The sequence below is a fragment of the Artibeus jamaicensis genome, unplaced genomic scaffold (genome assembly GCF_021234435.1).
Source record: "Artibeus jamaicensis isolate MK-2021 breed Jamaican fruit bat unplaced genomic scaffold, CSHL_Jam_final contig_2170, whole genome shotgun sequence".
Classification (NCBI taxonomy): Eukaryota; Metazoa; Chordata; class Mammalia; order Chiroptera; family Phyllostomidae; genus Artibeus; species Artibeus jamaicensis.
Window position 1 is genome coordinate 2,082,290 of NW_026521445.1, and position 121,896 is coordinate 2,204,185.

General features: G+C 41.6%; 1 protein-coding gene across 1 annotated transcript; it reads right to left on the reverse strand.

The window, feature by feature from the left end:
- Positions 1–57,049: 57,049 nt before the first annotated feature.
- On the reverse strand, positions 57,050–115,735 carry CENPF (centromere protein F). Its single transcript, XM_053658305.1, is given in 19 exon segments — positions 57,050–57,685; positions 57,687–57,752; positions 62,020–62,198; positions 63,668–64,144; positions 65,318–65,483; positions 67,790–67,951; positions 68,270–68,446; positions 71,145–71,297; positions 72,572–73,363; positions 73,366–74,198; positions 82,675–82,690; positions 93,761–93,886; positions 100,316–100,509; positions 101,657–101,951; positions 104,132–104,223; positions 104,884–105,005; positions 110,877–111,073; positions 112,689–112,854; positions 115,611–115,735. Coding segments are annotated over 18 exon segments (4,341 nt in total). The 5' UTR covers positions 112,851–112,854; positions 115,611–115,735; the 3' UTR covers positions 57,050–57,553.
- Positions 115,736–121,896: the final 6,161 nt, after the last annotated feature.

Here is a 121,896-nt window from a genome sequence, read left to right on the forward strand (position 1 = left end):
GTTCTCCCAACACCATTTGTTGAATACACTATTTTTACTCTATTTTATGTTACTGCCCCCTTTGTTGAATATTAATTGACCAGAGAGACTTGGGTTTATTTCTGGGCTCTCTGTTCTGTTCCACTGGTCCATGTGCCTGTTTTTATGCCAGTACTAGGCTGTTTTGATTACAGGGGCCTTGTAGTAAAGTTTGGTATCAGGTCTTGTGATCCCTCCTACTTTGTTCTTCTTTCTCAAAATTGCAGCAGCTATTCAGGGTCATTTATGGTTCCATATAGCTTTTTGAAGTGTTTGTTCTATGTCTTTGAAATATGCCATTGGTACTTTAATAGGCATTGCACTGAATCTGTAAATTGCTTTGGGTAGTATGGACATTTTGATGGTGTTAATTCTTCCAAACCATGAACATGGTATATGTTTCCATTTGTTTGTGTCTTCCTTGATTTTTTTCTTCAGTGTTGTGTAGTTTTCTGCATACAGGTTTTTCATCTCCTTGGTTAGGTTTATTCCTAGGTGTTTAATTTTTCTTTTTGCTATATCAAATGGGATTTTTCTTGAATTCTGCTTCTGCTGTTTCATTGTGGGTATACAAAAATGCCTTTGATTTCTGGATATTGACTTTGTATCCTGCTGTTTTGCCAAATTCATTTATTAGGCCAAGCAGTGTTTTGGTGAAGTCTATAGGATTTTCCATGGACACTATCATGTCATCTGCAAACAGTGACAGTTTTGTTTCTTCCTTTCCAATTTGGATGCCTTTCCTTTCCTTTTCTTGTCTGATCGCTGTGGCTAAAACTTCCAATACTATATTGAATAGAAGTGATGAAAGTGGACAAACTTGTCTTGTTCCTGATCTTAGTGGAAAATATTTTAGTTTTTGCCCATTGAGTATGGTGTTGGCTGTAGGTCTTTCATATATAACTTTTATTATATTGAAGAATGCTCCCTCTATTCCCACTTTGCTGAGTGTTTTTATCATAAATGGGTACTCTACCTTATCAAATGCTTTTTCTGCATCTATTTATATGGTCATGTGATTTTTGTCTTTGCTTTTGTTTATGTGATGTATTACATTTGCTGATTTGTGAATATTGAACCATCCTTGCATCCCTGGGATGAATCCCACTTTGTCATGATGTATGATCTTTTTAATGTATTGTTGGATGCAGTTTGCCAATATTTTGTTGAGGATTGTAGCACCTATGTTCATCAGTGATATTGGCCTGAAGTTTTCTTTCTTTATTGTGTCTTTATCTGGTTTCAGGATTAGGATGATGATGGCTTCATAAAAAGAGTTTGGGAGTCTTCCATCATTTTGGATTTTTTGGAATAGCCTGTGAAGAATAGGGGTTAGCTCTTCCTTAAATGCTTTGTAGAATTCTCCTGTGAAACCATCTGGTCCAGGACTTTTGTGTGTCAGGAGTTTTTTGATTACTGCTTAAATTGCTTCTGCTGTTATTGGTCTGTTCAGGCTTTCTGCTTCTTCTTCATTGAGTTTTGGAAGATTATATTTTTCTAGAAATTTGTCAATTTCACCTAGGTTTTCAAATTTCTTGGCATACAGTTATTCACAGTAATTCTTACACTCCTTTGCATTTCTGTGGTGTCAGTTGTAACCTCTCCTCTTTCATATCTGATTGTGTTTATTCGGGTACTCTCTCTTTTTTTGTTGATGAGCCTGCTAAAGGCTTGTCAATTTTGTCTGCCTTTTCAAAAAAACCAACTCCTGGATTCATTGATTCTTAGAATTGTACTTTTAGTCTCTATGTCATTTAATTCTACTGTGATCTTGGTTATTTCCTTCCTTGTACTTGGTCTGGGCTGCCTTTGTTGTTGTTACTCAAGTTCTTGTAGGCATAGGGTTAGGTTGTTTGTTTGAAATGTTTCTATCTTTTTTAGGTAGGCCTCTATTATTATGAACTTCTCTCTCAGGACTGCCTTCCCTGTGTCCCATAAGTTTTGGGTTGTTGTGAGTTCATTTTTTTTATTTCTTCCCTTATTTCATTCTTGACCCATTCATTGTTTAATAGCATGTTATTCAATCTCCATAATTTGAGTGTTTGGGGTTTTTTCCCTTGGGGTTGGTTTCTAGTTTTTAATCCCTTGTGGTCAGAGAAAATGCTTGGTATGATTTCAATTTTCTTAAATTTGTTGAGGCTTGTTTTGTGTCTATCATGTGGTCTATCTTTTAAAATGTTCCATGTGCATTTGAAAAGAATGTGTATTTAGCTTCTTTGGAATGAAAGGCTCTATACATATCAGTTAAGTCCATTTCATCTACAGCATTGTTCAATGCTATAATATCTTTGATGATATTTTGTTTGGAAGATTTGTCTATTTTTGACAGTGGGGTGTTAAAACCCCAACTATAATTGTGCTGCTGTCAATATCTTTTTTGAAGTGCTCTAAGATTTTCTTTATATATTTGGGTGCTCCTATGTTGGGTGCATATATATTTACAATGTTTATGTCTTCTTGGTGGATTCTTCCATTAAGTATTATGAAGTAACCTCCTGGGTCTCTCTTTATGGCCCTTTTTTTTAAAGACTATTTTGTCTGATATGAGTATTGCTACCCCAGTTTTTTTTTCCTGTCTGTTTGCTTGGAAAATATTTTTCCAGCCCTTCACTTTCGGTCTGTGTAGGTCTTTTGTCCTGAAGTGGGTCTCTTGAAGGCAACATATGTGTGGGTCATGCTTTCTTATCCATTCAACTATGTCTTTTGATTGGAGCATTTAACACATTTATGTTTAAGGTTATTATTGATAGGTACTTATTCACTGTCATTCTTGTACCTGTGTTCCTCTCTGTCTCTCTCTTTTTCTTCCTTTCCTTAGAGCAGTCCCTTTAGCATCTCTTGCAGAGCTGGTTTGGTGGAAGTGTATTCTTTTAGATTTCTTTGGTGGAAGCTCTTTGCTTGGCCTTCTATCTTGACTGAGAGCCTTGCTGGGTAAAGTAACCTTGGTTGCAGGCCTCTGGTTTTCATTACTTGGAAAATTTCCTACCATTCTCTTCTTGCTTGGAGTATTTCCATTGAGAAGTCAGCAGCTAACCTTATTGGGGCTCCCTTGTATGGTACTTCCTATTTCTCCCTTGTTGCATTTGAGATTCTCTCTTTGTCTTGGAATTTTGTCATTTTAATTATGATATGTCTTGAAGTGGGCCTCTTTGGGTTCCTCTTGATTGGGACCCTCTGTGTTTTCTAGATTTGTGTGACTTTTTCTCTCATCAAATTAGGGAAGTTTTCTATCATTATTTTTTCAAATAGGTTTTCTATCCCTTTGTATTCTTCTTCTCCTTCTGGTATCCCTATTATATGAATATTATTATGTTTCGTATTGTCTTGCATTTTTCTTAATCACTCTTCATTCTTTCTGAGCCTCTTTTCCTTTTCTTGCTCTTTCTGGGTGTTTTTTCTACTTTGTCCTCTAGCTTGCTGATCTGTTCTGCTTCATTGATCCTGCTTTTGATTCCTTCTACTGTGTTCTTCAGTTCAGAAATTGTATTCTTTATTTCCACTTTGAAGGGGACTGAGGCGTCATTGTCCTATGGACAACATTTCTTGTCTCTTGTATCTTCTTGATTAAATGTCTCTATTTTTTATGCCACATGACTGGTTACCTTCTGCTCAGACCTCATATAATAAACTGACCACAGTTAACTCAGGCAGAAAATTGCGTTACTGGCAGACAAGGGTAAGTAGAAAACTTGTTTTACCTTTTATCTCGTTTTGAACCACTTGAATTATGCACCAAATATATGCATTAATTATTCAAAACTTAATTATTTTTCAAAGCATCACACATGGTGGCCACCCTATCAGAAAAATATAAAGTTTACTTTGCAATGTCAGACTAAGAACTTGGACAATTTGAAGAACCACGTGAAAGGAATGTGTTTTTCCCCAAAGTGCAACTATTACCTCCTTTTTGAATATAAGAAAAGATTTATCGGTGCCAACTACAGTTCTAGAAATAACATTACCAATATGAACAGAATATGAACAGTAAAATGCTACCTGAAGGAAAACAAATTCATTTGCTCTGTTGTTAAAGCCACACTGATAATTTGAGTATCATTTTGCAACAGTTCTTCTAATAAGATTGTTAAGAAGAATTTAGCAAATCACATAAAAGAGAAAAATTATTCTAATTCAGCTGATTTTTTAAAAAAATCTAGTTCTTTAGAAAATACACATTAAAAGAGAAATATGTATTATTCTGCCTAACTTCCAATTAAGATGTTCCATATTTCCTGGGGTGTGATACATCTATATTCCTTCATAAAAATTCCTATAAATCTGTTTTAGAAACTCAGATATAAACAATTTTCTAATTGGTCATAATTATCTACACAGTGATAATCGTTTTATGGCAAAATTTTGATCTTTTAAATATAAATGCCTAAGGAAATGGAATGGCAATTACTTTTAGTACATGATAATCCTCAAAGCTCACTACATAATGAACGAACATTAAAATATAATAAACTCTGTTAAGATAATGTGCAGGAGATCTACTAATGAAAATATAAAATTTCTTAGGGAGAAAAGCACAGCTGTGTGACTTATTCAACTAAAATTATGAAAATATCATGTGGGAAAGGTTTATTAAAAAACATGCTATAAATAGATTTTCTCATTGTATGTCTCACTAGACTTATTTCCAGGACTTTATTCTCCTATTTCCTATCTCAGTTTTTGCTTTGAAAGATCTCAAAAAATAGAAATAAAAATCGTGTTGGATATGGCAATTTCTTGCCCCACCTCTAACTTCCAAAAGCATACTTCAGTAAACAGTCCTTGAGAATGCCAACGTAAATAGCCAAAAACTACACCAAAAATTGAGAAATAATCAACCAGCTATTTAACATACATGTACACAATGAGTGACTCCTGTGGGTTCAATATTACATCACCATCACTGCTATAAAAATTATTACTAACTGTGAGACACACACACACCCCCAAAATGCATAATATGAGAAGGTTTGTGAGTAAAGATGGAACGGGATATGCTACAGGTTCAAAATGTAGTAAGAGTCTAGAGAAGAGGGACATCAAAGAGGACCAGATAACCTGGAAAGGCCTCCAGAGTTCATCAGGATGTTATAAACAAGATATTGTTAAGTTGATTTTAGAGAGAGAGAGGAAAGGGGCAGAGAGAGAGAAACATCAATTCGTTGTTCCACTTATTTATGTATTTGTTGGTTGCTTCTCTTCTGTGCCCTGAATAGAGATTGAACACACACCCTTGGCATATGAGAACAATGCTCCAGTCAACTGAGCAAAAAAGCTTAACTTAGAGCTAAAAGTACGAAAGTAGATGTGTATGAGCCAAGGCAGAAATCAGCTGGATGTGTGTGAAAGGTGCATGTTGGAAAAGAGGAAGTAAAGCAGGACAGGTGGAAAGAAGAGAGGCATTGAGGCTCAGCAAATGAAGAAATCTTCCCAAACCGCACAGCCATCAGGAGCCACAGACAGGAAGCAGCCCCCCAGAGCGGGCCCATTGTTGGTTCACAACCCCATCCTTAGAATAAATTCCAAGACTAGCACGGTAGGAAAAGGCGATTTCCGGAACGAACAGCTGTTTGGGTGGGTTCGTGCTTCTATCATCATGAAGAAGCGTCCTCTTCACATTATGCCCATGTGACAGCTCTCTCCAGTCAGAACTTCCTCCAGCAGGTTCCCGCTGGGCAAAAATATGCTTTTTGTCACCTCTTCCTCTGTGGTGGCTGCTGCTGCTGCCCCTGAAGCACACTTGCTCCTTCCCCCTAGCTCTGAACAAATTCCACCTTCCCTTCCATAATAAAGTCCCAGAACGTTCTGCCATCTGCCTCACGTCCTCCAAACCCACACTAATGTCTCCTTTCTTTGAATCTCTTTAGCATGTACAATTTATACCACATGATTGATCTCTTAATTATATACTCTCCTCTTTGTTCTATCATTTTTATGTCACTCTGAAATACAGTATCTTATTAAAAAACCCATAGGTACAGGAATCACATCACATTTTATTCTGTCTGCCGTGGCTCTGGATCCATATTATCTTTATTACTCTCTTCCCTTGTCCTTGAATGCAGCTTCACTTAAAGGCCTGCACAGGTCACGAAGACTGATGACTAACATGGGCAGTGTCTTCCACATCTTCTCCTGGGAGAAGAACCAAACAGGACATGGAATGAAGAACATCTTGTAAATTTCCAAGCCACTTAACCTTTTGAAAATGATCTTGCTGAACACAAAGGCAGATAATACAAAGAGCTAAAATAATAAAATGGGTTTTCTCCTCTGCTCATTTTTTTCTGTTTTAAAAACATAGAGAAATGAATTATGGGTTCGAAAATCTGAAATGCTCAATTCACCCACTTCAGAAAAAATAAGCATATTAAAATGTAATATTTATTTTAGTGTTTTCCTCCTAGTAGCATGCAAAAATTTAAAATCCAGATGAGTCACGAGTTTATCTTTATGTTTAATTCAGGGACCAGAACTAGGCAAAGGTCAACTAACAGCTGAGTGGCTGCAAATTGATATGCAAAACTGTGTCCCTCTAGCAGTTTGTTGTGCTTCTTTGAGTGAAATAGTCTCAAGTTCACTCGGCAATGGATGAATCTGATAGTTGGGTGGTTAGAATTTAAAAAATTTTTATTAGGAAAATTGTTATTATTGCCAGTCTTGCAAAACGATTTGTGAAATACCTTTCTGTTTTAAGCCATCACTTCTAGTGATTCTTGCACACACACGTGTGAAATAATGTGGTTTTCAAGGGGGGTTATAATACTAACAGGTGCTTCCTTAAAACTCTTGCATTGAAGAATGACATTTTGTATATTCTGAGGCACCATACAATCTCCATTTCATTACCAGGTGATAATTTGACTTGTCAGGGAATGCAGAAAGTTTGAGATGTATAAGAGCATGACTCTCCAGCACCTCTTACAGGACCTAGTAAGGACTCAGTAGGTCCTCCAATGTCTTTGGGCCACTGCAAACAGAGAGCACATTGAAGGACATCATAAAAGGCTACACCTGGAATGAACCAGATCACAGCACCGAATTATTAATTAGGTGATTCTCAGGGCATGATTACGGGTTGTGCAGCAGCAGAGGTATTGGAAGACAGAGAGAATGCAACTAATAAAAAAAGGCACGATTCCTCTCCTCTAAGGAGCTTACACTTTAGACAAGAAAACTAGTCCATCATTGCTATGGACTGAATGATGACCTTCTCCCACCACCACCACCACCACCACATTCGCATGTCGAATCCCTAACCCTCTGTGTGCCTGTATTTGAAGACAGGGCCTCTGAGGAAGTCATTAAGGTTAAATAAGGCCATACAGGCAGAGCCTTGATCTGACAGGATTAGTGTCAGAATAAGAGGAAACACAATAAAGTCCTCTCTCTCTCTCTCTTTCTCTTTCTCTCTCTGTCTGTCATGTAAGGCATCTGTCTGCAAGCCAGGAAGAGGGCTCTCACCAAGAACCAAACCAGCCAGCACCTTGATCTTAGACTTCTAGCCTCCAGAACTATGCCAAATACATTTCAGTTGTTTAAGCTGCTCAGACTTAGGCTCAGCTGACTAATACGATCATCTTTTCACAATAAAGAATTCACATAAAACAAAGTAGTCTTGTGCTTGCATGAGGTAAGGAATGGCCAGCTTATCATTTAACACACACAAGCAAGTCTATTTCTTCCCATCAACTTTCCCTTACAAGTTCTACTGGCTTCCACAAGTTCAAGAATGTAAGCACACTTCTTCATTCTAAACAAAGTATATTAGTACTTAAAGATCAACCTTAGTTATTAAAAAGCTCTAAAATCTGATCACTTGCCAGCAAAGCCCATTAGGTGACAAACATAAAGACTGTAATTGGAAGGAAACCCCCAAATCGCAGCTTCTCTCTGAGAAGCAAAAGTTTTAGATTATCCATACAGCACCCCAACTTATAATGCAGCCACCTACAGGCCCCAAATCATCTAGCCTTAGGATCCAATGGAGCTTGTGCTTGCAAGTCCCACAAGACTATAGCAAACAAAGAGACTTTTTCAAAGGAGCGTGGGAACGTTCCCCAGGGCAGTCCCCCCAGGCTGAGCACAGAGGAAGCGGACCAAACCCCCCTCCCTCATTCAGTTCTTCCCTGGAAGGGACTGGACCACAGATCTTCCTAACTGTTGTTGAAGGCCTGGCTTCTAAGTAGCCAGTATAGGTGAGATCCTCATGGAGGCCCCAAAGAGCAATTAAACAAGAAAAAATAAATAAGTAAAAGGTATCCAAGTCAGAAAGGAAAGAGTAAAACTGTCTGTTTGCAGAGGACATATTATATATAGAAAACCCTAAATACTCCACCCCCCCAAAAAAGAAGCTTAACTATAAACAAATTCTGTAAAGTTGCAGAATACAAAATCAAGATACAAAAATCAATTGCACTTCTATACACTAACAACAAACTACAGAAAAGAGAAGTTAAGAAGACAACATTTATAACAACATCAAAAAGAATAAAATACTTAGGAAGAAATTTACCCAAGGAGGTGATAGCTCTGCGTACTAAAAACTGCAAAACACTGATGAAAGAAATTGAAGAAGATGCAAATCAACGAAAAGATATCCTGTGCTTATGGATCAGAAGAATTAGTGTTGTTAAATGTCCATACTATTCAAAGTGATGTACAGATTCCATTCAATCTTTACCAAAAATCCAGTGGCATTTTTCACAAAAATAGAAATAATTCTAAAACTTGTATGGCCCTGAGTGGCCAAAGCAATCTTGAGGAAGAAGAACAAAGAGAAGACATCACACTTCCTGATTTTAAACTGTTACAAAGCTATAGTAATCAAAACAGTATGGTATCAACATTTAAAAAAAAAGACATATAGATCAATGGAACAGGATAGAAAGCCCACAGAAATAAACCCATGTATATATGCTCAATTAACTTTCAACAAAGGCACCAAAAATATATAATTGGGAAAGGATTGTCTCTTCAACAAATTGTCTGGAAAACCAAATATCCGCACGCAAAAGAATGAAGCTTCCACTATGCACAAAATCAATGTAAAATGGATTAAACACTTGCATATAAGACCTGACACCTTCAAGCTCCTAGAAGAAAACATAGGGGAACATTTCTTAATGTAGGCCATGGCAATGATTATTTTTTAATTTGACACCAAAATCAGAGGCAGCAAAGGCAAAAATAAATAAGTGGGGCTACATCAAACTAAAAAGCTTCTACACAGCAAAGGAAACTACCAAAAATGAGAAGGTAACCTATGGAATGGGGGAAATTTTACAAACCAAGTATTTGATATGAAGTTAATGTCTAAAATACACAAGGTTCTCATGGAACTCAGTAGCAAAAAACAGATAACCCAACAAAAAATGGACAAAGGACTTAAATAGACATTTTTTCCAAAGACAAACAAATGACCAACAGGTACCTAGAAAGGTGCTCAACTTCACTAGTCATCAGGTAAATGCCAGCCAAACCACAGTGAGCTATCACCTTACACCTGTTGGAATGGCTTTTCTTTAAAAAACAAGAAATAACAAATGCTAGTGAGGATATAATGGGGGAGGACTCTTGCACACAGTTGATGGTAATGCAGACTATTACGCTCATACTGTAGGCAACAGTATGAGGTCTCCTCAAGAAATTAAGAACAGAACTACCATGTGGTCCAGCAATCCTACTTCTGGACATACATCCAAAGGAAACAAAGTTATTATCTCAGGGAGATCTGGGTGTTCCCATGTTCACGGCAGCATTACTTACAATAGCCAAGATATAGAAACAATCACCTACGTGTCCATCAACGGACCAATGAATAAAAATAATGTGGCATATATGTATCTACCATGGAATATTATTCAGCTTTAAAAAATAAGGAAATTGTCTCATTTGCAATAACATAGATGAGCCAGGAAGTCTTTGAGCTAAGTGAAATATACTGGAAAGACAAATACTACATGACATCATTGATATATAAAATCTAAAACAATATGTATTTTTTTAATTGAGCTCACAAAAACAGAATAAAATGGTGGTGGCCATGGGCTAATGAGGAAAAGAGACAAGGATAAATGAGTTCTATGGGTTCAAGGACAGCATGGGGACCCTAGGTGATAAACTACATTGAATACTTGAAACGTGCTAAGTCGGTGAGTCCTAAGTGTTCATACACACACACACAGGCAAATATATGAGGTGCTGGAGGTGATGGATATATTAACTCAATTGTGGGAATCCCTTTACAATGTATACAGGATATGAAATCATCTCATACACTTTAAATGTAACTTCACTTGTCAGTTACACCTAGGTAAATCGAGATAAAAAAAGGAATGAAGGACGGATACAAGCTACAATGTGGAAGAACCTCAAATACATCGTGCTGAGTGAAAGAAGCCAGACAGAAATGGCCACATGCTATATGAGTCCATCTATGTGAACTATCCAAAAGAGATCAATCCAGAGACAGAGCACAAAGTGATGGCTGCCAGGGCCCAGAGAGAGGAAGGAAGGGGAAGAAACTGCTGAGTGCACGGGGCTCTGCTTCGGAGTGGTGGGCAGGTCCTGGAACTGCATAGAGATGGATCTGCACAACACCATGAATGTCCTGAACGCCACTGAATGGTGTGGATTTCTCTTCAACACACTACTCTTTAAACATTTCTTAACCAAAAACCAATAGACGTTATATGTAATCAAGATGTAGACATGAATTGCCAATTAGTTGAGCTGTAATTAAGCTTTGTGATAACTAACACAATTTCTTTTCCCCAGAAATCTTGACAGAAAGACTTCCAAAAGATTAGGTACGCAGTGGGTGACAGTCATCGTTGCTAAAGCATCATTGTCATTAGCATGACAAGCAAAATTGCACATTTGTTTGCAATTTACTGAAGGAAGAAACACTGTCAAGAGAATGGAGATGATTTGTTGATGCTGAATCTCCACCACAGTCCTACAGGGAAGCTTTGAAGCACCTTTATCTTTTAACAAAAAAACCAATTGCTTTGTGATTTAACATTGCTACTATAACAAGTGAAGAATTCTCCTACTTTAATCTTAGCCAAAGATGAGAATGATATCTAAGTGAATAATGAATGGGGGCTAGTTAGAAACATGAATATACATGTCCTGTGGCTTGTGGTCCAGTTCTTCGCTTTCAGTAGTTTATGCATTTGACTTCTCCAGCTTATATTTATATTCTGCCTTTGAAGATAGCATCTGAATCTTTGTTTCACATATTGTGATGCTCTTAGATATTGGAAATGCTGGAAGATATTATTTCTTGGGGGTTAGTTTTATTTGTGTTTGTAGGCAAATCCAAATGACATGGAAACATCATAAGCATTTTGGCAATCTGCATTTTCCATTATTTTTAACAAGAAAAAATATCCAAGCAGTGTTTCTTCCCTTGTATTTCAGTAAGGAGAAGTAAGTAGGGTTTCAGAGACCGAGAACCTAAATGGGAGTCCTGGTGCAGCCCTTTCTAAACTTACACTGCAGTACACATAGTAGGTAACTCCGATTAGTATCATTATCGAAACAAAAACAAAAACCAGAAGTTTGGAAAAGAAAGGAAGGGTATGAGAAAGAAAGGAGAAAAGGAAAAATAGAAAAAGGAAAGAGGCATGTGAGTGAAGATAGAGAAGGATTTCTAGAGAATCACTAGTCATATATTCTGAAATGTAACACAAGATTTCTGATTCCACCCTGGTTATTCCACTGGTTTTACTATGGTATTCCATCTCTTTGCTGTTTTTCCTCTTTGGGGACGTTAGAGTGTCCCATTTTTTTTTGGTCTCTTCTCAAGTAGTACTACATGAATCCACAGCATTTGTTAATGGGATAAAGGAACAGAAAACCAGTGACATAAACAAGGTTTGTGAGCCAAATTTTAACTAGGTCTACACATAATGGAAATCTTGTTCAAGCCCCCAAACCAGAAAATAATTATTTCTCCTGGTGAATCTTTCCTCAGACTACTAAAGTAATAACACATGATCACTAGAGGGAGTTTAGAAACATAAGAAAGCACTAGAAAAATTAAAATCATAGGAAACACGCCTACCCAGAGATAACAGTTAATATTTTATGTTTTGCCTTCCAGTCTGTTTTACTCGCCTGTGGTCTCCATCAGCAGCGTGATATTGTCTTCTGATTTTTTAGTTTTCATTATTTCATGAGCATTTTCCACGTCATTATTTTTTCCAAAATTCCATTTCAGAGTGTAGCTGTGCCTTAGTTTACGAACATGAGTAAAACATTGAAGATAAGCCTTCTGCACTAACCCGTGCCTCACCCCAAACACTTGGCCTCGGAATTGGACCCTAGCTACAAAAGACCCAGGTGATGCCAAAGGTGACATGAGCTTGGAGCTAACGTGTTGCCATTGTCTTAGTTCTACAAAGGAAGATTAAAGGTGTATCTGAAAAATCAAAGACATTGTAAGAGATGGACAACGAGTACTGCCCCAACCCCAAGTACCTTTGACTCTTCCTAATAATACACCAGTCATTCCCACGCCAACCTCATACCGCACGAACATAAAGAAGGCTCTTCCCTTCTCAGGGAAGGACCCACAGTCCTTCTCAGACTTCAGTCTGTTGCTTGCTCTAGAGGAGGCAAGGCCGGGTCCTCCAGAAGCGAACACATCATTCTGGCCACAGACCCAATCAGGCCTTGACTTTGCCTTAATCAAGGAGGCAATTTGCCAGCCAAATGAAACAAGTCACGTCTCAGCAGACTGCAGTCAAAAGTTTTCCCTGCAATTTGATTCCACTTACGCCAGACCTGAAGTGAAAAGTACAAATAAAAATGAAAGAAAACTGAGACAGGTGCTACACTGAGATTGTGTTGCCTTGTTTATCTCAAACAAGACAGCACACATTTTCTTTCTGAATCCCTGGAGACAAGAATTAGGGAGAAGCATCCGAAATATTTCAACCCCCTTGAATATTTTAACCTCCCCATAAAATACTGGGCACTAACTAAATACTTGGGGACAAATGAGTGAAGAAATAAATAAATTTGAGCATTTAATAATGTAGAGATCAGAGCCCGCCAAGATGGAGACGTAGGTGGAGGAACCACCTTGCCTCTGTGCACAACCAAATCTAAGAACAACTATTTTTAACAGCAGTCACAACCAAGCCACACGGAAAATCGACAATACGGAGTCCAAAGGACAACTAGATACTCAGCTGGACCGGAATGAGGAGCGAAGCCAGCAGCGGAACAGGTTAGCAAGAAAAAATTCCCAGGTGGTGCACGGTGAGCGAGCAAGCAGCCGAAAGCGCTGATCGAGAGCGAGCTGGCTGCCGGAGCGCACGGGGAAGAGGCGCGGCAGGCTGTCTGCGGTCGGTCTCGCACCTGCAGGTCGGTCGCGCACCTGCGTGCGGAGAAACCTGTGAGGAGGGAAGCCTGCTCGGGGCAGCAAGCTCGCACAATTCCAATCGGATAAACAATCCCGAGGCGCGTGGTGTGACTGGATGGGCTGGGCTAGCGGAGAGGACCGCCATTGCTCCCTCTCTGACCACACCCCCACACACAGCGTCACAAACCAGCGACCTGGGTCTCCCCGTCCTGGTAAACAACTAAGGCTTCGCTCTGCTTACTTAACAGCACGAATAGACCAAAAATGGCTCTAGGACAACTCAGAGCCCCAGAACCGATAGATCTAAGCGATGAAGAAATAGCCAGTCTTTCAGATGCACAGTTCAAAACACTGGTTATCAGGATCCTTACAGAACTGGTTGATTTTAGTCACAAATTAGAGAAACATATGGAAGCTAAACTAATTGAAATGAAGGGAAATACACAGGAAACCAATAGTAATGGAAAGAAAATTGGGACTCAAACCAAGGGAGTGGATCAGAAGGAAGAAAAAAATGATCAAACAGAAAAGAATGAAGAAATAAGAATTCAGAAAAATGAAGAGAAGCTTAGGAACCTCCAGGACATCTTTAAACGTTCCAACATCCGAATTATAGGGGTACCAGAACGGGGAAAGGCACAGCCACCAGTGGAAAACTTATTTGAACAAATAGTAAAGGAGAATTTCCCCAATTTGGCAAAGGAAATAGACTTCCAAGAAATCCAGGAAGCTCAGAGAGTCCCAAAAAAGTTGGACCCAAGAAGGGACACACCAAGGCACATCATCATTATATTAGCCAAGATTAAAATGAAGGAGAGAATCCTAGAAGCAGCAAGAGCTAAGGGGACAGTCACCTACAAAGGAGTTCCCATCAGACTGTCAGCTGATTTCTCAAAAGAGACCTTACAGGCAAGAAGGGGCTGGAAAGAGGTATTCCAAGTCATGAAAACCAAAGATCTACAACCAAGATTTCTCTACCCAGCAAAGTTTTCATTTAGAATGGAAGGACAGATAAAGTGCTTCTCAGATAAGACCAAATTCAAGGAGTTCATTATCACCAAGCCCTTTTATATGAAATGTTAAAGGGACTTACCTAAGAAAAAGAAGATAAAAAAGATGAACGGTGAAAGAACAGCAAACTCACAGTTATTAAGAACCACACCTAAAACAAAAGCAAACTAAGAGGACAGCTAGATCAGGAGCAGAACCATAGAAATGAAGATCTCATGGAGGGTTAGCAACAGGGGAGTGGGAGGAGGGGAAGGGGGAGAAGGTACAGAAAATAAGTAGCATAGACAGTAGATAGAAAATAGATAGGGGGAGGGTAAGAATAGCAGGGGAAATACAGAATCTAAAAAAATTTGAGACACGTGTTCATGAACTAAAGGGGGAAATGGTGGGGGAGGGGTATGCAGGGTGGAGGGGAATGGAGGGGGGAATAGAGCAAATGTAATGGCATAATCAATAAAAAAAGTTAAAAAAAATAAAAATAAAATAATGTAGAGATCAGAAACCAGAGAAGAGGAATCGACTCTCACAAGCGTGCATGTTGGGCAAAGAGACGGCAGGAGAAACACGTCTGAGACTTGCCACTGAGTTCACTGTTTTTTTGTTCCTGCAAGTTGCTCACTCTGAACTTTCATTTTTTGGTCAGCAAAAACTACATCTCTGAGTCTTAATCTCCCCATCTACAGATGGGGTGATCAGTTAGTTGCTAGAACAAGGATTGTGTATATACATCATAAAGGACAGAGTGAGTGGACTTTGGAGACCAACAGTGTTCGGGCCACATTCACTTCCTCATTTTCAGCCATGACCCCTGGGCAAGGTACTCACATTCAATAGGCCTGTTTCCTCACCAATGAAATGGGGTACCACAAACCTAGGAAACTGCGTGTTCTAATGTGTGTAACGGGCTTAGCAGAGGCCTGGCATCTAAGGCGATGCTCAGATGAAAATAATAACATCCTCATCTCTCATAAAGATATTCTTCTATCATAGTTTAGCATTTTAGTAAATATTAGTAATATCGGTGATATTTATGCCTTTGTATTGAATACTTTCTTTGTATTGAATTCTTTTAGCCCTTGTGGGAGACTATAAATTAGAAATTAAAAGACATTGACTTTTGGCCCTGGCCAGTGTGGCTCAGTTGGTAGAAGCAGTGTCCCACAGACCGAAAGGTCACAGTTTTTGATTCCTGTTCAGGGCACATACCCAGGTTGCGTGTTTGACCCCCAGTTGAGGCACATACAAGAAGGTGACCGATCAGTTTCTCTCTCACATTGATGGTTCTCTCTCTCTGTCTCTCTCTTTCCACCCTCACCCTTCTTCTCTCTCTAAAAGTAATTTTAAAATGTCCTCAGTTGTAATTTTTTTTAAATACATTGAGTTTTAGACTTTTTCCAGCATGACATGCCACTGATTAATGCAAATATTTAGAGTTTAGAAAGCTCTAAAAAATTACCTCTTTATTTAGAAACCAAGAGGTCCTGCCATATAGTTATGATTTCTACCTATTGTAACTATTTTGCCACAATTATCCTATCAATATTTATGTTTTTTTAAGGGAACTAGATATTGTGGTTTTATTGTACGCTTCTGATCATCTCTTTTTATTGTTTTATTCCATTTCAAAGGACATTTGACTGCATTTCAAACACTTTAAAAAATAGATAAGCTTGGCTCCATGAGACAGGTTAATTTAAATATCTTAAATATGCATTTGTACAGTCAGCTCACAGTCATTTTCATCTTCCAAACCACACTTGAAAATTAAACAACTGTTTCAACCCTGTGTTCCCAGATAGTAAAGAGAGCTTCCAACCTTGCTTCTATACTTTTAAATACATTTATCACCTCACCTCCAAAACCCAAAGTTAAGCCATTTGGATACTGGTGAATGTTGGTTTCAAATCTCTGGGCCTTGGGCACCGTTTATCACTACAAATTTCTTCTCTGTTATGTGTGGAGCACAAGGGAGAATAAGCATATTACTCTCTTGTTTTAAAAACCAGTCTCAGGGTAGATCCACTTCAAAAGCTCGAGGTTCAACTTTGAAGTTCCCTCCACTTCAAAAGCTTTGCCTTGAAGTGTGTTATGGAGAGAAATGCACACCAAGACATCCTGAATTTTAAGGCTTATTGAGATTTACTTCCTAGGGTGAAAAAGAACAGCAAAATAATACATGAGGGAAAGTCAGTCTAAGAGAAAACTTGCGGAATTATAGAAATCAAATTTTCTTTTACCAAAAGAAATTGCGTATTTTGCAAAAGTTTGAGCTTTTTTTTGTTTGTGGTTTGTGCTATAATAACTTTCAACCAAAGAATACAACTTGGTCATGCTACATAAGGCAATACTGTAAACTGTTGGAGTATTCTTAAAACGCCTAATAAAATTTAAAAGGGCATTAAATAGAGATCACCACATACAGCCAAAAGCAAGAAAGAGTAGGGCAACTTGTCTTTGTCATGTAAAAATAATTTAAAGTGTTATTTTGTAAAATTAGGAACAGAAAAATGGTACTATAAAGGATAATATGCCTTTGGCTTTTTTTATTTAGAAGTCACACTTAAACTACGTTATTTCCTTCAAGACAGGGGTGTTTGGCTGTTTTGGTTACTGGTATGTCTCCTTCACTTGAGTGATGCCAGTTACATGATAGCTGCTGAAAAAAACACTTGCTAAATAAATGATTGAGTCTCAAATAAACCAGAGAGGATATAGATGAAAACTAGAGAACTGTTCTCAGGACTAAAACATGGCCATTTACTACTCACATATCATAAAAATCTAGAGCTGGAAGAAACCTTCGGCAATTGCTCCAGCCCATGTGGCTCCGTGAGTCCCAGCAGCATCCTGTGCACAGAAGGTTTGCAGGTTTGATTCCTGGTCAGTGTACATACCTAAGTCCCAGATTTGATGCCCTGCCAAGGTGCCTGGGGAAGGCAGCCAATTGGTGCTTCTTTCTCTTTTCTCTTCCCAATCCCTTTTCCTCTCTCTCTCTCTCTCTCTCTCTCTCTCTCTCTCTCTCTCTCTCTCTCTCTAAAAGCAATGGGAAAAATGCCCTCAGCTAAGGATAAAAATATATGAAGAAGTCCCCCAGACCATGTTCCTCGGAGTGTGGCCATCAGATCAGCAGCATGGGCATCACCAGAGAGCTTGTTAGATGTGCAGATCCTCAGAGCCCAGCCCACCAGACGTGCCGAATCAGAATCTATATCTAACGACACTGTCTGGTGACTGGCATTCGAGGAACCTGGACAAGTCCAAACTTACGTGACTCTGGTGCTCACAAAAAAGCCATGCCTCTGGACTCAGGAGGCAAGTCTAGTAACTGACTACAGGATGGGACAAAAATGAGAGGCTTTGGGAAAATTGATCTTACAGCTGATATTGATTTTTTTAAGTGATCTGAGCCTGAGCAAACTGTCAACAAAATATGGTTGAAGACCAAGTAGAAGCATTCCCACTCAGATCGGTTTCTTAAAAGTCCGAAAAGGTAGTAAGTACCTTTTGATTCTTTGGATGGCCCATGTGGGTTACAGAGCCTCAGACACAGAGCTATGATGTCAGGGAAGGGCTGGGCTGTGAGGTCAGGTGGCAAAAGGAAGTGAGGGAGGGAGGAGGAGAGGAGGGAGAGAAAGAGAACAGAAGGAAGGAGGAAAAGGATCCAGAAATGTGTGAGAAGACCAAAAGATAACCTCAGAAGCAGAAGGAAAAAAATAAACAAGTTCTACTAAAGATCTACTATGTGAGAGAAATTGAACCAGATACACTGCATACATTATACAATTAAATCCCATAAGATAGGCATTATTATCTGAATTTTCAGATGAAAAGAAAAACGGAGGCTCAGAGAACAAAAAAAAACATGAACAGTCATTTCAAAGGACTCACGTATGACTGATATATATGAAAAGCTCAGGTTCACGACAAATCAGGGAAATGCAAATCGAGACCACATGCGACCCATTTTTAACTATTGGATTGATAAAAATGAAGATGCCTGACCACAGCAAGCGTTGTGGCAGATGTGGATTAACCAACTCTCTATACATCACCAATGAGAGCATAAACTGGCATAATCACTTCTGAAGAAAATTGTAGTGTTTTATTTTAATGTCAAGGCTGTGCATACCTTTCAACCAGCCATTCCATCCTTAGATACACACCTTTAGAGATTGCCTTGCATAAGCGATCAGGAAGACGTTAAAAAGAATTTTCATAGCAGCATGCCATAAAAATAGGAAAAAACTGGAAACAACTGAAATATATACTGACCTCAGAGCAGACTGATAAACTGTGGGGGCAGTAGTCCCCCCTTATCTGTGAGGGATACTCTACAAGTCTCCCAGAGGATGCTTAAAAGTGCGGGTAGCACCAAACCCTACATATGTTATGTCTTTTCCTACATATACATACGTGTGATAAAGTTTAATGTCTCAGGTGGGCACACTAAGAGATTGACAACAATAACAAAGAAGCAAATAGAAGAATTATAATGATATACTATAATAAAAGTTAGGTGAATGTGGTCTCTCTCTCAGAATATCTTCCTATCCTACACTTGCCCTTCTTTTCCTTGTGATGATGGATTGACCATGGGTAACAAAGACCATGGAAAGCGAAACCATGTATAAGTGGATACCACAGTGTATTCACATGATGGAATAATATACAGCGATGAAAATAAATTAAAGCCACAGTTACCAGCAGAGATGAATCTTTGTATTATATTGAAAGAAATGAGCAAGTCCTAAAAGACAATATATGATATAAAACCTTTGTGTTAATGTTCCAAAGCAAACAAAACTAAGTAAAATATGGAAGCAAGTGTGAAAAAAATAAGACAAGGGCACAATAAGCACAAAAAGCACGACAGCGGTAAAGGAAGGATAGAAGCAGATGGAGGAAGGGAGGGGAGTGCAGGCAAAGGTGCAGGCTGTACCCTAACTCCTGCACTGCATCGTGGATTCAAGGGTATCGGTTTGTCATAAAACAAATAAACCCCAAGGCCAGTAATTAGGCTATATCACAAGCAAGGATATAGCACTAGCTTAGTACTCAGAAAAAGGAAAGGAAAGGAAAGGAAAGGAAAGGAAAGGAAAGGAAAGGAAAGGAAAGGAAAGGAAAGGAAAGGAAAGGAAAGGAAAGGAAAGGAAAGGAAAGGAAAGGAAAGGAAAGGAAAGGAAAGGAAAGGAAAGGAAAGGAAAGGAAAGGAAAGGAAAGGAAAGGAAAGGAAAGGAAAGGAAAGGAAAGGAAAGGAAAGGAAGGAAAGAAGGAAGGAAGGAAGGAAGGGAGGGAGGGAGGAAGGGAGGGAGGGAGGGAGGAAGGAAGGAAGGAAGGAAGAGCTGAAAAAGCATCAGATCTTTCAGACCAGGTTGCAAAAGTCAAACTCATTGAGAAGACTATCACCTCATACCATCAAATAATGTAAACAAAAATAGTGTATTATTTCATTTATTAAATAATTTTATTATTTGATTTAAATTATTTGATTTATTTTTGCTGTAAAAATGAGTACATATGTGCATTCAAAACCAGAATTTTGCTAACTTCCAGGTAAAGTAAATTATAAAATTCATCATTTTAATTCTGGGTCTCAAAACTCTTTTTCTTAATATTTACTCTATTTTCTGTTCACATGGTATCATTTTATGTTGTCTTGTCCTAGAACCCATAACCATGAACTAATACAGCTCTTCCATATTAGAAAGAGCTCCTTGTATTAGGCCACGGTCTTCTGATCGGTAATTCCTCTGTGGACCCCAGTTCTGTCTTCTGGGCCACACCCCTGCTTCTTAGAAACCATTTAGCCTTTGCAGCTCCACCTCCTCCTTTACAAATTCTCTGGGAGCACTCCAGCCCTCATTCATTGTCTTTTTTCAGCCCCTATCTGTATCAGTAAGTTGACACTAACTTGAACACTTTAAAATTTTAATTGAATTTTATAGGCTCATTCTTGGCCTCCTTAACTACATGATAAGCTACTTGAAGGCTATAGCTTTCCATGCTTTATATATGGATATTAAATCCATGATATTATATATCATGATATACATCAAGATGTGGGGTGTCAAACACTCTTCCTACCATCTAAGCCTCTCCCAGGAGAAAAATAGCTACTGGGAATTATACAGAGATCTAAAAATCGATTTCCTTAATGATGATCTAATAACAAAAGAAAGAGAGGGAGAGAAACAGAGAGAGAAAAAAGGAAGATATGTAGGAGGGTGGGAGGGAGGGAGAGAGGGAGGGAAGAACCAAGACTGACAAGACCAGACTAGAGATGGCAGTTAGAACTTGAGGCCAATGGCAGACTTTGACCCTTACGAAGCCCCTTCCAGGGGTCAGCGATGTGGAGAATTGCCATATGCATGAACACAAGCCATAGGCATTTCCCAAGAGATAAATTTCCCTTCATCTGGCAATGGCACTGACCAATAAAATTTGACCAATCCAAAGAGAAAGAAACCAAAGTGTTCACTCCACTAGTGCCCCAGCCAGTGGGAAAGGTGTAGCAGCACTGGCCTCTGCCAGAAATACAAGGGAGACTATGGGCAGCCTCTGGTGAGAGAATGAATGAACCGAAAATGCTCAGGAGATAAAAAGCAAATTGTTAGGGATGAGACATGCTCCTGCACAAACAGAAATAAACACAGAAATACGCAGATGCCTATGATTCCAAGCTGCAATCTTGTCGGCTCCTCGGACAACAGCTACAAGCTAAGAAGTGTTAAGCCGAGCCATCATTCCCTAGAGGTCCAATAATACAAACTGAGTTTTCCTGTCTAGAAACACATTTCACACCCAGAGAAATGAAAGTAGAGCGCAAACACGTATGCTTTACAAACAACTAAGTACCACACATAAATGTTTGTTTTGGCGGGGGGGAGGGGCGTTGGGGGGTCCTCTCACTCCTCTGGACTAGGGTGAGCGTCTTTCAAATATATGTCCAAGGCTGTGTGTCTCTTCTCCAATCCATTTCCCTGCATCTAAGACCTTTCTTCCAGGGAATTTGGATCTGCATTCAAAATTAAGGTCATCTGCTCCACAATTATTATTGCCCATGCTGTGCACGTGAATGTATCCAGACACTTTTGAACAGCGAATGGGAAGAGGGTGGGAAAGTGAAGGGGAGAAGAGATCACAGTTTCCATAGTGACTTTTTCACTGTGGCCAATAGATGCCACAGAACAGTCGTTCATTCGGAGTCACTGTCTTTAGGCTGTCATTGTAAATAACAGTTAGGGTCAGGAGAATAAATAGAACAGAAGCAGCAATGGAGGGACCGTTAGAGCAAACTATTTACGAATGCCTTGAGCCAGTAAGTGATTTAAGATGTGCCTGTTATTTATAGCCTAGTCTCTGCTTTTTCAAATTAACCGAGAAATTTTTAAATGGAAATGTATACATATTTATGCTTTTCAGGGACCCACAAATAGCCCCTCTTAGTTCATCATTTCTAGCAAAGTGATAAACCCCTGGCAATCTATTTAAGGTACAGAGAAGTTTCAAATATCTTCAACAGATAGTGAAATAGCCATATGTGTGAAGCTATGGGATATTAAAATAAGAAATGGTAGCGTGTACAGTTCTGTATAAGTCATTTAGCTTTGCTGGGTTGAGCAAACAGATACAGAGCTGGAATCAGCACTGTGTCATTATTTTTCCAGCCCTTTACAGCTTTATGGCATCCTTCCCTCACTGTGAAAGAAGGGAGAAAGCTGCTCAATTACTAACTGGATATATGATCTGCACCAAAAGTAAGAATATAATCATCTACTTGACATTCTTAAGCTTTTTGTTTGTTTGATGGACCTCTTCAGCTGAGAGATTTATAGGCTATGACTTTCTTGAGAGGATAATTCTTTACAGTCTGGCACGGAGAAAATCAATAATTATGGCCAGCAATGACAATGATGCTATGTAAACACCAATTTTGTAATTTTCTAGTGAGAACTACTACTTCTATCATGAAAGCGCAGTAAGCCCTCACAGCTATACAAAGTATCTTGGCAGATATTGTACAGAAAGACAGTCTCAGTGAACTTACAGACTGGGCCAGAGGCGATAATACAAAAGCATGACAGCTGGCATGTCTGGAAGCAAAAAGATATTCTATGAAATAACACCTGGGTTAACGAGGAAATTTCAAGGGAAATGGTTATGTGCAGAGAGTAACAATGATTTGAAACCACGTGGGAGAGAAGTGAAAGAACAAAGTGCCAAAGCAAGCCTGCATCTGAACATCAAGAAGACAAAAATTTTGACTACGGAAGAAATACACAACATTAACATAGACACTGAAGACACCTAAGTTGTTAGATTTTGTTTACTTTGGGTCGATCATCAATTCACAAGGAGACTGCCGCTGAAAAATCTGCAGAAAGCCGAGACTCCGAAGAGCAGCAATGGAAGAATTAGGAGAGGTCACCAAGAGCAAAGATGTGTCATTGGAGACCCAGGCTAAGTTCATCTACACCCTCGTATTCCCAATTACTGTGCATGGATGTGGAAGTTTCACAGCAAAGAAGGCTGATAGAAAAAAAAGACTGATTCATTTGAAAAATGGTATTGGAGGAGAGCTCTGTGTATACCCCAGACTGTCAGAAAGATGAACAAGTGGCTCCTAGAGCAAATTACGCCGGAAACATCTCTGGAGGCAAAAATAACAAAGCTGCAGCTACCCCACTTTGGGTATACCGTGAGAAGGCAGGGTCTTTGGAAAAGACAATAATGACAGAAAAAATAGAAAGCAGCAGGGTCAGAGGGAGGCCAAGTGTGTGATGGGTTGACTCCATAAAACAAGCCGTGGGCTGGAGTCTGCAGGAGTTGAGCAGGCCTGTGGAGGGCAGAACACGGCAGATGCCACTCGCCGATAGGGTCCCCAGGAGTCAGAGCCGCCTCGGTGGCTCATAACACACACAAGAACTGAGCAACAGTAAGGTACCACATGTCAATATTTGGGGGACACCATTAAAGCCAATATTCAAAAGAAATTTTATAGTTCAAATAGGAAAAATTGAAAATAAAGAATACTACATGATCAACATGGGAAGACAGAAATAGCAACAGAATAAGCCCAAAAGAGCAAGATGGAAGAAGTTAACAGCTACAAGGGATCAAGGAATTACAAAACAAAAGAATCAAGCATGAGAAGCAACGAAAATAGATTCTTTGGGAAGTTTAATACGGTGAAAACAATCTGTCAACAATATGGGAAAAAAGAAGAGCTGAATAAACAAAATACATAATAAAAGGAGAAATAACAAAAGATTTATGAAAGTGTCAAAAGATACTTTAAAATAATGAAAAGATAACATAAAATATACACTAGTAGGGGGAATGTAGAAGCCAAAGAACTTATATGTATGACACACGGACATGAACTAAACAGGGGGAATGTGGGTGGGAGGGGGTGTGCAAAAAAAAATACACTAATATGTCTGATAATCTAGAAAAGTAGACACAACATTTGGCAAAATATAAAATGCCCAAATTGGAAGAAACAGAAATCTTGAACAGACCTAGAAGATTGGACCAGTAAATTCTACCCAACAGAGTAAAAGATGCCATCTATCTTAGAGACATTATTCCAAAAAACAGTGACAGAAACAGCCCACTTTACCTTATGAAATTAAAATCATCTGAATTCCAAATTGCAATGTTAACAACAGGAATACATGAAGAGGAAATGTATATATAATTTTATTGATATTTATATTGATATGTATTTCACTTAAGAATATAAATGCAAAACGCCCTAAATGAAATATTACATATATATATTTTATATGGGTATTTATACTGATATACAACAGAGGTCATGTCTGCCTGAGTGTGGTTGGCAGGGTAATAATAGGGGTGTAATAATTTATAGTTTTAATTTGAACAGTTCACGTAAAATGTCATGTGGTGTGCTTGAGTGCAACAGTGTTATGTTATAGAATTCCATGCTTATGATTTTGTAATTAAAGAGTTTGTAATAAAAAGGGGGAATTATTTGTCCTGGACCCTATATCTTTCACTTAAGACTATAGATGCAAAACATTATTAACCGAGGATTAAAATATTAACTGAATCTAATGGTTTCTTTATTATATAGTAATATATCATAATCAAATGGAGTTTAAAACCAAAACACAGCATAGTCCAGTCTCAGAGAATCAATGTGGTTCACCACACTAATAGACTCTGGAAGAAAAGTCAAATAATTATCATGATAAACCCAGAAAAGGTTTACAATTTTTAAAAATTAACTTATAATGATTGGAAATTGGCAACAGAATAAAATTCCCTTCACTTTCTAAAGGCTGTTTACCAAAATGTCAGTAAATATCATGGGACAGAGAAACTTCGTTTGATTTCTCTGTAAGGTAAGAAACAACACAAGAATGTCCTCAGTAGCGTGGAGGAGGCTTTGCACTCCTGGTGAGCAGAGCAGTGTCTGGCATAAAACAGGGGCTCGGTAAACATTGGTTGAATGAATAACTGTCAGTTCTGTGAAATCCCGGCAGTGCACTGAGTTAAGGCAGGGGAAGACTTCTTACTGGGATTGGGAAGAGAAATACAGACTAGCGTTATTTCCATATGACTTGATCCTCTACATAGAAAACTCAAGCAAATCAACCCAACAGACAAACCTAGTTATTTAGTAGAACTAATCAGAAAATTCAGCAAGTTAATTAGATGCGAGACCCATCTACGTAAATTAATAGTGTTCCCCTATGCCAGCAATATCCAATGAAGAAACGCACTGGGAAATAAGCTATAAAACGATTAAAGCTATTGTTCAGGTACACATTACAGGGAAACTCCACGTATAACAACTTAAGCAAATCGTCTAATTTTCTCACTATCTGAAGGTAAGTGGGTGCTTGCGTGCATTCATTCAAGGGCGCGGTAACATCGTGGGGATTGTTTCTGCTGCACTCCTGTTCTTCCCATTTTCAGTGCAAAATGGCTGCTGTGGCTCCAGGCATTGCATCCACATTTAAGGGAGAGGGGGAATCAAGTGTTTGTTTGCAAGACTGGTTTAGCAGGTCGCAACATTACCACGTGGTTGGATTTCGGTCCCCCACTTAATGTTTTTCTATACAAGATATTTATTTTAAAATATTGTAGGGCTAATGAAACATTTTGTGGGATTGCATCCCACAAAAGGGGAAAGGCTGTGCCAGGTGCATCCATCCTGTTTTTCAGGGAAGCAAGATTTTTTCACAGGAATCTTCCCCACAACAGACTCCAGCTTAAATTTCATTGTCAAAACTGTTATTATAGGACCATCCCTAACCAGCAAGGACAAGGGGCATTTCTACCTGGAGGAGAAGTGAGCTAAGGTCTCATAACTATACATAGGGATTTTAGGGGCAGCAAGGAGGAAAATTAAAACATGCATGTGATACAGAGCTCAGACTTGTTTATGAAGTTAAAGCCAAGGTTATTTGTTGAGAGAGAGATGGATATAGATTAAAGTTGAAAACACTTTAAAAGCAGAAGCTGTTTCATTAGCCCTACAATATTTTAAAATAAATATCTTGTATAGAAAAACATTAAGTGGGGGACCGAAATCCAACCACGTGGTAATGTTGCGACCTGCTAAACCAGTCTTGCAAACAAACACTTGATTCATATAATGTGCAAGATGGGTATTGCAGTTTGTACACCTACTATGTGGCCAGCCCAAGGCAGTTTGCACTGCCCAGGGAGAGGAATGATCAGTAAGATGATAAATATTTGCACTTATTTTGACCACAAGGATGCGGCACCTAAGAAATAAACCAGAAATCTGTGCTCAAGAAAATGCGTGTGCAACCAATCTCATGTTATCTAAAATGATAATAATGTATTCAAATCTTAGTAGTGATGGCTCCCTTGAAATTTCCTATAATATCCACGTGAGTTTAACTATTTTCTGGTGACCCAATCAGAAGCAGAGGGCATCTCCAAAAGGAATGTGATAGAGTTTCAAGGTGATTCAAATCGTGGAAGAATCAGGTTAACTCTACTTTTCTGAAGATTTATCCCAAATCTTTTTTCTTCCTGTACTATCTTTTTATACACAGGCAATGTCAGCAGCCTGGTGTGAGGTTACATTTGTGTGCATGATAGATGGGTGGGAGTGAAATATGCACGATGCATGAACACTGAGTTACATGAAATCTACAGGTGATGGAAGTGCATTGACCACAAAAATGATTCGGATTTTTCATGAGGTTTCAATTAGCATAGAACTGATGGTTTGGGTGGTTGTTTACATGTTAATTTGAGTGATATCTAGTAGGCGCTAAATAGTCTCAAGGAAAAATAAGCTGAAATCTTTTGAAGTTCCGTTCATTGTTGTGGTAGAAAGAATCTGTGTAGAAAGCAAGGAACGTGCTCTGCCCTCCTAGTTTCACTTCAGAATTGTTGTCTTGGGGTTTTTTTATGTTTTCTTTTAAAATGTGATTGTTATTCTAGTAAAGTTGTCCCATTTTCCCCCAGCACCCTCCTCTGCCCAGCCTGCCCCTTGCTTCCACCAAGTTTTCTCCTTTTAAATAGCTTCTTTTCTGTGAGTGTTGATTTTCAACTGGTTACCATCCGAGTCTTCTCTTAAAAGTCTGCGCCAGACAACACCTCAGAGTCACTCAGAGCCAGACAAAAAGATAAACACAACCTCTCTCTACAGGACAAGGAAAGCTTCCTGCGAATAGCTCCCAAAGTCTATACAGCTTTGAGTCTTCTTTGTTTTGTTTCCCCTCTTCAACCAGAGCGAACCTACACAATTACTGAACACTGCAAAGCAAACAAAATGAGCGCTCTTCCTTTTATCTCCCTGTTGTGTGTAGCCAGCGGTCCATAGTGAGAAGCACTTTGCAGTCTCTGATGTACTTACTAATACACCAAAATATCCTACTGGGCAAAGAACAGCTAACAGCAATGTAGATCCAAAAGGTTGTATGATTTTTATTGTATTTTATTCTATGTTATTTTAATCATTGCCCAAGGATACGTTTTTATTCATTTGAGAGAGGAAAAGTGGGGGAGAAAGAGAGAAAGACATCGATGTGAAAAAGGAATTATCGATCAGTTAGTTGTCTCCTGTATGCACACTGACTGGGTATCGAACCACAAAACCTTTAGGTTCGTGCCCTAACGGAATTTGAACCCATAACCTTTTGGTGTATGGGATGCCATTCCAACCAATCGAGCCACTCCACCAGGGTAGCTGTGTGATTTTTAAAACTTATATGAGCTGTTTTATGTAAGACAACAATGAGAACACTTGTTCTAAAAACCCAGCTACATTTCAAATAGAGAGCTGTGGCTTCATTCCTCACTGGAGCGTGTCAGTTCATAAATCCAAACTAGTTCTCAAATGAAACGAGTGCAGCCCACGATCTGTCTGTGTCAGGCGGGGGAAGGGGGTTGGGGGTGGAACTGAGCTTTCTGGGAATTATTTTATAAAGCAGGAAATAAATATAACACGTCGCACACCGGGATAAAAATAGATTCAAGGCACTGCTCCTCTTACTGGACTTCTGTGTCTTTCCATGATCACTTTGTTTGTTTATCGTGTTACTTTTTGTGTTGTTTTAGCATCAATTGCAGATCCTTGTCGTGCTGGGAATGGGTGTTTTCTCTTCCTCTACCAGGGGTGTTCAACCTTTTGGCGTCTCTGGGTCTCACTGGAAAAAGAAGAGTTGTCTTGGGCCATACATTAAATACATTGTGACACATAATTCATATAATCACATAAAAAATAATCTCATCACGTTTTAAGTAAATCTGTGATTTTGTGTTGGGCCACATTCCCAGCCATCCTAGGACGCAGGTGTCCCACACACCGCAGGTTGGACACCCCTGCTAGGCGGATCCAGACTCACCTCCACGTACCTGTAAGGCCATCTAGACAGAGATGCTGGTGAGGGCGGGGTGAGGGTAGAGGTTTGGTAGTTGCTGAACTTCGTAAAAACTGCCCTCCTGCTCTACAGAAGAGCTGTCCTCCTTGTTTCCTCGGTCACGTGATTCAACAGGCTCCACCCACTCTCCCCAGCCTCATCCCGTGATTTTGTGATTTTGCTGTTTGGAAGGGCAGATAAAGCGCTTCTCAGATAAGATCAAATTCAAGGAGTTCATCATCACCAAGCCCTTATTATATGAAATGTTAAAGGGACTTACCTAAGAAAAAGAAGATAAAAAAGATGAACAGTAAAAGAACAGCAAACTCAGTTATTAAGAACCACACCTAAAACAAAAGCAAACTAAAAGGACAGCTAGAACAGGAGCAGAACCATAGAAATGAAGATCACATGGAGGGTTAGCAACAGGGGAGTGGGAGGAGGAGAAGGGGGGAGAAGGTACAGAAAATAAGTAGCATAGACAGTAGGTAGAAAATAGATGGGGGGAGGGCAAGAATAGAATGGGAAATATGGAATCTAAAGAACTTGAGACACGTGGTTGTAAACTAAAGGGGGGATAGGTGGGGGAGGGGTGTGCAGGGTGGAGGAAAATGAAGGGGGGAAATAGAACAACTGTAATAGCATAATTAATAAAATATATTTAAAAAACAAAAATAAAATAAAATAAAAAGGGCTTATCCAATAGGTGTGGCCTGAATCTGACCTCCAAAAATGGCAATTCCATGTGGTTCCAGCCTAAAAGCTCTGTTCAAACAGCACCTTCAGTACAGTGAAACACACTGTTAGTTCAAGAAATGTCCTTTATTCAGGCTGTCAAATATTGCATTACCATCACTTTCCCACAATTCAGTAACTAATATCATCACGTTACTTTTATTTATGCTTACGCCATGACAGGAAGACATTAGGTTAGTATTTCAGACTCCATAACTTGAGAGGAGAACTTTCCAGCCAGCTGTGGCTCATCTAGTCATTTTGTTATCATTTCCATCCAAAACGGCATTAGCAGCTGTCTCAGGAAATTGACAGGTAGAGGCAGGAATAAGTCAAACTAGTTTTCCTGATAGTTTATAGCTCGGTAACTTTTTATAACAAACGAGGTTGAAATGAGGTTTAGAGATTCATCCAGGGCCCACGTCTCCATCCTTGGAGAAAACCAAACTCCAATTGCAGATATAATGGTGAAATAGATATCTACATTATCACCCATAAAATTTCCCAAGCCTTCAAGAGCATTTTCATCCAGTCAAATAAAGTATATGTGATTATGTGGGCCCTGTAACACAAAACCAAAGCAGCCCAGTCCTCTGAAGCGCTTTTCCGAGGAAACAAGATCTGTGGAGAATTCTCCAGAGCATCGTGTGGCAAAATTAATAGTACATATAAAAAGCACATAAGAAGCTGCAGGCATCTTGGGAAACCGGGAAAGTAAGCCGCTACCCTAAAAGGAAACATATTTAGACAATATTGCTTTCTGTATGTGGGGCCCTGTAACTTGATGCCTTTAGTAAATTATAGCATGGTGCTCTTATACCCTAAAAAGGTCACTTAACTCTCACCGAGACCATTTATCTCACCTAAATTACCAAGAATTCTGCACCTGTGAAGGGAATGCTTATCTAAGTACTTCCAGTGCTTTCCTTATGTGTCTTTTTTGTGAGTCTCACAAAAATAACAAAAAAAATGAAACATTCTCTGCATCTCTCATTTTAAAAGAATCTCTAGTAGGTCTATGACAGTCATGTAAATTGACAATTGCCATTTGGTTTATAAATATTTTTTTACACCTAGAGACATCACAGTAGGCTGAAAAAAATTGCAGAGGTATGTATATTTTTCTAAAGTTCCTTCTAACTATGGAAACCATAAACCGACTGATATTTTACCAATTTTTTTCATCAAGGCTTTTGTTTTGAACCATAAAATTTGTAGCACTTCTATAATGTCATCATGTTGCTTCAAATGGAACTTGATATCAAATTGCATATACTAGTTTTAGCCAGTCATGTTTCTATTGTCATTGCCTTCTGTTTGGTTTATGGGAGAACCCAGATGTCCTTCGGGGAGAAAGAGGCTAAACAGACTGTGGCACATCCATCCCATGAAATACTGCTCAGCAATTGAAAAGAACAAACTATTAATGCACACAACCACCTGGGTGAATATGCAGAGAATATGCTGAGTATTTTTTAAGTCCCAGAAGATTACAGTCCATAAGATATATCATCCTTCTATAACATCCTTAAAGTAATAAAATTATAGGAATAGAGAAGATTAGTCATTGTAAGAGGTTAAGAAGGGGGTAGAAGGTACATGGAAGATAGATGCGCTCATGAAAGGCAACCTGGGGGTTTCTTGTGATGATGGAAATAGTGTGTATCTTGACTGGGTCAATGGCCTGTCTCGTATTTTACTACATTCTCCTAATATAGTCTTGTAAGATGTTACTATTTACAGAAAATAGGTAGAAGACATATTATATTTCTCTGCATAACTTGTTACACCTGCAAGTGAGCCTACAATTACTGTATTTTGCCGTGTCTGATGCACACTTTTTGCCCAAATTTTTGAGGTGAAAATAAAGATCCGCATTATACGTGGGTAGTACCCACAATACCTTGTATGTGTTCTTGTGCTTTGGAATTACTTGTTACATAAAATTTCTCACACCATAATATGTTCAAAAATACATGCTAAAATTTCTTTAAAATACAAAAAGCAAGTATCTGAATATTAATAAATTAATTAGTTATTTAATTAGTTAATTGAAAAATTACAACAAAAGATTTTTTTTTCCTGAAACTTTGGGCCAAAAACATGGGTGCGCATTATACACAGGAGTGTGTTATACATGGTGAAATATGCTATCTCGAAATAAAGAGTTTAAAAAGAAAAAACAATGAGAAATTAATTTTTAGAGTCAGTTTTTTTCTATAGAATTCTGGTGTTTGTGTCTGCTTGGGGAAGCTCCCCTCTCCCCTTGCCAAGATTAAAAAAATGTCTTCCTCTGCCTAGTACTTTGAGAGCTTAATTTTAAAGGACAGAACTTCTCTCGGTTTGGATGTTCTACAGTCTGGTGAGCGATGGGCTTCCTCGTGCTGAGCTGAACCACAGGCTTCTGGATACACATCACAGGCACGTGGGGTCTTTTCACAGCACCTGGCACCTACTTACGGTCTCTGAGACAAGGGATGATCCTGTCTTAAATACCAAAAACAATGCATTTGACAACTATGAAGGATTTTATAAAAGTTCTCAAAGGAAATTACTACTAAAACACTTCATTTTCCCCTCTACTGGAAGTGTTTTCATAAGGAAAACCTAAACACTTGATGAGGAAGTTAGTCATCAGTCCTAAGAGCAGACCCGTCAGTCTTCAAGCCGAAGTTCTGCTGCATCATCGTAATGGTTCAGGTGGCCCCGTGCCATGGGGCAGGTGCACCGAACTCCAGACAGCTCCGTGAACGGGGACTGCACCCAGAACGAATTTGGGTGGCAGCCCTTTGAAGTCAGCCAGGTCGCGCCCGGGCCCATTCCCTCTCTGCAGCTAAAACCCCGGGCAATGCAGGCTATGACTCTGCCACAGAGGGAAAGCTTTGAGTGCCAGGAGGAAGGGTTCCTGGGGAAGGCAACAAGGAAGGCTTGTCGGGAGGATGTGACTAAGGGAGGAACCTCCTTCCCGACAACGTCCTGGGCAGGCATTTCCCTGTACTGAGACAGGGAAGAAAAGGCACTTTCTCTATGCCCGCATTCTTACTCTCTGGATCTAAGTAGGATCCCCCAGGAACGGAACACAGAAAAAGAGAAAGGCAAGACAGAAAGCAGACCCTGGGCAGACAGGCAGCCGCAGGGCTTGCCCTGCCTGGCCCCGGGGGCTCCCTGACATTTGGAACTCAGTCTCTCCGACGCCCTACAGCCAACATTGCAGAAGTGCAGCCTGTGGAGATCAAAGCAAATCCAATAACCCCAGGCTGCTGGTGAGCTGCAGAAACGAGAAACACGTGATTGTCATGAGTAGGCTGGTGACCACAGACTTGGAGTCCTGCTAAATATATTACTTAAATTTCCATGAGCAATGGCAAAAACAAAACCCCAAAACAAACAAAGGCTGAACTCGAGCTTAATTATTTCATTACCTTGAGGAAACACGAAAATGACATCACATCAAGGACACATATTCAAAGAAAGTAACCGTCATTATAAATTGGACCAAGAGAACATCCTCAAGGTGTCTGATTGTGAAGACTGATTATAAGAGGAACCCCAAGAGCTCCTAGGGTACAGAACACCCAGCCCATTCTAACCAGAGATGCCATCCGGTGGGAAGGATGGCTTTTCTGCACTGCATTTGCCCCCTGCTGAAAATAAATGGCTAGCCAAGTTAAACAAAGAAATGAACATAAATGAAAGAAATTCTTAATGAAAATGGAGCTTTTTCATCCAGGTTATCACAGAACTAATGAGACAGAGGCCTTTCTGAAGTAATGCAAATGTATTCCTTCCAGTAAACGATACACAGAGAACCTTCTGTTCATGTTTTACAGATTTAAAACTGAGATTATCTGTGCAAGGAGAGAGTGTTCCAGAAGCTGCGTTTGGTTGAAATGCCAGTCTGCACCCGCAGACTTCGTGTTCAGAGCGCCTTCACCGGGAGGCGCCTCGCATGCCTGTGAATCAGAGATCACTGGGATGCAAACCACGCCTCGTGCCTGAAATCTGATTTATGCTCCGTACCAGAACTGCCCGCGGTGAAGGTGATTTGAGATGAGCGGGGGATGGGAGTATTTTTTAGTTTTACGCTGAGATCGGGGTGGGAGGGCTTGGTTTCCTCCTACGGGGCTTCTATACAATAGTTACATGCTAAGTCAGAACACTGATTGCAAAAACCATTCTCTGTGGAATTGCTCAAACTTGACCTCCAATGCAGAGGCCTTGTCCTCTAATCTTCTCTGGTTTTAGTTCCTGTGATAGCAACACTATTAATAATAGCTGCCCTTTTTGAGCATTCATGATGTACCAAACACTATCCCATATACAAAAAACCATGGAATCCTCCCCCTGAGAGGTCGCTATTATTATATCATTTGAAATATTAAAAAATTGAGCCTTGGAGAAATTGAATATTTTACATCAATTTCACAGAGTCCTTATGTGAAAGAGGCAAGAGCTAATTCTGACCATCCGCCTTCAAAACATGTGCTTGAGAGCTAGGCTACACAGCTCTTCTTCTTTTTTTTTAATTTATTTATTTTTAATTCTCACCCAACGATTTTTTTTAATGTTAGAGGAAGAGGAAGGGAGAGAGAAACATGCCTCTCCTATGCACCCCAACTGGGGATCAAACCTGCAACCTTTTGGAGTATGGGACAATGCTCCAACCAACTGAGGCACCTGGCCAGTGCTAGAACGCTCTTCTCAATGTTCTGTCCCCTGCCTGTGCATTGCAGGGACTGGGGAACACCTCTCAGATCCAGGACGTTAGACATGACGCCACATTCCCTGAAACACGCCACACTGGCGAGTTTTCCCCAGACTGTGGTGGAAAGAGAACCTTTTCTCAACCGAGTGTTCTCTAAACACACCTCACTTACTATTGGATAATGCTTCCCCTGTGTGCTGTTAGTAATCAGCACACCCATATTTCAAGTACTTGCTAAACGTGTTATTTGTATTCATTTGGGTAACACCACCTAAGAACTGATACCACCGTTGTCCCAACTTTGCAGCTGGGGAGAGGAACTCTCCTGAGAGCCCCGGCTGGTAAGCAGCAAGGCCAACATTCACACAAAGCCATGTGGCACTGAACTGTGCTGCAGGTCCCCTCACGTGTCTGAGTGAGAGCTACGGGCTGGGCATTCTGTTCTGGGCCCCCAGGAGGCTGCCATGAACCAAGGCAACTGAGCCACTGTCCTGGAGCCAACAGTCTGGTGTAGGTGACAAAAATAATCACATCGATACCTGTATGTGATTACAAACTGTTGTAATACATGAAGGAAAGGAAGAGGGAGCTGAGCGAGTGCAACAGGGACTGTTTGGGGCTGGGCCAGCAGAGCAAGTCTCCGTGGGAAGCGAAGTGTAAGCTGAGACCCAACGCAAGGAGGGAACTAGGCGCAGAGGCTCCGAGTCAGAGGCTCCGAATCGAGAAAGGCTGCAGGCGGCGCAAAGGACAATTAGGGGCCATGCTGGCAACCCCGCCCTTTCTGTGCTACTTGAAAGTTATGGGACATGCTACCTTGTGGCTCAGTCCATCTGTTTATCCTCCCCATAGCTGATAACAAAATAATAGGTCCCACAGGATGCACACGGAGGGGGCCCAGATACCCGTTTGTCAATGCCCAATCTATCACCAATCTTGGAGGCACAGCGATTTCTCTGGAAAAGCTGTCATTATCCTCTGCATCCACTCCCTTGCTCTGTCTCTTTCCCAAAAGGAAGAAGAGGGGTCTCTCACCCCACACTTGGAGCTCTAGCGGGGGGGCTTGAGGTGACTACTCAGTGGACTGGTGTCCGACTCAGCTGAAATATCTAAAGGCCATGGAGCAGTGTTCAGAGGAAGTCCGTGGCATTGGAAATGAACTTCACTTTCACATAGACAAGGATGTAGGAGAGGCTCCCATCCACCACATGTGGGTCTCCTGGGAGCCAGGCTGGAGCCGGCTTCAAAGAGACCTTGCTCAAGAGGTTTACCACAGAGAGTCTCGTAGGGTGGAGGCCCCATGCAGGGGCTGAGGGTTTGGGCTGCTGAGTGAGCAAGTCCACCCCACATCATAGGACTGGCCACTGGGGATCCCAGCGGGGGAGTGTCCTGGAAACCACAACATGTATCCCGAGGGAAAGGCTTATGTCTGGCTTCGTGAACATCAAGGGCAGATCTTAAACATACCAATCTCTGAATACTGTGTGTTTTCTTAACTTCTCCTTCCCAATTCAGAAGGGATAAGAAGCCTGGGACAGTGGGCAGGGGTTGGAAAAGTAGAACAAGGTGGGAATATGGACAGAAGCATCAGTTCTCCCTCCCTGGTGAAATATTCAGAAAGTGGGGATGGGCCCTGGCCGGGGGCTCAACTGGCTGGCGTCATCCCATACACCAAAAGGTTGAGGGTTCAATCCTTGGTCAGAGCACATATGTAGGTCACCAGTTCTATCTCCAGCTGGGGCATAGGCAGGAGGCAACCGATCTAAGTTTCTCTCTCTCATCGATGTTTCTCTCTCTCTCTCTCTCTCTCTCTCTCTGTCTCTACTCTTCTCTCTCTCAAATCAATAAATAGATCCTCGGATCAGGATTACAAAAAAAGGAAATAGGGTCAGGGAGCACTTCAAATCTGACTGAAGATCTGAATTTTAGTAGTACCTAAAACTGGGTCACATAAAACCTTGAAATGAGACTGTCCCCATGACAGCGTCCCAAGGTGGGAGGTCAGGGTGGAGAACGGTAGCAGTGGCAGGCGAGAAGTGGTCAGATCCTGAAGCTATTTTGAAAGAGAATTTTCTCACTGGTAGATCTGAAATGTGGGAAAAAGAAGTTGAGGTTGAGCCCGAGGTTTGGGGCCTGAGCAGGTGAATTCTCAGAATTACTAAAAACTGACAAGGGAGGACTTTTGGGAGCACAGACTTTGGGCGGAAGGACAGCTTTGGACGCTGTGAACTGTGAGATGTCCGTGGGGTCAAGGGGAAACCTGTCATGGAGTTGACTGGGTATGCGGATCTGGAGTCCAAGAAGGAAGTCGGGCTGGAGCTACCAAGCTGGGCTGGAGGAGAAACTAAGAACGGTCTGTCTACACCTTGTGATAACGGTCCCGACAGAAGAGAAAAATCAGCCCGTTGTTCACCAGCATGAAGGAATCACGAGGTATCTAGAAGCTAAGTGGGAAAAAAAATAATAGATTTGCATAAAACCAGAATAGAGATCTCTGACAAGTTTCATTATTCAAAGACATCCTTCATATATACTATATGTGTGTGTATACACACACACGCATTGGTAATTTAGAAAGATTTTTTCAATAATAGCTATTTTTTTAAGATGTTCTGGGTCATTTTGCCTGGATTTTTATTTGTCAAATTTCTTACTATGAGAAATATGTGTCTTCCATACTTGGGGGAAGGACAGAAAGCCTAGGGTGAGAGACGGCTTGAAAGTGTGCTAGAAGCTCTCTCCTCTCAACGTCAAAAAGAAGAATGTTCTCCCATTAAATCTCTCTCTCCTTTCATCTAGTCATCCTTCCTCTTGGTTGACATGATACTCCCTCAACTCCATAACTGGATGCCTGGCCGGAGGAAGGTAAGCAGCCCACAGGCCAGCCGTCTTCCTATGGGTCACGCAGGGCACCAGTCGCCAATTAGCCCGTTTTACCGGGAGAACCTCTCCATCATCCCACCCTAATAAGCCCTCATTAGAGCCCAGGAGCTTCTGTAGCTCTTGGCAACATAGCCAGAACAACATTTTTCTGGTGGAGAAAAAGAAAGAAACGTCCAAATCACTGTTATCAGTGAAGCCGAATATAGTGCCTTTTGTCCCTTAGGAGTTGGGGTGAAGCCCTTTTCTGGCCATGCCCTTTGAATCTGAGCCCCACATACCTGTTAAATACAGACAAAAGGATTTTTTTTTAGAGAAGAGTGTTCATTTCTTTAAGCCAACCAGTCAGTTAAAAATTCTTGTGGAGTCCCCTCTATCTGTAAAGTGTTATTTGGTTATCCATAATTTAAGAATTCAGAGTTGCATTCCTGCCATTGTTCCTTGGAGAACCCTCTCGCCGCAATAAAGAGAAATGTCGTGTCCGTCCCTCCAGGCCTGACACAGAAAATTGCAGCTAGAGGTCAGAGGGGCAAAAGAAATGTCGCCCTGACCCAAAGGTTTGGAAAGAATATAAAAATTCCATTATGATAAAATGAAGGGTCAGACTGCTGGGTCCAGTCCTGGGCTGATGGTGTTCCCGTGAACGATGGGGGTAGACGGACCCTTCATCTGAATTCCAGACTGGAGGCAGGGAGACAAGCTGGATTGTTGCATCCTTAGAAGTCCGGTAGCTCTGAGATAGTGAGCGATTAGGGCACAGAAAACAATGGAACAAGCACCGAAAAAACAGAGATGAGAATCCACACGGTCAAACAAACAAAAAAACATGTTGGTAATATATTTGAACTCAGAGGGTTTAGCTTTGACCTACAAGGCAGTGGAGGAAATGGTTCCAAGTCAGGCGGGGAGAGTTGTTTATTTTGTCTTGCTCCAGTCAGAGCTAATGAACCTAATGACTTTATAATGTTCCTAATTATTTTCCTAAATTTTCCTAAAGCAAACCTAATGATGTTCCTAAATTATTCCCCAGGTTTGCTTAGGTTTTCTATTTGGGCCCCAGTGTAGATGGCAAACGCTGATCTGTTTAGCATTCAAACAACCAACTCTCAGCTTGCCGGCATCGTGACTCTCCATCAGTATGGTGGATGCTGCAAATTATACTCCCATCTCCAAAGCATTTCCAAATTACAACATACTTTTAGAATTATCAAAGCGCCATTTCAGTGTTAACTGTGCTGACTTCTTTTTCCTTTTCATTTCTTTCTTTTTTTTAATTTACTTTCTTTTGTAGGCAGATGTAGTACCTCTATTGCCCAGAGCATTCAACTGACTAGAATAGCTCCCTCTCCAGACCAGGGCTGTCCAGTAGAACTCTCTGTATTGATGAACACGTTCTGTATCTGTATTGTCCAATACAGGAGCTATTGGCCACATGTGACTATTGGGCACTTAATCGATGGCTAGCATGTCTAAGAAACTGAATTTTTTTATTTAACAATTTTAATTAATTTAATTTAAACGATGTAATTTTATTTTAGGTCTTTCTAATTTATTTATTTTTCTAAATAACTTTCTTCCATTAAAGTTCACATAAAATATTATATTCCTTTCAGGTGTGCATTATATAAATGCCTAGCAATTAGACATTTATATAATGTGAAAAGCGATCACCCCTCTACATTTAGGACTCCCCAACACCATACACAGAATATTATTGACTATATTCCCGATGCTGTACTTTACATCCTCATGACTGTTCTGTAACTACCAATTTGTACTTCTTCATTCCTTCCCATTTTTCTCTCATTCCCCCAACCCCTTCTCATCTGCCAACTGTCCGAACGCTCTCTGTGACTATGAGTCTCTTTTTGTTCTGCTTGGATCATTTATTTTGTTTTTAGATTCCGCATATAAGTAAAATCAAGGAGCACCATGTGACTAGTGGCTACCGACTCATTGGATAATGCTGCTCTAGAAAAACAGAGAAGGTACTGCATATTGTTAGTCTACAGACAAATACTACCTTTGTGTGCCAATGTGTCTGCAAAACACACTGGCTCTTTCCACATGCAAGCGGAAGAAACTTACCTTCTTTTATACAGCCTGTGGCGGGCCATAGGCTTAGTGTTGACAAAGTAAGGAGTGTTAGTTTCTTAGGGTTGCCAAGCCAAAAATTGGGCAGCTTAAAACAAAGCAAATGTATTGCCTCGCAGTTTGGAAGGCTAGAAGTTCAAAGTCAAGAGGTCAGCAGGGCCACACTCTTTCAGACAGCTCTCAAGAAGAATCCTGTCTGGCCTCTTTTAGCTTCTGGCTTTTGCCAGCAATCTTTGGAATTTCTTGGCATGTATATGCACCACTCGAATTATATGGCTGTCTTCCTCTGTGTGTCTTCTCGTTGTTTGTCCTCTGTATCTGTCTGTATGTCCAAATCTCCCCTTTTCAGAAGGATACTAGTCATGTGGATTAGGTCAACCCTCATGACCTCATTTTAAGTTGATTACCCCTGTAAAGACCAATATCTATGTAGTCACATTCAGAGGTAACTTCAACATATCCTTTTTGGGGGGACACAATTCAACCCATAACACCCTATATAGCAATAATTTCTTTGTATAGAAGTAGGCAGGTCTCTGGAAGCCGATGTGGCCCCTCCCCCATTCTAAGCCTAAAAAGTAGCGGGACCAAGTCAGAGGCCCACTGACCATACAACTCTGAGCAGCAGGTGTGGAGAAGCCTCATCCACTCATGATTAACCCTCCCTGGAGTCTTTTCTGATTGGGTTGGCAGGAAACTGGGGAGCAAGGAACTTTGAATGGAACCCCAGGAATGGAACCAGACCAGCCCCTATGGTCTAGCTTGCACAGTGCTGCTTTCAAAACTCACCACTCCTCACAGCGTCTCATGCAGCCGAAGGTAGTTTAGGCGAAAGAAACCTTTCGTTTAAAAAAATTGTGCACCTGCCTTCTCTCTTTTAGTCTTTCCCCCATTTCCCTCTGCTAAGTCAGTTTGAAATGTAGACTGGTTCTTTTTGTCAAGCAGCAGTCTTCCACTACTTACTGGGGATGGTGCTTCACACTCATCCAGACCTTGGGAGCTTGTTAACGTCATGTACCAGCCAAGGCCACTGGCCTTGATGAACTGAGCTGCTGCCAGTTTTCCTGGTGAAGCTGGACACCTGAGACTGTATGAGGGTGGAGGAGGGGGAGAGGGCTGGCATTAAGCAAACAAGTTGGACAGTCACAAAGGAAAGGGAGAAGCATGGGAAGGGACTGGAGAGACGAGGTTTGCCAAGGCAGCTCAATGAGAACTTTGAAACACAGAACAAGAATGAGGCCCTAAGGTGAGATGAGATGAGATACTGAGGAAACCACTATGGTAGCACGACGAGAAGGGGAGGGGGTGGGAAAACAGAAAGAGAGAAGGCCATTCGATTGACATCTTGAAGGGCTGAGGTGGACAGTGTCAACCAGAATCTCCATAATACTTCATCAGTGGATACTTGGGTTGAGTTAGACAGTGAGATCCCTGAGAGCAACAAGAAAAGAATGCATTATAAGTCTTTCTATATCAGCACCTAGTATAGTGCCTGGTGCATGGATGTGGTCCAATAAATGTTCAAGAAATAAACCAAAAAGCAAATGAATTTGTTACTTACTATATTCTGAGACATTCATTGGGAGATGGGGTTGGATAGCCTAAGGAAGGTGTTTGGAAATACGTGACAAAGCATGAAGAACAAAAATAACCTTCGGGAATGTTGAATAAGTGAAGAAATGGAGACATGAATGAATAAAAAGCTCAAAAGCAGCTGAGGTTTCTTGCCTGAAACACTGGTGTTGTTACCGAAAAACAAGAGGTCCGAGGGAGGGGCAATACAATATTTGGCCCACCTAGGGATGCCCAAAACTGCTATACAACAGGGGCCCCTCCCAAAAACAAAATACTAAAATCTACTGGGCCCTTCTGTCCGCCGCCAATTGGAAAGACATCTCTCAATGCCGGAGATTTGTGAAAAGGAAACAAAATGTTTATTTAATGCTATTCAGGCCTAATGCCACCACTAAAATATCAAAGTCCTTTAGGGTATACACCTACACCCACCCACACAGCGCTCCCTTCTCCCACTGTCCCAACTCCGGGTACCGTAAATCAGGAAAAGAGCACATGTCTGTATTGCAGGCTGCTGGCACCGTCAGCTGTGTCACTGTGCAGGATCTCGAGTTAATCCAAAGTACTGTGGTACTCTCTCATGGTCCACTGGCAAGAGTCCTTTGTACCCAGTTCCAGTCAAAGTCTCTCTTGCTTTTCAGGCCCCGCGGCCAAAGGGGGCACCCCAAAGCCGCGTGGGCCTCTTCTACCAAAGCTGCAAGAGTCCGCACTCCACCAAAAGCATGTGGCTTTCTTCTTCACCTGGCTGCAGGGATCTCCATTCTGGCAAAGCTGCGTGGTTCTTCCCTTTCACCTGGGAAAGAGGGGGTCCACACCCTGCCAAAACCACATGGCTCCCTCTTTCACCTCACCAAGAGGGGGTCCTCACTCTGCTGAAACCGCGTGGCTCTCCCCCCATCTGGCCAAGCGGGGACCCTTCATGTCTTGGAGCCAGTCTTTTCCAAGCTCCCACACAGGCCTCCTCACTCAGGAGCGCAGACCCTAGTTCCCATCTTGAGTCCAAGCCCTTCTCACTCAGGAGTGCAGACCTTAGTTACATCCTCCTGAGTTCCAGTCTTTCTCACTCAGGAGAGCAGCTCCTAGTTTCCATCCTGAGTCCCTGCCCCAACCTTCTCCCTGGCTCCAAACTTGGCCACAGCTATTTAACATATCTATGAAACCAGTTAAAGGTTATAGATATGTTAAATAATCATTCCAGAGGTTAGCTGCAAAACTGTTGCTATGCAAAACAGCTCTCAATGGCCTGGCTCCATTCATCCCTTCCCCCTGGGGGGGGGGGGGGGTGATGAGGACATCTTATATGTCTCTCCAATATTTCTATACACTTTGAATTCTGGACACCATTCCAAATATGTTTTTTGCCCGCCCGGCTGCACCCTGTATCAGTGTTACACCAGCTGCTGAGACAGAACCTGAGTATAAAGTCTCAAGTGCTGACCAATGCCCATGATCACCCCATAAATGTGTTTTGTTTTACTCCCATGGAAGTAAAAAATAGCTTTTATAAAGGAAATTTCCAATGTACATAAAATCCATTGGATGGTAACTAATAGAGGCTCAGGTTCACCACAGTCTGCACCACTCATAGAATCCACTTTACCCCCATGGGAAGGGTTAATAATCCACCAGTACGGTTTATCTGAACAACCAGTTAGACTATTAAGGGACTTCATATTATTTGATAAGTCGACATTATTGTATGCCTTCCAAATGTATTCCTGACTCTCCAGCTGCCCCATACTCTCCCTTAAGGATCCTCCAGGCCTCCCTAAGACCCAGGACATAAAGGAGAAGTGCTAGGCATCAGAGAAGCCCAGTGGACCCTGCTCCACCCCTATGGCCAGCATCTGCTCTGATTGTAAGTGCTGGTACCACATCCGTTGTTAAATGTTACTAATAGCATCGCTGCATGAGGTCCCCTGCCTATGCCCGGCAGGCATTTGCATTTGCCACCTCTGCTCAAACCTTGGCTGCTTTTCCACCGCATCCATAAGTGCTCAGCTGAAGGTCCTCTCTTTCTTCTGGTCCCTGATGTAGCTCAAAATACTTGGCTTGTGTTACCTTTGGAATGTGGCTTTGTTATAGCCCGGTTCCCGTGGAGGGCCTGAGCAGCTTCTACACCAGGCTCTCAGCCTCTCTAATCCCCTGCATTGATGGCTGTCAATCTGCAGGATGCCTTTCTCCCAAGAGAACCCCTCTGCCCTGGGTCTCCAGGCCTTCGCCCACCCCACTGTTGCTGTTTATTTGAATCCTAGATTTTGGGGTACTCCGTGTTTACCTAAAATTGAGGCAAAAATCAAGCAAGAGGAGGAAGGCTTTATTACAGAAAAAAATCCCATAGATTAAAAGGTTACCAGCACTTCCCCCAGTAAAACGTGAATAATCAGCAGATACAAAATAAAATCCAAAATGTAATTTTTCTGTTCAACTTTCTGTATAAACAAAGAAAATATCTAGAGGACTGGGCTCTCCATCTCAACGCCAGACTCCAGTAGTGGCCAGAGTTTGGCTGTGTTACAAAATAATAAGCATTTGCTTCAGAGGGTGTTTAAAGGAAATAAGGAGACATAAAACCTCAATCATTCAATGTGGTTTGTATTAGAATAAATTCATTACCCAAAACCTAATGTGATCAGAGCCCTGCTGGGCGGCTGGCAAGCAGCGGCTGTGGGCTTGGTCCCAACCCTAATCAGTTCTTTGCAACAAGTGGCCCTTTCATGACCACTCCCATTTATCTTTGCTCCTTCGGCTGAATGGCAGAGGCAGAGAGAGAGGAGAACCCTCCAAGGGGATAAAAGGAGTTCCATGCTTATTTTTTTTCTCTTTGTGAGTACAACAAAATGTGTCCACATGCAAAGAAGAATTCAGTGTTCTCGGTCAGACCCCGAACAGTGACAGTGAAGTCTCTCTTTCCATCCCTGAAACTGGTTTTAAAGAGGAGTCAACTGACTGACTGGTGTGGCCCTAAGCATGAAAATATTGGGTGAGGAGATCTGGCGTTGTGATGCATTTCTCAAAGAGAAAAACTCTTCTTTCTCTTACAACTGGTAGAAAACTATAAAATTACAGGACAACACATCAGTTTTTAAAGTGTTCCCTTTTTACAGTGTCAGAAGGGCACTTTAAATATCAGGGATGGACCACTTTGTAAGTTATATGGGTATCTAGACAGTGTGCTGTACACCTGAAACTCACACAAAATAATACAGGATATAAAGAGAAAGAAAGAGAGAAAGAGAGAGAGAGGATGAAAGAACAGGAAACTGAATTGGGGGGGGGGGAATGTTCCATTCTTTCTTGTTTGTACTTTATGGAATGAGGAATCCAGTTCAAGCTTCTCAATTTCCCAAAGCAGACTTTAAAAAAAAAAGTCTTATTGATTGATTTTTGAGAGAAAGAGAGAGGAAAGAAGAAAGAGAGAGAGAAAGATGAACGTCACTTTGTTTTTCCACTTATTTATGTATTTGTTGGTTGATTCTTGCCTGTGCCCTGACAGGGGATTGAACCCACCACCTTGGTGTATTGGAATGATGCTCAAACCAACTGAGCTACCTGGCCAGGGCCTCCAAAAGCCACTTTCAATAGAATACAATGAACGATGAATGAGTAGCGTGGCAAATTTAAAGAGAAAACTCTGAACATACTTAAAACACAGTATGACTGACTGATAGACAATAACACACAAAAAAAATTACAGCAGTCTTGAACAAAAAGCAGCATTTTGTACTCAATGGTATCCCTAAAGCAATCTTTCTCCTTATCTCTTCCTAGATCAGTTTTGGTAAAGTAACATATAAAGTTAGTTGTTTGACTTCCTAGTCTTCACATTCCTTGTAAGACAGACCTCAGCTTCCCAAGTTACTATCCTGACATTCCATGGAAGGAAAAACCTTTTGTAACTATCTGAAACTATGATAGAATTGTCAGAGCCATATGGAATCAGTTATACAACTCTGGAAATACAAGTCAGAATTATTTGTTCTCTAATGCTATACATTTTCAGTAAAACAGGTCATACAAACTATAAACGCCACTTGATGGAGAGACCAGACACAACCATGCCCAGCTGCCTGCTCAAGCACCAAGGAGAACATCAGCGGTATCATTATAGCAGCCATGGCCACTTGCTTCTGAACTGAACTCAGTGAGCTACTGACCAGACAGTTCCCACCCCCAGTACATACCTCTGTACAGGAGGAGGCTGAGAGCAGAGTAAGCGCCAGCTCACCCCTTTCCCACGTTCTCCTTGAAGACCTGAGCTGGGGTGGGGATCTCAGGCTGGGGCCCAACAGAGATGCTCCAGGAACACTGGTAAGGACAGCTTTCTGCAGGAAGTCTCCGGTGAGCCCCGAGACGGGCCCTGGTGTGAGAAAATTGCATCTGCCTCTGAGATACCTCAGGTGATCCCAGTCTCCAGCATTTTGCCTTTTGATGCAAATGACAAAAGACCTTGCTGGGATGTTAAGTCCATTCAGCTCCTTCCTTCCTTGGCCTCTGTTAGCTTGTAAGCCAAAGTCGCTAGACTAGCTGTTGAGGCTGCCATTGGGCGCCTCTGGTGCACACTCCCGCATCTGCATGTCTCAGTCAAGTCACAGCACCGGGAGGGACAACTCTTTTTCCTTGTGTTTTAATTGAGCTTCTCTCTCTTCAAAGCCCCACTGAGAAATATTCTGACCCACAGAGCCTCCCTCTGGCCCAATGAGTTCATTTTACTTTAGTGATTATAGTTTTCTAAGGATGAAATGAGAAAAAAAAGAAACAATATCTCTACACTGTTGAATGTCATGTGTGCCGTTAATGGGGTGTGTGATGGTAAGAAAACAGGTAAGGTTTTGTGCCTCAGTGTTCTCACCTGTGAAATGGGTATTGGAGTATATTGTTTTTATTCATTCATGTATTCAGCTTTTTACTTCATTGTTTTTTTATTTATTCATGTATTCAGCATTTATTTCATGCCCAGGCACTGGGAGTCAACAATGGTTTCTGTAAATTCTTCTGTCTTTGAGAAGCTGAGAGTTTACTAAGATTATCCCCAAAGCGTTCCTGTTTTTTTCCATGCTTTCACTTCATAAATATTTGATGACCTCATACTATATTCCAAGCATTCTTCTAAGCAGCTTAGGAGGAAAAAAGGGCAGGAGGCTGAGGAAGGGGGAGAAGGAGACAAAAATACTATAACCTCAGAAACTCACTAGAGAGAGAGAGATTTAAAAAATATTGAGCAGCTCATGAATGATGGTAGCACAGAATGTCACGACCTAAAAGAATTGCAGAAAGAGGACATGCCATCACCTGGCAAGTTGTCCCTGGCAGAGAGCCAAGCACGCACAAAGCCCTGAAACACGGAGCCTGGTGTCTTTGAGGAACGGCAAGGAGGCCAGAGAGGCCTGAACAGAGTGTTGGGGGTGAGATTAGATGAGTCAGGAACACAAAGGGTCTCGGTGCATGAAGGCTCCTGTGCGAACACTGACCTTCACTGGAAGGTGGAAGGAAGTCCACTGGAGATTCTGAGCAGAAAAGTGAAATAATTCCACTTTATTTAAAGGAAAGGCAAGCACAGAATGAGACAACCTAGTTAGGAGATGACTGTAAAAATTCAAGTCTGCCCTGGCTGGCTGTCTTCATTGGTTGCAGCATCCTCCCAAACACCAAAGGGGTGTGAGTTCAATCCCCGGTCAGTGCGCACGCGGAAAACAACTGCTTGATGTTTCTCTCGCATCAGTTTCTCTCTCTTTCTCTCTCCCGCCACTTCCTCTCTTTGTAAAATCAATGGAGGATTTAAAAAGCAAATTCAGCCAACAGATAATCGTGCCTTAGACCCTGATGGAGACAGTCACGGTGGAGGTGGGAGGAAATGGTTGGATGCTGTGCTCATCTATGTCCTGGAAACTCTTCATACCTTGGCATACATCCATGTAGCAGTTACCAAACTGCACTACCAATGCAACTTTGTAATGAGGAGCATGTATGATCTAAGAGCAGTGACTTTGTTCTTCCTCTTGGTGCCTAAGCAGAATGCTCTTCACCCTTATGGTAGGTGCTTAATAAACACTGTCGGGAAAATGAATGAACTTAGGACAGAATGGAGAGCCCAAAAACAGACCCACCATAAACAGAGCCAACTGATCTTGAAAAAGGAGCAAAGGTCGTTCAACAAGAGAAGGTAGTCTCTCCTACAAATGCTGCTGGAAGAACTGGATGTTCATATGCCAAAAAAAAAAAAAATCTAGACACCTCACATCTTTCACAAAAGTCGACTCAAAATGGATCATAGACCTAAAGATAAAACAATATTAGAAACTTCTAGAAGAAACTTCTAGAAGAAATCATAGGAGAAAACACCTTTGGGCTTGGTGATGAGTGTTTAGATACAACACCAGAAGTATAATCCATGGAAGAAAAAAATGTGTTAAATTAGACTTCATTAAAATGAAAGAGTTCAGCTCTGCCAAAAATACCATTTCATAAGGACAACAGTATGACAGAGAAGCAGAAGTAGCTGTCCAGTGAGGGATGGCAACAAGTGCCACCTGGAGCACAGAGGTTCTCAAAGGAGACCTCTCCCTGGGACCTTGGAACAGCCAACTTCCAGCCACAGCATCCGCCCCTAAAACCCTCTGGCAGTCACGGGGAGCAAGGTTGCAGAGGATGTTTCAGTCAATTAATTCTGTTGCTCCCCCTGGGGCTTCTCCTCCCCCAGCCTGGGGGCGCCAATTCTTACCCTGGCCTGTGTGTCTCCCTCCTGGGGTTTGCGAAGTGTCACAAGAGTGGGGCTGACTTGGATATGCCCCTCTTCCTGGGGTTTGCGGGGGACAGGGCAGCACAGAACAATATCAACTCTCGCTTACTGGAAATGGAAATTTGTAGATTAATTTTTTTTGTCTTCAAGTGTTAGCATCAAGCTTGGTCCACATGTTATGGCAGAGAGACAAATGGTTTCTAGAATACATCATGCACTCAGACACATTTGGTGGAAATTTTGAAAGGTGAAAAATATTTGATAGAAATGTATTTAAAATAGTCGTGTCACCTCCAAACACATAAGGCGACCTCCGTAACTGTGTCAGTCAGGCTCCAATCAGGGGAGAGAAATGACCAGTTCTTTAAACAGAGTGAATGGAATAAAGTATTGTTAACTAGGTACTTTAGAACTGAAAAGCCAAAATTAAAAAAAAAAAAGAATACAAGCATTCACAGAGAAGAAGCAGTTGGCATGCTAAGGCTTAGGCACATAGGGAAAAGGTGAAAATCACTGAACTGATGGAACCTGGAGGCCGGCCTGGCTGGCGCTGGTTTTCTCAAGGAGCCTGATGAGGCTGGTGAGTGTTGGGGAAATGGTCAAGTGAATCCCCATGCTGCTACTGAAGTGAGAATGCCACTCCAGAAGGAAGAGTGAGCTTCAGGGCTTGCTGAGAGCAAGCAAACTTGGAGAACCAGGTCCCTTTTTCTGCCAACTCTCCAGGGTCCCTCTAGCACCCATGACCTGAACCCATCAGGGAATCCTGTGGCAAAGCAGAAATCTGGCTTCCAGAGCACCCATGCCTTATGACAAAGCAAAGAGGAAAGCAACTGTGAGGCCAAGAGAACACCACCTCCCAAGTACCATGATGAAAGGGAGGAAAGTTTTGTAAGCAAAGAAAGGAATGTTAAAAAGGAAACTTGAAAAGTTAACTAGGCTGAACCTTCCTCCTGAGATCTGTCATATCTTTTAAAAGACCTTTGGGAAACTATTCTTCCCTGAAAAGCTTCATAAAAAGCGGTCTGACATTGTTACCGATTCCAAATGGAGGAGGAAAAGATCCAATTGGGTCCACTGTGCTCCACTTGGGGGACCATTTAAGATCACCTCAGTCAAGGGAGAAGATGAAGTACATAGAAACCTCCTGGGTTTTGATTTCTTGACCTTTCTGTGATGTGATCCTTGAACTGCAGGGCATTATTTTTTATGTCCAGGAAAGAAGGAAAAGGAGCTGGAAGTACATGGTTCCCACACTGGTTGGACCAAAGTGCTTTTCTGGGTACCACTGTCTTGGATAGCAGACTAGCTGTGTGTATTCTGAGACAGGTTAATCACGAGGCAGTTTCTCATAAGACACTCACCCAGTCCATCAGCTGCAAGAGCTATTGGAAAATATCTGATTGCTTATGAAGAACCATTTGGTCTGGTTTTGTGAAAAAGAAGCCCCAGAGGATGGTTCTTGGTACCGGGCATGACTGAGGCTGGAAAGTCAGTCCACCTCAGTCAGTTTCTCCCCCTTCCACATCCTGATAAAAGGGAGAAGCCAACTGGCCTCCAGGTGATGGTTATCACTTAGTACTTGTAGGCTGGGCCCTGTACTTGACTTGGAAAAAGAAAATGCACTGGGGCACTCTTTGGCCCCAGGAAGTCCTAGAATCGAGAAAAGGAAATAGGGATGGACATAAAAATACAGCATATGTAATATTGTTGGGACTGAAGTGCTAACTAAGTGAGTCAGTCAGTCATTGCCTTGAGAAGCCAGTGACCAAGGAGCCTGGTCTGGGAGACTGCACACAGGTGGGGCTTACCCTGGGCCTGGAAGGATAGGCTAGACTTAGGCATCAGAAAGAACAAGGAATGGTGAAAACGAGTATGGAAGCAGGAATAGAAATGGTATATTAAGACACTCTAAAGCCCTTAATTCAAATGGACTGAATGTTTCCTCTAAGATAGAATGAACAAAAAAATATTTTGAGAAGTGATCATGGTTCCTGCAGCCTTAGAAATAAAACTCATGGAGCTCTGGAGTTTTCTTCTTTTATAAAAATCTTAAAGATCACCATTGCAGTCTTAATTTTTCCAGCTGGAAAAAAAAAATCTGTGTGCAATCATAGTTCTGCTTGTTTTGCAATCAGCCAGCTATAGGTTGATCAGTAACCACTACCAGGAGCTCTCATGCAGGGCTCAGTGTGAGGGGTCCCCAAGTCTACAGAGGAATTTAGGGTGAGTGCTCTCTGGAGAGAGTGGACCTGAAGAAGATCAGCAATCAAAATGTAAAGCAGTGGGGGTCACCCGGAAATCAGGGGTTCAGACAGTGCCGCCTGCTGGGTTTCAAGTAGCGAAATGTGGGGAACATATCTGGAATATGGCAGTGATGTGCCCGGCCAGAAATGGGAGTTCAGTAACAAAAAGAAAGGAAGCAATGAAGAAAAATGATGATCAGGGACAACTAATAGTGACATAAACTTTGACATAAAATATCTCTTTGAACATTTAAACGAGGTATTCCATGAAGCAGAAATGGAGGGTGAGAGAGTGAGGGTAGAGTTCAAGGTGACTGGAAGGAATTGTGCCCAGAAGGGTGGCAGGGGCATGAGGCAGTAGATCAAATAAGGAAATAGAAGTGAAGAGGAACATGATACATTCTATTTTCAGCTGGCTGAGATGTCTTTTCTCTGTCATTGGGGATTAGCTACATCTTTTGACTTCCCTCCTCATTGTCTCCTAGCCTATGGGAGATTGGACAGAGCAAAGACTGAATGAAGAGGGTGGTCCCAGAGGAACTTCTTTTCCAAGATTACATAGGTCTAAGGAGTAGGAATGCAAACCAGTCCAAGACCTTCTAGGTCAAAACCCAAGTAGCACAAGCTAAAACTATTGATAAGGGTGGGAATAATCAGACTGGAGGTCTATACCAGCCTCTTGTAAATAAGCTGAGGCTCTATGGCTATGCCTGGGAGATAGGTGGGGCACATGAAATAGCAAGCAGAGCATGGAAGTGGCCCTGTAGACCTCTCATTGTCAAAACAAGAGCTTTGCAGGGAGGGCGTGGCTGTGAGAACCAGGTCCAGGGGCCTCCTGCCTGGGTCAGCCGTCCTCCACAAGACCATCGAACTGCCGGCTCTTGAGCTGCAACTGCACAACAGCAAATGCCTCTCAGGGGTGTTCAGGCCCCAACCTTGCATTCTTTTCCCACCCTCAGCCCTTCCCATCTGCTCAGTGTTTCTTCTGCCCGCCTCGTATTTCCCTTGTTCTTTTCTCCCCCTCACAGTTCATCATCTCTCAGCCTTTCCTGCCCCATCATGACCCCTAATAACACTCACGATCACTTACTGTGAGGTGACTATGGTAGCCAGACCTACCAGTCTTAAAGGGCTCCAGAGCTCATTTACCTCAATAAGTTTAAAAAATATTGCAGAGGCTAGAAACCCATGAAAGTGAGAATATATGAAGCCAGAAAGCAAGACTTTAATTTTTTTTCATTTTTTCCAACTTAAAAAAAAAGATAAAGAAGAAAACACAAAGTCCAGAGGAAACCTGGCAAACAGCCACTGTCATAGAGTGAGCATGTGCTTAATAACTTTTCCCTGTGGATGTGTTGGGAAAAATTACATGAGAAAAAATGTGTCTTCTCAATATATCTATTATAAGTAAAAACAATTCTTGAGTTAAGATGAGTTAGTCAACAACATTTCCTTCTTTTTCCTAAATATTCTGTCGTTATTACAATGATTTAGAAGATATGTTGCTCTTCTGGTGACCACTGCAGAGAGTCTTCATCTATATGTCTAATTCAGTGCTGCTGGCCCTCTAATTCACCTTCCCAGTAAATTCCTCCCTAAAATGTAGCCTTTCTGCAAAGTGGTTAATTGTCTCTGATGAACACGGTAGGTCTCCCATCCACTGTTAAAGAAAATATTTGGGAATGACTTGGAAAAGGTTGTTCTCCAATTTTGTGGTTTCATACAATGAATTGAATTCAAGGAGATTGTACGTGTGAAGGGAAGGAAACTGGGAGGAAAGAGGAGGAGGCCTTCAAACTCTGACAGGTTATATTTGAGGATGTTTGTTAAAAAATGGAGAGCCTAAATTGCGTAAAAGTCACACACTGCCATGTTTGAGAGCTACTAACACCAGAGCACACACAGAGGCAGTGAGTGTGGGCGCTCACTTAGAGAAATGTCTGGTGAGAGAGATGGAGTTGTGTGATCCTGCCACCAGCCTCTCTGGGTGTCATGCTCTGTGTCTGCCCCATTGCTCTTCCACTACCTTGCACACAAGAGATACATCGTCTGAGGATGGCCACCTCACCATGGCTTCCCTACTGGGGTGTCCAGGTAATGTCACTGGTCTTCAAGGTCAGGATAGAGAGAGAAGGGATTGTCCCTCTGCACAGAGCTTGGGTCCCAATTTTCTGATTGCAGTCCAAACTGGCCACTCATTCTATGAATAATCATTTCTATGAAAAATGTGCACATAACTATTCACATGACTGGCCCAGTGTTCTTTTTTAAAATTTTTTAAAATTGTTGTTCAAGTGCAATTGTCTCCATTTCCCCCCAGCACCAATGCTCTATTTTTTAAAAGCACCATTCTGGGTAAGTAGGATCTAAGTTTTACAGCATAGTGTGAGATGCAGAGAAAATGAGGTTCTTACTCAGAACCTCAATTTTTCATCTGCAAAGTGATAAAACCTACATGATTAAATTGTATTATTATCATAAAAAAGGGGGGTGCTCCAAAAGCTATTTGATTTTGGAATTGTAGCTGTTAGAATTGAAAGTACTTGATGTTTAGGAAAATCACAATAGGCGGAATAATGACTAACTGAAGATGTTCATCAAGAGGCATTAGAAAAGTATGTATTTTCTGCATCCTTCCCCCAGTGTAACTGAGGTTTCAGATAGGTGCCCATTGCCAATTTAAGCAGAATTGCTTTTTATGGCAGAGAAAGGAAGGTCACGAAGCAAATGGGTTTCGAGTGGCTCTCTTGCTCAGGTAGCAGGCCAAACACAAAGAAAGTGAAGGCGTGGAGAGTATAGTTGCTGATGAACAGAAACATTAAAATAAAAATATGCGGAGAACACACTTTGCAATTGCATCAAGAAGGTTGTGGCTAAAGTAGCAGAATTTCCAACTGGAAGTGTCTTTAGAAAATAATTATGTATTTTCTGATGTGAGAAGAAGCCCAAGATTGGTTCTGAGGCTTAACAAACCTATGAGAGACCCGTTATTTTGACGAGGCATCCTACATTTTGGAAATGCTTTATCTGTTTTGGTCACAGAATCAGTTACTGCAGGTGGTCATCATAACCAGTCCTTGCAAAAGAGAATGATGTTACCATATGGCTTATGCTAACTATATTCCTTTTATGGTAAGAGGGTCATGTTTCTTAAGCAAATGCTGCCCAACATCTGGACACAAAGTGGGTTTCTAATGACAAGAAAGTAGAAGTGACAGTTGGGTAGGTGATCAGTCATCTCTACCATGACAACCAAAATTTTCTCTCTGGGGATAATAATAAAAACATTCGATTGAATTTGGTTAAAAAAATAAGTCTTCATTGACTACAATCTACGCCACATTTGGAAAATCAGTGTGACTCTTCGAGAGCAACATATTCTCTTTAAGGAGAGAATGAGTGTTTGACCACCGCATGGGAACAAAACTTCTAATTTTGTTACATATGCTGGACAAGATTTGAGAGACTAACGTGGGCTTCTGGTTTTCATGACAACAGATTAATAAGTGGAATGTGAAGTAAATCTCAATAAGGACTCGTTTTAAATTCTAGGCATGACAGATCTCTTCCATTAAAATATCTTATATGTGCCCTCACAAGGTAGTTCTGTTGGTTGGAGCATTGTCCAGTCAACCAAAAGGTTGCAGGTTCAATTCCTGGTCAGGGCACATACCCAAGTTGTGGGTTTGATCCCCAGTTGGAGTGTGTGTGGGAGGCAACTGATTGATGTTTTTCTCTCACATCAATGTCTCTCTCTCTCTTTTCCCCTTCCTCTCTCTCTAAAATCAGTAACGACATAATCCTTGGGTCCTGATGAAAGGTTTTCTAAAAAGAAAAAAGTTAAATGCACATTGATACTCATCTGGTAGATCCATATGGAAGGAGGCCCTGATGGTCTCATAGCAATGTCCAGTGTCTCCAAACACTAAGGTGGGTAACCTGTCTGCTGCAATCATAGCTGGTTCAGAAGGAAACAGTCTCTGTACTCTCTGTACCTGTTTAGAAATCACAGCATAGCGCCTGTTTCCTTACCCACATATCTGTCGTTCTAAGGAGAGTGCCCACAATCTGCTGGGTAGGCAAGGGATTCAGGCTGCCCATAAATGGCACACAGGAGAGCAGTTGCTGTGGGCGAGCACAGAGCACCCTCATGACCCTCTGCTGGCCCAAGTCCAAGACGATGACCCATAAAACCACCAACAGGTGGTGTCCACCCTCATGTGAAATGCCCAAGCTCTAGTTGAAAGGGTGGGCACCCAGCCAGGAAGTGCTCTGTTAGGTTACACACATAGGATGTCAACGCCAAGAGGATCTGTTCCCATTTAAGACCTGACACTGGAAAAGTGGCTGATGGGTAGAGAAATGAGTTTCTTGTAGCCCAATATTTACCATATGATTTTGCTAGACAAACAGTGGTATGAGTAGAAGTTCTGTGTAGTGGAACCAAACTTCACTGCCTTTGGAACATACTGTATGCTAATTTGACTTTTCTGGACTTGAACTTAGGCACAACTTACAATGCTGCTTCTATAAGGAAATGTACTCTAGGTTCTAAACCACCAATTTATATACAAACTTCAGCAATATAATTCTCTTGTAATTGCTGTAATAACTGTTTTTCTTTGGGTAATTTTTAAAAGCCAAACAAACAAACAAAAAAATCTGTGTAAGTTCATTTGTAACATCAGCAATTGAATGATGTGTACAAATCTATAATGATTAAACTCACAAAATGGGAATTAATAGTACTGAGTGTGATAAGAAAACATTCTTAGGACAGAACTTAATCTGAAATGAATGCACTGTTAGGCAAAGAAGTTTACCTAACAACTTTAAGCTGCAATACATTTAATTGTGTTCAAGTATCTGTATAGAGTAACCAACATTTGAGTACAAAATCATACACCTAGTTAAATATGAACTAATTTGATCACTGTGAAAGCCTCAAAAGATTCTTACCAGTATTACCAATATTACCAGAGGAATCTGAGGCATATAGTGAATTAATTAACCCAAGATCACGTGGGGAGTCCAGGCATTTTACACCTGATTTTCACTTTTAATATCTACGTTTATACTAAACTTTTCGATTCAAAGTTTCACAAATCTTTTAGATTTTGCAAAGTTTTCCAAAACAGACTCTTTAGAAGGATTTCATTAAAGTAAGTAGTGCTTATGCATTAAGTTGGTAATAATTGTAGAAGTTGAAATTTATAGCTCGTCTCATATGCTTTTGAAAATTTAATAGTAAAAGTCAGATGCCATGATCCCACAGTGAAGGACGTCTGCATTGCACAGAAAAAGCAGACATGCAGCCCTGGCCGGGTAGCTCAGCTGGTTAGAGCATCATCCCGATGCGCCAAGGTTGTGGGTTCATTTCCCAATCAGGGCACATACCTAGGTTATGGGTTCGATCCCTGGTTGGGACGCATACAGGAGACAACTGATGAATACTTCTCCCCTGCCCCCTTCCCCTCTCTCTCAAATCAATGCACATATCCTAGGGAGAGGATTAAAGAATAAAAATAAATAATTTTTAAAAGTGGAATAAAATTGCTGTTTCTCTTTTTTCTCTCTAGAACTGGTAAATTTTAAAAAGATTTCAAAAGACTTTTAAAACTAGAAATGCTTCTATCACCTGAATACCTGTCCTATGACGAGTCTTCTGGAACTGCCAGCATCTAGAGATGCTCAAGATGGGGGGCTCTGTATTCAAAAGGCTGAGGTGGAAACAGTTCACCTCTATGACCCCATCTCATCTTTTCTGCAGGGAAGACAACCTCCATGTTGCAAGTATATTGAGACACATTGTTAGAGTTAGGAGCATGGTCTCTCCAGATGTAGAAGTCAGTTCTACCTGTGTCTTTCAATCCCAGCCTATGAAATGCAGATCCTAATGTCTTCATTAGATTCAAAGGTGAAATGTTTGAGCAAAAATGCAAAAATGCTTTGGAAAATATGTATATAATTCCCACCCAATATTTTAAGTAGTTGATCCCTGCCTCCAGGGGAGTAGTGGCATCAGATACTGAAATCTTCCAGGAGGTAGGATATGACCTTGAAGTCTTCAGACTTTGCTAATTAGGATGGTTGTCCTGAAGCACTTCAAGTTGTTCTCTCTAGTCAGGGAACCTCACATGAAGCCCTTCTTCTATGCTATGACACAAAACCAAGTGGCAGGGAGAGCGGAGCTCAACTATCCTCTACTACCACCTCCAGGACTTAGTAACCCCTTTCTCAAACACAAGACAGAAATATGAATTCTAAGGCAATGACTAGTACAAATTCTGGTTTAAAATAATTGATCAGAGTCTATTTGCCATTCAAATTATTTTCAAGACATACTGACATAACCTGAATGACTTTGGAAGAACTTGGCAATTCTACGGCTGATGCCCTGTCATGCTAAGAGCAGTAGACGTCTCTGAGGACTCAAAACAATGGGGAGCAGCACATCACTCCCCTCCTAGAGTGGGGGGAGCCCTGGCAAGATGTGCCCTGACTTCTTCTCAGGTCCAAACAAATCTGTGCAAATGACACTTCCAACAAAAGGGGTTGGCGTCAAATGAGAAAAACCACAAAGAAATCTCAAAGAAGGTAAGTGTGTGTAGGGGGGACTCTTAGGAAACCTGGCTACATTGAAATGTTGGGTTTCCTTTCCTTCTCATTGAAGATTCAGCCCCTTTGAACCCTCGATTATTCCCCCGAACCGAGAAGCATCTCAGTTCCTACAGAATATTTAAGACAAAATACCTGGTCTCAGCCAACCCCACATTGCACACAGGAGAATTCGATTCCTAGACGTCTAAGGACTTGGTCTAGTTCCCCCTCAATTTGTCAGCTGTGTTGGTATTTGTGACTCCATTGCTCATATCGGAGCTGGGACTGTAGCATGTTTACCTTTCATCTCATATGCAGCTCAGCTCCTAGTCTATGAGTGTCATTAGCTCAAGGGAAAGAATAATGTCCTGACTGTTTGTTTATAAGGTCGTGAACTTGAAAGCAATAGGCATGCCAAGAATTCCCTTTAACAAGGAAGGAGCAGCAACTGCAGTTCACCCCAGAAAAGGAGAGGTTTTCAAGGACCCACAGAACTAACTACTCAGCCAGGACTGGAGTGGAATCTTCCAATAACTGGGGACAGCCAATAAAGCCGATGGCCTGCTCCCAGCAGTGTGCTCGGGCCACGCCCTTGAACACATGGCAGCCTGGGGATGATTGATGGCATGGATATCATTGCATCAGACCAGAACCCCAAGTGACTGAAGAAGCAGGACGAAAGCCAGGATATCGACTTTCAGTAGATGAATACTAAGTAGTGTCATATACTGAAGCATTAGACAACCATAGAGTCCACCTTGCAAAGGACAGTTTTAAACAATATATGAGAGTCCTGGTCAAGGTTTCTACATCAGTCTGAACTGAAAGCCAAGAGCAAATCATCTTTTACTAGCTCATGTCCTAGAAAACTTCTTTACCCTGATTCAAGGACAAGAGGACTCGTTGCACAATTCTTAGGTTTGGTATAGCTCATAATGCCTGCATGTTTTCAAAACCCTGTCATGGATGTGAGCTGGAAAATTCCACATACCTGCAGGAAGTGGTTCCAGTGTTCATAATGCATTTAGGTTTAGGAATCATTTTGACAAAAACAAAGGTAATTTTTTATTAGTAAAAAAAAAAATGCCTTGTTTTAATATAACACCACCGTTTGGGGGAATGCACACCAAATTGTCCTTTTCAAAGAACCCATCACCATAGAAGAACATTTGCTATATTACATCTTGAGGAGCCAGGAGCCAGGCTTCCATACTGTACATTTGAGCACGTTTTCCTTAAAAACATAGAACAGGGCTTCCCTTCATTTGACTCAGCTCGGAGAAATTCTCTCCAACTATTTCTTGTCTAGTACAAGGAATAGTACATCAGAAATAGCACAAGGCAAGTTTACGTTTTCCTAAGAGCAGTTAATTGGAAGCATGAATTGTTTTGCATTTTTAAAACCCACACATAGAAACAGAAGTTATCATACAGTGCTTGCCTCTCAAGTGTAATGTTCCCAGAATGCTTTCTACACCACTGTGCACAGCACAGAAGAAGCACATCAGTAAGAAACAGGTGGGTGATCAGGGCTTCCGAACTTTTCAATGGGAGATCTGGTGAGTACAATATTTTTATATTTTAGAGAAATTGCTTTCTTCCTACTGATAATGTGTCCCTGAGTCAAGGCAAAGCCCCCGTGGGCACACCGCTTTCCACCCAACGGCAGCCACTTCCCAGGGGCCCAAACACACAAGGTCTCTTCTATTGGATCCTGCAGCTTTCCTGGGCCTCGGTACCAGCTTCCGAGCTGGGTGCAGGGCAGCCTCGCTTGGACCTCAGGCCCTCACTGGGGCTGTCAGTCCACTGTCTCTTAGGGATGTTACTGGCCGAGAGAGGTCTTGCTAGAGTGGTCTTGGAAGATGGTGCCTGAATCCGTGGGGCTTTGCTGAGCAACCTTGACCTGCAACACAAGCATCTTAGTTAGAGGCTTCAATGACATTCACATTCCTACAGCATGCAGAATATTTTGTCATCAAACTTCAAGGCAGATTCTTCTTCCCCAGGAGCTGTACACAGTGTTACCCTTTCTTCTCACCTAGGGACAGGTCCCACCTAAGAGCTAGGAAGAAATGTGACACCACCCCTGACCAGGCACCTTGCAAACCTTCCTTGACACCTCTCACGGCCAGAGACCCCCTCCCAAAGCTAGTATGACACTATCAAACCAGAGGGAAGCTCTTCCAGGGCAAAGACTTGGCCTCTTTACCTTTGTGTCCCCTGACTACCTAGCAGGCATTCCACATACACCTAAAAGAGACCCAAACCAGCTTCCGTTTAACTTACTGGAGCCACCACTGGCATTTGAACAAATATAACCTAAATGAGTGACGTAGGATGTAAGCCTTCTTTACAATATGCAAAAGACCTTCCGCCTGTCTTCATGCAACATTTTAATCATTCTCAGGTCATTGTTGGGGGCTTTCCAGGTCAGATCTGCATAATAGCAGAAAGGCAGCAATCTAATACAAAATCCAGGGGGTAGTACATCCCCGTTCTGATGGGCTGCCTTTAAGGAGAAAGGAGGAACTCAGAAAATGTAAGGCTTTAAGAAGCAGAAGAGAGTCAAGAATTTCTTGGAGGTTGACATACTAGTGAAAGAAGATAGTGGTCAAAAGAGAAAGAGAAAGAAGACAGATGAAGGACACAAAGGCTTCACTTCAAGGTAACAGTGGGAGATTCCAGGAGGAAGATCTTTAAAATGAAACAAAAGAACAACAAACAAAAAATCAGAGCACAGGCTCTAACAAGGGCAACACATGTCCAGTCCCAGCCCTGACGGGTCACTTCCTGAGCAAGTGACTGCCAATGCCCTCCGTGCAAAGCGGCAAGAAGAAAGAATGGCAATTATTCCTCCATTTGTATTCTATCCATAGGAAGTGTGTAGTTTTAAAAGGCAGCTCAATACTTTTCATAACAGAAAACACAGCCGATCTGGCCAACAGATCACATCCCTGGAAAGCCTGCCTGTTCCTCAGAGGATGTGCAGGACACTTAAAAGGGCCAGCAGCCTTGAAGGGTCAGGGTCAGGACTGAATGGGAAATTAACATACATGGAACGTTGATGAAAACAAACACTTTTACTAGTACTCTTTCTTTTGTTTTAAAGTGGAAAGTGATGCAAAAGACAGGCATTTCCCTTGAACCCATCAGAGGCTGGAGAATCCAATCTGTAGGCTCCCCATAAAAAAAAGAGAGAGAGAGAGAGATCCCATTGGGAAAGATAATTTGAGCTAGCAATACTCTTTCTTAACCCTAATTAAATAGTCAAAGTCCATCCCTGGACTTCCCCTGCCTCTAGGTTCAGTTTCTCTTATATGAATTGAGGAAAATATAGTTGGTGACCTGGGTTGAAACTATGGATGTGATCCTCAGGCTGGTTTCCTCAGACCTATGGATAACAAGCTGAGGTCAAATTCACCAGGTACTTAAATTCTTACCACTATGTTCATGTTCACACTGGGGAGGGGAGAGGATATGGATGGCTCTGTGAAAACGAACCTTATTAGTAGGGGAAGGAACCCGGACCCCCACAGAACTGCTGACTGACAGATGCTGTGGCGAGGGCAGCACCATTATCCTCTACAATGTAGTGGCCAATCTGCTGGTGCTTACCAACCCCAGGTTCAGATCAGGCTGGCACATATCACACTCTCTTGTCCCCAGCAACTGGGAGCTCCTGGGTTTATTCTTCCCAGACACATGGCAGAGAATGGTCCTCACCCAACCTGCCTTGTCACCTCTCTTCCCCTGGAACCTGCCACTGTCTTACTCAAAACTCAAGCCAGCCACATCAGGTGAGGCAATAATCTTGTGTTTCTAAGCAACTGCTTTAGAAAAATGATGCCTTACTCTATATTTTTCAAACTGAATGATGAAATATGTTTAACATATGAGGTGAGTGTTTTACAAGGTGACTCAGAAAATGCCGAATTAAATTAAAATTCAGGAAACTGGGTTTTAAAATTTGCATCTAATCACAAAGTCTCCTATAACCTCCTGTCCAGAGACCCCCTTCAGTTGCTCACGAAAACAGAACTGCGTAGCAATTCATAAAGGCTGGTGCCTCCTGTGGCTGCAGCTGAGACAGCGATCAGAAAAGGGCAGGAAACCCTGGTTAGGACTCCCTACACGAGGCATTCAACTGCAGTGTGGAGAGCACGCCCCCTAGTGGGCAAAGCCTTTTTCTTAGAGAATCAGTCTGAACTCCACATGCAACTCCACTTAAGCATCACCTCCTCAGAAAAGAAGAGGAAAGAGACCTGTGTGCTGATTTCAAGACATGATTCCCTAACACACTTTTCAAACATCTATTTCCTTCTGCAGCCACTTCGGGACAACATCGACGGCTCTAATCATTCAACAAATATCAGCTGACTGCCAGACGTTGCATTAGACAGGAGGACACAGGAAAACCACAAACAGGAGCCTCATGCAGCACATCTTGCGACTCAGAAGGCACACTTCTCAGCAAGTCATTGCGATAAAGTGAACCTGCATGACAGATGGAAGTGCAGGGTACTTACTACCTAGGTCACGATTTCCTATTTCAGAACCAAAGACCTCACTCAATCTCTGTAAGTGTGAGACCAGCAGATAGAACTTGGCATGAGCTGTGGAGTATGGAGCAGCTCCCACTCAGCCACCTGAAGAAATGCACAGCCTCCTCTGGGACCTAAACTGGACTCCTAGGTTTCCAGGGGTTGAGATCAGGGCTTCTCTTATGGTTAATAGCTTTGGTGCAGCTTGGAAGCTGCACTCTTTGGAGTCACTAGTTGCTTCATGGAAAAGAACCTGACATTCGTTGGAATGTCCCCTCTTCAGTGTTTTGTTGTTACCAGAGTTCAAAGGGGAAATCTCAATGGGAGGGAAGCAGGGAGGATGGGAGGAGGAAGGGACGGAGGATGGATGGGAGGGATGGGGCCATTGAGGGAGGAGGGAAAAACGTTGCACAAAATGGGAGAATATTTCTAATACAACTACCAGACGATCGACTTTAATGAGTGAAAGAAAATTTTGACCTTTCCTACTTACTCTTCAATTAAAAAGATTGTTTTGTAATATAAGTTATGGACAAACTTAATACTAGGTATAAATTCCTTAAAACTTAAAAACCTCATACATCAACAAACAAGTCTGCAAATACACATTTCTTGTGATTCAGCTAAGCACCAGCCTCACCGTGGTTTGGTCTCCAAAACCCCAAACACCCGCTCACTTGAGAATGCTTACATTATACGAATAAGGGTTATGACACTTCCAAAGTTTCCTTTGCTGGTTCAAGTTAATCAGGTTGCAAATTTAAACTCCGACAAGCGAAAAAAATCACAAGAGTTATTAAATTCTTGACCCTATTTTAGCAACGTCCACCTACATTTCTGGGATCCCTAGTTTGCAAAACACTAGGAGAAAAGCAAGACTGTGGCACCAAGAGAGAGCATGTGTTAACTCTGGGCATTAAACATTGAGTCTTCCTTTCCTCATCCTTTTATAAATGTACTTACAGCCAGAGCTCAATAAAGTGAGGCAGTAAAATGCGAACATTCAGCACAATGCACACACCGCAGGTACACAAATGACAGCTTCAGGTGGTAGATTATAGAAATGTTCCCAGATTTATTGAGCAAACATTCTCTATGCTTAACTAACATTTACCAGGTTATTTGCAATAAACACAGAGATCACCAAAGTCCTACCCTCAACAAGCAAAAGAGAGAAATCCATAAATAATCCCTTCCTTTTGACATCCAGGGAAAAGTGTACTTTCAGCAGAAAGTAAAGGAGGGAGAAAAAGTGAAGAATGGACAGTGTGGGCAGAGGAAAAAGCACCAAACTACCATGACCAAGGCCTGTGCCCAAACAAAAAGTACCTCTTCCAATGCCTCAGTGCTAGTGCCTGAAACTTTCTCCCAAATCCTTTGAATTCTATCTAACAAGGCCACGCCCCATCAAACTGTCTAAATGGCCTGTTGGGTCAAGGGCCAGGTTGCAGCTGGATCATTTAACATGTATCCTCAGGGCTGCTCACTGCTCACCTCTCTGTACCTCATAGAAAGGAAGGATAGACTTTCAAGACGTCCCAAGTTAGAGGGAGCAGTGTCAAACACTCGCCCAGGGAACCCTGTCATTTCCTGGATTTCCATCTGTAGAGACTTGTTCACAGGAGGTACCTTTTGTGATCTGCTGCCAGCAGCTCTTGGTTGGGAGGTCCCAGCATGGTTTTCTTTGTGGATATTTAAGAGGGACTGTGTTAACTTCTGAGCTGCAAGGCGGGGGCTGGTCCTGGTTGCCATGGTTGTTCTTCTCAGGATGTAGGGGCTTGTCTTTCCTGTTGGGATGTCAGCAAGCCCTAGGAACAAAAAAGCTGCCTGTCAACACTGCTAGGTGCAGTTCTATCTGTAATGAACATGATACGCACTAGGTCAAGTTTTAACCAAGATAAGTGGAACTGCAAAAAATGCTTTCTCCTACCACAGCGGACGAGGATAAACTTCAGAGTCACCCTGGGACTTGTCAAATTGAATAAATAACTAACAGGTTTTCCCTGATTAGAAACATTTAAAAACACACACAATGGGAAAAGAAGGGGAAAATAACATCAAACGGAAAAATGTTTCCTGCTTCTTCTATGCAGATGTCTTAACTCGCATTTTTCTAAGATCTGAAGAACACACCAGGGAAATCCTCCTGTAAAATCTGGACTGTGAGGCGAGATGAAAACAATCAAAATTAAAAATAAGGAAAACAAAGCCCAGCTCTTGTTTTCAGGGGACAATGTAAAATGCATAGACGTCCTTCAGGTGACCACTGTCACACAGAGACTTGGAGGGGGAGGGCAGAGATCTCACCTCCCTAAGACTGATGTGAGTTTCACTCTCTGCATACACCACCTCCTTCTAGAGAAGGAGCTGGTATGACTTGTGGTGACCAAGAGGAGAAAGTCAATGTCAAGGACCTTTAAAGACAGGGTGTCACACACACTCCAGAGCTGCAGTAATGGCTAACTAAAGCAACAGTTGGTTTGTTTTGGTTTTGAACCCTTGAACTACGAAAACAACGCAGAAATCAGAAAGGATGGCTCACTTCTGGGGGGCTAGATTTTCTAAGGGCTAGAGTTACTCAGAACAGTGGTTCTCAAACCCTTTATGGCAAAGGATCAGTTTTGCTCATTTTCTGGAGGGGCAGGCATGGGGTAATTTCTCATCTGCTATAGAATGGTCATTCTGTATAACACAGGAAGAATCAATCCACAGGGGAATGGTCATGTGCTTGGATGTTGAGACAATGTCATACTGCTATGAAAATGTTCATGTCTTACTGTTGATTTCTGTACATTTTTGTGGGGTGGAGGCTAATGGACCAGGAACAACATTTCCTCATCCCTGGACCACTCTTGGAGGACTACTAGGGCTTAGAAAAAGTGGTATGTGTCTTCAGCCAGGGGACCATGTCATGGGGCCCCTCCTCCAGCTCACCTACTACCTCAGTCACATGTGACTACAGACAAGAAAGCTTAAAGGATGTCCTCGATTTGGGGATTTTTCAGCACAGGAATATCAAATTTAAAATGGCATTTTAACAATCATTTTGCTAAGCTACCAGCACTTTGAGTAGTGTGACATGAGTCACTAGATACTATTCAATCTCTCATGACAGAAAGGAAAGTATACATCTTAAAAGGTATGTATTTTCTGAACATTAATTCGTACAATTGCACAATAACCTAAAGCTCCATGCTCCACATGTTTTTTTGCATGTGAAATTCCATGTGGACTTTCCAAAGAACACAGGTAATTTTGTTTTAAAATTATGCCATACCTTTCTTTACAACTTCTGGAAGCCCCTCGGGCTCAAACTCAGTGTCTTCCGCATCCTCTGCAGGGAGAATGCCCCTTCTGGCTGCCTTCTGGCTTCTTTTGGGAAACGTGTGTGGTATGGAAGGTAGTGTTCCTCCCTCATTCTCCCCAATCCCACTGGACCTTTGCCTCTTGCCTGAAGCTTTACTTTGGCTGGATGATCCCTTCTTTTCAGTAACACAAGGGACTGGAGGTGACTCTGGGTCAACTGACTTTAGCAAAGGGGAAATCTCGACATTCGTCGGAGATTGTTGTGAACTCAGACGAGCGACTTGTGTTTCCAACATCTCTTTGTCTCTCTCCAACTTCTCGTGGCTGATAAGCAGGGAGCAGTACTTGTCCAGGTACTCTTCTGCCTCCTTGCTTTTCCCTTCAAGGGCTTCTCTCAGTTCTTTCAGCTCCATCATCAGTTCATCGACATGAGCATCCACAAGAGCACCTGTCAAAAATCACATCATGACGCTCTTTAATCAACTTTGGACATCATAAAGCAGAAAGCCTAAAACTTATTTTTAATTTCTTTTTTTTTTTTTCATAGACATGGAGAAGGTGTATCTATGCATGTTCTTATAGTCCTCACAACCTTTGTTTGGGAGGGATCATATCAGGGTAAATTCTCTAATAGATTATATAAATCTTACTAGGACAGCTTAAATAAAACCTCCCCAAATCTCAAACTTGTATTGCAGCTAACCCATGAAATTTTCGTGTAGTTGTTCATATGAGACCAAACAGATTACTTTAGCACATCTCTTATGATCCCTGTGCATTCTTCCCACTCACTTGAATGAACAGCACAAATCATTCAAGGATACGGAGTCCCCTCTATTGTAAAGGCTTTGGGAGGCAGAAAGGGGCCAGTGACAAGGCAGGTCCGAAAAAGCTCAGAAAACCATCTGTAAGCAATGGAGGGTCTGGCGGACACAAGTTTGGGGGTCACTAAATGTGGGTGTCTTGCTCAACTTTTAGCTGCCCTGGGTGGCACGAAATCCTTTAGAAAACCTCCCTGGAGCCCCATATGCTGCAAGGTCTCTCCTGAGCAGGAAAGACCACTGGACCACCATGCTGATCCTCAGTCCACAAGAGCCACTCCCACAGAGCTTATCATCATCTCCCCATGCAGTAATAGGCATTCCACTCAGGCATAAGTGGAGAAAAGTTGTCTTTTCTTTTATTTTATCTCCACACCTAAAAATAGAGCCCTCCAACTGCCCCCACCATGTAGTTCACTCAGGAGAATGGGCCAAGGACGATCAGAATGAGGTGTGCCAAAGTGACAGTGGCAGCTCAGATGGCACTCTGAGGCCTGTGATGCTGATCTAGGTAAATGGACATCACGTGGAAAACTCTTTCTGGAATCCCCATTAGCAAAAAGTGCTGCCAGATTTTGTGTGCGTTTTATGCAACAGAACATGTGATTGTTCTATGTCAAAATGCAGGCTTCCCTCTCACTCCTATGAATGATCCCACGCTGAGCGCAAACATTGGAAATTGGAAAATAGACAACTGCCAAGAATCAGCACACAGTAGGACAGGGGAGCACGGAGACACTGCCTCTGCCCGCACCAGGCTTTGCTGGCCTGGGCACAGGCCCCTGCCCAGCTCACCCCACCTGGTTTCTGCTTCTCTTGCGCAGCTTCTTCAAGGTGACACAGCTCTTTCTGCAACCTCTCCTCCTCCTCCTCCATCGGCTTATAGTGTCTGAGCAAAATATCGATCTTCCCCTGGGCATGTTCTTTTTCCTTCTTCAGTTGCCTTATATGTGTTTCATTGTCCATCTGCAATACAAAAATTTGAACTTAAAGCCTTTGATATTTTTTTTATAAGCACACAGAAAGATCATCATAAGGCCTGGATGGTGTTGCTCATTGTGTTGCTCGCAGACCTCTGAACCAAAAGGTTGCCGATTAGACTCCTGGTTTTGGCACACGCCTGCATTGCAGGCCAAGTTGCTGCTTGCGGGCCACGAGAGGTAACAAATCAATGTTTCTCTCGCACCGCACATCCATGTTTCTCTCCCTTTCTTCCTCCCTCCCTTCCCTTCTCTCTAAAAAGAAAAAAGGAATAAAAATAAAAATATCAAGTAAAAAAAAGCAAACCATCATTGAGAAAATATATAATTAGAATAACATATTGTCATCATAAGAATTATTACATTCACACTAAAACATCCATTTAAGAAGAACACAATTCACCTTTTCTACTCGGTTTCCCAAGTCTCCCCAGTAGACACTGCTTTTCTGACACCCCTTCCTGGCATGCACAAACACAAAGCATCCTTCCCAAGAGTGTTCTCTTAAGTGGCTCACTCTGCCTGTGTGTATCCAATGGGAATCACAACCAGGGGCTGGGGATACGAGTCCATGCACTTATTCTTCTCGGATCAAAATTTCTGAGAATTATGTTCCCATTTGTAATCTTGTGCTCATGTAGAAGCCTAATACCTACAATGGTGTTTGTTCCAGTCACACCAGGTGAAGGCTAAACAATATTATGGCTCACAGTACCAACTGAAATTGTATAGGTAGCTCACCTAGAAAGGGAGTAGAAAGGTAGGAGAATTCAGGTTTTCTTAACCAAAAAGAAAAGTACTGCAAATGATTTAGAGACCCAATTGGACCTGACACCAGGGTATTTATAGTTTGTATGTATCCTACCTTGTGAGAATATTCACACATTTTGCTACAGAGATATGAATTGGTATGAAGTAATTCCCTAGATCCTGCTGGAATATTCTGTAATATGTGGCATTTGCACTGTTTTTTGTAGCATCTAAAGATGCACAATCCTAAAACCATTTAGCTCTAAGGGATTCTGGTAGGAGATGATGAATATATAAAAGCGCACCGAACTGTTCAAACCAAAACCACACCTGAGCTCCATATTCATGTCACTAGCGATTTCATCCTTTGTAGATTTCATCTTGAAATCATTAGCAATGTTGCAATAAATCTGCACTTGCGAAAACTTTTTATTTCTGATTCCAACCACAGTTGGATCAGAGATGTATTATTTCAATTGCAAGAATGCTTATCAAGTATACCTCATTAAAATTACAAGTGATCTGAATAGACTCAACAATGCACCATTTTGAACATGGTATAAATATCAATAGACATTCCCCACAGGGAATGTCTAAAACTGTCAAAGACTAAAAAGGCAGAAAGTGTGTGAAAAAGTAGCCCAAAGGCACATCCTTCTATTATGAAACCCAACATCCCTCATGGAAGAGAACATCATTGATCATTCATGTTATTGTGAATTTTATGAGTGTCTTTTTTATTGGTATATTTCCTTCTTCCTGATCATTGTATAAGAGCAATAAACCTCAGAAGTTGATACCTCATTTTCTGTTTGAATATAGTCAATACACAATTAATATCACAATTATAAAAATGTAAGCCTTCTTTTACTAAAGATCTTTACTGGAAGATATTTGTTTTTCAGGTTCATTATTGTACCTTCCAGATGGCAGTCATTTTCTAAGAACATCTCTGTAGGAATCAAAATAGCCTCCTTTCCAAGGAGATCACTGAAGTGCCATCTCCAGTCTCAGATTCCTGAGACTAGGGCTCACCTTCTTTTGTTCCTAGCCGAGAAAGCTTTATGGCCCCCCTGTAAAGAGGAAGAGGAGAGTGGACATATACACATGCCAAGTGCCTGACCAGACACTTTGCCACACCTCTACCTTCCTGGAGGCCAGAGGAAAGTGGGTTTGGTGACAGCAGTGACCTTGGAGACCCATCAAGCAAGAGTTTGGAATTACCCACCAAATTAGTACCTACAGCTGAGAGGGCTACCCTAATCTGTTCTTGCTTTCACCTTCCTGTCCATCTCCAGAAGTGTATGACATCCTCTTGTCTGAGGATTTACTGAGCAATGAAGTTCATTCAAGCCATGAGTCTGTAGGCCGTCCATTGATTTCTAAAAACAGCTCGGCAGAATTGCTGAGTGACATTACTCACAACTACACAAAATTTTTCATGAAAGTTAGAACATGAAATCTCATAAGTCAATCCCATTGAAACCTCAGTTCTTCTGTGGAAACTCTTCTAAGTCACAAAACAATGAGAAGGACACATACCTTGGTTTTTATCAATTCTCCTAAAAGCTCAGTGTTTTCTTCCAAAGAATTACTGAGCTGTTCTTTACTGGACTTCAAGAGCTCTATCTCCACCTTCTGCGAGCTGAGACATTCTTCTGTAGAAGTCAGTTTCTCTCTAAATGTCTGGATTTCCATTTCATGCTAGGGCAGAAAAATGCCTCTTCAGCAAAACAAACCCAAACGAAAACTGCCCATCCAAAGACCATTTCAAATGGACTCTGCCACTCTCCTACGACTCAACTCTGGGACGCAAATGTAGTTTTACAACGGAAGTTTTCTAATGAGACATGTGCAGGGGACTGGGGAAAAGATCTTGCAGTTCATAGGACAGCACCTTTCCTAAAACCTTAAGGGCATCATAATAATGCAGAGCACCAACCTCCTAGCAAAACAGACACCTCTTTACCGTGGTCTACACACAGTCTCCAGCTCCCCCAGGTACCAAACTCCACTTTTCACCTGTTTGTTTGCATCCAGAAGCAAAGTTTGATGCCTCTTTTCAGCTTCCTCAAGCTGTCTCTGATATTCAGCTATTTCTTCTCTTATTTTCTCTTGCTTTTGCATCTGGTGTTGGTGCATGCAGTCCAAACTCCTTTTCAAGTCACTATTTTCTAGCATGAATTCCTTCAATTGACCCTAATGAGAAAATTAACACAATAATGGGAAGATAATTAAGAACCTTGATACATGTCTTCAGGAAATACTGAGTACTGAGGGGGAAAAACTACTTCATGAGCAAGACAAAAATCTATACGGAATAGTGCAATGATCCTTAGCAATACATTCACTTTAAATTATAACTTCATGTCCAGTGACAATTTCCTCTGTTCTACCCAGCCACCCCTGAGGTCACAGCCATGGGACCACAAAATCTCTGAAAACTGACTTCCTCTGATCCACTCTGGAACTCTACCCTCCCAGGCTATGGGGCTAGCTTCTTTAAGTGCTTCCATGGTGATAATTTCTTGACCTCTACAACAGCACCACCATTACAACCTTCACACTCAAGCCCTTCCAGGGTGACACTTTCTTCCTTGACCAGCTCAGAGGCCATGTTCTATCACTGTAAGAATTTCCTTCCAAGTGCCTCGAACTCTCCCCCGCCTTCTCTGTGCAGGACAGGCAAACCCCTGCCCTTGGAGGCATTTGCCGCCCCAGTTCCACCTCCCACATAACTGCTTCTACCCCTGTCTGTATACACATGGGTCAAGTCCACTTCCTCATCTCCCATTCTCTCCACCCACTCCCAGCTCCTCCTGCACCAGCTCCCCCTCAGCCAGCTCCATGGTGTCACACACCTCCCTGATGCAGATCTGAGAGGCACTTTTCAGTCCTTGACCACTCATTTGACCTCTGAGTAGGTCCCCAGGGTGCTGACCTCTCCTGGGTCTTGAGAGAGCCTCCTCCTTGGCTGCTAGGACATGGCATTTCACTGGGTGGCCCCATCCAGTCTCCTCAGTGTCTTTGCTTGCTCTTCTCCCACCTCTCCCCATCCATGGTGGAGGTCCCATGGCTCACTCTGTAGTCCCTATCACCCACACCATCTTTAATTATGGCCTGTGTTCTAAACTCAGCAAATGCATATACCCAACCAAACCTTTCCTTTCAACTGCAGCCTCGTTTATTATGTGTCAATTCAGATTTGATTCCAATGCTTTACCACAGCCTTCCTTCCTCTCCCATTCTTTTTCATATCATTCTCCTTTGGATTCCAGCCACTGGGGCTTCCTTTCCATTCTTTAAAAAAGTACAAAAAACCTTTCTTATCTCAAAGACTTTACCACACTGCCCTCTATACCCAGAAGCTTCCGTGCTCCAGCAAGTTGTTTGTAGGGAGGTCACCCCATCCCACAGGCAAGTCCTCTGACCACCCCATCTACACCGGGTTGATGCCTACCCCACTCCCCAATTCCCAATGATTCTGCAACAAAGAATCTCGTTTGTACCCTTTATAGCACTCGGCAGTTTATGAGTTTTTTCTGCTTCCTCTTGTGTGCCTAGACTGTAAGCTCTATGAGTACCACAGGAGAGTGATGGTTGAACATTGTACACCGTAACCCTAGTAGTGCTTATTGTTTACAGAATGAATAAATGAATGAATGAAGTCACTGCAAACTTACATGCTCTGCTGTACACACTTGAGGCTAGACACTCAGCTTTTCTTTTCGGTGGAGACTACAAATAAAGTACAAGTAACAGCATACTTGGGACAGCCCCAAGGTGCTCAGTACCAGAGCAGATATCAGCAGATGATACATTTCATGTATCATCGGTAGCAACTCCTTGCACACAGCATTGCCCAAAAATCACTCAAGTCAATTGCTGAGATTAAATGCCCAAACTTGACATTTTTGGAAATATTGATTTGAGAAAGAGAGAGAAAACTATCCATTTGCTGTTTACTCATCCATGTTTCATTGGTGACTGTGGTATGTGCCCTGCCCTGGGATTGAACCCATGACCTTGGCTTATCAGGATGACTCTCTAACAAGCTGAGCTACCTGACCAGCACAAATGCCAACACTTGTAAAGTTTCCTCAGCTTCCATACCATGTTTGAAGAAAAGTGCAAATTTCCAAAGCTTCTTCTACACACTACTACAAATATCACTTCAACTTTGTGTACTTATTCAGGGTTGAAATTACAACTCTGTGTGTGACCCTTTTCTAAGGATTCTGTAGGAGGGAAGCTGCATGAGGACTGGATGGTTGTAGGAGCGTTTACCATGTAATTGGATTTGGCAAATAGGTTTCAGCACCCATAGCAACACTGCATGCAGGTGGCAGCCTCTGGGACTCCGTGTTGAGATTCAGGAGAACGGGAGGCAACAGGAATCAGCAGAGTCTGCTATGGGAACAGCAGTGGGCATTGGGAGCCCAGATGCTACAGATCTGCCGCATGAACCCTCCTCTAAAAGAGCACCGGACACTGCTCTAACTCTACATTTTACTGGAACTTTCTTTCTGTTACTTTGTATTCAGTAAGATCAGTGCATCTGCCTGTAGCAACATTCTGGCTGGTAGTCTGAAGCAGGCTAGGAAAGCAGCCTATTGAATTCTGCATGAAATGGACTTCTCATGTGACTTAGTAGGGTACAGGATCCTTGTCTATGGAAAACCTCTGGGCTCCAAGTCAGGTCTGGTCCTGGGCTCTGAGGCTGCTCGAGGCCCACAACAGTGCTGGCTGGTGAAGATCACTGCTCTCATCCTGACATGAGCGCTCCAATCACTTTTCTCAAGGGCTCAGTCATGTTTGGTACTGGACAGCAGGTCTTACAGAAACTAACAAGGAGAGTGTGCACACTGAATTACTAATCTGTCACGGATGGACTTACTTCCTTGTGCTTCACTTCTTCCGACATTAAATTTAATTCTTCGGTTAGCCTGTTCTTCTCCCCATTGAATTCTTCTTTCAAGTCTGTCATTTTCTGTGTTATCTCGCACACTTTCTTCTGTAGCTCTGTTTCCCTCGAAGTCAAGGAGTTTACCTGAAATTGAATCATTCGTTAGGAGCTGCTTTTCCTTGTCCATGTAGACCAAACAGATCCCTGTGATAAAACAGTCAGGACCTCTTCACTTCAGGCTCCAGTGTGAAAATGAACCACGTCTAACCCCGCCTTCACTCATCACTCGACCAACATGCTCAGGTCTTACTGGTGAACTTCCCTTTTCTTTGCAGCAAAGATTCAAGAAAAGACAGCAATAAGGGAAAGAATGACAAGCAAAGATAACATTACCAAGTATCAAAACCCTGCATACAGGCATGAAGATGAATTCAAGTTAAACATCACAGAATATGGTATGAGGCAGCATCTTAAATTTTTATCATTTTTCTGCATCTCTACTAACCCCGATGCCATCCTAAGAGGCAAGACACATGGCTGTGATGAGTTAGAGCCAACTGACTCTACTGCTTGTATTTGTCCCTTCACATTGAAACAGTGGGGTATAGTTTTTCTCATCATCTTCACCCAAACTGCCATCCCTTGCAAGACATCCAAACACTCGAAGCTCTTGGAAATAGAGTTCTGACTGATTGGGTTTTTTTCTGGGCAGCAATCTTTTCCTTTAACATTCGTGCACTAAAAATGAGATTGGAAAGAATCAGTTTCTGAGGTCAGTTAGCAAGCATGGAGGGCGGGTACTTGTTTTGATTAATAGGTGAGCTGCTTGATGGCAGACTTTCCCTTTAATCATCAACAAAGAAAACAGGAGTCTGCAGGAGAAGGTGCAGGAGTGGGGCTGAAAGCCCAGAATCCCCAAGACACACACTGGGAGCCATGAGGGTTCTGTTGCTGACAATTCGATCACCATTGTTACTACTTCTTTCTCTTACAGGCTATCAAGGCAGAACAAGGGAAAGGGGATGTCTTCTGATCCTAACCAGTACCTACTATAACCTCTACAGCAGTGGTTCTCACCTGAATGTGGGGAGGCTACTATTGTGAAGCATTGTGGGAAAGGGAAATGTGATTAGAGCCAGGAACTGTACATAAGCCACAGCTCCTTCCATGTCCACATGCCACACTGACTACCTGGGCCAGTCTATAGAAGAGTCTCGCACAAATGAGTGCCACAGCAAAGAAAGAGTCACTACTACTGAAGGCAAGTCAACATCCCCCAAAGTCAACACCCCACACACTTCATCAAACCTTTACAAAGTTTGGTTCAATACTGCAAATACAGTCCTGAAGGACATACAACTCACCAGTGGTTTCCCTCCCTCCTGACAACACGTGCAAATGTAGGAAAAGCCACTTACTCTTTCAACATAAGATAGCTTTTCCATTTTGATCGATTCGAGCTCTTTCTGCACGTCCCTGTAGGAATTCTGCAGCATTTTGTAGGTGTCCTGCAAAGTGTCATTTTGGGACTGCAGGCTTTGGATCTTCTGCTCCAATTCCAGAGTCAGACTCTCCAGTTCTGCTTTTTGCTTCTTCATAACTTGGGGCTCTTCTTCTAGCTGGGACAACTTAGAGACAAGCTGTTCTTGGTCTTGAATTTGATGTTTTAGTAAACTGATTTCTTGGTCCCTTTTCTCGAGCTTCTCTTTGCCATCTTGTACTTCTTGAATGAGGTCATTCACAGAAGATTGCAAAGTAATGTAATTACTTTTAGCCTGGTCAAGGCCTTGCAGCAACTGAGACTTCTCAAGTTCAAGATTAGTTATTTGAGCACTCAGACCCTGTTCTCTGGCCATCCAGGTCCCCTGGTCATCACACAAGGTGGACAGTTTCTCCTGTAACACTGTAAGTTGTGTTTGAAGCCTCTCCTCAACAATTTTAGATTCTTCTTTCAGCCGGACAATTTCTTGCTGTTTTTCTTGCAACAAATTTTCAAATGAAGACTTTAATATTTCTAATTCGGATACGTGCCCTTGCTCTTTTTGTAATTCTTTCATCAGATTTTCTTTTTCTGACCTTAGGTTGCCAAGATCTGCTTCCAGATCTCTCAGACTTGGGGCCATCTCCTCTATTTTGGCTTTTAACTTCTCTACCTCTGCTTTGGAGTTCTCTGCCTCCTGAGTCGCACGCTCATGGGTTTTTTGGACTTCTGTAGTTCTTTTTCGAGTTGATCGACTTCCCCCTTGAGCATATCTGCTTGATGCTTCCTTTCCTGCAGCTTTTCTAAGACTTGGGTCTGCTTCTTGTCATTGTCTTCTAGTTGGTCTTTCAGCTTTTTGATGCTCTGGCTCAGCTGCCGCACTCTCTGCACTGGGGCGCTCTGTTCCGGAACCTTCCTGGTATCTGGGTCCTCACACAAGGTTGCCACCTCCTTCATCAGCTCTTTCAATTCTCTTTCCAGCATTTCCCCTGCAGCTTTGGACTCTTCTTGCATGTGCATTTTTTCTTGCTCCTTTTCTTCTAATAGGTTTTTCAGTGAAGAGAGCAAGGTGTCCAATTCAGACACCTGACCCTGCTTTTCTTGCAGCTGATGAGTCAGAGTTTCTTTTTCGGACCTGATCGTGACAAGGTCCAATTCTAAAGCTTTCAGGTGTTCAGTCATCGATTCTACTTGTGTTTTCAGGGTCTCCGCCTCCGCTTTCGAACTCTCAGCATCAAGAATCACCATCTCTTGGTTTTCTTCTGCCATCTGCAATTCGCTTTCAGGTTCTCAACCCTAGCCTGAAGTGAACGATTCTTCCCTCTCACTTTCTTTCAGTGTCTCCAAGATGCGGCGCTGCTTCTTCTCGTCAGCCTCAATGCGGACCCTCAGTGTCTCCATACCATTCCTCAGCTGATGCATCTCGTCTTGGGTGGAGCTCAGCCTCCCAGCGACCTCGCCCTTCTCTCGCCTGGCAGCCTCCAACGCTTGCGTGACAGTCAGCTTCTCCTGTTCTGCTTCATGTAATTTGCTCTGCAGGCTTTCGGATTCCCTCACAAGCAATTCTTTCATTCAACGTTACCATTTGGCTTTCCAGCTCATTTTTCCCCAGAGACAGGGCCTGGGAGTCCTTTTCCAAACTCTGCAGCTGCTCCTGAAGGTGGGCTTTCTCTTTTAACAGCTCGCTTATGGAGGCAAATTCTAGGAGCTGAGTCTTTTTCTCCAGCTCAGCGTCTGCACATCGGTATGGGACAGACACTCTCCTTGATGAACACATTAAATTTCAAATGGTTTTTCTCTCTAGGAACAGTTCAGATAGCCTAAATATAAATCGTCCTTTTGATCATCAGACAGGAGGCTTACCACCTCACACAGAATGCCCAGCTTCTCCATCTTTAGCAGTTCTGCTATGCTTCAACAGTAGAAGGTGGTGAGCTGTCATGACCAGATTGTCAGCCCAATGACTTAAGCCTGTACTTACCATCTGGACTTGAGAGAAACCATATATCTGGACTCACCCTTCCTGTCACCTGGTAAACAGGGGTCAGCTGCCCTGACTATCCCTGTTGCCTCCTTCACCACTTGCCATTTCATCATACAATGGCAGCTAGAGGGAAAAGTGAGATACCTTGACTCTACAGCATTCGTAGTTTATTGGTAGACTACAAGGATAAACCTGTAAGTAACTAAGCAATTTCACATTCGATAAAGAAAGAAATGTATTTTTTCAAGGTATAAGGAATCACGCAATTGGACTGGGGTAAAGTGGTAGACAATGATTTGGAAATCTGTAATAAGCTTGTTTTTCAGTGACTATAATTCTGCAACATAAAAAAAAGCCAGAAAGGGTCAGAGAGAATTACACCATATTCCCATTGCAAAGCTCTATGGAATATGTAAGTGTGCTTTATTAACTCACAAAGAATGAAAACATATGACACAGACTTCCTGAAGACAACTCTTCCAACTCTGTAATATAATTTGAGCAGGAGACTTTAAGAAAGATCTTTTGGATTGTTCCATATTAAATGCAACCCTGAAAAAATCTTAGTCCAAAAAGTTCTGTTTTTATGTTGGAAAAAAAACTTTAGGGGGACTTCTGCAACAAGAGAGGGGTAGTGGAAATACTGTACCTCCTCATGCAACCAAATCTATGGACAACAAAGAGTTAGGAAACAAAAAAACAAAGCAGACAGGAAATTGAGCTGTACTGAAGTTGACAACAATGAACCATGCATCTAGACTGAATATTATAAAGGAACATATAGATAGACTCTAAATCCAGGGCCCCAGCAAAGGAATTAAAGGTGCAAGGGATGAGGTGCCAGGAGAGTCTCCCAGCCAGCGGGAGAACTTGAGAGACCCATGGAGTCCTCAAAGATAAGGTACACGCACAGGAGAACCAAAAGCAGAAGAGCCCAATTTGTTTGTGGAAATGGTAGAGGGACTGGAAATCCCAGAGAAAGCAGAACAAATGGCATTGTTTCCTCTCTGACCTGCCCTCAACAATGCCACGACCCGGAAACGTGGGTTTGCCCCTGCCCTGGTGAATACTTAAGGCTCCACCCCCTCATATGTAACAGGCACGAACTGACCAAATGTAGCTCAAGCAGAAGAACAACTCAAAATCCCAGAGCCAATACTTCTAAGCAACCAAGAGATAGCCAACCTATCAGATGCACACCTCACCAACACTGGTGATCAGGATGCTCACTGAACTGGTTGATTTTAGTCGCAAATTAGATGAAAAAAATGAAGACTATTCTAAGTGAAATGAAGTAAAATGCACAGGAAACCAATAGCAATAGAAATAAACTGGGAATAAAATCGGAATTGAGTGGACCAGAAGGAAGAAAGAAATGATCAAAGAATAAAGAAACATGAATTCAAAAAAATGAGGAGAGGCTTAGGAACTTTCTAGGGAAATCTTTAAATGTTCTAACATCCAAATTATAGGGGGTACCAGAAGGAGAAGAGGAACAGCAACAACTGGAAAACTTATTTGAACAAATAAGAAACAAACAGTCTGAAAAACAAAATAGACTTGCAGGAAGTCCAGGAAACTCAGAGTCCCAAAGAAGTTGCAGCCAAGAGAGGTACAACACACCAAGGCACATCATAATTACATTAACCAGGATTAAAAATGAAGCAGATTATTCTAGAAGTGGCAAGAGATAAGGAGAGCACAGTCTCACCTACAAAGGATTTCCCATCAGACTGTCGGCTGATTTCTCAAGAAGAGACCTCACAGTCAAGAAGGGCCTGGAAAGATGTATTCCAAGTCATGGGAAATCCAAAGACCTACATCCAACATCGCTCTATCCAGCAAATCCTTCATTCAGAATGGGAGGGCACAGTTAAAGTACTTCTCAGAGTAAAGCCAAGTTCAGGGAGTTCATCATCACCAAGCCCTTAGTCTATGTAATCTTAAAAGGGACTTATCTAAGAAAAAAGAAGATAATATAGGAACAATGAAGGACAGCAAACTCACAGTTATTAGCAACCACACCTAAAACAAAAGCAAACTAAGCAGACAGCTGGATCAAAAGTGGAACCATAGAAATGGAGATCACAAGGAGGGTTAAGCAACAGGGCACTGGGAGGAGGGGAGAAGTGGGAGAAGGTTTACAGAGAATAAGTAGCCTAGATGGTATGTAGAAAATAGACAGCGGGTAGGGCAAGAATAGTATGGGAAATGTAGAAGCTAAAGAACTTGTGACACATAGACACGAACTAAAGGGTGGAATGTATGGGGAGCTGGTTTGAAGGGTGGAGGGGAAATGGAAAACTGTAGTGGCATAATCAATAAAAATATTAAAACATTGTAATTAAAATAAAAACAAACTAGAATATACTTTATGCCCTTGAAAACATATTCTAACTACGCAACGAATTATTCACTTTACACTGTTGCTCAAAAGCAAGAAGACTGCTGCACATGAGTTTCCTTTGTCACCAAGGAATTGCTAAGTATTAGCTGCTCTCTGAGACTCTCCTGTATTCAGAGCGCAAGTCATAGGTGACACTGGTCTTTGTTGTACTACACCTGACATTAGTTGAACTTTGTGCTTTACCCTTGACTTGCTCAGTGAGCTCAGACACTTTGAAGCACATGCTTTCTGTTTCCCTCTTATGTTTCTTGATCTGACAACTCGACTTTCTGCTGGAATTCTCCCTGAGCTTCTTTCTGTGTCTCTCTCTACTGTCTTGTAATGGGAGACACTGTGCACGGGTTCTTCAGCTCCACAATTAGGCTTCCTCTTCCATCTCCTGCGTGCTGACTCTCTTGTCGTATTCATTGCTTCTTATTTGTTGTGTCTTAAGACACATTTCCAACTGATTGATTTTACTCAGGAAGATTTCCTTCTCTAATTCCATCTGCTTTATGAGTTTTCATTTTCACTTTTCCAGTGAGAAGAGAGTTTTCTCTTCTTTCCATTCTTCAAACTCCTCCTCCTTTTCTTTTTTTTAATGATCTCCAAAGCATCCAATAGAGCTTGAGACTCTCTCTCAGTTTTGCTTAACTTTTCACTCACTTGTTCAATGTGATGTTCTTTTTCCTTGAAAAGGGCTTGAGAACCATCATGCTGCTTTTCCAGATCGGCCAATACAAGCTTCAGTTTCTCTGAAGTCAAGGAATTCTCTTGCTGATTAATTTTTTCTTGGAGATCTCTTAACATGGTTTCTTGAGATGCATTCTTAGCTGTGAAATATACAAAATAAAAAGCACATTTGAATATTTTAAATATCATTTCATACAGGCAATTCTAAAATGAAAAATAATCTAAAAACACTAACAACTCCTCACCCCTGTGAAAACTGACATTATTGTCCAGACACCTCCTGCAAAAAAGATCACCAGACAATCATTTAAAGTCTTCCAAAAAGACCATGAGAAAGATGGTCCTTTTAGATGCGCTAATGTATTTGTCCATCTTCGCCGTATGCAACTTAAAAAGTGTTATATAAGATGCCAGGAGATTAATTCCCTAAGAAGTTGAAATTTTTCCTCTGTGTTTGTGTAAATGTAGATAGGAACAGCTGTTTTATTGTGCTTCCCATATATTGTGTGCTTTACAAAAGGAAGGCAAGACCCTGCACCAGCAAAACAGTCAACACTCACTTTATTGTGTGTGACATTCTATATCTTGCACTGGTTGGAACCAAGCTGGCTCCATTTCTGAGGTTTCCCCTGCAGTTTTGACTTCTTCTGAAATAATTACTCAGCCCTGGCCTCTGCAGTTCCATGGATTAAGTGTGGGCTGTGAACCAAATGGTTACCAGTTTAATTCCCAGTCTGAGCACATGCATGGGTTGTGGGCCAGGTCTGAGTGGTGACCACCAGAGAGGCAACCACACATTGATGTGTGTCTCCCTCACTTTCCGCCTTCCACTCTCCTTGAAAATAAATAAATTTGTAAAAATAATTATTGACCTGGCTGGTATAGCTCAGTGGATTTAGTGCAGGCCTATGAAGCAGAGGATTGCAGTCCGATTCCCAGTGAGGGCACATGCCCTGGGTTGCAGGCAAGTTCCGGCAGTGCCATGCATAGGCAACCATAATTGATTATTTCTCCCTCTCCTTCCCTTCACCTCTAAAGATAAATAAATAAAAATTAAATATTCACATTCATTAAAAAACCTAATTAAAATATATTGGGAGAGAGAAAACCAACAAAAGCAGCACTGAAGTGGAAATATTCCCCTTCACTGGGGAGTAATTCGTTTTCTTAGAATAAGTGTGTAATGCTTTCACTCCACCATTTTCTCACACAATCCCATGGGTTCTGTATCCAAGAGGAAAAGATGTTTTACGCCAGTACACTCTCGGAGGCCTCTATATGAATATCACCATGTCCCACATCCTCACAGAACAACTGGTGTCTGTGAATCGCATCATCTGGGAGCTTTTCAAACTTTGTTATCACCTTGTTTCTGCCCAGCAACACATAAACCCTGACCCCACCCAGTTGACAATAATCTCAAAGCTTTCACTCCAAAGTGATAGGCATCCTTCCAACTCCCCAGATAAATAGAGGGAGAATTCATTTGTCCATAGCAGATGAGAAAGGCAGCATGTATTCTAAACGCAGTGGGGACAATAAGTGGAACCCAACTCCTGTTTTAACCCATGAATCTCAGTCCACCTACTGAGTGATGGCTCTCCACAGGCTACAAGAGCTATCAGTCTCCTCTGCTTATGGGGACCTGAAACAATGATCCTGGTGGCCAACAATGGAAAATGCCCAAATGTTTCCACTTTTCCTGGTTTGGCTTAAAAAAGACTGGCATTTCTACCTACTGTGGGTGGAAAAACTCAAAGCCGTCTCAGGGACATGTGAATTTTTAAAAGAAAACAGTCACAGAGAAGTGTGACCCATAACTCCGTGATCCACAATGTCAAGTTTTAGAAGAAATCCTGGATGTGCACATACCCAAGCTGAGAAAATAAATGTAACAAGAAGACCTATGGTACACCTAAAAATGGGTAACAAGTGGCAGATTCATTTGGTGTGGATAGCATGATTCTGTGGCTCTACAGTAAAGACAAAATCATTTATGTGAAGTAAGTCATCAAAAACCGATGGTCATTAAAGGGCTGGAAAACACGCACTTCATGTAGGGAGTTTTCATTGTAAGGAAAGAGTGAGGAGACAAGCTGCCTGAGTGTCACTGATAAATACATTGGGGACAGACAACAGCACTCTGGGGACACAGGCAGAACTGACAATTTCCTTTTTGTGGAAAACATGCACCCTCAGTTTCTAAGTGCTGAAAAACAGGCATTTGGGGGTGCTAGTATTTCAATTAAAAAAGGGTCCAACTATCCCTCTAGAAACTAAAAAGTAGAAGAGACAAAACTTTTTCCACATCCACTGCAGACTTCTTCCTGGGAGACTAGATAAGAAAACTTCAAAGTTTCTAATGCCAGCCACCATCCTCCATACACTAGCTTAGGAAATCAGTCCATATCACCAAGTTTTTACTACCCTCATTTCCTCTCTGTAGAATTCTGGCTCTGACTCAAACACTGCTTGGTCTTCTTCAGTTCTTCCTGCAGATGGCAGACTTCTCTGGCACTTTGCTCAGACTGACTCTTGAGGAAACTGTTTTCCTTCTTCATTTCCTAAAGCACAAGTTGACTTGGTTATACCTCAAAATGAATGCTCCAGCAAACTATGACTTCTGCCTCAGTAAGAGTTCCTAATGGAACGTTGGTGTATCTCATGGGGGAAGAGTCACACCTTCCCTTTTAGCACTTTATATAATTAGACATTCTGACTTAACCCAGTGATTTTATGGACAGAAGTTAAAACACAAGCAAAAAACCCAAATCCGATGGCAATCGTTTTGCTTTGAGAAAACGATTGGTTTCAACTTTCTGGTTGTTTCTAAGCCTGTTCAAAATTTCACTGAGATGGAACATCCCATTGAAGTGTCCCTCAAGAACATAAGCTCCGAGTCCTTATCACACCTGAATGATCAACTATATCTTTGCAAAGTCTGATGTGCTAAGGAACAACATACATTCACAGAAAAAATGTTTCCTTCACAATTGAAAACAATCTTAATTTTCACTATTACAGGCATGTCTTTATGAGTCAATACATTGCATGAAGTGTTTCTCAAAATATCTCCAGTGACCAATTAGCTGGAATAGGCATTATAAAAAGCCATAATATAAGAAATACAGAGCAAGGCCTCAGAAAGAAGTGACACCCACCACTTAATAACATGGGCAAGTACTAATGACTAGAGAGGGGCCCTGTGCTGTGGGAACCCAGCTGGAGCACAGAAGCAAGAGTTCATTCTCCATGGAGGGAGTTGAAGCTTTTCACAGGGGAGAACAGAGTCTTTGGGCACTTGATTCAATGGAGTGTCCATGAAACAAAATGCAAATAAAGTAGCAGAGATGCAGATACACCCCCACTGTATTATCTAGGGTGAAATGTATAACTTTCCAAACCTTCAAAGCACTAATATTTGTATGCCTGGTATAAGTGCTATTGCTTATTTAGCATGGAAGACACAAACCATCATAAATCCTCCATTTTTTATACTGTTTTCCAACATTCAATGAAGTTGTAGCTGGTAAGTATCTCAACTTATATCATATACATCGATTTGGAACACAGAGAATTGGCATATACTGAAAGAACTCATGGTCCACACATCCTTGGGGTGGAACATTCATAAGGCTAACATTCAAACACGCACACACACCACACACGCTTAAAACATAATCCTGTGAGAAGTAAGGGAAAATGATTTAATCTTAAAAAAACAATAAGTTGGAAGCTCCTAAACCTTTTTCATGCCATGCCTTATGCATCTCTCCATCTGTTTGTTTCTGAGTTATATTCTTTTATATTACACTGGTGATTGTGTATGAAGATCATGGAGAGATAGATGGACGTGTAGTGCACTCCCCCTGCACATGTGAAGAAACACTTAGCTGATCTTCCGAGGAGCAAAGGGAACAGCCAATAGTACCCCCAATATATCTGAACATTGGAGACCAAAACTTGGAGAGCATATTGAAAAAACCAATAAGCAGGTAGAAGGCGTGAACACCAGGACACCTGCTGGAACAGGGAAAAACTACCAAACCAGGAACCAATGAATAGGGAACAAAATGAGGTGAAAGAGAAAGTGGAAGCCACACTAACTCAACTTAGGACCTACCTGGAAATACAAATAATGGTGGAGAAAATATTTAGAACAAACAGCTGCACAAGAACAAGAGAGAGAGAATCCTCAAAACCTTGTGCACATGGAAGATACCACCTTCAACACAACTTGCCCACACCTGCACACCAAAATACAGGAGGTGGCTGAATGTCACTAAGATTAACAGGGACCCTCACAAAACAAACTGGAGAGAAGGACCAACCAACCAAACACCCAATGATAATCAAATCTAAAGATACCCAGAGAGCCAGCATAAATAATAGCACAAGACCAGCAAGCTCAGGACATCAAGGAGACTACACCACTAAATCTCACAGGTCATCTACCATACAAGTTCATGCTATAAACCCAGGGAGTCAGAACAGATCATTTAAGAAACTGAGGCCTAGCAAGAAAAGGCTCAGAAACACTGGCAAGTTGAAGAAACAATCCCCAAATGAAAGGAAAGGAGGAAGCCTCAGAAAGAATGCTAAATAAAAGAGAGGCAAGTCAACTATCAGATATAGAGTACAAAGCAACTGTTATAAGGAAGCTCAATGAGCTCGCAAGAGAATTACCAAAAGATACAGCAATACTACAATGAACATGAACATGTAAACTACATCAGCATGAAGAAGGAAATAGAAATGATCAAAAAGAGCCAAGAGCATATGAAGAATATTACTTATGAACTGAAGAACACAGTACAAGAAAACAAAAGCAGACTCAGTGAAGCCAAGGACTGGATCAGCAAGCTGGAGGACAAGGCAGAAGAGAACACCCAGAATGAGCAAGAAAAGGAAAAGAAGCTCAGAAAGAATGAAGAGGGCTTCCAGGAAATGCAGAACAACAAGGAACATAATAATATACTTGCATAATAGGGATACTAGAAGGACAAGAAGAAGATCAAGGGGGTAGAAAACCTGTTTGAAAAAGGAAAGTGATGGAAAACTTTCCTAACGTGATGAGGAAAAAGTACACTAATTCAGGAACACGAACAGTTCTAAAATCAAGAGGAAGCCAAAGAGGCCCACTTCGGGACAGATCATCATTAAAATGGCAAAATTCAAGATAAAGAGAGAATCTCAAAGGCATCAAGGGAAAAACAGGGAAGTAACATACAAGGGAGCCCCAATAAGACTAGCAGCAGACTTCTCAATGGAAACGCTCCAGGACAGAAGAGAATGCCAAGAAATACTCCAAGTCATCAGAACCAGAGGCCTGCAACCAAGACTACTTTACCCAGCAAGACTCCTAATTGAAATGGAAGGCTAAGTAAGGATGTTTGCAGATGAAAGAAGCCTCAAATAATATACTTCCTCCAAACAGCTCTGCAAAAAAAAAAATGCTAAAGTGTTTGCTTCAAGAACAGGAAGAAAAACACTGAAAGAGGGAGGAACACAGGAAGAAAAAAGGGGTAATGAATAAATACCTATCAATAATGACCTTAAAAAGAAATGGATTGAATGTCCAAATCAAAATACACAGAATAGAGGAATGGAGAAAAAAACATGCCACACACATGCTGCCCACAAGATACCCACTTCAGAACAAAAAGACCTACACAGACTGAAAGTCAAGGGCTGGAAAAATAATATTCCAAGCACGTGGACAGGGAAAAAAAGATGGGGTAGCCGTATTCATATTAGACAAAATAGACTTCAAAAAAGAGCCATGAAAAGAGACCCAGAAGGTCACTTCACAATGCTCAAGCACATGAATCCATCAAGAAGTCATAAACATCGCAAGTACATATGCATCCAACACAGGAGCACTCAGATACATAAAGAAAATCTAGAGAACTTCCAAGAAAGATGTTGACAGCAACTACAATTAGAGTAGGGGACTTTACCACCGCACTGTCAAAAATGGACAGATCTTCTGAAATAAATATCAACAAAGAAATTGTGGCATTGAACAATGGTCTAGATGAAATGGACTTAACTCACATGTAGAGAGCCTTTCATTCCAAAGAAGCAAAATGCATGTTCTTTTCAAATGCACACGGGAAACATTTTCAAAGATAGGAGCACATGAGGAGGACACAAAACAAGCCTCAACAAATTCAAGAAAATTGAAATCATATCAAGCATTTTCTCTGACCACAAGGGACTGAAACTAGAAACCCACCTCAAGGAAGAAGACCCCCCAGAAACTCAAACTCATGGTAATTGAATAGCATGCTATTAAACAATGAGCTGGGTCAAGAATGACGTTAAGGAAGAAATCAAAAAGTTTCTGCAAACAAATGAAAATGAACTCACAACAATCCCAAACTCATGGGGACACAGCAAAGGCAGTCCTGAGAGGGAAGTTCATAGCACTACTGGCCTACTAAAAAATCACAGGAACATTTCAAATAAACAAGTATCCCTATGCCCCTACAAGAAATCAAGGAACATCAACAAAGACAGCCCAGAGCAAGTAGACAGGAAGGAAATAACCAAGATCAGAACAGAATTAAATGACATAGAGATGAAAAGCACAATTCTAAGGATCAGTGAATCAAGGAGCTGGTTCTTTCCAAAAGCTAAACAAAACCGACAAGCCTTTAAGCAGGCCCATCAAGAAGAGAAGAGAGAGGGACCCAAATCAGAAATGAAAGAGGAGAGATTACAACTGATACTACAAAATACAAAGGATCGTAAAAAACTGCTACAGGGGGAAGAACAATATGCCTAGAAAATTGAAAACCTAGGTGAAATGGACAAGTTTTCTAGAAAAATATCATCTTCCAAAAAACTCAATGAAGAAGAAGCAGAAAGCCTCAACAGGCCAGTACTAACAGCTAATGAAATTGAAAGAGTGATCAAATAGCTTCCAACACGCAAAAGCCCTGGACCAGATGGATTCACAGGAGAATTTGACAAAGCATTTAGAGAGCCTAACCCCATCCCTCCACATATTATTCCAAAATATTGAAGAAGATGGAAGACACCCAAACTCTTTTATGAGACAAGCATCATCCTAATCACGAAACAAATAAAGACATAACAAAAGAAAGAAAAATTCAGGCCAGTATTTCTCATGAACATGGATGCTAAAATCCTCAACAAAATATTAGGCAAACTATATCCAGGAATATGTTACAAAGATCATACACCATGATCAAGTGGGATTCACCCCAGGGATACAAGAATGGTCCAATATTTGCAAATCAATAAACACAATTCACCACATAAGCCAGAACAAAACATGAAAATCACATGTTCACATCTGGAGATGCAGAAAAATGCCTTTGACAATATATGGCACCCATTTATGATAAAAACACTCAGAAAACTGGGAAAGAGGGAGCATTTCTTAACATAAAGACCATATATGAGAGACCTACAGCCAACATCATTCTCAATGGACTACCAAACTTAGAGCTTTCCCACTAAGATCAGGAAAAAGACAAGGGTGTCCACTTTTCCACCACTCCTAATCTACATATACTGGAAGTCCTAGCTACAGCAATCAGAGAAAAAAAAAGAAATAAAAGGCATGCAGATTGCAAAGGGAAGAAGTAAAAATGTCATTGTTTCCAGATGACATAATATTGTCCTTAGAAAATCCTATAGAACCCAGAAAAAAGGCTTGATATAATAAATGAATTTGGCAAAAGAAAGGAATACAAAGTCAATACTCAGAAATCAAAGGCATTTTTGTACACCAACAACGACATTCGGAAACAGAAATCAGGCAATCCATCTCATTTGATATACCAACAAGAAAAATAAAGTACCTACGCATACACTGAACCAAAGAGATAAAACACCTGTACTCAGAAAGCTATACAACATTGCAGAAAGAAATTAGGGAAGACAAAAAAACAAATGGAAGCATGGACCATGCTCATGGATTGGAAGAATTAACATCATTTAAATGGCCACATCCATGACCTCATCAAGTTAAAAAGCTTTTGCATGGCTAAAGAGAACAGCAGATTAAATGAAAAGAGACACAACTATATGAAAAACCATATTTTCCAATGAATCCTCAGACAAGGGTTTGATCTTAAAAATATGTCAAGAACTCACAAGACTCCACTCCAAGAAGAAAAAACCCAATTAAAAGTGGGCAAAAGACTGGAACAGAATACTTGTCCAAAGAAGACAAACAAGAGTGCCCACAGATACATCCAAGTATGCTCAGCATTGCTAGCCTTCGAGAGAGAGGCAAATTAGGACCACAATGAGATACCACCTCACAACTAGTCAGAATGGTCATCATAAACAAATCAACAAAGGAAATGCAAAAGAGGATGTGGAAAAAAGGGAACCCTAGTAGACTGTTGGTGGAAATGTAGACTGGTGCAGCCACTGTGGAAAACAGCATGAATTTTCCTCGGGAAACTAAAAATGGAACTGTCTTTTTGACCCCAGCAATTCCACTGTGGCAATTTCCCTTCTCTAAGAGCTCTGAAACACCAATCAAAAAAAGAAAAAAAAAAACCACATGCACTCCAATATTCACAGTGACACAGTTTACAATAGGCAAGTGCAAGAAGCAACCTAAATGCCCACATCACATGCATGATTCAAAAGAACTCACCTGGGACTCTTACACAATGAAATTGTATGCAGCCAAAAAAAAAAAGGAGCTCCTACCCTTTGTGACAGCATGGATGGAATTAGATTGCATTATGCTAAGTGAGATAAGCCAGGTGGTGAGGGACAAATACCATATAATCTCACCTGTAAGTGGAACATAATAAACAAAAGAGAAATGCAAGAAAATATAACCAGAGACATTGAATTAAGAGCAATCTAACAATAGCCAGAGGGGAAGGGATAGGGGACATTGGAGAGAAGGGTTTTCAGGAACTCTATAAAGGACACATAGACAAAAACAAGGTGGGGGTGGAAGCAGAGGAGGGAGGTGGGCTTGGCTGGGATAGGTTTCAGGGAGAAAATGCAGACAAGTGTAACTGAACAACAATAAAGTAATTTAAAAAAGAAAACAAACAGTGAAGACCTAGCCTCCAGAAATCTAGTGCAGTCTTAGAAAACAGATGGCTCTGGCAGTCTGATGGTGGAAAGCTGCCTTCATGATCATTCTGGTTATCATCAGCAGATGGGTAGCAAAAGTAGCAGTCAAGTTCAAGAAGAGGGACAATGTGGCTAGAAGAAAAGTACCTGAAAACTTCCTGGAAGCAGCTCTCTTCATGCATACATGTTCATTTTTGTCAACAAAAAAGTCAAAGCCCAGAGTAGTTCAACTCCTGTCTTTGACCTAATCCTGCCTCCCTGCCATGTTGGCAAATTAAGACATCATTCAGAAAGGAAGGGCTGCTCCATCTGACCCCAAGACTGAGAGTTGACCTTCAGTCACACAAGGCCGTGTTCACGTGTACAAATAAAGATCATTTAGATATGATGATGTTATTGGCTTACACCAACATCATTAAACTATAAACACTACAGTCTCCTGGTGGCTCTTCAAACTCAGGATCATTACCATGAATAGATCACAGTAATGAGAGGAAAAATACATGAAAGCACTCCAACGAGGGCAATGAGGCATATTAGCATTTCTTCCCAAAAGAGCAGCTAGATCTTCCTAAGAACAGCCAGATCAGCTTCATCAGTGCTAAGACCAGCTGAATGACTTCAGCACAGAGAGAGTGACTAGAATTTAACCACCTTGGTTGACTTAGTATTCTTCCTTTGCAACCTATCAAACATTTTCTTTCTACAACATTAATCAGATCAGTTGGCAGATCTACATCTGAAGGTGGCAAGAAAGCAGAGAAGGCATCATATGCAAAGCTGTGTGTGCCACAGAAAGAGAGAGGGGACAACTCTTGTTGGTGTCTGTTGGTCTCCATCTGCCTCTGTCTGTAACTAGAGACACTAGTAACATAAGTAGGAAGTTAAATGGAAGGGTTGACATGTCTTTCTCTATTCTGGTCTTAGCTCCATAAATACAGGTTTCTAGGGTAGAAATGTTCAGCCAGCCCTGGGACCCAGCACACCTCTAATGCTACAAATATGAACTACTCAAGAACTTTAAAAGGCCACAACTAGGGAAATGAACATCTGAAAATGGAGTTGTAGGCTGCCATCCATGAGGAGGTAGTTTTATCTGCAAGGCCACAGCCACTTAAGACTTGATTGGGTAGCTCACTATGGACAACAAGTTAAGCACAAAAGGATATGTTCTCCTAGTCATCTCTTGCATCTTGACATGATTTGTAAAATTGGGTACAAGTCTGGAAAAAATGCAACAAAAGTCCCTATAACCATAAGCGAGCACTAGAGCTTAGCATATTCCACCCATGTCAACTTCAGTTCATGGGTGGCAAGTGAGGCATCCTTCCTGGCAAGAAAAACAAATTTCAGCTCCCGTGTGCTATTTCATGATCCCATCCATGAATGAAGCTTTTATATGCCCCCTGCTACGGCCAAATATGTTTGGTGCAAGTGACAGAGGCAAAGTATCTGTTTTTCTTCCTACCTCATCCTTTCTGCCAGCCAGACCAAGCTTCTTTGGGGACCTAGGATAATACACATCCCTGTGCCCAGGAGGTCCGCAAAACCAATGATGGCCTAGGTTTGGCTGTCCAGTGCTCGGTACATGATTGCCAAACCCCATCAATCTGGGGATGGCATTGTGTGCAGGATGAGCCACCAACTGAACTCCATTCACTTTGATAGGAAATGTTAACTTTGCCCTTGATTGGGCCTCACATCCCATTCCCACTACTGATAATTACTCATCATGAGCACTGCATTAGTTTGTGAACGTAAACAAGGAGAATTTCAACACAACTGTCATGTGATTTTTGGCATGCAGAACTTATCAGTATGCTAAATTTGTTTGTACTTATTCATGGGTAGCAACAGAAAGAAACCCAGAGTAATAGCACAGGCAACCTTCTCAATGTGTCCAACGTCAAATGCTCTGTCCCCTGGCTCATCATGTTCTGTGCTATGGGTGACAGCAAACAGGTCATAACAGGGTAAAGAGCAGAGCAATGAGCAGATGAACTGCAATGATCTGCTGAGCACTAGGATGCTGGCCAGTGTTCAACTAAACCATCAGTTCAGCTTTGGAAAGGAAGGGGTATTATTCATCCCCATATGCAGATGAGGAGAATCAGACTCAAGGCAAAGTCATTGTCCCAAGGTCATCCCATGAGGTGGCAGAAAACCAATACACTTTCTGATACCTACCTACCATAGAGCCACCAACATTTCCTTTGTGACGTTGTATCACCACCAAACTGGGTAAACCACTCTGGTAAATGCAAAGGCCAGCTAAATCCTTTGAGTTCTTCCATTTCTCTTCTGCAAGAAGACACACACACACACACACACACACACACACACACACACACACACACACAATTAGGACAGGTACTAAGTAAATTCCCTGGCCCTGGGCTAGACCTTTGGACACAACTGCCCTCATGGACACAGAGGTCAATGAAATACTCATGGAAGTGAAACAAGGTGGGAACTGAACTGATTCCAGGTGAGTTCAGGGCAGACAGCCTAACAACTGACCCACCACACCCTGTGGGATGTACAACCTTGGAATCACCTGCAAGATCATGATCAGCCCACTGCTGAGCCTTGGCCAAGTGGACTTTGAAAGTCTTTGAACCTCTTAAGCAGAAGACTGTTACAGAAGTTTTCAGCAGGCACTCACTGAAATTGTGGGAGAGTTCTTGGATGAAGGGGAAGCTGACAGAGTGACGAGTTCCATGCCAGCTCGTTTGTGGATATGTCAGCCAGATTTTTTTGGTTGGTCCCCAATGCTGAAAAGGCCAACGTTTGTTTTGTTGAAGAAAACACTCTCCAAGGTAAAGCTTCATGAAGGAAGCATCACCTGACAGGAAGTTCATTCCATTCAGGTTGGTGGAACTCTGGCCTGTTTGGTCTCCAGCTTTGGACCCTCTGAGGCTGGTCATTGACAGTTCCTGGGTTTGTTACACCAGAGGCTCTGATGTTAAGCAATAACGTCACACTCATCAAAGGTGGGGTTTGAGTACATTTCTACTTCCCCTGCACAAATAACTGTTCTGGGTAGAGCATTTTAATAAAGAGAATCATTACAGTCAAAAAGAAACAGCCACATGTTTCAAGAATAGGTTGAAAGTTTTGTTTCCTGTGATGTTTTGTAAATCCTCAATTGAAAATATGTTTATTGATTTTAGAGAAAGAGAACAAGGGAGAAAATAAGTGAAACATGGATGTGAGAGAAACACATTGACTAGTTGCCTCCTCTACAAGCCCCAACTGAGGATGCAACCCACAAACTCCTTTGGGTATAACCAATGCTCCAACCCGCTGAACCACCTGGCCAGGGCCTCTGTGAGCATACGATGAACAGGAAACTTACTCTTCTGCTGTACTTCTTCATAGTATAGTACTGATTCATGGCTCAATCCAAATTGCTCTTCACTCTATTGAGTGTCCCAAAATGGATATTAATGTTTCATTTCTAATAAACTCCAGGCCACTAAATACACTCAGAGACAAGCAAAATTAAAGCTATCAATAAAATCCTCTCAGTAGCAGCAATGACAGGGTAGCCCTACAGTGACTCTACAAAGACACTGCAACTATGTCAACACACAGGCTACTTTTACTTGTGAGGCCAGGTCACATAACTTAAAATTACTTGATGTTTTCATAAGAATTGGAAAGCTAAATCCTCTTCCTCTGACATTTCTTTTGTCTCATTTAAATCACTGATTTTCCACTCAGGGTTTTAATATTTTGTGACTCAAAATCCAATTATTGGGATGAGATTTTACTTACATCCCCTGCCCCATCACCAATTTCATTTTTTTTCATTTAGAAAATCCCTTTGCTTTCTACTTCTCTTCCACCTCCTAGGTGTTCTAACATAATTTTTCATATCAAGACTCAGTATATCTCCTTAAATACAAGTCATATTGTCCTATAATCTGCAGAGTAATTATATCCAGATAGAAAGGGAAAGAAAGCATCATGGTCTAAGTCGTAGGTTGTATACCAAATACTTCATAAATCATTCTGGCAAATAAAATGGAAAATGGTACGGTCATGACAAGCTACTGAAAAACAGTGTGGAGATTCCTCTATCACTGCATCCTTAACAGAAGGTGACAAATTCTGTTTCTGCTCCTCACTCACCTCACTGCTTCTCCTCAGCTCATTTTCCATGGTTTGACTCATCCGTAAGGCCTCTTGGGTTTTGCCCAAAATGTTGCTCAACTCTTCCAATTCTCTTTTCAAGTTGGTGCTTTCCGGGATGTGGCCTACAGAGAAAAAATAAGACCAAGTAGTTTTCTGCTGTTGACTTCATAAATCATCATGTCTTCTTGTATAATACAAAAGTCACTAAATAAGAGAACTGAGGCTAGGTGGGTTGAGACTCCTGCTGTGGAAGACACAGGTCTGACTGCAGGCTTCTCAGTAGAGTGACACACCATTGACTGGGACATTAAGATCCATCTGGCCACTGGACGTAAAGAGACTGAGGAAGAAGTGGCAGAAGGAGACAAGGAGGAGGAGAACAGTAACACAGGCAGGAGAGGACATGGTTGGGGCCCTACAGAGCCATAGAGGTGGTGAAAGTAGTCATACTTCTGTGTAAAATACACACAGATATAAAGCCATGTGTTCTTAGCAGGGAGGAATGTAGCACCTGAAGGGTTTCAGGAGTAGCTGAAAACACTCTACCCTGATACAGATAATAGATATAAGACAGCATGCCCAATAATCATTCATAATTAAATATTTATTCTATATATATGTTTTTTAAAGGAATATTATAAATGTGCAAGATTTCTGGACCAGATGGAGGCGTAGGTAGATACACCATGCTTCCCATCACAGCTAAAAGAAAACAACAATAAATGTACAGGAAAACAACCAAAACTGCCAAAAATCAAACTGCATGGAAGTTAGATAACCAAGGAGTTAAAGAAGAAAAAAACATTCACTCAGACTGCTAGAGGGCTAGAGATGGGCAGCCGAGTTGGAAGAGACACATGGTAAGGTGGCAACTATAGGATCAGTAAAGGTTGTTGCTGGGGACCTACTGGGCCCATATGCATGTGTGGATAAACTCGAAGAAACATCTAGGGAGTCCAACAGACTGCATAACCCCAGTTCTGTAGCAGGGAATGAACCTCAAATCCTCTGGCATTAAAACCTTTGGAAATGCCCTGGCTGATGTAGCTCAGTGGATTGAGTACAGGCCTGTGAAGCAAAGGGTCATGTTCGGTTCCCAGTCAGGGCACATGCCTGGGTTGCAGGCCAGGTCCCCATTAGGGGACATATGAATGGCAACCACTTATTGATGTTCTCTTACATCTTTCTCCTTCCCTCCTCTCTCTAAAAAATAATAAAATATTTAAAAAAATAAATAAATCCTTTGGAAACACTTTGGAACAGGTAGACACTCCCAGCCCTCACAAGAGAATTCATTACAGAGACCCACTGTCTCCAGGAGCAAACACAGTCCAAATGAATCAGCACCAAAGGGGCCCAATTGGCTTGTGGAAACTAAGGGAAGTGACTGAAAGGTGGCTGAGAGAAGTAAGACTGTTCAACTAACGTGCCAAAGGAGGGAAGATTGCCCCACCATGGGGAATACCTAAGATTGGACCAATTAGGAACAAATCTGAAGCATGTTGATATAAAAACTTTGGTTAAAATGAAAGAACAGACCAAAGCTCCATAAATAGAATGAAAGGATGAAGACATAACCAAGCAGAGCTCAGAATACTGGTAATGGGAGGCTCACACAAATGGTTGACCATGCTGGCCAAAATGAGGAAGAGGTGAAGGCTATGCAAAGTGAAATACAGGAGAATACATAAGGACTAAGCTGACAGGAATGTAATTAAATCAAAGTTTCAGAGCAAAAGGAAGAAGGAAATAGTCAACCACCATCAAATGAAGAAACAAGAATTAAAAAAAATGAGAGAGGCTTAGGAACCTCTGGGACACCTTGACATATTCCAACATTCCAATAGAGGTATGAGAAGAGAAGAGCAAGAAATTGAGAACTTATTTGAAAAATAATGAAGGAGAACTTCACTAATGTGACAAAGGAAATAGACTTCTAGGAAGTCCAGGAAAAACTCCAAGAGTCCCAAAGAAGGTAGACCCAAGGAAGCACTCAACAGGACACATCAAAACTACATTATCCAAGATCTGAAGGAGAAGCAGAGACTCTTAAAAGCAGAAAGTTGAAAGAGACATAGTAACCTACAAAGGAGTTCCCATAAGACCATCAGCTGATTTCTGAAAAGAAACTCCTTTCTGCAGGCAAGAAGGCTGAAAGTGGAATTCAAAGAGAGGAAAGGTGTTAGGACCTTATATCCAAGATGACTCTCTCCAGGAAAGCTATGACTTAGAAGGCAAGCATAGACAAAGTTTTTCCTAGATAAGGTCCAGTTAAAGGAGTCTATCAATTACCAAGCCCTTAATACATGAAATGTATGAGGGGATTCTTATCTAAGAAGAAGAAGATGAAACAAATATGAACAGTAAAATGATCTACAAAGCCACAACTACTACCAACTGAACCTGAAAACAAAACACACTAAGCAAACAACAAACAGAACAGAACTGCAGAAATGCAGATTACATGGAGGGTTACCAGTATGAAGGGTGGGGGAAATGGGGAAAAAGGTACAGGAATAAAGAAGAAGTACACAAATGGTAGGTACAATATAGACAGGGGGAGCTTAAGAACAGTACAGAAAATGAGAAGCCAAAGAACTGATATGTATGACCATGGACATCAACTAACGGGAGAGGGAATGAGAGAGGATATGGGGGTGCCAGTGTACAGGTGAAACAGGGGAGAAAACAAAACTGTGGATAATCAAAAATATATGTTTAAAGAGTTTGAATGTGTCTATGTTGTACATGGGACATACCCACACACACATGGGTGTACATGTAAATAAATAAAGTATTCTCAGCTGAGTAGTAATGAAGCACTTTGAGGTATGAGAGCTTACCTCTTGAAATTCCTTTTCTTTTTCCTTGAGTTTCTGTTCCAGAGAACATCTGGAACTCTCTGCATTCTGTCGCTGACAGCTCAAATCTTCAGTCAATTTTTTCAGTTTCTGTTCCAATGCAGTACACTAACAACAAATAAAAACGCACAGTGGGAAACAAAGTGTTCAAGGAAAGAAGTCATATTTATGACATTAGAAAAATCAGTCCCAAGATCTGGTTCAACTTTACCGTTGTGTGTTGACATTTTTATTCATAAAAAGTTGGGTTTAAACTATTAGCCATATAGGCAAACCACAATAACGACTTTAGTACACATAACATTGAAGGTTGGGAAATAGGAGCAAGAATAGAAAGGCTCAGAGCATTGAAATACTTCCTAATGTGCAGTGTGAAAAGAACTCGGTGTCAGAAAAATAGTTCATCCAACGTTTCCCTGCATCAGACGGATGAAAATGCTGTGATTGTCGTGGACTTTACAGGCTGTTAAATGACCAGAGGGTTCCCATTACTCCCAAGGGGCAGTCTGTTTTGAGCATAATACATTCTGTGACAAACTGTAAATATTAAAAGGCTTCTTTCTGCAGTGCTCTTGCTTTGCCATTTTAAATTTCTGGAGGTCCACAGTGCTCCACAGAATAACACACCTGGTTTTTAACCAAGCTGCCATGAGCAACACCAACAACCTTCTTGTGTCTTTTCACAGAGCCAATCTTCCTTAAAACCGTCCTTGAAGCATGAACTACATCAACATGGAGGCTGCTCTTCTCAAACTAATTGGAACCAAAGGGTCTGAAATGTTCATGTGCTAAAACCCATTCCATTCTCTCCCCTCTAGTGGCCACATCCTGAAACCACACTCACAAAACAACTGAAAACCCAGGGAGGAGTCAGAGCTGGTCCTGTGGGTGGGAGAGAACTGCCTGGTGCAGAACGAAATGTGCCCTGATTGGGCAAATCCCCCTACCAATGTCTTCTCCTGACACTCATCACGGTGCCACTGAGAACTATTACAAATAGTAGGAATAGAACAGAAAATTCACCAGAAAAGACAACACTATGTCATGACTTGCCAGAATATGAGTCAAACACCCATCATTAACTAAAGCAAAGATTAAAAGAGCAGAGCTGGTCATAAATGACTACATGGTTATAGACATATCAGAAATTTTAAAATGTCAGTTCAAAATGTAAAATATTAACCCAGTGGTTCACATTAATGTCCACTGCCTTGGATGTTAAGACACCTTTGTCAGTATCCTTCATTTTCTTCCATTTCAAATCACCACGGAAAAGTAGTACAACAAATTATTTGTAATAGGCATGAATTCGGTAAACATTGATTGTATGCCTGCTAGATGTCCAACAATGTGCTAGGTCCTGGGGATACGGCAGTAAACCATTCTGATGAAAATCATCGCCCACTTAGAGCAGAATTTGGGATGTCAGCCAATGTCAGGGGGAAAAACCCACACATGGTGTGGTATATGAATGAGCTCTTGGCCCCCCCTGCTGGCCCCTCTTCAAACTGCAAGTCATTCCGTGAAAGGATCTCAGAATCAACAATTTGTTCTTCCTACAAACAGTGGGTTAATTGAAATCTTTCAGGAGGTTGTATTTAGACTTGATTTAAAATGTAAAAAATGACATTCTGACATTGATGGTGCACAATGATGTCAGAGTAGCTCACCACTAGGTGTCATCATGTGCCATCACATTCTAAAAGGCTGTCTAGGGCTCAAGTCCAGGACCTATGCAGCACAGGACCCTGGCACTCAGCGTTCTGGGCCCGAGGTTGTCACCTATACACTGTGGGTGTTGAACTCCAGGCTTGCTGCAAGCCCTAAGACTTTGTTTCTATGTGACTTCAACAGCTTTGTGTCCCCCATGGCTCATAAATGCTTGGGAAAGAAGCATACCAGACCCTGCCGATGTTCACTGAAGAACATGGCATTGACATTGCTTCTGTGAGCTCCATTTCACTTAACACGTGGTTCTCATGGTAGTTCAGGGAAGAGCATAAACAGTGCACAACTTCACTTCAGAAACAGATTTGACCAGGACATACTGTCCTTGCAGGCAAGACAGGGGAAGGTAGAGCGAATTTGTAGTTAGGTGGATTATAGCTCAGGGACAAATGAACTTATGAAGCACTGAATGAACAAGTTTGAAGAACCTGGAGGGATGCCTAAGAGAAAGAAAGCAGAGCTGTGGTCTCAGCACTCAGCACTGTCCTACTCAAATATTAGGATTCATGATGCAGTCGGAAGAGACTTCAGCAGGTATGTGAGCTAGAACAGAGAGTCAATGTTCTTGTCACATGGAACCACCAACACAAAATGGGAAAGGGTAAGTATGATTTCTGTCCAGAGTAAGGACTTAGCTGGCAGGAATGCAACTGAAAATGAGCTTACTGGACAAAGAGGTCAGTGTAACAGTAACTACTAACATCAATATAAGTTCATCTGTTCCAAGCACTATGTTAAGCCTTCTTGGAAATTACTGCAATCTCTACAACAACCCTATGACACAGGCTTCGTTAACATCATTTTATTGATTAGGCAACTGCGGCTCAGAACACCACATGACTTGGATGTAGCTCTAAGAAGCAATACAACTGGGATGTGGGAGAGCCAGAAGTCAAATCCAAGTCTTTTTCACTTGGAAAACCAAGTCAGACTGTACAAGACAATACACATATTGATCAAGGCCGGCCATGGTCCCTTTGACCCTCCATTGCACCCTCATTTATCTGATAGGTACTTGTCAAGAATTCCTCTGTGCAAAGCATTGCACTAGCAGAATGCCTGGAGATGAACCCAGAATACCACACCCAGAGAGACAAAATAGATGCACATTTTCCTATTCCTCTCAGCAAGAACAACTAGAAATTCTGGCCATTCTATCAAAACAGGCATAAGCAAGCTCTAAAAGGAGAGGACACTGACAGACTGTGGACTTGGGACCTGGGGGGGATCTTTATGGATACTAATAATACCCTGAGGCAATACCTTCCAGGAATGCCCAGGAAAGCAAGACATTCTCAGAGAAGGGAAAACTAAGACCATCTGTGGCCGAACAGAATAGTTAAAGCATGTTCTCTAAACAGGAAATGATGAAAGGAAGAAATTGGAAAGAATTGGGAAAGAAGAGGAAGGGAGTATATATCAATATTATAGGCTTTCCTTCCCTTCTTAAGTTTTCTCAACTGTGTTTGACAGTTGAAGTCAAAGTAAAAATGTTGTCTGATACAATTCTCTACACATATATGTGGAGAAAACACTTGAAATTTCATTAGAAATAGAGTAAGATAACAAATGAATAGATGAGTACACTTTCTATAATTTATTAGAGTAGGTAGAATGACAGTAATAATAGACTATGATAAGCTGTGTGTACTCATGATGGAATGTCTAGAAAATCACTGTAAAGGTCTACAAAAAGTACATTCAAAGACGCTATAGCTAAACAAGTATGGAAGTTCAAAAGTAGCCCTCAGGAAAGCAGGAAGAAAGAAAACAGATGGAAAATGAAAAGAAATAGAAAACAAAATATAAGAAGGCTGACTTCAACATGGACTACCAATGATTACATTACAGGCAAACAGTCTCAATTCACTAATGAAAAGAAAGATAGTCAAAGGGTGGATTCAAAAGCTAGCCAAATGTGTACCGTCTACATCAAACTAACTTCAAGTATAATAATATAAATAGGCTGATGGTAAACAGACAGAAAGAAATATATGACAGCAACATTAATCAACGTAAAGCCAAAGTGGCTATATTACTATCAGATAAGGTAGATTTCAGAATACAAGAAATTACCACAGACACCAAGTGTGCTATGTAAGGGTCAATCCACCCAGAGGACATAGCAATCTGAAATGTATATGCACCTAACAATGGAGCTACAAAGTATGGGAAGGAAAAGCTTATAAAACTGAAAAGAGAAAAAACAACAAATGAACAATTACGGGGTGCTTTCAACGTCCTGTCTCAACAATTGATAGACCTAGACAGAAAATCAGCAAGGGTTTAGAATTCAACAATAGCATCAAACAACAGGAGATAATGTGTATTAGAACACTTGACCCAAAGACAACATGCGTTGTTTTCCAAGTGCCCATGAAACATATATCAAGATAGGCCATATCCTGGGCCATAAAACAAACCTCAACAAATTGTAAAGATTGGAGATCCTAGAGTATGTTCTCTGGACATAATGGAGTCAAAAGAAAAATCGTTTACTGGAAAGAGGAAAATCTCCAAATACTTGGAAGCTAAACAAATGATTTCTAAAGAATACACAGGTCCAAGGAAAAAAACGTGAAATGCTTTGAACTGGACAAAAAGTAAAATACAATATATCCAAATTGTAGAACACAGTTAAAGCAGTACTGAGAGGGAAATTGATAGCATTAAATGCCTCCATGAAAAAAGAAGAAAAGTCTCACATTAACCATCTAAATATGCCACCACAAAAACCTAGAAAAACAAGAAGAAAATAACCCAAAGCAAGCAAATGAAAATAATCAAACAAAAAGCAATGACACTGAAAACAGAAAAGTAAGAGAAGCAATGAACCAAAGAGCTGATTGGTAGAAAAACTCAACGAAAGAACAATGAAACTGGCAAATCTCCAAGAAAACTGACAATAAGAAAACACAGGAGACACAAATGCCAGCATACCACCCAACACACAGGCATCAAAGAATAAAGAAAAACTGCCACATACCTGAATTTGAAAATGTAGGCAAAATGAACGAGTTCCCTCTAGAAACCAGAACTATCCCAACTCATTCCATATGAAATGTCATTTTAATAGCGATGGCTATATTTTAAAGTTGAATTTGTCATTTTAAAACTCTCAAAAGAGGGATCTGCAGGCCTACATGGTTTCATGGAGAATTCTACAAAATGTATAAACAAGTAACAGCCCTGGCTGGTGTGGCTCAGTAGACTGAGCGCCGGCCTGAGAACTGAAGGGTCTGGGTTGCACGTAGGGTCCCCAGTCGGGGGTGCGTGAGAGGCCGCCACATATGTTTCTCTCCCTCTTTCTGCTCCCCTTCCCCTCTCTAAACATAAATACATAAATACATAACAAATAAATAAAAAGAAATAACACAAATTCTACACAATCTCTTAAAAATAGAGAAGAGGAAGAAATGCGTCCCAGTTCATTTTATGGAGTTAATATTATTATAATTATCTCTGAAACAAATACCAAACACAGTACAAAAAAAGAAAATAGCTGACCGATATCCCTCGTGAATATAGACACAAAAATCCTTAATGAATTACTAGCAAATAAAATTCAGAACTATAACAAAAGAATTATACACCATGGCAAGAAGTGCTTCTTCCAAGGATGCAAAGGTCATGCAAAGATTTTAAAAGCAATAGTGACAAGGCATTATTTCCTAAAACTAAGCAGGGCTCTTCAATTCCCTTAAAATGTAAAAGATTATCTTGTTTACAAGACAGAGAGACTCTGCCCACAAGAAATCAATTGGACATAGAGGCAGGTGTAGATACTACATTGGTTTTTATCTTCTGCCTCAGAAATGTCTAGAGTTTATTAGAAGTCCATTTTTAAGGCTGGCAGGATTAAGTCTGCAAGTTTCTCTGTGATTCTAACAATGAGCCAAGGGTGGGAACCCCACAAACAAGGGGATGCCTACAGAGAAGATCTCACTGTATCAAGAGCAGAGGGAAGGAGCTCACAGGAAGAGAAGCATGGCCAGGGCATTGCAGGAGAGTGTGCCAAGGAGAAGGAGCCTGGGCTCAGAGAGAGATTAGGTTCAGGAGACATCCAGTAAGTAGGGGTGGTCCTAGAAGATAATCTCTTTACCCCACCCTGCACTCGTCCTCAATACACCATGCTTTCTGTGACCTCTATATCAGTGTCCCACCCCCATTAGGATGAAATTCCATGAGGGCAATGACTGTTGTCTGATCCCTCACTGCTCCATCCCCAGGTCTAGAAGAGGGCCTGACACATTCAGCAGCCTACGTGTGTTTGACAAATGAGTCCATGAACAAATGAATAAGGAATATAGAAGAGCAGAGAGATGGGTAAAGGCTGAAGCAGCAAACCATTCCCCCCACCCACCCCCTAAAATAACCCTCCAATAACAGGCCTTCCTTGCAGCTTTAAGATTCAATGGATACCGGATCTCAAGAGTAGATCAACTGACTATATTCTATCACAATTCCTAAACATCTTTTAAAGCTCCATGACTCCAAGTCTCTTCTTCTATGGGCCAGAAAATATGCCGGGTGCTGCATATCCATGACCTTTCATCTTCACCCTCTGAGATGTCAGAGGTGAGGTATCTGCTTAAGTCCCTTGGCTGGGAAATGTGCAGTCCAGGACTGACCCCTCATCTCCCCAGCTCTAAAAGAACTTACTAGTTCTATGGCACCAATACTGCCTGGAATAAATGAAGAAGGTTCATTACACCGTTTGCCTAATCAATTTAAGCATTGAGTATGGTTTCCCAGCAACTGCATGGACAGAAGTGGAGATTTTGCAAAAACTCGGGAAAAGTCAAGTACCTTGGCTGATGCCTGGTCATACTGTGCTGTCAGTTCAGCCCTACTTTTGTTCCAAACTTTCTCTTTTTCATTTAGTTCCATTTTTGCTTTCTCTAGTTGGAGCTGCAGTTCTCGACACTGATTCACTTGGATTTTCATTTCTTTTTCTTGTCCTTGGAGTTGCAGTTCCAACTCGTCAATCTTGCTCCTTAGCTCTTAAGTCACAAACAAAACCCACACTTCGATTAACGTCTACTTATCACAAAAAAATTTACAACTAAATTCAGAATATATTATTTATGTTACTACACTCTGAAATCTTTGATCACACAAAAAGAAGTCAATGCACATTAAACACAGGAGCTACTTTAACTGCATTTAATTTCAATGTTCAGTCTTCATTATTATTTATACTCAAATGTCCTGTAGAAAGCAGGAGAAACCAATTTTCTTGTTATCACCAAAAACTCGGGGAAGAAAATGCCTTCCTAAAATTGTGAATAGTATCAAATTGAGGCTGCAAAAAGTGGTAATGTCCTATTAAAACCTTTATAACAATCACCGCTTAGTTTTACACACTGGCAGACTAATCCTTGTTTTGTGCTGACATCAAAGCAAACAAGAGATGAGCAGTGAAAACTTCACCCTCCCACATCTCCCAGCAGCTTTATCTCCAGTCAAGTTCAAGGCAGTATGAACCTTCTCTACTGCCAAAGTTCACCACACCTTTTTCTAGATGTTCCCACCACATACACACAATATTGGTCCCAATGCTACTGGCAGTGGGGGAGTTCTCAGTGGTGAACACCGATGGTCATTTTGGATATATCATAGCACTGGAAATGATCCTAGTCTGCAGAGTAGAGTCCAAACCACCACCTGGTACCCTTGGCTGTCAGCTGCAGCCTGGGACAGTGGCCAAGGTCACACAGGTTTGCTCCCGTATGGATAAGCTGGCTGCACAGAGCATAGCTCTTCTGCACACACATGCCACACCTCTGGCCCAAAGTGGCCAAACACAGGCTTGTTTCATGGGGTGCAGAAGGAGGCAGAAGAGAAGGGTGAGGACTGTCAACTGTAACCAAGCTACTCACCCTGCTTCTGGAAGGAGAAGTCAAAGGCATTCATCCTTCCTTTGAAAGCTTCAAGGTCCCAGCTTATCAGGACAAATCAAGGTACCCTCTAAAATGGTGATAGCTTTTCTCATTCTCAAAAATGCAGTATTTCCGCATCACCAGCCTGGGGTGCTGACCACAGATTGGCTAATAAAACCCATAAGCACTTTCCAGGACTACAAATGCCTGGAATGACTTCTCGAATTATCTCAGGAAAATGTAAACCTGGCTGAGCACAAAACATTACCTTGACTCTGGCCATTTCGGTGATCCAAATGTTGAGAACTGCTAGAATTATCACAGAAGCTGCTATCAGCACCTCTTCGCCCGACTTGCAAAGTTGATCTACTACTTGGAGTGGCTTCTTGATCCCCGGAAAAGTGAGACGCAGAGAAACCTCTCCTAATGGGAGTCTGTAGAGCATTGGAAGAAAGACGACTTGGGGTCTTTTCTTGTTGCCATGGGAACACAGAGGACGAGGCCTGGTGTCTCGCGATGTCCCGGTGATTCATGGTGTTTTGTGGAATAACCTGGCTCGCTTTCTATAAAGACAGAAACTCTTTAGCGCCCTTTAGAAATCATAGTATTCAAGACTCTTTCCAAGTAGAACATAAAGCCATATCAACAGGTTAGCATTCCCACTGGGTACCAGGAAAGAATGGTCATGAAGTCAAGGGAACTATTATGTCCCAAGGCCCAGTGATATTTTCTTAGGGTCACACTTCAGCACTGAAGGGTTAAGCCAGTACCGCTGAGGCCCAGACTGTTCCATGTGGGCTCAGTTTTTGCATTTACTCCACATCCCTCCAATACTCCATTAAACACGTGAGTGCCATTTTGAATCATGAAATTTGACTTTCCTTTGCTGGTCCTTTGTCACCACCAACACCCCACCCTCCACCATGGCTTCAGGCAAAGAAAATCAAAATTCAATGTCAGCCCTGGCTGGTGTGGCTCAATGGCCTGGGTTCCAGCCTGGGAATTGAAAGGTCACTGCTCCAATTCACAGTCAGGGCACGTGCCTGGGTTGCAGGCACGCTAGTAAACCGATCGCTCTGTCTCACACACGTAGGTTTTTCTCCCTGGCTTTCTCCCTCCCTTATCCTCTCTCCAGAAGTAAATGAATGAAATCTTTTTTAAAAAATGTTCAATATTAACCTAAAGAACTCTTTCAAGAATATCACTTTCCACCATACCACATGCCCCCAAAATTTCCCATAAGGTATCTTATGTTACATAATAGACATTTGTGGCTTTTCTAATGCCTTGAATTCTTCTCTTTTTCTTTCCACCTGCATTCTGACAAGACGTGGCTGCAGGTGCTCCATCTCATTCTTTACCCAAGTGCTTTTCCTGCCACAGGGAGAGGTTTCATGCTTACGGACTCACATTCCTCCACTAAATAACTCTGGGAACCAAGGTCAGGGGCAGAACTGGTACAAATGACTGAACTGGAAAACAAAGCACCAGGTATTTCTAGGAAGAACTAGGGAGTTATTGTTTAATTTTTCTTCATCTCAATAGGCAATGCCTTTGTCATCCATGAAAATCCCGGTGACCCTAGAACAAGGGTTCAAGGCACAAAAGGAATTAAAATTGTTCAATCTCTAATGCGGGATTTTGAGCCCCAATATTTAACATATCTATTTATGAACTCAGCCTTCCACTCTTTGTGAAATTGTGCCATCTTATCAAGTTCTTGTTTAGTGGAAAAACACCATTAAAGCCCAAACGGATTTTTTTAAACAAATAATAACATGGGAGCAAAAATGTAAAGGAAAATTCTATAGATACCAGGTATTTTCAGAGTCAGTCCCTAAGCTAGAAGGAGGGGCATCTAAAGTATGCATTTTGTAGCCCTGGCTGGTGTAGCTCAGTGGATTGAGCACGAGCCTGCGAACCAGAAGATTGTGGTTCAATTCCCAGTCAGGGCACATGCCTGGCTTGCAGGCCAGTTCCCAGCAGGGGATGCACAAGAGGCAACCATACATTGATGTTTCTTTTCCTCTCTCCTTCCCTTCCCCTCTAAAGATAAATAAATAAAATTTTTAAAAACTTAACTTAAAAAAATTTTTTTAATTAAAATAAAATATGCATTTTGTTTATTTTGTTGACATTAAACAAATATCTTTATCTACCTCTCTCTGCTCATTTGTACACATCAAAACAGAGTTTAAAACCCCTGCCAGCAACTTACTTAAGAGAATTGGGGGGATGATTGGGATAAGGGAATCTCCCCACTCTATTTTACTCACTCATTGCCTCTTTATTCAATTAAGAAATATCATACCCAGCCCTGGCCGGGTGGCTCAGGTGATTGGAGCACCGTCCCATTCGCACCAAAAAGTTGCAGGTTCAATTCCCGGTCAGGGCACATACCTGGGCTGGGGGTGTTTTATCCTGGTCAGGGTATATTGGAGAGCAACAGATGGAGAGAATGAGGGAGGACCAGAGGGAGGGAGGGAGGGAGGAAGGAAGGAAGGAAGGAAGGAAGGAAGGAAGGAAGGAAGGAAGGGAGGGAGGGAGGGAGGGAGGGAGGGAGGGAGGAAGGAAAGAAAGAAAGGAGGGAGGAAATATAACCAATGTACGAGGAACTTTATTTCTTCAGTGTAGGGAAAATGCACCAGCTCTAGGTCAAGCAGATTTTTCTCTCCTGCTGTCGTAGCCTGTATGAAAGCACTTTCTCAAATGCACACTGCTATAAGACCTCTAATTAACTTACTTTTGCCTGCAAGGCTTTCACCTCTGCCTCTAATCTTTTCCGTTCTTCAACTTCTTTATTATATTTTTCTTTTAGATCTTCATATTTGGAACCTAAACACAGACGAGGAGATACAGATTTACTTTGATCACTGACTTTGTCAACTCACAGATCAATCATTACAATAGGCAGTTCAGAAATGAGTATCTTAGTACAGCAGAAAGAACACTTCCATCAGGGCAACAGATATTGATCAAATTCTTCAAAGACCAAAATCCATGAAAACACGGGTGTTTTGAATGTTCAGAAACGGAATTCTTTTTGAAACACACCACGGAAGGAAAAAGTAAAAAGTGCAGGCTGGCCAATAAGTCTGCTTCTTTGAATGAGTTTCTGCAGAAATTCGGAAAAGCCTGGCAAGTGTAGATACTGAAGTCATTCAGTCCTTGAAAATGGCTACAAGGCAGTTTCATGGTGGGATGCATTTTCCCAAGACATGAGCTAAATTTTGAAAGCTTCCCTAGAACTGGTCCACATAACTTGGTGGAACTTCCAAATGTAAATAAAAAAAAAATTGAGTGAAAACTAGAGTCTTACTAACCTGATGGCTCAATAGAGTTCAACAGATGTACCAATGTACAGGTTACAGCAAGTAGTTGCATTTTGTGAGTGCTCAGAGTAGAAACTGAATTCAAAGCTGAATTAATTCATTTCTTTGTCAGAACAGCAATCTCACTAGAAGAACTATGGATATGAAGGGGAAAACTGCTTACCGCTGTAATACTGACTTGGTGTTATTGGAGTTGTAAACAGCTTTTGCGGTGTGTTACATGCACTCCCAGAGACATCTGCAGGCCGTGCAGCTTTCTGGCTTCTTTCAAGTTCGGATTTACAGCTGTTAGAAAAGGACACGAGAGGATGCCCAATCAAAGCAAAGCCACAGAATAGCAACACCATACTGTTCCCAGAGAGGTATAAGCTTACAAGACTCACCATGTCAGAACTCTTAGCACTTCATTTACCCAATACACATGTGACAGACATAAAGTCAGTGACTTGTCTTTAAAGGGACTTAGGATACTTAGGAAAACAGAAATAAACCAATAATTACAATGTCATGAAGGCGATAATGAGCACCTCTAATAACCACACAGAGTGCAAGAAAGAATTGGAAGGTTGGGGATATATTCCAAGTACATGTTATATTCTAATCCAAAGAGAGAGAAAGAAATATAAAAGAACTCAGAACTTCAGAAACATAGGGAAAATCTGGTATCTCTGAAGCATGGGCTAAAAAAAAATCACAAAATCGGATGGCATTACTTCTGTTATTAAGTCACAACAAAGCACAGACTTTATCTATGTACCATGTGATTTATGATATTTGTTTCCTTACTTATTTGTTTTGTGTATGTGTACAGGTAACATTTTTAAAACACATATATAAGAATCAAGTTAACATAATGCGTAAATATTTGGCTGAAAACGGCTACAAAGGAATGGGGAAAGTAAGCTACATATTGCATATATGTACAAAATATCCCTACCACTCAAGTTCTGAACACCTTTCAGAATCAAACAGCCTAGAAGATTTCATTCTTACACGTCTCTAATGTCTGACTTTAGCTCAATGCAGAAATATAACAAGCACCCTGTTAGAATGGCTAACGTGCACCATTCTAAGGAGAATGGACGCAGGTCACGGACGCAGTCCTCCCAGGAGAGAGTGAAGACAGCGCCTGAGTGCCCCAGCTTCCCCCAGCCCCAAATTCAATGGCAGAAGAAGCAATGCATGGGCTGGAAATGACTACTCAGCGAACCAAAGCATCACATTGGAGCTCATAGTAGGTAACAGTACTGTCCAATAAAAATGTTCTAGTGACATGAAAAAAGTAACAAGACATATGGGAATTTCACCTTAATATTTAATTTGAAGTTTTCAAAATATTGTCATTTATTTCAGCTTTTAATTAATAAATGCTTTGTTATTTGCTTTTTACTGACTCTTCAGAATTTTGTGCGCATCTCAATTTGCATGGCCACTTCAAGGGTGCAACGGCCACCTGTGGCCAGCAGCTGCCATGTTGGACAGCGGAGGTCCAGACCGCCAAACCCGTCATTCTACAGGTGAATTGTATTTTGTTTTTATTATATTTTATTGATTATGCTGTGACAGTTGTCCCATTTTTTCCCACCTTTATTCCCCTCCACCCAGCACCCCGTCCCACCTGCATCCCCCCACCTTAGTTCATGTCCATGGGCCACACCTTAAGTTCTTTGGCTTCTACATTTCCTATATTATTCTTAACCTTCCCCTGTCTATTTTGTACCCACCATTTATGCTTTTTATTCTCTGTACTTTTTCCCCTATTCTCCCACCCCCTACCCACAGATAACCTTCCACGTGATCTCCATTTCTATGATTCTGTTGCTGTTCTATTCGTCTGCTTAGTTCATTTTTGTTTTTGTTCTTTTTTTAGGTTCAGTTGTTGATAGTTTTGAGTTTGTTATCATTTTACTGTTCATACTTTTGATATTCTTCTTTTTCCTAGATAAGGAAATGCAACCCTTTAGCATTTCATATAATAAGGGCTTGGTCATAAAGAACTCCTTTCACTTGACCTTATCTGGGAAGCACTTTATCTGCCCTTCCATTCTAAATGAATAGCTTTACTGGATAGAGTAATCTTGGATGTAGGTCCTTGCCTTTCATGACTTTGAATACTTCTTTCCAGGCCCTTCATGCTGGCAAGTTTTGTTTTGAGAAATCAGCTGACAGTTTTAGGGCACTCTTTTGTAGATAACCGTCTCCTTTTCTCTTGTTGCTTTTAAGATTCTCTCCTCCACTGGCTGGTGTAGCTCAGTGGATTGAGTGCTGGCGTGTGAACCAAAGGGTCACTGGTTTGATTCCCAGTCTTGGGTACATGCCTGGGTTGCGGGGCAGGTCCACTGGAAGAAGGCACATGAGAAGCAACCACACATTGATGTTTCTCCCCTCACTTTAAAAATAAATAAATAAATAGAATCTTTAAAAAAATTCTCTCATCTTTAATCTTAGGTAATATAATTATGATGTGCCTTGGTGTGTGCTTCCTTGGGTCCAACTTCTTTGGGACTCTGAGTTTCCTGGGCTTGCTGGAAGTGTATTTCCTTTGCAAGATTGAGGAAGTTCTCCTTCATTATATTTTCAAGTAAGTTTTCAATTTCTTGTTCTTCCTCTTCTTCTGGTACCCCTATAATTCGGACGTTGGAATGGTTAAAGTTGTCCTGGAGTTTCCTAAGCCTTTCTTCATTTTTTTAAAATGTTTCTTCATTCCATTCTGGTTGAATGTTTATCTCTTCCTTTTGCTCCAAATAGTTGATCTGAGTCCTGGTTTCCTTCCCTTCACTGCTGGTTCCCTGTATATTTTCCTTTATTTTACTTAGCATAGCCTTCACTTCTTCCTCTATTTTGCAACCATACTCAACCATTTCTGTGAGCATCCTGATTACTGGTGTTTTGAACTCTGCATCTGATAGGTTGGCTATCTCTTCATCACTTAGTTCTTTTCCTGAAGTTTTGATTTCTTTCATTTGGACCATATTTTTTGGTTTTGCAGCACCAATTACATTGAGAAGTGGAGCCTAAATGTTCACCAGGGTGGGGCAACCCTTGTTGCTGCATTGTGATGCTGCACATGGGGGAGGGGTCCGAGAGGGAACAATGGCACTTGCTCTGCTCTCTGCCAGTTTTCAGTCACTTGCCCCACTACCCACAATTAAATTGGGCCCTTCTGGTGCTGATTTCCTGGTTGGTGGGTTTATGTACATTCTAGGACCCAGAGGGCCTCTCCAACCAACTCTCCTGAGAGGCTGGAATTTTACCCTGCCACCACAACCTCTACAGGTTTTTACATCTAGAGGTTTTGAGGCTTTCTTTTCCCATGATGGAACCCTGGGTTGTGCCATCTGGCTCCCCAGTTGTTCCTCCCAGTTCATCTGGATACAAATGTGGGACCACCAGCCACTGCATCATCTCCCCCCCCAGGTCCTCTAGCTGCCGTCTTGCCATGTGTCATCTCCAGCCAGGGGCCCATCTCTGTCCCTCCCACCTGTTTAAATGAATGTTTCTTCAACTCCTTGGTTGTTGGACTTCCACACAGCTCAATTTTCTGCAATTCTGGTTGTTTATTGTTTTTGAATTTGTTGTTGTCCTCCTTCTGGTTGTGTGAGGAGGCAAAGTGTATACACGTATGCCTCCATCTTGGTTAGAAGTCTTGCAAATGAATTTCGAAGAGTCTTGCATAATCAATGTTTCTTTTCCCTTTCAAAATTCAGCTCTTATCCCCCTTTCCCTATTTTTCATTAAAAAAATAAAATTATTATTTTATTTTAAATGTATTATTAAACAGCTTATTATTATTTTAAATAATAAATAAAAGTATGTGCTGGCTGGTATAGCTCAGTGGATTGAGTGCAGGCCTGGGAACTAAAGGATCTCCATTCGATTCCCATTCAGGGCACATGCCTGGCTTGTAGGCCAGTTCCCAGCAGGGGACACACAAGAGGCAACCACACATTGATATTTCTCTCCCTCTCTCCTTCCCTTCCCCTCTAAAGATAAATAAATAAAATCTTTTAAAAAATGGTAAAAAATAATACAATAAATAAATAAATAAAAGTATATATCGCTATCTTTTTTTAATAAACATTTGTTTCTCTTTTCTCTCAGGAACAAAGACACAAACCACTACCACCAAAAAAGCACTAAAAGAAGCTGTTTTACACTAGGTTTGTGTCTTTATACTAGGTTAGGTTTATACTAGGTTTGGCAACATGAGGCTGCCAAAATCAACAGCTTTTGATCAACCTTTCAAATGGTCCAACCGAATTTGGTTGACACATCCCTGAAACGTTGTCAGTGGCTACTGATGGAGAAAAGAAGCTCCTGCTCTGCATGGAAGGTTATCCGGGAGAACTTCAACTCTATACTCAACAGTTTTTGTGGTCTCGTTTTTATACTCTTGAACAGTTCTTACACTCAAGACAGCTATGCTCTTAATAGTTATTATAGCCTGAAGTTTATATAGCTGATAAACTTTTAGAAACATTTATATCCACATTAGAAAATAGAAATATATTTCAAACTGAATGTGCTACAGGGGTATCCTAACCTCATGACGATGGTGACAATGGAAAACATCAATACTAGTAATGCTGACATTTCACCATTGCTCTGTGCCATGTAAGGAAAGCACTGTGCGGTGTAAATCTCACCAAGTATTACTACTAAATGGCACTTTGCAATGAAATATAGGAATGTATACAAAAGTGTCCTGTCCAAATATGTTAAAAATACAAACGTTTCTGAATAAGTTAATGAAACTAGTACTGCTAAAACCAGCAGCCAAAATATGCTTTCCAAAGAAATGAATATTTCGGCATACTGGGTGAGATTCCCACTTCCCTCGCACCTGTTTTTCAAAATGAATGACTATTATTCACTCATTCCACAAATATTTCAGGACCTACAATTGTCAGCTGCTGAGAATACAGTGACAAACAAGATAGACGAGGTCCCTGCTCTCATGGAATGTGACAGGGCAGACAATTAACAAGAAAACACAACACTCCACAAGATACAAGTTGATTCCTAACATGCAACTGACAGATAGCCACCTTCCTACATGGAGAGCAAACAAAATAGGAAAAAGATCTCTGAGCCTAGGAAAGCACCAAGTAAATGCAGTGTGGAATCCTAGGTCAGATCCTGGCACAGAAAAAAGACATTACTGGAAAAACTATTCAAATTCTAATCAAGTCTGCAGTTAACAGCATGAATCAATGTTTATTTCTGCTTTGGTCATTGTACTTTGGTTATATAAGATGTGAACAGGTGTTTCTGTAAGTCTACTGTTATTTAAAGTACCCTTTATCAAATTTATGGCAGTGCATTTGCAGACTCCACAATGGAATGATTTCCTAAAGTACTTTTTGCTTTTAGCTTCTATCATTCCCATTATTTGGACAAAACTGCTCTCTGAGAACAAGAAGATACCATTCATAAATGAGCAGTGTTTAGGCCCCATTGACTATATTTTGATAATGCCTCTAGTGTTTTGTAAGTGGAAAAGTGGTAATAAGCACTTTTTTATTGCTCCAACAGGACACTGAAATTGGCCAATTGACTAAGGAATGCTTAAGCTCCCTCTCAGATGGAAATCTCAGGAGGAACCTCTTCTGGACTTTGCTTCCCTCCCTCCATCTCCAGCTCAGATGCCACCACCCAGGACTTTAATCACCCTCTTCCCAATATCCTCAATCATTCCATGTCTTCTGTCCCACTACCCTGGCCAAATACAATCCTAAATCAACACTGCTGCTCACCTTCTCAGCACTTATGTCTCAAACGCTAAAGAAAAATAAATCGTACAGCTCTGTAGATGGGCCCCACTACAAATTCCTTCCTGGTCTCCAACCTCAAAAGCATTGAAGACAGTTCTGGTATCATTTACTGTGATATCACACAGCAGCACAATGCTGGTTCATGAAACTTAGTGAACATAGAATGAATGAATGAAGTGAGCAACCACTCAACGAATTTCTATAGCACTGAGTTATGCACTGATAGGAATTGAGTATGTCAGAATCAATTTTCCATAGATCATTAAATTTTCCACTGGAAAAAATATAACAATGTATAATAATTACATCATTCAAGGAAAAAATGAATGTATCTTATGAATGTATACACAGATATTCATTTAAACACCATTTGAACAATTACCTTTTAAGTTCCTGTTCCAATTTCTCTATTTGTTTTTTGGTTGAACTCAACTGTCCTTCTTGCAAATTCACTTGTGCTTCCTTGACTTGAAGTTCATGAGAAATCTTCTGCTTAGCCTTCTCCAGGTTTTCACATATTTCCATCAAGCTTTGATTCTCCTTCTTTAGGTTTGTAGCCTCCGTTTTTTCATTCTCAACCTTGTGGGGGTTATTCAAAAGGAAGGAGTTCTCTTAGTTCATGAATTTACCAGGTATTATTTGTAAAACTTGGCTGAACATGGATGACGGATTTTCTGAGAGAGGGCTGTAATCGCCCAGATATCAATGCCTGCTGAATGCAGATATTTCTAGGAAATATCTCACTTTAAAGTCTCTAAGAAACTTTTCTCTAGAGAGACAAGTTCTAGAAAGTCACGTCTTGTTTATCTTTGCTCAGGCCTATACATACCCATGGTAGAAAGAGAGGCTTCAGTATGCTTTCGAGAATTAAGAAGTAAATGAAAATAAGCCTTGTAAATCTCTCTTCCCAGCTCATTTTCAAGTTGGACTGCTAAAGCCAGTACTTGTAAGGAACTGGGAAACCCTCCCACTAGCAAAGACCTTTCAGAAGCAGTGACTGTATCACTACTATACTGGTTCATGAAGTGATAAGAAGGAATCACTGTTGAAGTTTTCCTTTACCAGTCCTGAAGAGATGCGGTCTGGGGATATGAAAGTGATTAGCCCACTCTCAAAAACCGACAGCCATTTGGACCACAAAGTGTTCTATATTGTCCGTCCCCCAATCCAATACTAGCAGGTAAGCAGAAGGGAGGACAGAGGATGAAAAAACAAGGCAAATGAAATTAAATGTCTCAAAAAAAACCCCTGACCAGTGTGGCTCAGTTGGTTGAGCATTGTCCTTCAAAGCAAAAGGTCCCAGGTTTGATTCCTGATCAGGGTACATGCCTGGCTTGTGGTTTCTCTCCCTGGTCAGGCCACATACAAGACACAATCTATGTTTATCTCTCACATCCATGTTTTTCTCCTTCTCTTTCTTCCTCCCTTCCCCTCTCTCGAGAAATAAATAAATAAAATCTATTTTTTAAAAAAGGAGACAGATCTTTACCACCTAAAGATAGCAAATCCATTTTTCTCTAAATTGAACAGGCCAAGGTGAAATAATTCAGGCAAAGAATGAGTGGACCCTGCTGGGATTATATCCTAAGAACCTTAAAACACCGATCCAAAAAAACCTATGCACTCCAATGTTCACAGCAGCACAATTTACAATAGCCAAGAGCTAGAAGCAACCTAGGTGCCCGTCAGTAAATGAATGGATCAAAAAATTATGGTACATATACACAATGGAATTCTATGCAGCAGAAAGGAAGAAGGAGCTCCTACCCTTTGCAACAACATGGATGGAACTGGAAAGCATTATGCTGAGTGAAATAGGCCAGGGGTTGAAAAACAAATACCATATGATCTCACCTTTAACAGGAAGCTAAACAACGAAACAAACAAGCAAGCAAAATAAAAACAAAGACACTGAAATAGAGAACAGGGGGACAGTGACCAGAGGGGATAAGGGAGCGAATTTCAGGGGAAAAAGGGGAAGTATTTACAGGAACTAGGATAAAGGACACATGGACAACAACTAAGGGAGGTGGAAATGAGAGGGAGGTGGGGAGCACTGAGGGGGTGGGCTGGGATGGGAGTAAAAGACAGAAAGCTTTACTTGAACGATAATTAAATAAAAAAATTTTTTAAATCACCACCCCCCCAAAAAAGAATGAGCAGACCATTGTGAACCCCAGATTTCCAGGGCTACCTTCTGTTTTTGCTTTTGCAGCACGGCCTCCAGAGTTTCCAGTTGAAACTGCCTTTGCTGCCTTTCTTTCTTCAGCTTGTCCAGCTGTCCTTCGAGCTCTTGGATTTTCTGAAGAGCTCTGGTGGGCAGGCCTTCTTTCCATTCTTCCACCACCCAGCTCATTTTGCTTTTATTTGCCATTCAAATATTTGTAAATAAAGTGAAAAAAAGCAGGCCGTTAGTCTTACTGTAGTACAAGAACACTGAAAAGTCTCAGAGACTAATGAGTCTATAGAACCATTGCCAACATCAAGTTTGAAAACTCCTTATTTCAAATAATAACGAAGCATGCGTAACACCTGTCTTCCCATCCTCTGAAAGGTGACTACCAATAACACTGATCGGAAGTATACCATATGCTTGTTTGGCATTCTATTGCTTTCTGTTTTTCTTATTTCCCACTTTTAGAGGGCTACATCCTCTCGACTGATCAGTTTGTTTCCATTATACAAAACACGACTATTTTGCCACTAGGTTTCTGGTGAAGGCGGTCCTATAAACAGATAAAATACACAAGCTATTTTGCAAATACTCTTCTTTCCCCTCTTCGCACCCTTAATTCCCACTGCCTTTTTGCTGCTCTTCCTCTGGGAGGTACACAACCTGGTCACGGTCTCTCATGACACAGGAACCACCTCACCTTCCAGCAGTTCTCAATTGTTGAATTAACGCACGAACGGACAAAGCCATTACTACGATTAGCACTAAAATCACTGCAAAATGCAGTCAAGTCAGTCTCCACACAGATATTGACCAGGAAACAGGCACATATCCTCAGTGATCCAAATCCCAGCTCGGTTGCCTACAAGATCTGTGACCTTGGGCATGCTATTCAACTGCTCTGCCCCTTGGTTTCCTCATTTTCACAATGGGGATAATTATGGTGGCAACTCCCTAAAAAGCAGGGGTGTCACACTCCTTTTCACCAGGGCCCACATCAACCTTGTGGATGCCTTCAAAGGGCCGAATGTAATTTTAGGACTATATAAATGTAACTACTCCTTAACAGTTAAACGAGAGATCAGCGCTGCTGCTGGTAGACACAAGGTGCTGGACCACATAAAACAAGGTGGAGGGCCGGGTTCGGCCCCTGGGCCTTGTGTTTGCCACCAGTGAGCTAAAGCCTCAGAACACTTTTCCATTTCTCTATTTCAACCGATGGCACCAAGAGGCAAGTGATGTACCACCTCCTTCCTCGGCCACGTCTTAGGATGTTTAAATCAGCTGGGAGAAAAAGCAAGGCAACTATTCCACATTCATTAACCTTTCACACTGAAGTCAGAAAAGAGCACTCATTTTCCAGTTATTTTGGCAATGGGGGTGAGAATGAAGTCTACAACGCTGTTAGGGGTTCGTTTCAAATGAGTTTATCAGTGAAATTTGTTACCAGCACAACTAATAAATAGTAGATGAAAGTACCAAGAATCATAAAAAAGATTCTCCATTATTAAGAGAGAGAAGCAAAGGTTTGGGAACACGATTTATTTATCAAGCTTTAGAAAGCTGTGTATTCTCTGCTAGTTTAATTGTTTTTCTCCCAGATGTCAGTTCTTTGAACACAGCACTTGAACTCCACTCTCATTTGCCCCCCAGAATTCCTGAAGGACGGCGTCTCACTCCTCTCCACCGACAAGAGGCAATTTACAACGTATCTACCCATATCTTGCTCATTCAGGGATGACCATATGTACCCCAGAGATACACACTGTAACTGACCTCAAGAATTTCAGTGAATAAAGTCACTGAAATTATTACATCGAGATGCTATAGCCAACAAAATATATAAAGGAGAGATTTAGACAGATACAAGATGAGCTTAGGAAATTGACAAGGAAGACCAGCAAATTGAATGCTTTTCCATTTCACAACTGAAGATACAGTTAGAAAAAAGTGGTTAAAGCAATTACTAGACCCAAGCTCATTTTGAATTAGAGCAGATTAAGGCATAAGAATCCGTATGGAGCCACTGGGGAAAAAAAGAGCCAAAAAATATATAAACCTAAAAAAGTAAGATGTAAGGGACAAAGGATGGGGCGGGGCACGGGGGCGTGGTGAAGAAAAGCCCTGGAGGTTAAGGCTCCCCCAAAGAGGGTTTACAGGACGTTCGTCCTTTCCATAAAATACCCTTCCTATCCCAGATACAGTGAGAACACTTCTCACGCGCTAATCACCCAACCGCGTCAAGTGCCCCAGGAATCTCTCCTGCTACGTGCGACTGTCTGACCACGCCCCCCTCCCCCCAGACACTGCAGGCCAGTTTTCACGCTTCCCCTTCCTCAGAATCCCCCCTCTCCGCCACGAAACCCGAGTTCCTGCCTACAGTGCCAAGGCTGAGCCTGAGCATGAAAACCTGCCCGTTCCTCCAGGACACGCTCAAGGATAGGACTCGGCTGGTCAATCCTGGGTCCTCATAATAGAGCAGACACAGGCGCACAGGTGCGTCCGAATAAATAAAAGGAAAGGCAACAGAGAAATGCCCTCGCGACTAACAGCACACCCACCCGCCGCCACCCAGACCAAAACCCAAGCTTGCGTCTCCTCCAAACACCAAAGGACCTAGGTCCACATTTCCAATAGGAGCCACTGGTTCCTGTTACGGGAAATAGCTGCTGATCTCCAGTTCTTTGGCCTTACAAACTAGGAAACTGATCTCCAAAGTGCGAGTTCATGACCCAGCAGGCTCTCGGGACACTAGCGCGAGCACGGTCTCGAGACACTAGCGGTAGCACAGCTTTACCGGGACCGGATTCTACAGTCGGGTCAGGTAGGAGGGGGCGGTCAGGGAGCGCAATCCCGCAGGCGTCCCCTGCCAGTAACATCCGGCACAAGGCCAGCGACTCCCCCACGCCCGCCGCGGTAGCGAGACCCACGCAGAACGCTCACCCTGTCGGCCCAAAAAGAAACACTCTCCTCAAAGGGTCGGATTCCGGTGCAGCCTCCGAGACTGGGAGATCCTTTCCCAACTCAAACAGCCCGCAGCCGCCTCCCGTTTTCCTCGCGCCGGCTTCGCCGTAGACCAACGCAGCTTGCAAACCTACCGTGGTTGCTATAAGCAACGGTGGGCCAATCCGCTTTCGCGCACTCGCGCTGCCGCCTTTGATTGGTCATTTCAAACGAAATTAAAAGTCAAGCCCTAACCAAGACGTGCTCACGCTCAACCTCGATGATTTTTTTGTTTCGGGGGTGGGGCAGAGGCGGAGACTACGTGTTTTACTCGAAGGAAATTTTGAACTGCTTTTTTCGCAAAAAACTGAGGCAGCGGGGCCTGTGATTAGGAGGGTGTGGTCTAGCGCCTGCAGCCTGTGAGAGAGTGCTCTCTGGTGAAAACGCTTAATACTCGGCATACATTTCCACTTATTTATTAAATATATAATTTAGGGCATAGATACTTGGTGCTATGCTCGCCACGCATTCTTCATCCAGGGTCATTCTTAACAATTATTTCACGTAAGTCTTATTTTATTTAAAAGTTAACTAAGACACACAGAAGCTATGTAATTTGTTGTTGAACCTATATGATTTTGAACCTGCATGATATTGAACATGCAGGACCTCTTAAGTACTGTCCTCTTATTGATCATTTTATTTTCTTTCCACCTTCGAACCCCGCCCCCTCTGCTGTTGCTAAGACCCCCTACCGATCCAATTCGAAGGAGTGATTCGGGACCCTTGTTAGCTGGGACTCCACAGGAGGACTTTGTAGCCAGAAGAATCTCCAAAATGATGCCATCTCTCACTTTTGAAAGAGTGCTGTTTCGTGTGTGTCCGTGTACTTGTTTTATTTCCTTATGCAACTTGAAAGAAGCTTCTAAAGGCAGGAGCAAAACAATGAATTGTGACATCAGTAGATCTCCAATGCTGTTCTTCAATAGTTTCCCAAGTTTGTGTAAACCTTTCCTTAGACTGCTAGACAAGCCATACTGCTCCTTGCCCCTCAGTGAAATTCTGCTCTGTGAGAGCCCAGTTCAAATGCACTTCCTTCAGAAAACCTCCCTATTCTTACCCACCTCTTAGGAACAATTATGGCCTGGAAAGAGAATGCTCACATGTTAGCTCCATATGCCTGGCTTCGCCACCATGCTCAAGTATTCCTATAGAGTAAACCTGTTTTAAACCATCCTTGTGAACTGGTAACTCCCTCCAGTTTATACACATTAATTTAAAACTAAGACCATCTGGGGAGGTAAAACGACCACCTGGAGGAAAGCCTTGTTCTCCATTCTACTTGAATTCAGAAGGAAAGCGGAGGGAGCAGGTAGGGGCAAAGAACTTGTATTGTTCCCTGTCATGGTCAGTCTAGTATGTGGTCATTCTGGGATTTGTACCAAACTGTGTCTCCAACACCAATTACAATTGCACTGCTTCCCAGAGGAATCACCTGACTATTTATTAGCTGCCTGAGGATAAGAGAAAGAGCAAGATGTGCACTAGAGAAGTGTCAAGGTTTGAATGAGACACTTACATTTACTATCATACATTCATTTGTTTAGCAGTTACAGCCACTCTGGAGCCAAGACTTGTGTGTGCTGTATACGAGGCGGTGAAGAAATACATTCCTGCCTTGATCAAGGGAATCATGATATGGACACTGTTCCAGGGACTTTTGTGATATTTCTGCACTTCAGTTGTATGGTTCCCTCTCCCATCTCTATTTTCCCCAAGTTTTTAAGTTTTATAGTTTTCATTTAGGGACTGAGGGGGGTGAGGCCTTTCCAGCCCAATGCACATGTCTATTGAGAGTCCATTTTTGGCTCCCTGCCCTGCCCTTCCAATTCCCTGCCTCACTGAGCCAATCTACCCTCTCTGGACTGCTCATCTACCATCTCCACTTTTTTACCTATGAATCTCTGCTCTTTGGTTGCAGCACCAGGCAAATAAATTAGACCAGCTGATACTGGCCAAGGATGAGGGAGTCTCGAATGGGTGGTGGAGCAGAGAGTCGATGCATACATGAGTCGGGACTTCAGAACCAGTTGTCACAGCGGGGACCAGAGTTTCTTATTCTACTCCTCTCCTGGACAAAGTCTTTTTTCAGAGATCGTGGCCACCCGGTTGGAGGTACAATGACAGTGAACTTACTAAGAGGACAAGTGGTTCTGAGCAGGGTTAGGTGTGGTGTATAATAAGTTCTTCTATGACTTCCCCTTGGTCCACCTTGACTGCAGCCACAGGTGTGGGAGGTACATAGTTCTGTGTGGGCTCAGACTTTTTCCACCTTGAGTACAAGCCATGGACCACTGCAGTTCTCTCTCCTAGGACTTTCTCTGAAGCTGAGGGAGCCTGCTATGCCAGTGCACAAGAACAGCCAGGACCGACCTTTGAAGACAAGGTGATCTTCCAGGGCCAATCTTCAGGAAATGTGGTCAGTGGATAAATATGTGAATCAGGTTGCATGTTTCACGTGGGCAATCCTGAGAGATCCTGGAAGATTCAAACCCATGGCCCCTACTGCAACAACTGTGAAATTGCATGCTTTTCCTCCCTTCCTCTCTCACTGTCCCTTCTCCCCACTTGGCTTCCTGGGATCATCACCCAGAGAAACTTCCATCCATCATTATCTCATTTCTGCTTGGGGAGAGCTCAAACTCTTCAGAAGGTGACATAACATGGGAGTTTTTATTTTCAGCAAGTGAAAAATGCAGCCTGGTCTCCCAAACGTATCAAAAGCTTCTGTTCTGTAGATAGAACCTCAGCCAGCTCATCTGTGATATTACAAGTGTAATTACAATGGAGTTGCCTGGTACCAGTGGGTTTAGACCAGGGGTCTCTGCTAGACGAAGGTCATGCTGGTTCTGTGCATGTCTGGACTTGTTTCAACTGAAAAAAAAACATGAAGTTCACACATTCTTTGGGAGAAGATATACAAACCTTGCTATTAAGGGACTTTTATGTCCCTAGGAAACAAAGGTGTGGGGGTCAATATTACACATTCAACATATTGGTAGGATTTAAGTAAAGTTGATTGCAAAAAATAAATATTTAGCATCTTGGTATGTTTTAAGTAAATTGATCCCAATCTTACGGACAAACTCAGGGATAGGAACCCACAAGAAAAAGGACCTGAAACTTTTCAAAAGTTGTTTCTATTCGCACCACTAGGTGGTTCCCTACACCTTGGAAAATCTTGCAAAGTAACTGCTGACCCACAAACCCTGATTTGCTACATTCTCTTTTCTGTCCCCCTCTGTCTCTTCCCTCAGTGTATCTAATGTTTTTTTTTTAATATTTTATTTATTTACTTTTAGAGAGAGGGGAAGGGAAGGAGAGAGGGAGAGAAACATCAATGTGTGGTTGCCTCTCGTGAGTCCCCTGCTGGGAACTGGCCTGCAACCCAGGCATGTGCCCTGACTGGGAATCGAACCGCGATACTCTGGTTCGCAGGCCCGCGCTCAATCCACTGAGCTATGCCAGCCAGGGCCTAATGTTTTCATTTACTCTCTTTTTCAAGTAACATTTGCTTGTTTAAAGTAAAAGAAAACAACAGAAAAATAATGATCCATAATGCTACTGCTTAAATAATCTTTTTTTATTAACCAAATAAAAAAATAATAACACATGCACATGATAGAAATTCCAAACATTCAAGAAAGTTATAAAGATGAATTTGGAGAAGGAGAATGAACACTGGACATCTGCTAGACTAAAATCTTCATTTTGTAGCTGAGGTCAGTGAGATGGAGATATTTCCAAAAATTCACACAAGTTACTGGCAAAAAAAAAATGCAAATAAAGAAAACAGTTTAAACAGATAAAACCTCATAATTCTGGAATCAATCACCTTATAGAAAATTCAAAAAATGTAAAAAAAAAGTTCTTACACATTCTTGCAATAGTAATTTTTATGAATAAAGTGAAATTATTTATACAATTTTAAATTTTCAGTAGCGTTTCTTAGAAAACAAAATGCTTACCTGGTGATTACTACTTCCCCAATATTGAGATCAATATTAATGATATTTTCTATTCCACTGCTAGAAACCTGAAGCTCAAAAAAAAAAGAAAGTGGCTAGTACAGGTCCGAATTTCCAAAACAACAATAAAAAGCCACAAGTCAATTTCCCAACTTGCAAGACAAGCTTGCTCTGGAGATAACAGCATTATTATGACGTGACTGAGTTCAACTGTTCTCCAGCACATTTTCAGTAATAGTTTTGTTCCGGGAGTCAAGTTAACCGTGAAGGGAAGTGAATGATTCTCCCAACCTCTGTGATCGGGTATTTCACACTGCGGAATAAAAGCTGAAGAAATCCCCTAAAGCAGGAATAAAACTCGAGTGTCCCTAAGAATATCACAGCTTTTCTACAGTGAAAAATTTGAGTCTGTACCTAGTTCTGATTTAAAGCGTTGGGGGAGTACAGAAATCCATTGATGAAGCCCGCCTGTGTCAACTGCTAAGGTGAATACACTTCCCAGTTTACCTCTGTTGTCCTGGTATCGTCTGTTTTAATGTTTCCCAGAGTTGTTGTTGTTGCTGCCACTATAAGAATAATATTCTTTTAACAGACTATCATTACTAATAGTTGTATTAAAAATAGCTTAAGATGGGTTTGGCAGGTCCCTTTGTACTTCTACCTCCGGCCATGGTCTTCTCTAGTAGTGGGTGAGATACCGCTACAGTAAACAGAGACGTGAAACAAGTGGTTAAATCAGAGATAACCCCTCTCACTACTTCAAAACCTTTCTTGATGTAGGAAACAAACTCCTCCACTTTAAGGGGCGCATACAGGAGACTGGCTGATAAAGTGTGACTGCATATAGGTACATTCGGACCACTAACTTCTGGTCCCAAGAAAAGTGGGAGCCGTGTTTGTTAACTGCTGCCCCTAGTGACCCTGTGGGGTAAGAGTCAGCTGTGCCTTAGTCCTGACTGGGGGCCTTGCCATTGGCCATTGGGCTGTAGGCAGGCCAGTCAGTGAGACCATGGTGAGATGTGGAAAGTAACAAATGTGGTGAATGTGAAATAAATGTGGGAAGTGGGCATTCAGCATGGCTGCCACAAAGCTTATATAGAGGGGCCCCAATATTCCTGCTAAAATACTTTTTGTATATACTAGATACTATAAATTCTACTATTTATTTACTTTATTGCTTATTATTGCATCATCTTCTTAAAGAATTTGCTACATCAAACTAAAAAGTTTTTGCACAGCAAAGGAAAACATCAACAAAATAAGTCAACCCACAGAATGGGAGAACATATTCACCCATACATCTGATAAAGGGTTAATATCCAAAATTTATAAAGTTCTTACAAAAGTCAACACCAAAAAAACAGACCACCCAATTCAAAAATGGGCAAAAGACCTGAATACAAACTTCTCCAAAGAGGATGTACCAATGGCCAATAGACATATGAGAAAGATGCTCCATGTCACTAATCATCAGAGAAATGCAAACTAAATCCGCAGTGAGATATCACTTCACTGTCAGAATGGCCATCATCAATAAACCAATAAGCAAATGCTGGTGCAGATGTGGAGAAAGGGGAACCTTTTTTGCACTATTGGTGGGAATGCAGATTGGGGCAGCCACTGTGCAAAGCAATATGGAGATACCTCAAAAAGTTAAAAGTGAATCTACCTTTTGACCCAGCAATCCCACTTCTGGGAATATATTTGCAGGAACCTAAAACCCTAATTCAAAAGAACATAAGCACCACTGTGTTCATTGCAGTGTTGTTTACAATCACCAAGATATGGAAGCAGCCCAAGTGTCTATCAGTGGATGAGTGGAGAAAAAAACTATGGGACATTTACGCAATGGCATACTACTTAGCCATAAACAAGAAGAAAATTGTACCCTTTGTGATAGTATGGATGGACCTGGAGAACATTATGCTAAGTGAAATAAGCCAGTTAGAGAAAGACAAATACCATATAATTTTACTCCTATGTGGAATCTAATGAACACACTGAACTAACAAGGAAAACAGAGACAGACTCACAGATGGAGAGCAGATGACAGCTAGTAGAGTAGGGGGAGCTTAGCGGGTGGAGGGATTGAGCAGAAAGGAGAAAGGACTCATGATCATGGACAACAGTGTGATGATTGCTGAAGGGAAGAGGGTATAAGGGGACTAAATGGTAATGCAAAAGAATACAATGAAGATTAAATTTTAAAAAAGATTTTCCAGTGAACCCTCTCAGCAGCAATGAGCTCAAGAACTGAA